Source organism: Brachycentrus maculatus, unplaced genomic scaffold, assembly GCF_059751285.1.
Source record: "Brachycentrus maculatus isolate JH-2025_06_01 unplaced genomic scaffold, ASM5975128v1 h1tg000878l, whole genome shotgun sequence".
In the NCBI taxonomy this organism is placed as follows: Eukaryota; Metazoa; Arthropoda; class Insecta; order Trichoptera; family Brachycentridae; genus Brachycentrus; species Brachycentrus maculatus.
In genome coordinates, this window is record NW_028281603.1 from 1 (window position 1) to 116211 (window position 116211).

Below are 116211 nucleotides of genomic sequence, written 5' to 3' on the forward strand. Positions count from 1 at the left end.
AGACGCTTTCATTCAGCATTTTTAAAGTTTCTATTGCATAGTCGTTTCATCGATTTTTAAGGCCTTACTCGCAATAATAGAATTCAGTCAGCGTCCAGCAACGCTGAGAACCAGACTTCAGGTCATGCCCAATCTTTTAAAGAATGTATTTTGGATTTTTCGTTGTTTTTTAGAATGTATTTTGAAAAAATATTTCTCCTTGCCTTTTAACAGCTCTTTTCTTTTCAAAATCATATATTTATTTCGAAGAAAAACTTATTTTTTCAATACGAAAACGGTATTTTAAGAAAATTAATCAGTTACTTATGTCAAATGTTTCCTGAGTTTAGAGAAAATTATGTTGCGATTTATCGAATACTGGGCCTTAAAATTTCATTGCTTCACAAGCATTTCGAAATTATGCGTATTAGAAATGTGTGCTTATTTTTTCCATTTAATCAGTCTGAGCCACAGAAACGCGTGACCGGGTACAGTTATACAAAATGAAATTGAAGCAGAAGATATTCATATCAATCTAATCAAGTATATACTTTTAAAATCGATCTGGGCCCCCCTCCTTGCGTTAGTCAGACATCTTAAAATACGCTGTGTAATCAATTATGCACTATTATTTTCGTCTCGACTCAGAAATCAAGCTGTGAAAAGAAATTGATTCATTCCTTGAATTTTTTACGTTGATGTAAATGTCCAAAACTAGATATTTTTAGCACAAACTATATTTATTTTATTTTTATTTTACATTGAACCGTTAATATTCATTTAACAAAAATATTTCTTAACTTAGCTTATATTACAATTAATATAAACTATTATTTACACTTAATTTACATACCAAGATAACACTGCGTTTATATGATGCAGTGCCCTATGCATCATTGGGATGCGGATAAGGGTTTGAATGAATATGAATATATAATATATATATATAAATATATATATATATATATATATATATATATATATATATATATATATATATATATATATATATATATATATATATATATATATATATATATATATATATATATATCCGCCTCCGTAGTGTAATGGTCAGCACGCTCGGCTACCGTTCTGGAGGCCCCGGGTTCGATTCCCAGGGGGGGTCAAATAAATATACGTGATTTTTTCTCTCTAATATTTATTAAATATTACCTTGAACTGGTACCTGAAGCGGAGGGCTGATCACCTTTCCTTCGTGTGTTAACGATCAAGATAACGCTGTGTTTGTATAATGCAGTGCCCTTTGCACCATTGGGGTGCGGATAAGGGTTTGAAAAATTATATATATATATATATATATATATATATATATATATATATATATATATGTATATATATATATATATATATATATATATATATATATATATATATATATATATATATATATATATATATATATATACATATACATATATATATATATAAATATATATATATATATATATATATATATATATATATATATGTTTATATATATATATATGTATATGTATATATATATATATATATATATATATATATATATATATATATATATATATATATATATACATATATATATATATATACAATATATATATATATATATATATATATATATATATATTAATTTTTCAAACCCTTATCCGCACCCCAATGGTGCAAAGGGCACTGCATTATACAAACACAGCGTTATCTTGATCGTTAACACACGAAGGAAAGGTGATCAGCCCTCCGCTTCAGGTACCAGTTCAAGGTAATATTTAATAAATATTAGAGAGAAAAAATCACGTATATTTATTTGACCCCCCCTGGGAATCGAACCCGGGGCCTCCAGAACGGTAGCCGAGCGTGCTGACCATTACACTACGGAGGCGGATATATATATATATATATATATATATATATATATATATATATATATATATATATATATATATATATATATATATATATATATATATATATATATATATATATATATATATTATATATATATATTATATATTCATATTCATTCAAACCCTTATCCGCATCCCAATGATGCATAGGGCACTGCATCATATAAACGCAGTGTTATCTTGGTATGTAAATTAAGTGTAAATAATAGTTTATATTAATTGTAATATAAGCTAAGTTAAGAAATATTTTTGTTAAATGAATATTAACGGTTCAATGTAAAATAAAAATAAAATAAATATAGTTTGTGCTAAAAATATCTAGTTTTGGACATTTACATCAACGTAAAAAATTCAAGGAATGAATCAATTTCTTTTCACAGCTTGATTTCTGAGTCGAGACGAAAATAATAGTGCATAATTGATTACACAGCGTATTTTAAGATGTCTGACTAACGCAAGGAGGGGGGCCCAGATCGATTTTAAAAGTATATACTTGATTAGATTGATATGAATATCTTCTGCTTCAATTTCATTTTGTATAACTGTACCCGGTCACGCGTTTCTGTGGCTCAGACTGATTAAATGGAAAAAATAAGCACACATTTCTAATACGCATAATTTCGAAATGCTTGTGAAGCAATGAAATTTTAAGGCCCAGTATTCGATAAATCGCAACATAATTTTCTCTAAACTCAGGAAACATTTGACATAAGTAACTGATTAATTTTCTTAAAATACCGTTTTCGTATTGAAAAAATAAGTTTTTCTTCGAAATAAATATATGATTTTGAAAAGAAAAGAGCTGTTAAAAGGCAAGGAGAAATATTTTTTCAAAATACATTCTAAAAAACAACGAAAAATCCAAAATACATTCTTTAAAAGATTGGGCATGACCTGAAGTCTGGTTCTCAGCGTTGCTGGACGCTGACTGAATTCTATTATTGCGAGTAAGGCCTTAAAAATCGATGAAACGACTATGCAATAGAAACTTTAAAAATGCTGAATGAAAGCGTCTGTCAAGAAGCACGCTGTCCGCCATGATTAATGTTGTATTGCGGTAAGGAAAAAAAACGAAAGGAAAAAATGAAAAAAAGAGGCGAAACCAGGTTCGTCCGCGTACTTCGAATAAAGGCGGGAGTTCAATTTTCAAAGTGCAAGATCGGAATGCGATGTTCCAAGTTCTAAATTTAAATATTCGAACTGCGCGCAGGAAATAGAATGCGCCCCATCTTTCCAAATCTAAAATCGTGCAGAGACTACGGAAGTCGGGCGTATCTTGGGCATTTCCTTTTATTCTATGGATTACATAGATCATAGATAAAGCTCATTCGAGTATCAAATATCTTGTCTATGGATATGCAGACGCGTGACAAAAATAGCTAAGTAGGTACTAAGTGACACTAAGTAGGTTCCAGTCGAGGATAATATCTTTTTTTTTGTTATTCGGGAATTGTACAGCGTTACATTAAAAAAAATTATTTAATAAACAATAGTTACGTTAACAATAATAAAGATATATTTATTTATTGGAAATCAACAGCCATCAACAAAAATAATATAAATGTACAATATAAGGAGCCGATAATGAGGCCAATTACTGATTTCACATTTTATAACATTACATTATATTACCAAAAATAGTTACATTAATAAAAATAAAGCCAATCAAACAATTCCACATTTATGTTATAATAACTATTAAAAACATTAATAATAATAATAATAAAACCCTTATCCGCACCACAATGGTGCATAGGGCACTGCGTCACATAAACGCAGTGTTATCTTTGATCGTTTACACATGAAGGAAAGGTGATCAGCCCTCCGCTTCAAGTACCAGTCCAGGGTAATATTGAATAAATATTACAGTGAAAAAATCACTCATATTTATTCTTACCCCCCCTGGGAATCGAACCCGGGTCCTCCAGAACGGTAGCCGAGCGTGCTGACCATTACACTACGGAGGCGGACAATTCATTAAGAGATAAAAAAAAGGTATAGTATAAAAAGTAGATTTGGCAGAAAGGAGAAAGAAAGGAGAGGAATTAATGAGAGTGGAAAAGGATTTTTTTCTAGGTAAGAAGATTAAAAGTAAGAAGTGAAGTATTAAGTAAATATTTCATCGGAAAACCATATACAACGCAAAAATAATTATAAAATTTTATTACCAAAAAACAAAAACCAGAAACTATAAGTGTAAGTCCCTCTCCAAACACAAGAGCTAAGTCTTTTTACTGGAGAGAACTGCGTTATTAATTTTATGATTGTAATAGTGAATTGTCTAGAAAATGAATTAAAATTATTTAAAAAAAACCTTTGTAACCATTTTAAATAATAAAAAAACGTTTTTTTACGTAGGTACATCTACCTACTTAGCTATTTGCATCACGCATCTGCATATCCATAGACATTTCCCTAAAGAAATAAAAAAAATAGATGATATAAAAATCCTTAAGAAAAAAAATAAAGCTCTATACATTTAAATCTTAAAAAAAAATATAAAAAACTTTTATATCTTATATTTTATAACATTAAACCACGAGTGTAAGTCCCTTTCCAAGCACAAGAGCACAGACTCTTTTATGGAGAGGCACAGCGAATCGAAATATAAAAGTTCTCCATGTGTATATATAAAATAAAATAAAACCCTTATCCGCACCCCAATGATGCATAGGGCACTGCGTCATATAAACGCAGTGTTATCTTGATCGTTTACACATGAAGGAAAGGTGATCAACCTTCCGCTTCAGGTACCAGTCCAGGGTAATAATGTTGAATAAATATTACAGTGAAAAAATCACTTATATTTATTTGACCCCCCTTGGGAATCGAACCCGGGACCTCCAGAACGGTAGCCGAGCGTGCTGACCATTACACTACGGAGGCGGACTAAAAACTCCATATGTATAAATGATTCAAATGTATTATGTTATAAATAAAAATGTAAATATATTAAATGAATAAAAAAATTAAAAAATTAAAAATTGATATCCGAACGGGCTTTATCTGTGACGTGAGATTATATTGTATGTGTCACTTCAAGCCTTTTACATTTCTGCTGTCGAATCCGTATTTAATTTCGTTTTTGAACTTGAAAAACAACAGATTACTTCACTAATTATGTATACAGATATGTCGAAATACCGGTATTTCTGGTTACACGTTGATAAAAATGTAATAAAATTTTATTTATTTAATTCAATTATGTAGACGTGCAACTGACTAACACCGCTTCTCCGCAGGGGTAGGCAGAGAGAACATAATGCCACACCGATCTGTCTTTGGAGAAGATATTCGCGTCTTCCACTTTATAAATATATATATATATATATATATATATATATATATATATATATATATATATATATATATATATATATATATATATATATATATAAATATATATATATATATATATATATATATATATAAATATATATATATATATATATATTTATATATACATATATTTATAAATATATATACATATATATATATATATATATATATATATATATATATATATATATATATATATATATATATATATATATATATATATATATATATATATATATATATATATATTAGAAAAGAAAAAGGAACATAGATCTGTTGTTTTTTGTTTTCTGTTTTATCTCTTATTCTTTATTTTTTAAAGAAGCTTCACTATGATAAATTGTGCTCAATTTTTTCAGGCTTACTCGTGTTCCAAAAGCGTGAATTACTCGTGAAAGTTAAACGCGTCAATTAGCCGAACAATGGCCGCATGACAAAGGCTATGTACGTTCACATATTATGTGAGCTTTTACACGCATAACGGGATATAAGTGTCACATATATTATAAACTTGTGTATTTGATGTGTTAAATGCAGCAGAGAGAAACATCTGTGTATGGGAGGCTTTACTGCCATCACAGATCTGAAGGGGACCGACCACCGGAGAGGTCACACGTCTCTTCACGCCCGATTTTATAAAATAATAATATTGGATATTTTTTTGGTTTTTAAAATATAAGTATATGGAAAAAAAAAATTATATTTATTTTTTAAATTCTTCACGTTTCAACGACTCTTCTCTTTTCAAAATCCTATAATTATTTCAAAGATTTATTTTTTATTTAATTTTTGCAATGCAAAAATGGTGTTTTTATAAAAAAATTAACCACGTAAAATGTTACCTGGATTTAGAGAAAATTAAATGCAACTTAACGAATACTGGGTCTCAACCCTAAATAACTTATTTATACATTTTTGACATCTCAACATAGATGAAGAAGAAAATGAAATCTAGGGGTTATATATACAATATCTATGACTTCCAAAAATTTGAGTAGTGTGGTTGTCAATTAACGGTAGAATGGCAGGTGGGTGTATAAAGTGATCACGTATCTAGCCTGCGAAAGTTCGTATGCCCTGTAAATGCCCAGACTTCCAAATTCTTCACTATCTATGTTGAGATGTCAAAAAAACTCTACAATGTATGTATAGGAAATTTCGCTAACGAAGCAGGTTGCGTTTATATCGATTTTAAGCACATTAGACATGGTACTGCAATTTATTAGTAAAATAATCGTAGTTGAAAATCAATCGATAAACCTGATTTGAGAATACAGGAAATAAATTGTTATAATTTATTATAATGAATTTGAAGTCATAAATAAATGCATGTATAAAAAAGCATGTCCGCCTCCGTAGTGTAATGGTCAGCACGCTCGGCTACCGTCCTGGAGGTCCCGTGTTCGATTCCCAGAGGGGGGTCAAATAAATATAAGTGATTTTTTCACTCTAATATTTATTCAATATTATCCTGGACTGGTGAGTGAAGCGGTTGGCTGATCACCTTTCCTTAGTGAGTAACGATCAAGATAACACTGCATTTATATGACACAGTGCCCTATGCATCATTGGGGTGCGGATAAGGGTTTTATTATTTTGAAAAAGCGTAAAAAAATGCATTTATAAAAATGCATCCATTAAATTTTAAAAAAAATGCAGCTACTCATCATAACGTTTATAGAAGAATAATAACATGTTATTATAAATGCAGTTAGTAGGAAGTAAAAATGTAATTGAATAATTGTCTATTGGATGAATAAAAGAAACGTCATTGAAATTTTCATGTTAACACGGTTTTTATAAGTTGTTTATGGTCATCGCTTCATTTACATAATTACATATATATATGGTCCGAAACAAGACAGCTAATAAATACAAATATTTAATATAACTTATATTTGAAGCACTAACTTTGTGATTTTCCATTTTATAATTAAAATGTAACTTGGTTTTAAAATCACTATAAATATTTTATTATAATTTAATTATAATGTTTACCGGTTTCGAAGCTAACCGCTACTTTATCAAGTATTAATCAGTATTATTATTCAAATTATAAGCTAAAATAATAAAAATGAAAATGGTATTTTCTGGCGTTTCTCATGTGTGTGATTATAATCCAGGATTCGGACCTCATATACTAATAAAAGAGTTTCTGCTTAGTAAAAAGCATCTCCGCATCTCATTGTCCGCCTCCGTAGTGTAATGGTCAGCACGCTCGGCTACCGTTCTGGAGGTCCCGGGTTCGATTCCCAAGGGGGGTAAAAATAAATATAAATGATTTTTTCACTGTAACATTTATTCAATATTACCATGGACTGGTACCTGAAGCGGAGGGCTGATCACCTTTCCTTTATGTGTAAAACGATCATGATAACACTGCGTTTATAAGACACAGTGCCCTATGCACCATTGGGGCGCGGATAAGGGTTTTATTATTATTATTAAAAAGCATCTCACCAATAGATGTTTCTAGTGAAGTTCTATATAGAACTTCCAAGAATTTGAAGTCAATAATGGGTATAATTGCTGAACGTTACACATGTGTAAAGTGATTACTCAAATCAGCCTATGACGGTCGTCAGCCCCGTAAATGCCCAGACTTCCACATTCTTCTTCATCTTTGATGAGATGTCAAAAAATATACGTGATTTTTTCTCTCTAATATTTATTAAATATTACCTTGAACTGGTACCTGAAGCGGAGGGCTGATCACCTTTCCTTCGTGTGTTAACGATCAAGATAACGCTGTGTTTGTATAATGCAGTGCCCTTTGCACCATTGGGGTGCGGATAAGGGTTTGAAAAATTAATATATATATATATATATATATATATATATATATATATATGTATATATATATATATATGTATATATATATATATATATATATATATATATATATATATATATATATATATACATATACATATATATATATATATAAATATATATATATATATATATATATATATATATATATATATATATATATATATATATATATATATATATATATATAAATATACAAACCACTTAATGAGTTCTATTTCATTAAACACGACTAGTTTCGAAAACTAACAGATTATTATTTATCGACCTCTGTATATGAACCTAAATATTTTTTGCTCGTTAGTTTTAATTTTCACCTGTAGATGTCAACTTTAGCTAAGAAAAATCATCGTTATGAGAGTGTTTTAGCCATGCCAAAATGCAATACTAAGCAATTTCAACAAAACTTCAAATATTTGGGAATTAAATATTTCAATAAACTCCCTAAAGAAATTAAAAAAAAAATTATATAAAAATTCTTAAGAAAAAAATTAAAGCCCATTACATATAAATCTTGAAAAAATATATATAAAAAAGACTATTATATCATTGATTATAAAAAAACATTAAACTATGAGTGTAAGTCCGTCTCCAAGCACAAGAGCTCAGTCTCTTTTTTGGATAGGCACAGCGAATCTAAAATTAAAAGTTTGCCATATGTATAAATGTTTAGAAAATGTATTATATTGTACTTAAAAATGTAACTATATTAAATAAATATTTTTTTTAGTAATAGCGACTATTTCAGACTGCTACCGTTACCAGAATGATATTATATACGGCTACTATACGCCCATAGTTTTGTAATCTTGACCGTGACCCTATCGCAGACATGCCCATACAGATAGCTTCATTCATGCATTCTCCTTTATATGGGCTTTGTTCTCATCGAGAAATGGAGTGTCGGCAAAACCGGTTTCGAAGATGCTCGCTCAGTGCACTTTCATTGCAAGACGATACCATACAAGATGTACTGAACGAAGACATGCTGCATATAACATGGGTCGGCAAAGTAAGGCTCCGAAGCCACATGCGGACCTTTTCAGCGCTTGTGCACTACACGGAATAACGTCCGGCAGTCCGGCTTAAAAAAAAATAAAACAACCATGACAGTTTAGTTATAAAGGCCAAATTATGAATTATTTGGAAAATTTAGAAATCCAAAAAAACCTAAATTCTAAGGTAGTAAGGGAGATATGAAGGTTTAAACTTTGGATATTTTAATAAAACGAATAACGGACACCGCTATACGTCATCAAATTTTACGTCATCGGGTGTGTTATGGGGCGTATCCCTTTATGTATCTACTTTATAGAGCTGTAATAGTAGTAGTGTGGATTCGTTTCTGTGACGTCATTCGTTACCAACATACGAAAACGACGTTTTTACGAAGGCGAATTTTGCAAAAGAAAATGATGAATGAAAATATTTATTATATCGGCTGTTATAAACACTTCTCGAGTCTTACACAATCCTTTATAGGTTGAGTATGTTAAATTAGATATTCCTCCCGAGTGATAATACCGTATTGTAATATAGATGTATCAATGTTGTTTTTTTCTCTCATTTCAGTCGATGCCAGATCGCATCACTTGGTAAGAAGAGAAGCCAGCGCAGCCGCAAGTCAGGACAAAGACAGCAACAAGGATGCAGACTATCAAGCCTTCAATGATGAAGGGTATGAAGGAGATGACTTCCTTAACGATGGAGATAACGAAGGTGAGAAATATTTATTTACATATTTAAAAAAAAATAGATAAATATTTGTGATTTTATTATATACACAAATATTTCAATTTCATACTATTTCTGTGAGCCTAAGCGGCTCATTATTAGAAATAGGTATCAAATTGTGGTAGAGTGGGTTCGAACCGAGAAACTCTGAATTGAGAGTCCGCGACACTAACCACGGGACCGCAACCTGACACATGGGCCTTTTACAATTGAATATGAAAACAATAAGAAAAGTGCGTTTATATTAAGTAACACACAAAAATACTGTCAATATGAATCCGGTTAAGAGTCAATTTGAAACCGGTTAAGAGGTTGACGAATCCGGTCAAGAGGTTGATGAATCCGGTCAAGAGGTTGATGAATCCGGTTGATAGGCAATATGAATCCGATTAAGAGTCAATATGAGTCCGGTAAATGGTCAAGTTAAATCCGGTTTAAGTCAGATGTATCCGGTAAATACAGATGTATCCAGTTAGGAGTCGAATGAATCCGGTTAAGGGTCGGGACGAATTCGGTCAGGAATTTGAAAAGTCTCTGATTTTGCATTTGTTTTTCAGATGGAGAGGCAGACGACGAGGACGATGACTTAGAAGAAGACGAATACGAGTCTAGTCCGTCGGTGGTCAACTCCAAGTCTACCAACTTTACAGTACCTGAAGGAGGAAGTGTATGGCTGCCCTGTGACGTCACCAATAGCAGTAAGTGTCCATTTTATTTTAAATTATTATAGTAAGCTTCATCCATAGTGTCACATATCGTTCACTCCTTTCAACAACGTCAAATATCAAAAATCGTCAATTTTCAGTTGTGCATGTTTTCGGAATGCCCAGAAAATGTACTATATCCCAGCAAAAGCGGCATATTTTAAACTTAATATTTACTCGCTACAGGGAATAAAGTGTGGTTTTTGCATTTTGAAGAAAAGGTATTGTTGAATTATTTTTTTAAATATAGGTACTAAATATTTTTCACATGGAGAAAAAACATTCAGGTTTTATCTAAAAAGATCTGTTGCATAGTAAAAAATTCAAAAAGTGTCTTGATATTTATTTTTGATACATTTTATTATTTTTTTAAACTTTAAAAACGATCTCCTGAAAAATCTTTTTTTTTACATACCGTTGTTGAAAAGAGTGAGCGACATGATAAAAGTACTGAAGGATATTGCAACCATAAATCAAGCTAGGACGCAAAATGCCGAACCCTCTTCTAGTGGAACGGAAGGTCTGCTGATGACAGTCAGCAGTCCGGCTTCTCCTGAGGAGTGCAACGTGGTTTCCTCCCAGCAATGAGCAAATGCTGACATGTTCCTGATTGGCTCACGCTAGATTATCCCTTCTGTTCCCAATGCATATTGAAATATAACGTTTTTTTTAGCTAGAAGAAACGAAAATCCATTAATTGATCAGTTAGCCTTGTACATAATAAGCAAGACAAATAATAAATGCGACTACCATAAAAAAATGCTGTAGCCATCTGTTTTTGTTTGTTTGTTTATATTTTAAATATATATGTATAAATAAATGCTTAAATCACGAAATATGTAAACAAAACAAAGGCTTATGTATAAATATTGTTGTTTTACACAATAATTTACATTGTAACTAACATGTTTCATTTGACCAGACTGATTTAATGTATAAATCGTGTCAGTCTGTAAACAACATTAATTAAATTATATTGGGCTGTCCGTCGCGTTCAAAGTCTGAAATATCAAAAGCCAGCTCTCTGTCTCTTGCCAATCGGCGTAAATTCGATTTAAAATATTTATTGGCTATGCTCGTTAATTCTCACGCCCGAAATGCTGCGATAGATCACGGATTCCGCTCAAAACAGTTGGGTCATTGTTAATTTTAACACGCGCGTCTGCTGCCAAGTTTCCCGCCGTTTTAGCTGTCACTTCGGCGGTCAGGGTTGCCAGATGAAAGGGCGGAGAAAAATGGCGGAGTGAATAAATAAACGGGGTAGATAGTATGTTTTTTCGTTGCTAGATTTTGATTCATTCGCATAACAAACAAACGCGCCTTTGGTGTTTCGACGTTGCGAAAACATTTTTTTTCACTCTCGAGAGAGGCGGTTGATGTGTGGATAAACGATCAAAGAAACGCCGGGGAAAAGATTTGATTCTTGTATTTGTGAAATGTAAACAGTACGCTTTTTAGACGTATCTAATTTTTAGTCAGTTTATTCTGTGCAGGTCCCTGCTATCTTTTGGCTTGTATTCAAGAATTCGATACGGGGTTTCCGATTTTACGTTGCAATGAATGTATGTTATAGTGCATCTCTTTGAGTTATGATGTAACACGTTTCTTACCTCACTGAGACTTATAGAATTATATTCGGGTAGTTTGGAGGTCAATTAATGTAATGTTTACTCGGAAACAGACTTATGGCATCCGACACAATGAAAAGTGTATTATCTTTCAGGGGCTTTGTGTAAACTGTACCACTATAGGATCTTTTCAGTGTATACTACTGCTACCATCACGCCGTTTCCCGGCAGGGGTAAGCAGAGAGGATGGAACGCTACACTCTTCTGTTCTGACAAACACTCCTCGCCTCTTTCACATCCATACATCTAGTCATACATACCCTCTGATTACGCAGACTTTAGACACCGCCAGATTTTAGGTTCTGATTGATCTGATCGTGTCAAGTCTTTTTCGGTCGTCCTCGTTCTGTTTTCCCTCTTACTTTTGCCACATATATTTTCTTAGTCATTCTCTCGTTATCCATTCGCTCCACATGTCCATACCACCGTAAAGAACTATTCCTAATCTTTTCAATTATTCCTTATTCAGCCTTACATTGCTTTCTTATATCTTCGTTTTTAATTCTGTCATACATTTATACATTTACTAAATATAGGTAGTTCATTCTTATGTTATTTTTGTCAACAGTTAATGCTGTCATCATCTGGAAAAAAGGAGATCAAACTCTGTTCCAAAGCGAGCTGAGAATCACACAAGACAACCGAATCTTCAGGTAAGCATTTTATTTATTTATTTAGGTTATATACGCCCATATTAACAGTTTTACATACAATTCAATGATTCTAAGTTAGAAATGAAGTCACTTAGGTATATGATTTTAGTTCTATGATGTGACTTGTAAATTGGATATGAGTTTAAGAGAGAGCGTGTGGGTGGCATGGCTCCATTTTGGGCGTTAGTGTTGCCATACGCCTTCCTGTGTGTTAGTGCTACCATCCGGCATAGTTCGGGGTTGCTATCGTTAGCGCTAATATTGTTTCCCGCCTTGCAGATACTCCAACTACACGATCAGCATAACCGGCCTGCGCGCCGAGGACTTTGGCACGTACACCTGCAGCGTGATTGGCAACCAGGGCGCCCCCGTGGTGCTCAGCCACGTGGTGGGGCGCTCCGCCGCGCCCCGGCTGCTCCGCATGCTGCCCGAAGACCGGGCGAGGCTGGTGCCCGAGGGCAAGCCGCTCAGGGTGGAGTGCAGGGTCTCCGGGGACCCGCAGCCCAGCATCGCCTGGAGCAGGAAGGTGAGAATATCTCTTTTTCTTTTCTGTTTTCCACTACTGGAGAACTTAGATGTTCCTTGTCCTTTCTCTTTGGTTTCTGACACTCCACATATCGTTCACTCCTTTCAAGAACGTCATAAATAAAAAATCGTCAATTTTAAGTTGTGCGTGTTTTCGGAATGCTCAAAAAATGTACTATATCCCAGCAGAGGAGGTATATTTTTAACTTAATATTACCCGGTACAGGACAGAAAGTATTGTTTTTGCATTTTGAAGAAAAGGTATTGTTTTATTATTTTTTTGAATATCCTAAATATTTTATAAATGGAGAAAAAACCTTCAGGTTTTACTTGAAAAGATCTGTTGCACAGTAAAAAGTTCAATAAGTGGCATGATATTATACTATAGCCACAACGGAATTACCAATTGTAAAAGAATAGTTTTTCCATAACTCTAACTCTTTTTAAAAAAATAGTTTTTTACGACTAGAGTTATATTTATTTCATTATAACGACTAGTTTCGGAAGCTATGTTTCCATTTTCAGGTCTAAATATAAACCTATAAAAATAAATTTAACTCGGAATATACTTAGTAAAACTTAAATTAAAAATGAATAAATAACTTTTACAACATTTTGAGTGTGTCATAAATCTGGATTATCTCCATTTATAGGAGTTATTTTCCATATTATTTTTTGACATCTCAACATGTGTACTACACCTACCAAGTCAAATTTAAATTAAAAATGGATAGATTTTGCCACAAAGTGACTGCCAAATCAATTTTTTTTTATTCGTTTCTTTTTTAATCACCTGTTGTTGAAAACATTAGTTTTAGAAATAAGAAGTGTGCAATGAAATGAAACTCAGTAAGAGGTAAAAAACAAGTGTTTTTCTTTTACATTTTCTTCATGTCCTACCACAAAGCGAATGCCGAAACAATTAATAGAATTACCAATAATGTAATGTATGTTTTTTCAGGGCCAACGCCTCACTAAGGACGATGTTGAATTCGGCAATCAGTACATCTTCATCAAGAACGTGAGAAGACAGGATTCCGGCATGTACCAGTGCTTGGCTTCCAATGGAATCGGCATGCCAGCTCACGGGGCTGTCGACATCAAAGTCCTTCGTAAGTTATGCCAAATTATCCTTTTAACTTTCAGATAATTACCAATTATTACGAAGAGAAAGTGTCGGAAACGTATTCGCTATTTAGGGAATATTTTTTTTACAGACCATGAATCTTGACTGAGATTCTATGAGAATAGTGCTTAAAAAACAGATACAAGAATGTAGAAAAAATGAGAAGAAACTCAACCTTTAAAAAAGAGAGAAATATGTATTATGCTTATTGTTATAAAAAAATAATTAACGATAAAATGCCTAAATATTTAAAGAATAAAGTAATTTTAAATAAATAAAAAATCATAAAATTGTTCCTAGAAATAACGATTAAAAGATTGCCATTTAAAAAAACAGAGTCGCAAAAGTTGTATTATGTATAAGAAAATGTTTTTTTTTTTAAATTACCTAACGTCCAAGTGACTCTGAAATCTAGCTATGGCTTGTGCCATACCGCTTAACATAACCCTACTCAGGCTTCAACTTTTTAAGTTTTATAGCCTATGAGTGGATTTACTCTTTATGCTTAAGCATTAAGTTACCATAATTTCATGTAATTCATGAGTTAAAGTTCTAGGTAATCTATGGCAAAAACACTCGCTTTAAAATGTTTGATAAAATGCCTGAATATATGAAGAATGAAGAGAGAATTTATAGAGAAATATTTGTGCACTGTAAGATGTAAATTAAGTATAAATAAAAGTTTGTATTAAAATAAAAAACTGAAGAAATATAATAAAAATTTAGCTGTTGTCAGTGAACCTAGAGTGGAGCCAGAGATCAGTGGTTTATTGTGTCCTGTGAATTATTACAGACGCACCCGAAGTCCATGTCAGAAAGTCGGTAGTCAACACTGACGAAGGATACGAAGCCCAGATGCTTTGCACCATTAAGAGCGAACCAAGGTAAGAAAAATATTAATAATTTCATTAATTGATTCGGCAGTCACTTTATGGTACAATCTATCCATTTTTAATCATAGTTTTACTAAATAAATACCCCCTATTGTCTATGTTCCCACTGAAATGAAATAATTTTTTTTTATAAACTTGGCACAATCAGGTATGTCAAATACTTGAAAGCGGCCGGGTCAGGAGTCGTAATAATCGTCGGGTATGTATGAGGAGATGCATGAATGTAGGAGGGGCGAAGAATGTTTGCAAAGACAGAGTGGTGTGGCGTTCGTTTCTCTCTGCCTACCCCTGCGGCCAAGCGGCGTGATGGCTAGTTAGTTAGATAAGAAATAAAAATAAAAGATGATAATAAAAATTAAATAAATAAATAAAAAAAGAAACAGCTTCTACCCCCTCTTCAACCTTCAACATCCCAAGGACCCAACTCTAAAATTGAGAATTAGCTTCACATACGGTGTTTGAAAATGATGCAGAATGCATGGAAACAAGTGTCACAGTAGATTTTAAGAAATAGTGGAATTTACTAAGTAAAACTATAATAAATTTAAAAAAAAATATTAATGGTTTTACACTTCAAATTGAACATTTTACAAACCAAATTGGACGTTTAACAAATCAAATTGGATGTTATATTGTATTTTATAGTAAAGTTGGAATTTAAAAAAATATATTCAAGGCAGTAAGTACTCTTGATTCAAAGTACCGTTGAAAATCTTGTCTGAAAATTAGAGTAAAGGTGTCTCAAGTTGATATGAAATACGTTTCTATGAAAGAAGATGAAAGTCTGAGCATCCTAGGAATAAGCTTAGTAAAATACTTCACCAATTCCTCAAATGATGGCGCAACAATCAGTTGCACTTCACAAATGTATCGAAAGCCTTCTCGGTATGCGGAAGGATCTAAGACCATTGCATAAATACCGATTTTAAGAATAAATGCAATATGGATGTTCAATAAGTGTATAAAGTGATCGCTTAGGCCAGCCAAATGCCAGGTTATAAGCACCGGGATCCCCAGATTTTCATCTTCTTTTATAGAAAAGGGATGAATGATACATGTTTCATATTGAGTTTTTTTTTCCGAGGCAGTTACATTTATTATTTACCTTGCTTATTACGGATGAGGTTTATAGATCAATTAGTGGATTTTCGTTTCTTCCAACTAAAAAGATGTTTTATTTTAATCTGTGCTGGGAACAGAAGCGATAATCTAATCTGGGCCAATCAATAGACAAAAACTGGCTTTTGATATTTTAGACTATGAACGCGACGGACAGCCCAATATAATTTAATTGATGTTGTTTATAGACTCACATGACCTATACATTAAATCAGTCTGGTCAAATGAAGCATGTTAGTTACAATGTAAATTATTATGTAAAACAACAATATTTATTCATAATCCTTTGTTTTGTTTACATATTTCGTGGTATAAGCATTCATTTATTAAATTTAAAACATAAACAATCAAAAAAACAGATAGCTACAGCATTTTTTTTAGATGGGAGTTGCATTTATTATTTATCTTGCTTATTATGTACAAGGTTTATAGATCAATTTGTGGATTTTTGTTTCTTCTAGCTTAAAAAAGGTGTTTTATTTTTATATGTGTTGGGAACAGGAGGGATAATCTAGTGTAGGCCAATCAGGAACTAGTAAGCATTTGCTCATTGCTGGGAGGAAACCACGTTGCACTCTTCGGGAGAAGCCGGACTGCTGACTGTCGTCAACAGGCCTTCCGTTCCACTAGAAGAGGGTTATGCATTTTGTGTCCTAGCTTGGTTTATGGTACCAATGTCCTTCGCTATTTTTATCATGTATGATATCAAGTCGCGACACTTTTAAATCTGGTGAGCAGTTTGTGGGAAGAGTCATAATGTGATTTCAGACTAACTATACTTATCGGATGTATAATTGGTTTAGATATAGATTTTTTAAGCCAGAATACATATCTTCATTTTAACCAACAGGGCCACTGTAGTTTGGGAAAGGAACGGAGAAGTCCTGAAGGACTCTCATCACCATCACATCGTGTTAGACAAGAACGGAGACCACTCTACTTTGAGAATCTTAAAAGTAACACCAAACGACTTTGGCAGATATGAATGCAAGGTAAGAAATGGTTTATCATATTTATTAGCAACTAATACATACTACAAATTTGCTCTCCTTCTGTCTTTGGAGCCTGGAAGTACGTGAGCTCATTCACGTTGCTGACCATATTGGTCCATAGAATGCATAGCATTCTACGATGCAATTACATTTCCAATTACTCTATCTGGTTCAAAGTGCTGATATTAAGGGTCCACGATTCAACTCCATTGAAAAGTACTGACCAAACATAGCGCCTAACCACTCTTTGCAGAAGTTTTAGATTGAGGTTATAATTAATTTTTTTTAAAAAAGAGAAAATTTTGTGTTTCTATTATTTACACAAATATTTCAATTTCATACTATTTCTGTGAGCCTAAGTGGCTCATTATTAGAAATAGGTATCAAATTGTGGTAGAGTAGGTTCAAACCAAGAAACTCTGACCTAAGAGTCCGCGATACTAACCACGGGACCACAATCCGACACAGGCATTATATTCACATTTTATTAACACTCTCCAGAAAAAGTCGGACTTCAATTATTGACTCCTGGACTCCTAGAAAGGTTAAGTTTCTAGCTTGACGGTTTCAGCTATTATTCATCTGGCTTGTGTGATTTCAGGCCAACAATGAGTACGGGCAGGGAGAAGGTCACGTCAACTTGGTGCGTCACCCGGGCAGGGCCCTGTGGATTCCCGGAACCCAGGAGGCGGACTCCACCCCTGTGCTGCAGTGGGCCGTGGAATCTGTGCAGCCTATCACCGATGCGGAGCTGCGTTACTACAAGGTGGACGAGGTGAGCCAAAATAACACTTTTTTCTAATCCGACACTGGATTAATCACCCTACGGATGATTTATTAATATTATAGGTTTCTCAACTTGTGAAGTGATTGATAATGTCTTAAAAAGACGAAACGTGCCACATATAATCATATATGTGTAAATAAAAGTAGAATTGAATCCAATAACTGTCTTTAATTTTGGATATATTACCCAACAATTCAAAATGGAATTCTACCAAATGTCTGCAGTTACAATAAATAGGTTTTAGTGACCCCAGGATTTATAATTTTCAAAACGATGTAAAAAATAATTTCATTTCTTTATTAAACATTATTTTTTGATGGGGGATGATACTGTTAAGCCAAATAGTGGGTTGATCAACGTTTTGGGGACTCTATATCAGAAAAATACACTTTTTTGACTGGAGAATTCAAACACGGTCATACTTACATCAAAAAATTTTCTATCTTAAGCAATGTCAGCCAACAGTTGTCTAAATAGTCACATTGTGCTTTTGGATTTTCTAGGCTAAACCGGAGAGAGTTGCCAGCGAAGAGGAATGGATCGTTGTCAAGCCTGACATCACGCAGCCCAGTGGCAACATCTACACCCTGAAGCACGCTCTGCACGGTTTGAGGCCCGGGAAGTATGCGGCTAGACTGCGTGCCAAGAACACTCACGGCTGGAGCGAACTGTCAGACCAGCACACATTCGATGGCGGTAATAACCAAATTTAAATTATTATTTTAGTTAAAGTAGCTAAAGGTAGAGTGAGAGTGAGTAGAAGATCCCACACACAATGGACCGATCAAGTTAAGGCAGCAGCAGGCACCTCGGTGGTTGGAGCGCTACGTGCAGCGCAGTCAAGGGATAACTGGAGAAGAGTCATTGCTTCCACAAGGGTCACAACCCTCAGTAATGAGGAATAAGACGGAGAAGAAGCTAAATTGAGATGGTATGGGCACATAGGACGCAGAGAACCTGCTCATATTGTGAACCAGGCAATCGCTATGGATCTTCCTCGAATAACATCTAGAGGAAGACCAAAGAACTCTTGAATGCTACAGAAAAATAACATGATTCGAAGGCCTGACCTAGGTGACGTTGCCCAAAATAGAAGGACTTGTTATTTCAGTGTACCATTCACTCTGTTCCCAGCATTCACTCTCCTTTCTTTATCAGTAATTGAAACATTGAGTTTCCATCCGTAGAAAACACACTTCCCTAATATAATAAATAATTTACCTGTTGCAAAATTTTCCCATTTACTAATATTTCACACCCAGATCTATATTAATCTCGTTCAAAAACTAATGCATATGAATAATGAATTTGCATCAGCTCCACATTCATCAGCAAATCACATTCCTTGCACACTTACTATACACCATTAACACCAGCTCCTGCAAGTCTTCTCTACTATCGGCAAGAACCGCAACATTGTCAGCATACAAAAGGCAGCTGACAGTCAAATTGATCATTTTAACTCCATTATTTAAACCATTCAGTTCTTTCATTTAATTTTATTATGACATTATTTTTTATTTTTTTATTATTTGTTTACTTATTTTTTGTTTTGTTTACTTTTGTTTTCTCAGACTACGAGACGAACGAAGTCCTCAATGAAAGATTGCAAGAAGGTAACGTTTTTATTTTATTTTTGTTTCATTTTATTTTATTCAACCTTTTAACTGTAGGTAGGTATTTATACAGTGGTTCCACCCATTCCGATTACTGAAAATCGTCATGTCCTAGTATGCCGAAATTATCCCATGAGATGTCTCTTAATGCTTCAACATTTTCAAAGTAAAGAACGCTTGAGGCCCTGTAAAAATTTAATAATAATAATAAAACCCTTATCCGCACCCCAATGGTGCATAGGGCACTGCTTCATATGAACACAGTGTTATCTTGATCGTTTACACACGAAGGAAAGGTGATCAGCCCTCCGCTTCAGGTACCAGTCCAGGGTAATATTGAATAAATATTACAGTGAAAAAATCACTTATATTTATTTGACCCCCCCTGGGAATCGAACCCGGGACCTCCAGAACGGTCAATAATGGGTAGAATTGGTGAATGTTACACGTGTGTAAAGTGATCACTTAAACCAGCCTATGACGGTCGTAAGCCCCGTAAATGCCCAGACTTCCATATTCTTCTTCATCTTTGATGAGATGTCAAAAAATAATATGAAAATAACTCCTGTAATTGGAGATAATCCAGATTTTGTGAACAAGTATTTGAACACACTCAAAATGTTGGAAACAACTATCAATGTCGGTAGTTCTTTTAAATTAATGTTTTTTTAAATTCTTTTTTATAGGTCCAGCTTCGGAATCCGTACGGTCAGGCGCCATAAACAACAAATTGTCTTCTATGTCGACTGCTGCAACTCTTCTGTTGTCCATGATCACCTACACGCTAGTCAGGATTATGTAAATTGCAAATATCCATACATTTCTTGGAACTTTACTAAGCAAGCAACAAATCTTAATAGTATATATATGTATTTTTCATATTAATATTAATCATCTCAGTGTTCATATAATAATGCAATTTTCGTTTATATACATACCTCATTGAACACACTCAATCTGGGTAACTTTGAACAGTTTTTCACATTTATTATGAGTCACAATCAGATACTAATGTATATTGGGGATAATAGAAACATACACATTTTATTTTCAGTTGTTTTTAAAAAAAAAGAGAAATATTTGTGTTTTTCATTATTTACAGAAATATTTCAATTTCATACTATTTCTGTGAGCCTAAGCGGCTCATTATTAGAAATAGGTATCAAATTGTGGTAGAGTGGGTTCGAGCCAAGAAACTCTGACTCAAGAGTCTGCGACACTAACCACCGGACCATAACCCGACATATTTTTTAAATATTTTTCAAAAATTATACATTTGTGTATAAATCGTCATATCGAAAATATTTATATTTTGTGATGACATTTTCTGTGCAGTACTCACAATACCTAGTAACATATATAGACGTATTGTTAGAAACATATCGTGGGTATACTGGCAAAAAATGTATACTCTAAAATTCCTGTTTTCATAATCCCTGTTATTTAAAACTTTTAGCCTGAATAAAATACCCGCTATTAAGCTCAAAGTTTAATTTACTTGTAAAACCACATATATATGACATTTCAAACTATTTAGTGTATTTTGCCAGTTTATAGAACATTGAAAACTTAATAATATGCATAATTAAGTCAAAATTGCATACCCACGATATATTGTTTGAAAATTTCTTCATGAAATACATATTTTATACATAATATTTTTCCCTTATTCCTTTCGTATAAAAATATACTTTGTATCTGTTGAGACATCTCATATATCCTGCAATATACGAGCATAGTGTAATGTCGCCCGAAGTTCAAAGTTATCGAGATTGAATGCAGTTTAAATAATAGTTTTATAAAATAACCCACGCCTTAAATTAATAGACAAAAGTGACCTTATATATAAAAAAAAAACAAATTACGGAAATGATAATATTGTTCTAATACTCTGAAAAATTTAAGAATCTATCGCATCTGTAGCTTAGCGGTTAGTGCATTTTGCTACCGTGTTTAATCAGGGAATCAAAATAAATAGAAAGTAATTTTCAACTGTCAAATGAATATGTATAACAAAACAACAAATATACAGCATTTTCCTCTTTTGTTTTATTTGATCAGTGACCAAGTTATCAACCAATCTGATTATGTCGGTAATGATAAAACCCGGTCACTGTTCAAATAAAATAAAAGTAGAAAAAAAACTGTATAGTTGTTGTTTTATTTTATAAAATACAGTTCCACCAAGAAATGTCAGTACAGAACTTTAATTGATTAATATCTATCCATTTTCAATTAAAGTTTTACTTGGAAATATCACCATTTCTTAAAATCTATTGTGACACGTGTTTCAATGCATTCCGCATCATTTTAAAACACGATTTTCAAACAGTATATACATACCAAGAAAAACTTAAATAAAAAAGTTTAATGAATACGTAATTAGATGTATACTTAAACTTCTGGACTGCGAAAAGGTGATCACCTTGTTTTTGTACAATTAATGATCAATTGAAATGCATATTTTCGCTGTCATTCACCTGTCAATACTATAAAATTGGGATATTATGCCATGTATCTTTTCATTTTGTCAAATTGATGTTGGACTCTGTATTACATCAAAAAATGTCTTCAACAAAGGGATAATTCATCGTTTAAACACATTATGCATTGGCAAAATCATAAGAATCATGTTCTCCTGGGTCTTATCCACACTTAAGTGATGCACTGGGCACTGTATTGCAGTATTAAATCGATCGTTGATTATTTAAAGACCCTATGCCCTTGATTTTTGGATCAAAGATTGGATGGGACATAATATAAATGAAGGAGTTCTTTATCGATATATGAGAAAGCAATTCCTTTAATTAGAGGACAGATATTTGATACCAAATGTAAGGGAAAAGAGAGTAACAAGTAGATGCTACGGCACTCTAGGCTGCACACCTGTACTCTTAAAAGCGAGAGATAAAAATATGCTGTTTTTATAACATAAAAACATGCCTTAATTTTTTTTCTATATTCATAGTCACCGAATTTATTACATCTTCTAAAATTTTGTAGAGTATTAGATTTTTTCATATTTTGACACTAATCTTTGGATCCTGGTTTTCAAACAGTTGTCAGTTTTGGTCTTTCAATCCTCAAATTGATGAACAATGTTTGTAAATTGCTTTATAAGTTTCTATTTTAACCTATAAGATCTGATTATACGTTTAAGATGCAAAATATAATAGTTGTAATTAAAAATGATTAATGTTTTGTATTCATTTTAAGTGCGGGTCAATCGAACAAAGTTTTATTTTGCACGATAAAAAAAAAATTAAAAAGTGGTCACTAAAATAATCACATAAAAATAACTGTTCTAAAGAAGAACTGATACAAAATAACGTAACTGTTAAAAAATAACTGCTTAAAATAACGTTAGCCATGATTTGATCCTGAAGTGCCTGCATAGCTCAGTGGTCAAAATGTCTGACCAGACCACAGAGCATCCGGGTTTGACTCCTAAAATAATGATTTTTAGCAGTGCTTTTTCTTTCTCTTCGTTACATAAATATTTTACTTTTATCTACATTAAAATATACATCCAATTAAACTAAATATGAAAAAAAATCATATGAATTTGGTTGTTTTCAAAAATCGTTGTAATTAATATATTATATATTAAAAATACTGACATTGTTTTTGTATAATTTGAAAAAATAACATAACTGAAATGGCAAATTTGATACCACTCTCCGATTTACATAATGAAATAGAAAAAAAATTCCTTTAATTTTTAGGCTTATTTTTAGAAATATCAGCTATTTTGATTTAGATTCTCCACCAGTCTGTATCGTTTATTTATTTTTTAATTTTAATTGTATCATACTAATTTTAAAATAGTTTTTATTTGAAACTTGTAAAAACACTTCTACGCAGTGATTTTATTTCATGCAGGCAGAGAGGATGGAATGCCGTACCATCATAGTATATGATAACCATCATTCATCATAATCTTCCTCAGTTTCTAAGTACATTATTTCATCATTCATTCACTGATTTTCGTACCATACTTCGAATATTTTAAATGTACTTATACTCCAAGTACAATTTATCAGATCTTGGTACTCTGAACTTAGGATAACTTCAGACCTTGGTACATTTTGTGACGGCTTCTTGTACTTATGTACTTATTGACTGATTTCAATGTACGGAAATTATTTTAATTATAAATTGGCTAACTCTAATTTTATTCAATATTACCCTGGACTGGTACCTGAAGCGGAGGGCTGATTACCTTTCTTTCGTGTGTTAATGATCAAGATAACACTGCGTTTATATGATGCAGTGCCCTATGCACCATTGGGGTGCGGATAAGGGTTCGAATGAATGAATGAAAGAATAAATTGGCACTTACGTGATATATATATAGCCGGAGTCCAAAATAAACTCATATTCTTAGAGTATACAAGAATAAATATTGTCTTTTCTTACGTGTTTGTGACAATTTCTTGTACTTCAGTGATTTTCTGACGATTTCTTGTACTTATAGACTGGATTCAATCAATGCATGGCATTTATTTTACGAAAGTGGCACTCATTTGATACATGATCAGAGTGACAAAATAAACAGGGTGGATAATCGAACTAGCATCTTGTCATAGGCACTTTCCCGAGTTATTTTAAAGACTCAGAATCACACTTTTCACTGCATGACCTATTACGGCCAACCATTCACAGAGAATCGAAGCAGCAACTGAACTCACCCAACGTATTATCGAGATAAACTGCAACCGTAGAAGTGTTTTAAAAAAATATTATCATTAAACTACCAATTGAATTTAAGGATTAGTTTTTACTGCGAAAATTTTGTGTTGTTCTATTTTTATATTTAATTTTTAATTCCATGAGTTATTTTATTAACCTAAAATTAGTTGTACACCAAAGTGAGTATATAGGCTATCTTTACATTACTTATTCATTTGAACGAAAACTGAGAGTTGAAACACAGTTTCAAAATACTAATAAATAATTTTATAACCTGATTGCAGAAATATCCTAACTGCATACAAGGAAATTTGGCAATTAAACTTTATTGTCCGCCTCCGTAGTGTAATGGTCAGCATGCTCGGCTACCGTTCTGGAGGTCCCGGGTTCGATTCCCAGGGGGGTTTAATAAATATAAGTGATTTTTTCACTCTAATATTTATTCAATATTACACTGGACTGGTACCTGGAGTGAAGGGCTGATTACCTTTCCTTCATGTGTAATCGATCAAAATAACACTGCGTTTATATGAAGCAGTGCCCTATGCACCATTGGGGTGCGATAAGGGTTTATAAACTTTAAAAATTGAGTTCTCTGAATCATTTAGCAATATTTTCTTTTGAATATTAGATTAATTTTTGAATAGCTATTTATTTTAGCTAAAACTTTCAGCACAGCAAAATCAGTGGTATAAAGCAGTGTTTCGCAAACAAATTAATATTCATAATACAAAAACCTCTTTCTTTAGAACCTGCTTTTATTAATCTTTTGCTTTTATTGTTGTTAACAGTCGTCATATTGCTCACTCCTTTCAACAACGTCATATATCAAAAGTCAATTTCCAGTTGTGCATGTTTTCAGAATGCCCAGAAAATGTACTATATCCCAGCAAAAGCGGCATATTTTTAACTTAATATTTACCCGCTACAGGGCAGTAAGTGTTGTTTTTGAATTTTGAAGAAAAGGTATTGTTTAATTATTTTTTTAAATATACTAAATATTTTTCAAATGGAGAAAAAAAACCTTAAAAAGATCTGTTGCACAGTAAAAAGTTCAAAAAGTGACTTGATATTTATTTTTGATATTTTTAATTACGATCTCCTGAAAAATCAAGTTTTTTGATATATTACGTTGGTGGAAGGAGTGAGCCATATATGAAATATATGCAAAGTGTTCCGTAACTCAATATTTTTTAATATATAATAAATATTTATATATCTAAATCATTATCCACAGGTATATAAAAAGAATTATGAATAATTGTTCAATAAATTAGAGTAGCTAAATGCTGAACTCAATGGTGACTATAATTGCAGTACTGTCCTGAAGTACATAGTCTAGAGTTGAGAATTCTGTAATTTAAGGTTAGATTGTTTAATTTCGAAAAATTTCAAATCAAAGCAACCTTACCTGACCACACTATAACATGTTACCGTAAATTATTATAAATATACAAACCCTGTCGTCTTATCCGCCATTTGCGTACTACAAATAATTAATTAGAACATTTCCAATGCTTAATTTCTTAATTTTCTGACTGGTTAACAGATTTAACCGAGTTGTAGGGTACTTAACCAAACGGTTAAATGAGCCAATTAAGAAATAATTAGTTGCTGCTTGGATTGAGAAATTGAAATAATCGTTACTTATAAATTGTGTAATTTAATATTTATTTTTAAGTATTACATTACGATTTGAGACATGTTGATTTAAGGTTATTTTTCTTCGTATTTTGACTAGATATTAGCCGATACAATTATGAAATAAATAAATTTACGCTATTCTTAACGTCTGTACGTAGCAAATATGTTGATTTTTAGTATATTAAAATATGATACACATACTACCTTTTAAAAATGCAGGAGAATGCTTTGATTTTCTTTTAAAAGTGCTGTAGAAATGTATAAAATGAAGCGTTTGCTGGGCGTATTTCTGTATTTTTGATCTTGTAGTCATGTGAATGCTTTCATGTAGTGATCGGTGCATTGCTCAGCTCTTATAACTTACTTTATTGATAATAAAGTAAGTCTAACCGCCCCGAAAGATTATATCTTTTGGCATATCTTGATTGCCTTTCTGAGCATCAGCACATGCAATAATTTACGTAACAAAAGGAATGGCTTAACACGTTCCGTGCATCTAACACGGCTCCTGTGTCCATAGAAATCTTGTAGCAACGCGTGGATGGGAATCATGTTGAATAAAGACAAGGATTCGTAGCCGGTTTTATTTGTTTTCAAAACACATAAAACTAGCTACGAATACTTGTTTCAAAACACAATCCTTGTTTGAAAACATATAAAATAAATACACTTATTTACGATGTTTAAATACAAAGAAAAAATTGATTTCGAAGAAAGTTATGGGCTTTCAAAACTTTGCATTGTATGACATTATTTTATACGCATTGAAAGTGTTAACTGATTAAATTAATAAAAACATAAGTAACTAAATACTAGGCACTTCCAAATTGGACTGAAAGCTACATACAAGTATTTCACATTATATCATTTATAAAAAATTCAGAAATTTAAATATTTGATTAAATACATAACCTAAATTGTGGATGCGTTGCTTCAAATCTTATCTTCCCGGGTCCATCCCAACTTATCGTCTTTGTAGACTGCTGGTGTCAACTCTCCTCGTCCTCAGGTGTAGGTCCTTCTATCATGGGCAACATCACCTAGGCCATGCCTTCGAACCATGTTATCTTTCTGTAGCATCCATGAATTCTTTGGTCTTCCTCTAGATGTCTTTCGAGGAAGATCCATGGCGATTGCCTGGTTCACAATATGGTTCTCTGCGTCCTATGTGCCTATACCATCCCAATTGCCTTTCCTCTACCTTACTATTGATGCCTGTTACAGCCAGGCTTCCACGAATGCGTGAACTCCTTATTTTGTCTGTAAGAGACACTCCAGCTGACCATCTAAGCATTCGTATTTCAGCAGTTACTAGTTGCCTATAGTAGGTGCTTTACATCGTCCAGCATTCGAAGCCATACAGGAGTGCGGGTCTGACAATTGTCTGTTTCAGTCAAAACGTAGTGATAATATACAATTTTTTGTAATATTTCTCAGCTTTTTCTGGGTAAATCAAATGCTTTTTTCTCTTTCTGCAATAGTATTAAATTTACAAACTAAAACAAATTGTATGGTGCCTTTGATGATTGTAACAATGAACTATCCACAGAGCAGTTGTTCATACAAAAATAACTGTTTTTTGAAAGATGTAGTGTGTATTTTGTATAAAAAATATAATATTTTATGATATATATTGTAAATAGTAAACACTTTTGTCTTGGAGGAAAAAAAATCTATTTTGGAGCACTTTAAAAATTGACATAGATTTTTTTATCAATCCAGCACTACGGGGTAGACTTTGAAATTTTTGCAACATTTGGCTTTTAACAGGATGGATGTAAAAAAAAATATGCTTGTATATTAATCATTAAAAAAATATTGCAAGATTACTGTAATTTTGATCAACGAAGTTTATCCCAGTTGTTTGATACATAGAAATGCTTTGGTATCTAGAAAATGGTGTTAAAATTTAATTAAAAATTGTAAAATATAACGCTTCTAAATACATATAAAAATATACAAAAGATATTCGCATTTTATTTACAAATATTTCCTCTTCTTCCTCTGGCTCCTATCCACATCCGACACATACACATATACACACACATATATATATATATATATATATATATATATATATATATATATATATATATATATATATATATATATATAGGTCATATAGCGGTTTTTTGCCACTAGATGATGTTGATGCCTATATATGATGATCAGGACCCGACTTTTTAAATGAATATACCTAAAAGGGGACATTGATAAAGAGGCGGTTAGCTACGAAACCGGTAGACATTATAAATTAAGTTATAATAAAATAATTATAGTGCTTTTAAAACCAAGTTACATTTTAATTATAAAATGGAAAATCACAAAGTTAGTGCTTTTAGAGGACATTTTAGGAAAAGTTGTTTTCCAATAAATTGCTTTTGTAAAAAGTTCTGTTGATTTGAAAATGAATTAAATATTTGAAAAAATACGCTATGTGGTGCTTTTTTACTATAGAAAAGGTAAAAACGTTGCAAAAATTCCCGAATTTATTTTGAAGTGTACGATTAGAATGTTATGAGTAAACGAAGGACTCAGGAGTTGTTTGCGTGATCCAATTCTTCGATGTCAAAGATGTGTCTCCCTCTGGTCTGAAATTTTTTATCTGGTGGAGTAAGACTGACATGCAAGCTGTCAAAGAATAGCGGAGACTCTAAACATCAACCACATATCGGTTTTAAATCATTTAAAAGGAGCAAGCTACAAAAAGAAAGGCAAGGCAAAGAAATTTTATTGACCGATTTACTATTAGTGAAATACTGCTGAAACGCAACGAAATCGAACCATTTTTGAAGCGAATCATTAAATACTATAAAAAATGGGTGAAATACGAGAATATCAAATGCATGTGATCATGGTCAAAGGCCAGTGACCCTCCACAAACGACTTCAAAGCCTGGATTATCGGCAAAGAATGTTATGTTGAGTGTTTGGTGGGATTGAAAGGCTGTTGTCCATTACGAGTTGTTGTAACATGGCGAAACCATCAATTCAGTCCTGTACTGTGCACAACTTGACTGTTTGAACGAAGCAACCCAGAAATAACGACCAGAATTGGCCAACAGAATGGGATTTGTGTTCCATCATGACAATGCCCGGCCACAACATGTTTGATGACTCTGAACTAACTGATGGTACTTGGTTGGAAAGTTTTGATGCATCCACCGTATAGTCTGGATCTTGCACTGTCTGATTGTTACTTGTTTCAGTCTCTGCAAAAAATTCTTGATGGTAATAAATTGGTCGACCGAAGAGCCGCTGAAAACTCTTTGCTAAGTTTTTCGACGATAAACCACAGAAGTTCTATTCCGATGGAATTATGAAGCTACCCGAAAAATGGCAAAAGGTCACAAATAATAATGGTCGAAACACATATAATTAAATTTGATTTAAAACAAAGAAAATTTTTGTTAAAAATGTACCGAAAAACCGCAGCGACTATATATGACCCAATATATATATATCATTCATTCATTCAAACCCTTATCCGCACCCCAATGGTGCATATGGCACTGCGTCATATAACGCAGTGTTATCTTGATCGTTAATACATGAAGGAAAGGTGATCAGCCCTCCGCTTATTGAACTTTTTACTGTGCAACAGATCTTTTTAGGTAAAACCTGAAGGTTTTTTTCTCCATTTGAAAAATATTTAGTCTATTTTAAAAAAATAATTAAACCATACCTTTTCTTCAAAATGTAAAAACAACACGTTCTGCCCTGTAGCGGGTAAATATTATGTAAAAAATATGCTGCTTTTGCTGGGATATAGTACATTTTCTACATTATTTCATACATTTAGATACATTTAAGGTAAGGTAACATAAATAAAGGCACCACATCGGATTGACACAGTGTTATCTTGATCGTCAATCACACAAAGGCAAGGGGACCAGTCCTGTGCTTCAGATAAGAAGATATTATATAAATATAACAAACAAATAACACTTTATACATATTAAAAATGCCTCCCTTGAGATGAGGCATCTAACATTTTTATACAAAAGAAGATGGAATTCCGAGCATCCCTAGGTTTGCGACCGGGCATCTGGCTGGCTTTAGTGATAACTTTATACACTTGTGTAACATTCACCTAAAATTAACTAACATACAAATGGAATCCAGCAACAGATCTTTAGAAAAAAATTCAATATAAATGTTTTTTTATTATTTACAAAAATACTTCAATTTCATACTATTACTGTGAGCTTTAGTAGCTCATTATTAGAAATAGGCAGGGCTTAGCAAATAAAAACCTATCAGCGGAAGCTAAACTGGCAGTGCACAACGGAGTCCTGGTTCCAACTCTAATGTATGGAAGTGAAACATGGAGTTGGCAAAAGAAGGATGAAAGTAGACTGAATGCAGCCGAAATGCGATCTCTCAGAAGAATGTGCGACAAAACGATGTATGATAGATGTGCGAATAGTGATATAAGGAAGGAATGCAAAGCTGAGATAAGCATTATCGATAAAATTAAGAAAGGTGTGTTGAGATGGTTCGGACATGTAGAACGAATGAGTGAGGGAAGAACGGTAAAACAAATTTATGAGGCGAATGTTAGTGGGAAAAGAAGCAGAGGAAGACCGAGAAAAACATGGCACGATCAGGTATGCCAAATACTTGAAAGTGGTCAGGTTAGGAGTCGTAACAATCGGCGGGTATGTATGAGGAGATGCATGAACGTGGAAGAGGCGAAGAATGTTTGCAAGGACAGAGTGGTGTGGCGCTCTATTCTCTCTGCCTACCCCTGCGGCGAAGCGGCGTGATGGTTAGTTAGTTAGCTAGGCAGGGCTTATTTTTAAACAAAAAAGTTCCTGGGACTCACTTCAAAAAATATATTCAAATATTGTTTAAATATTCATTACAATACCATATTTTATGCTTTTGACAAATTATATAAATATGGATTGTAATTATGTAAGCGCAAACATTGTTTTGTCTAATTGATTTTGAAAATGTAAAAAAATATATATATGTATATGTGAAAAAAGGTCCGGAACACCGTTCCAACACATTACATGAAAAAAGGCCCTGGAAATAGGTATCAAATTGTAGTAGAGTGGGTTCGAACCGAGAAACTCTGACTCAAGAGTCCGCGACACTAACCGCGGGGCCATAACCCGACAAAAGGTTTCTCACCAAAATGTTTGAACATGTGCTTTTTTAAATTAGACTTTTGTTTACAAGTATAGTCGCACATTGAGCAAAAGAAAGGTTTTCTATCCGAATGAGTTAAAATGTGCACTTTCAAATTGGATTTTTGTATACAGGTATAATCGCACATAGAGCATGAGTAAGGTTTCCGATCTGAATGAGTTAAAATGTGCGCTTTTAAGTTAGATTTTTGTATACAGGTATAATCGCACACTGAGCAAGAGTAAGGTTTCCGATCCGAATGAGTTAAAATGTGCGCTTTTAAATTAGATTGCTGTTTACAAGTAAAATCACACACTGAGCAAAAGAAAGGTTTTCGATTTGAATGAGTTAAAATGTGCGCCTTTAAATTAGATTGCTGTTTACAAGTAAAATCACACACTGAGCAAAAGAAAGGTTTTCGATCCGAATGAGTTAAAATGTGCGCTTTTAAATTAGATTGCTGTTTACAAGTAAAATCACACACTGAGCAAAAGAAAGGTTTTCGATTTGAATGAGTTAAAATGTGCGCTTTTAAATTAGATTTTTGTATACAAGTATAATTGCAAAATGAGCAAGAGAAAGGTTTTCGATCTGAATGAGTTAAAATGTGGGCTTTTAAGTTAGATTTTTGTATACAGGTATAATCGCACGCAGAGCAAGAGTAAGGTCTATGACCGGAATGGGTCAACAAGTGCGCTTTCAGATTATAATTTTGCGTACATATATAATCGCACAGAGGGCACGAGTATGGCTTCTCACCGGAATGAACTCGCATGTGTCTATTCAAAGACGTTTTTGCTGAGCATATGAATTCACATTCGGAGCAAGATAACAGTTTCTCCCCAGTATGAGTGAACATGTGAACTTTCAAATGCGATTTTTGAATGAAAGTGTAATCGCACATCATGCATGGGTAAGCCTCCTTGCCCGAATGTGTCAGTGTGTGGAGTTTTAAACTGTAATTTTGCCTGCTGGTGAAATCACACAGCGAACAAGAAAACGATTTTGTGACAGAGTGAGCTAGCATATGTGTATTTAAAGAAGTTTTTGCTGAGCATACAAATTCACACTCGGAGGATGAGAAAGATTTTTTGTCGGAATGGACTAGTTTGTGGGCGATCAAATCACATACCCGGGAACATGTGAATTTACACTTTACACATGATAATGGTTTCTTATCAGATTGATTCAAAAGATGTTTTCTTAAAATTCCCATGTCTGAATACATAACTTTGCCGTTCTTGTCACCATGAACTGAGCTTTGGCTGTTGTTATCCAAATCTGAAAAAAAAAACTTTTAATAATAAAACTTTTATTACCTTAATACCATATAATTTTTTTGACATCATCAGCTGGTTTAAGTGATCACTTTACGCACGTGTAACATTCACTAATTTTACCCATGATTGACAACCACACTACTCAAATTCTCGGAAGTTCTATATATTTTATCAAATTTGAAAACATTATAAATATTATAGGTGCCTCAACTTGAGATGACGCATCTATCATTTTTATATGAAAGAAGATGAAAGTCCAGGGCTTAAGACCTGGTATTTGCTGGCTTAAGTGATCACTTTGTACTTTGTGCAGTGACCATACAAAAAGTAAAGTATGTTTTCTTTAAACCGCACCCGATGGTGCATAGGGCACTGCATTTTATATAAACGCTGTGTTTTCTGGATTGTTAACACACGAAGGAAAGGTTATCAGACCTCCGCTTCAGGTACCAGTCCAGGGTAATATTGGATAAATATTAGAATGAAAAATCACTTATATTTATTTGACCCCACCCTGGGAATCGAACCCAGGACCAGTAAGGTAGCCGGCGTGCTGACCATGAAACTATGGAGGCGGACATGAAATTATTAGCCATACAAAAATTAAGGTAAGTAGGCATGTATTAAAAAATATTTTTTATTTAAGTTTTACTTATTAATTACCATTATTTCTTAAAATCTACTGTGACACGTGTTTCGATGCATTCCGCATCATTTTCAAACACCGTAAGATGCGCAATGCACTGAAATCTGTGACACAGTAGATTTTAAGGAATAGTGGTATTTATTAAGTAAAACCTACATTAAAAATGGATAGATTTTACCACAAAGTGACTGCCGAATCAATTTATGAATATAATAAAATAACAACTACGTAATTTTTTCTACGTTAATTTTATTTGACCGGCAACCGGGTTTCGTCGTAACCGGCATCATCAAACTGGTGATCAGACCAGTCTGATGATCTCGGTTACGACGAAACCCGGTTGCTAGTCAAATAAAATTTTTGTGGAAAAAGTTACATGGTTGTTATTTTATTATATAAAAATGCAGTTCCACCAAGAAATGTCAGTAAAAAAACTTATATCAATTTATTATTATTATTATATACCATATCCACTCCCTAGGTGGAGCATATGGAGTCCACAAACTGTCTCCAATGAATGAATATCAATTAATGAAATTGTAGTTTAACTTACTAGAATCGGTAGAATCACTGTGTTGGAATTCAAGGCATTCTAGTTTACTGCCAGTAAAAGTATGGATGCCGTTAGCCAGTTCTTTGGATCGCAGTTTGGAGCTACTCTCTTCACTCCTGTCTTCCCGGACATCATCACCTTCTCCAGCGCCCCTTTTAGGCTCAAACTTGACGCAAGTTACATATGATAAGCCGCGATGAGAAATATCACTGATATTTGTATCAGATCCCGGTTCTGTCTTGATTATATTACAATACGATGTCTCCTTATGTGTCATGAAGATACCCTCTTCTGCGTTTATCGGTCCAGCCTTCACTGCAGTCAGATCCATGTTTTGCAGAGTGCCACCTGCAAAATACAACATATTTATAACCAGGGCTTATTTTCTTCATGTAACGCGGCAGAACAGCGTTCCGGCACCTTTTAAAAAAAAAACCTAAAAAAAAATACTATATGAACAACATTTTGAGTGTGTTCAAATACTTATTCACAAATCTGGATTATCACTCAAAATGTCATAAATAAATTAACTATTTATAAAATTAATTAACTATGTTTTCACCATTTTCTTTTTTAAAAAGTGGTTAAAACCAAGTTAATTAATTTTAAAAAGTTTATAAAATGTGCCACAAAGTATCTGCAAAAAACATTCAAAAAATTAATTATTTACTGATTTGGCGTTTAATTTGTAGAACTCCATTTTGATTTATGTATTAATTTTAAATCAAACACAGATTTTTTGAGTCTACTAAGTTGTATTTTATTAACAAAAACACATAAAAAAATTATATTGTGACAATTGTTTCGCCTAGTAATGGCATTTTCAAACGAAAATGTTCGTTTGAAAATGTCATAACTTATATGGCATTTTCGAACATTCGTTAAAAATCTGTGTTTGATTTAAAATTAATACATAAAATAAATTAACTGGTCAAATTATAAGCTAAAATAATAAAAATGAAAATGATATTTTCTGGCGTTTCTCATGTATGTGATTATAGTCCAGGATTCGGACCTCACATACTAATAAAAGAGTTTCTGCTCAATTAAAAGCTTCTTTTCATCTAACTTATAGATGTCTCTAGCGAAGTTCTAGTGATTCAAGAACAATGTTTTGAAATTAGTTCATATATATAGAGCTTCCAAGAATTTGAGTAGTGTAGTGTGGTTGTCAAAAATGGGTAGAATTGGTGAATGTTACGCGTGTGTAAAGTGATGACTTAAACCAGCCTATGACGGTCGGCAGCCCCGTAAATACTCAGACTTACTATTCTTCTTCATCTTTGATGAAATTTTAAAAAATATCAGAGGAAACAATATTTGCGCTTACATAATTACAATCTATATTTATATTATTCATCAAAATGATGAAATATGGTATCGTAATAAATATTTTAAATGATATCTAATATATTTTTTTAGTGAAAAGCTTGACATGAAGTGAGCTCAGGAAACATTTTTGTTCTAAAAAAAAGCCCTTTATTTAATAATGCAAGGAAAACATAAATTAGACTATGCATTGACTCTAATTTTTACAGATCATGGAGCATTGCGAGAATACCCCTTCCATTTTAAAATTAGACAAAACTCCATTTGTGAATGTGATGAGACGTCATCACAAGATGTCCCTCATTTAGTGTGGGCATGTCCAATTTTTAAAAACAAAGATTTTAATTGGAAACAAAACGTGCAAAAGAAGGTTGATAAAAAGTTGATAAAAATTGATGAGGCAATAGGACATAATGATTTATCGAATTTAGTGGTGTCTTATTTAGAAAACATCGCTCACTCCTTTCAAGAACGTCATAAATCAAAAAACTTGATTTTTCAAGAGAACATTTTTAAAGTTTAAAAATATAATACAATGTATTAAAAATAAATACCAAGCCACTTACTGAACTTTTTACTGTGGAACAGATCTTTTTGAGTAAAACCTGAAGGTTTTTTCTCCATTTGAAAAATATTTAGTATATTTAAAAAAATAATTAAACAAAACCTTTTCTTCAAAATGCAAAAACAACACTTTCTACCCTGTAGCGGGTAAATATTACGTTAAAAGTATGCTGCTTTTGCTGGGATATAGTACATTTTTTGGGCATTCCGAAAACATGCACAACTTAAAATTGACGATTTTTTATTTATGACGTTGTTGAAAGGAGTGAGCGATATCACAAGACGAATAAGAATAAGAATAAGTCTGTTATCCTGCATTTCAATTGGAGATACAGGATAGCAGACTTAAACTATATATCTTCCTGTAAAAAACACCAATTACTCAGTCTAGAAGATCGTCGTTTGTTATTGGATATGGGTATCCTCCAGGATATAATCAGTGGACGTCTAGATAGTCCGGTTATGACTTCCAAAATAACATATGATGTACCCGGCTACCGTACCCGTCACACATCACAATCTTTGTTCAGAGTACCTGTCCTTCGAACTAATTATGCGCGGAGTTCACCTATGTTTCGAATGGCTAGTGAGTACAACTCATGTTTTAGCCAAGTGTACATTTTCAATTGCGGAAAATCTGTGTTGAAAAGTCCAATGGTGAGCATATCGTAGTCGTACAGGAGAAAGTGACCAACTAACAAAACGTAAAATGTTCAGGAGGGCCATTTAAGTCACTTTTGCTTAGCAAGAAAATAAACATCATTGCAGTTAGTCATTTTTAACAAGTCAATAAATGTTACAGACAGATCGCACACCCCGTGCGGCGGCCCGGAAAAGGACTTCTAGGCGTCCGGCGGGCGAGACGGTTGCCCGTCGGGCCGCGGCCCGAAGAAGGGCTTTTGGAAATTCATGCAGACTTCGTATGGCTTCGGCACTGTATTTGTATGTTTAGGATAAGGAAAATGTGTTAGATATAAGTAAGAATTATGGAATATGGGAAAATATTAAATTAAAGAATATGTCTAGTAATCCATTGTTGTAAAGGCACCGGTACGGTATGGAAATATAGCCCGTCCGGTGTCCCTTAGAGAGAGACAGAGATATGGCTGTCTCTTTCCCCCGGCCGCTGATTGGCTGTACTTTCCCACTGTCGGGCGGTACGCGATCACTGCTGGGTATTTAGAGGGCGCATTTTTCGATAATAAATCAGTTCTGGTGCGACTGCTGAAACCTGTGTTTCATTTCTCCGCTCCCGCTCCTTGGACACCTCGCCGCGCCGCCAGCCTGGACCGTTTCGCCTCTTTGTACCGATTCACGGACCAGTTTCGGAAAGCCCTTATCAGGGCTATTGAGGTTGACTTGTCGGTCCAGTGCTTGCTCTTCCTGGCTCATACATCCAGTCACCTCCGTCTGTATCCAGCTTACAACTCGGTACGGCGGGGCCGTCTGGAACCTCACCCCTTACAACGGTGGCAAGTTGGCAGATTCCGAGTGAAGGCCAGGCGTGTATATTTCTTCAGAGTCATCGCCCGTAACCCGCGTCGGTTACAATATATTATACTTCCAAGTTTAAAATCCTTTGGGATTTTTTTCAGGGCATTATTAAGCTAGTAAGATATCAAATAGTCAATGATCACGTTTTTGTAAAAAATGCACTTGGTCACTTTCTCCTGTATGACTACGATATTGTCCTCTCAGGATCTTTAAAAAACTATGCTTCTCTGCATTGTATGTATGTCCCTACTAGAATCAACATCACACACACACACACACATTCATTCGTTTAAGCTTTCATTTATGCTTAATGAAATAGACATCAATAATGTTTCTTTTAATACATTTAACATATTACTATTTGTACAATGCTGGATGAGAAAGTTGTCAACATTTTGACAAACACCTCAAGTTCGCAAGCGTGCAATGTATGTAAAGCTACTCTTAATGATTAAAACAAAATTTAAAAAAAAAAACCAAAAAACAGAGTCTGTATGAAGATACATTTAAATATGGTATTTCTGTGTGTATGAAGGCATCGGAATCAATTGTCTGATGATGACGATGATGATGATGTTGTAGATGGTGAGGACATTAATGTACAGAAGAATTTTTATCAAAATTGTTTAGTATATACATTACGAGTAGAATTTATACAATTGTTTTTTTTTCTTTAGAATTTATGAAAATCCACCGCCCAAATAACCAAATTGGGCATTTTTTAAATAAGATAATTATTAAAAAAGCATCAAATATCATTTTCCGATCAGAATATTAAATAAACCCAATATTATATTTTTGGCGCCCTAAATTGGTCATCCGACCTTATGCGCATTGGCATGAAATACGGTCACATTTTTTCTGTGCTCTTGATATTGGTAGTTTTCGTTGTACGAATTGACATTAATAAAGAGAAGATGGGCCAAATTACTGTTTTAATCCGTTATTCAAGCATTTAATTTGTATAACAGTAGATTATTTTAAGTTAACGATTTGAAAGTTTTCAAATCTATCAAACTGACGTTTATGTTTCGAATACAATACAAACTGAACGAAAATAAATTTGATTATAACACGAGTTGAATGGAAAAGGATACCTTACCTTTTATTGTGCAGAAGTTTGAAGGCTATTTATTCGGTAAATGGTATAATAAGTCACTGACTATTGGTTTAAAAAAGTATAACCCAAAGATTATATACTAGTGTATAACCACACACGATTCCGACAGGTGATATCACAGACAAACTAATTTAAAAGAAGCTCGAATGCGCCGCATGCAAAGACCAAAGACAAATTTGTGTAGACTAACTAATTGTATTGCCATATGCCTCCTTAGGTAGGTCCCAAACACGCGCGTTTTCCGCTTTCGGAATTTAGAATTCTGAACTCAGAAAAGAGTTTTATTCGATTATATACATTCTAAATATGAAAGGTTTGTATTTATAAAAGCTAAATCAATAATTGAACTCACCAATTTTTATTGATTAACCAAAAAATATAATTATATTTAAAAGCATTTCATTCGGAAAAAAAATATTCGTCAATAAGCGAATTCTGAATTATTTCAATTATTTTTATTTATTTATAATTTTCTACATATTATTTATTCTATAATATATAAAAAAACGTGTTACATTAGATTTATTTATACATGTATAAAGTGGCATTTACAAAGTATAAGTTAAATACAAAAAACGGATAAATATGAATAAATATAATTCAATACGAACCAAATTATAAAAACGGCGATAAAGTGGGAGTAACTACCATGGAATTATGAGGAAAACTTATTTTTATTATTTGACGCAAATATGTCCGCCTCCGTGATGAGGTGGCATATTTGGCTATCGTCCCGATCTTGAACTCTATATCCGGAGGGTAAAAATACGTATAAAATATATTTCCACTTTCATGTTCATTACAAATGGCACCCTGCAGTCATCTAATTAACGACTATGTTAATACTGCATCAACTAATGCTTTAGGTAAAGGTTGAAGACTTAAAAGATAGTACATACAGCAGCAGTTGTGAAAATATAAGTAGGTTCATATCTTACAAAAACTAAGTTTCTTCGAATTGTAATATATTACACATTTTCCGCTTCGGACACTGTTTTATCCCCAGAATGCATCTTGAGAAGATGGGTTTTTAAATTATATTTATATAAACACGTATACGAGCACTGTGAGCAAGAGAACGGTTTCTCGGTAGCATGTACGAGCATATGTCTTTTCAGAGTCCCTCTCCGCGAGAATGAAGCATGACACTCGGGACAAGGGAATGGTGTCTCACCAGTGTGAATGAGCATGTGTTGTTTTATATCGCCTTTTCGTGAACACGAGAATCCACATTCCGGGCACGAGAAAGGTTTTTCGCCAGAATGAGATAGCAAATGTGTTTTTAAATGAAATTTACGTGCAGTTGTGAATGGGCACAATGAGCAAGAGAATGGCCTCTCACCAGTATGAGTCAAAATGTGCGTTTTTAAATTAACTTTCAGCGAACAAGTGAAACTACACTCCGGGCAAAAGAACAGCTTTTCGCCAGTGTGAGTCAACATGTGTCTTTTTAAATGCTCTTTTTGTGAAAACGCGTATGCGCACTCCGAACACGCGAATGGTTTCTCGCCGGTATGAACCAGCATGTGTTTTTTCAAGATATGTCCCAACGAGCATGTGAATGAACACTCCGTACAAGCGTAAGGTTTCTCACCAGTGTGCGTGAGCATATGTTTTTTTAAATACCATTTATGCTTGCATGTATATAAACATTCCGTGCATGCGAAAGGCTTCTCGTCAGAATGGGTCAACATGTGTGTTTTCAAATGGCCTTTGTGTGAAAATGTAAATTTACATTCTGAGCAACGAAACGGTCTCTCGTTAGTATGTGTCATCAAATGTGACTTTAAATGTCCTTTCTGTATAAATTTTGATTTACATTCTGGACACGCGAATGGTCTGTCGTCAGAATGGGTAAACATGTGTTTTTTCAAAGATTCTTGGAGTGAACATGTATATTCACACTTCGGACAAGACCTCTGTTTTACTGCTAGAACACGGGGTAATTTATCTTCTGAATATTTAAACTTTTTTCTGGTTTCCCTCGACTCTGAAATGAAATGAAAAGAGGTGAAATGATAGATGGAAAGAACAAATTAAATTACAAGTAAAAATAAGTACACAGTATTTTGTATTTTAAAAGCATTTTTAACTTTGTGGTACGGTAGTATAACACTCTCTTAATCATTCATCGTTCACTTTGCGTAATACCACTTTTGATGTACAAAGTAATTGAATAATTATAAGATTTAAGTAATTGACTCCCTGAAAATCAAACCAGGGATCTATTACATTTTAGCTAAAAACGCTAACAACTTCACTATGGAGGTATAAAATAAATAAAAAAAGAAGTAAGTACTCACTGGAGCAATTTCCTGTTTCGTTCGAGGTTCTCACTTTATTCTGTTTGATGTTAGTAGAGGAGGTATCAACTACTACATCCTCGTTGAGTTTAGTGATGATGCTGATACCCGGGTCAGCTGGCTCTACGCTTACGTCTTCTGAAGTATTCAGATCATCATCTTCGTCAGGTTGTGGTTCAGATTTGATAAAAACGACGTTTAAGTGTTCTTCGAGGGGTGGAATGTCAATAATGTTCAACTCCGGTTCACTTTTGAGGATAACAGGAGACGGTGATTGTTCTTTGGCAGGGATAATATCCTCTCCTACATTTCCCGGTTCGGTTTTGATATTTACTGGGGCAATCTCTGTCTGTTCTGTGCAAGCGACAGGTTTCTTACGAGTGTGCGCTAGCATATGTTTTTTTAAATACCATTTCTTCTTGCATGTATATGAACATTCCGTGCATGCGAAAGGTTTAAGGTTAGAATGGGTCAGCATGTGCGTTTTCAAATGGCCTTTATACAAAAATGTAAATTTACACTCCGAGCAACGAAACGGTCTTTCGATAGAATGTATTATCATGTGAGCCTCTAATTGTCCTTTTTCTAAAAAAAATAATTTACACTCTGAACACGCGAATGTTCCGGTGTCAGAATGAGTTAACATGTGTTTTTCTAAAGATTCTTGGAGTGAGCATGTATATTCACAATGAAAACAAGATCTCTGTTTTACTGCTATAAGATTAGGTGATTTATCTTCTGAATACTCAAACCCTTTTCTGGTTTCTCTCGACCCTGAAATGAAATAGAGAATGGTGAGATTAAAGATGAAAAAACTAAGTATTTAATGTACAAAAAGTCTTCACACGACATAAATCAAGTGAAAAAGTAAGTGGATAAGCATACAAACATTAAGATTGTTTTTTAATGGAAGTATCGCATTTCATGGTTTACAGTGATACCCTAATATGGTAGAGAATAAAGCACAACGGATATAGTCGTATGAATGATAGGGCACCCCATTGTCAGCGTAAACCTGCTTATTAATGAAATGAAAACAAGTTGATCATTCCTACGCCTTGGGTACAAGTCCAGGGTAATATTGAATAATTGTAAGATTAAAAAAATCGACCCCCCTGGAAATCGAACCTGGGATTTAATGCACTGCAGCTAAAAATGCTAACCACCTAATTACGAAGGCATACAAAATAAACAATACAAGTAGCAAGTACTCACGTGAACAATTTCCTATTTTCTTTGAAGTTCTTACTTTATTTTGTTTCATGTTAGTACAGGAAGTATCAACTACTCCATCATCGTTATTCAGTTTAGGGATGGTTCTCGCTCTAGCTGGCTCCACGCTTATGTCTTCCGAAGTATGGAGACCATCATCTTCTATAGCATCTGATTGTGGTTCAGACTTAATAAAAACAACGTTTAAGTGTTCCTCGAGAGGTGGAATGTCAATAACAAGATTCTCTGGTTCAGTTTTAAAGATAACAGGACATGGTGCCCTTTCCTCGGTATAGAGAGTATCCTCTTCTACATCTTTCGGTTCCGACTTGAAATTTAATGGAACGAGCTCCATCTGTTCTTCAGAGTGTACCACCTATAAATACAGGTTACTGAGTAACTCATAAAATCATCTGTAACGAACATTATTTTGTTGAATATTACACATTTATTCTGTTTATAAATCGAACTTTTAAACGCAAGCCGTTTTGAATCTTTGAGTGGCTTCTGCCAAAATGATTTGAATTGATGTATTTTTTATACCATAAATGAGTCCGGCTTGTGTAGAGAAATAATTATTTTTAAAGTTTTAATTTTTAAATCTTCATATATATATTAACTAACCATCACGCCGCTTTCAAGGCAGCAAAGGCAAAGAGGATAGAATGCCACACCAATCTGTATGCAAACATTTTTCACCACTCATCCATATCCTGAATGTACAATGAGTGAGGAAAGAACGGTAAAACAAATATATATGAGGCGAACGTAGTTGGAAATAAAGACAGATTTGACCAAATATTTAAAATACTTGAAAGCAAGTCGGAATAATCGGGGGATATATCACTAGTTAAATGCCAAAGGGCTGTAACGCAAAAAATAATTAAACTCTAAAGAGTTTAATTATTTAATTTTAATTTAATTTCAATTTTAATTTTTGGAATAAATTCCAAAAATGGTCTAAATTGTCAACATTTTTATATTCGAAAAAGACACACATGATTCTAAATGAAATGGGCATTTCTAACACTAGATAATGGGTGTCTTTTTCGAATATGAAAATGTTGACGATTTAGATACCATTTTTGGAATAAGGAGTTAATTTGTTTTGCGTTGTGCCCCCAGCGATAAATGGGGTAATGCATATTCATTCGTGAAATGGGCAAAAAATGTTTGCAAAGACAGAGTGATGTGGTGTTACATTCTCTCTGTCTACTTCTTCAAAGCCGGCGTGATGGTAAGAGTACAGGATCTCTCAGTCACTGTTCATGCACTGAGCAATAAAATTCAAACACTCCAAACCACTTACCGTGTCTTCACTTAAGCACGCTATCGACGCATCCGATATATTTGGGGTCGTTGGGAGGTTCCGTTGTCCACCGTATTCCTTCAGCGCCTTCTGCCGGGCTCGAAACTGTCTATTTCTTTCTAAAGTAGTTTTTGGCGCTTTCTTTTGTAGTTTTTTTTGCAGTCTAATTTCTTTTTTACGTTCTCTAAAGGCTCGCACTCTTTCTGTACTTGTCTTTTTCTCCATTTCACTTGTCACACACAATTGTTAACTTCAAAATATAAAAACATGTATATACAATATCTAAGCGCCTACTAGTTCCCTGTGCTACATATTAACACAGTATACTCGGCGCATTCGACAGAGAGAGTAGAAACGATTTTCACAATCTTCCTTTTTAAATGTCGTTTGAATTCGGAAAAGGGGAAGCGTTTCACTTTTTCGTCCGGTTCAGGCCAGTGTACCCTACCGCGCCTAAAGAAGTTTCATTTCAAAATCCGATACGTGGTAGTATTGTCCATAATTTTGATAGGAATTCACCCACGACATACTTTTTTGTGTACTTGCACGAAATGGCTGACAGATGACAGATAGATAACGGCTACAAGTAACGAATATCTATGGTTAAATTATAATGCTGTTAAGTATCTGCATCCATATATTAAAAATATAATCCTTAAGTACTTACTTGTCGAGAGTTGGTTCATGATATTGAAAATCTAAAGTTTTATCGATAATACATAGTAAAAAGGTTTTATAAATTACAATCAATGGATACTGCCAAGTCCATCCAAATCTACAATTCTTATACTCGAAATCATCTCAATATCGCGTAATTTATCTTGAAACCCTGTTTTAAAAAAACCGTTATAAGCTGATAGTTGGTATGTTTTTGTCAACCCTTTTTTTGAAGAGATATAAAAATCGAGTGGGCTAATTTTTTTAAACAGAGATCTTGTCTTCCATATTTTTACATCAACTTCTACATACGATATGTTGATGTTATACATAATAAAAACAGTGATAAAGAAACATCATAATATGCAATTGAAAATATGAATGAGCTTATCTTATATTATCAAATCTTATTATTTATTAAAATATAAAGAAACAACAATATTCCTATTTAACAAATATTATTTTTATCCTTTTTGTGTAATGTAGAACAATCTGTTATATTTTGTCGTATGATTTTTTTCGTACATTTTTTCTGTATACCCTCAAATATTTTTGTACTAGATAAAATTGGATTTCTATAAGTGCCAGTCCACGCTTACAACGTTACCTTTCCGTTTAACAAAATGTGATTAGGACCAATAAAAACGGGTACCTAAAATTTTCTGTTATCAAAGAATAAAAATATATATCAGATCAATATGCTTAAAAACAAGCTTTGAATAAGCAAAGTAAGTTATTACAAATACCTAAACGAATATGGAAAAAAATAACAAATTTCTTTCACATACATAGTTGCTAAAATGAGTAGAATTATAAATATTGGATAGTATGTAAAGTGATCCGATCGGAGGCACCATTGGATCAATCGGTATGAAACAAAAAGAAGAAGAAGAATGGCTAATCGTTAGTATGAGTTAATATATTATGTTCTTCTATACTTGATAAATCATTACAGCTGTATTCGCAATTTGTACAAGTGAAAGTTTTCTGATATTTGTGAAAAAATGCGTGTCTCTCCAAGTCCGAGACATATTTTGATTTATAGTTACACACTGAGCATCGAAGTGGTTTATCTTCGACAATATTAGTTGAAGCATTATTTTGCAATACTTTATCTGAACACGTACATGTGTATTTCTTATCTCTGTAATTTTGTTTGAGAGATCGTAATTTAGATTTCTTAGCATATGTGCATTTGCATGGTAATGGAATTTTGCACGGATGAACTCTTTGAAGATGTTTCTTTAAAAATGATTTCTTTATGCATGCATATTTGCATTCAGAACATGAATATGGCTTCTTTTTCTTGCCCGCTGTTTCAATAGTTCCCCTTGTATAACCTACAACAAACAATACATTTTAATAATATTATAATCAGAAAACAAAAACATATATGACAAGTACCGTGGCGCAGTTAGATGGGTGGACGATAGATAGACTACGTAATCGATGCCACGGGTTCGATTGTCGCCAATTGCTGACATACATTTAAAAAAGTATTTCTTTGTAATTTATCAACAGAATTTATCTATTTGCCTGGGCCGACATTTAAGCAGTGCCTCATTGGCAACATACTTGTCTTTTGTCAAAAGAAAGTCTAATATAATACATATATCTTAATACTTTGGTATGGGTACCTAGATGTGAATGAGTCGTATACCGTTGTTTGTAAACTGGTGAGTAAGTAGTCCTGACAAAAATACATCAAATATAGGTAAGTCATTTTGAGAGAAAACAAATAAATGTATAATAAATAAAACTTCAAATGCCGTAACATAACGTACTTGAATTATCATAAGTGGTATGAGAAGATTCGATACATTCCTGTTTAATATCGGGATAGGAAATGTCTATCTCTGAATCGTTTGTGATATCGGCGCATTCTACGGTGTTACATAGCTCAGTACTGGTCCCTACACCATCTGAGGAAGTATTCGTATTTCTTGTGTTCGGACATGCCGTTACACGGAGAATATATCGTACGTCGGCAGACTGTACAATTTCCGCTCCTGACGCAAGAATATCCATTATTGCGGGTGCAAAAAGGGCTGAAATACAAAACATTAAATAATTATAGACATGTCATAATACATTTTGAAAGCTACATCTCCCTACGAGTTGAGAGAGTTCCTTTAATGAAGTCTAAAGGTTTTATGACGAGCTGAAGAGGGTTTCAGAAGATAGACTGAAATGGGGAAGGAAATGTCACCTGTTGCTGCAGATCAATACGCAGGATTGAGACCAGAGAGAGAGAGGTTTTATTTAAATTTTATATAACCATTATAAACTTACCGAACGTCCCTTTTCTACTGAATGGTAAACAATCCAACATTAGTTTAGCAAATAATTAATCGGGTCCATAAGTGGGAACATTGCGATGTCAATAGTCTGCGAAATCAGGTTTGCACTAACACATGGTTAACGCCAGTATGCATTAACGAACGGCCAACTTTGCTATACGAGAGATACCGCAATACCACATCGAATAATCAATGACCGCCAAAAATTTAAATAATCGCTATCATGTCGAAACTTACACGTATATTTAAATTTTATAAATATCTTTAAAATAATTTGTCTCTTGTCTCTGGCCAATATCTGTACCCGACGGATTCTCCAGTTCTTTGGACACGTTGCGCGTGGCAACGAGGATAGCCTGGAACGACTAGTTGTGATCGGTAGCCTGGAGGGAAAGAGAGGGAGAGGAAGATCCCCACACGATGGACCGATCAAGCAGCAGGCACCTCAGTGGTTGGAGCGCTACGTGCAGCGCAGTCAAGGGATAACTGGAGAAGAGTCATTGCCTCTGCAAGGGTCACAACCCTCAGCAATGAGGATTAAGACGGAGAAGAAGATGTTTTAAAACCAATAAGATGAGTATATTTATAGCTTTATTAAAACTTTTGACGTTTAAATCGAAGCAGAAGTGATTGATCAAACGACCGAACGGCTACACCACGTTAAGAAGATCATGTAAGTATTGGGGTATGTTGTTAAATAATTGCTTGAATTTTTTATTGCTACTGAGAAAACTATTATTCTCATGTAAAACACCTTTTCCAGAAAAAATTACGATTCTATCAAGAATAACTATCTTTATTTTTAAAATATCCAACCACAAAATTTGTAAAAAATGAGAAAAAAAGTACATCAATTAATAAATTTTAAAATTAAGCATGAAGAAAAGATGTCATTATTAAAAATCCACTCAAGCAAAAGATTGAATAATCTTTTTAATCAAAATGGCTTTAATCCTTTCTTTATAAAAGGTGTACATTTTTGAAATTCGAATATTTTTATATTTCAATTTAAAATGATACATTGATAGTTGTAGCCGTTCGTTTTCTTGCAAAGAGTGGTGCTGGGTTTTATTTTGACCGAATATGTTTGACATATTGAAAGCTTTGATAAATTTCATTGTTTTGTTCTAATTTTTATACACAATAAAAAATGCTTCTCAATTATTTTAGAGGTCTAAAAATAAATGCAGTTAGGTGTGAAACAGGAAAGTGCAAAATCACATCATTGTCAGAGGTACAAAATACATATATATATATATGAGGGATTCTGTAGAATTTTAAATGATTTAAATAATATTATCTAGTTACATGTAAACGATCATTAGTGAATCGTAAATTAGTCAGGCTCTAATTCTGTCATTTTTTGTTTATATTTCAGTCAAAATATCGATCTTGCTGCATCAGGGTCACATATTGTACAGCCTGGTGATGCAGATGTGAATATTCTCTATGATGGAAAAGCATATCCCTACATAGGTAAAGAGTCTACTCCTATTTGAGGGGACGAGTACTGAACTTTACCACACGGGAGGATATAGCGACAAAATGATCCGCTCGAAGATACATATTACTAATCCTTTCGTTAAACAAGAATGTGTCGAATCTTCTAGTAAGTATTTATGATCGCAGCAGTAAATCTGACATATTCTGTTCTATGTATTCGACTCATTGTTTCATTCCTCATTAGTATTTCTTGTCGTTACCACATTTAATAATATGTACTGACGAGTTTCTGTTTAGTATTTAATTTATAATTATATTTTAGGTAAATTGAAGAAAAATAAAGGTGCTGTTAAAAGAGTAAAAAACAATAAATTACCAAAAGTGAAAAGGGAAAAACGCGAGACCTCATTTAAACCAAGAGTGTTTGTTTGTGAACATTGCGGTCGTGTTTTTACTCAGAAAAGTTCTATTCAATTTCACATGCCTATTCACATAGGTAAATTGTTACATTGTCCCTTGTGTGATAAGTACAAGACGCATATTAAAGCATATTTGCAAAGACACAAGGAAAATTTTCATCGAAATACAAAAACATTTGCGTGTCCCACGTGTTCCAAAGTATTCAAAACAAGTAGCAATTTGAATCGGCACGTGCTAATTCACAATAAATTGAAAACATTCTCTTGTTCAGAATGTAGTTATTCAGGTGTTTCTGAAGAACGTTTAGATTTACATTCTAGAACACACTCTAAAGTGAGACCGTTTTCCTGTAGTAAGTGTGATTATACGTGCAAGCTTAAAAATATGATGAATGTGCATACGAAGAATAAACACGCACATAAAGCTATGTTTCAGTGTTCGGAATGTTTATACGCCACTAACAATAAAGTGTTAATGCGTAACCATGTTCGCAAACACATGGATAATGTTTATTTTAACTGTTTCAAATGCTCTTTTGTTTGTAAAACTAATTCTGCCCTAAAAGAACACATGTACATGCACGGAGACAAACGTATGTCTTGCACTAGTTGCAATTATACGTGTTACTATAAATACGATTTGGTCAAACATATGCGTACCCATAAGAGAGTAATGTCATTCAAGTGTACTGATTGCAACTTCAGAACGTCTGAGAAAGCATATTTAAAATGCCACTTTAGGAACGTACACGGCCCAGTTACACGTATATGTGACGCATGTGGTTATGAAACGGTGTTTAGATGTGCTTTGATAAAACACATAAAACTCTTTCATGACCCTACTAATCCCTTCGCGTGTAAGACCTGTGAGTTTATTGGCCGCAACGAAAAAGCTCTATTGCTGCACTCAAATCTTCATAAATATTAGATTTTGTTGTAATTATTTGTAAAGCTTTTTTTTTGTTTCCGTCACTACACAATTTTGTAACTAAAGCTCATCATCTCGATAGAAGGTTTTTCACTTGTCTGAATTTAAACTCTGTATAGGATGCTGTAAACGTACTGCAGTATGTGAGATGCAGCTACACTCAATGCACAATGCACAGTAGTCTCACCGCTGTCGCACTGGTCAGAGTCAGAGTATAGAAAACCCTTATACAAAAGACACGAGATAGTAGTATCAAAAACATCCCTTTGAGATTACAGTTTGTTTTATATACCTGTCTCATTATATTTTTATAACGAAAATCCACCGAAAACTACCACGTAAAGAATGTTTCGCGGTATCAATAATATTATACATTTTGAGAAATGTCACACAAAAATACGTTCTATGTAAATCTGTATTGGTATTTTTGTCGCAATTGTTCTGTTTAAATTTACTAAAAGAAAAATATTGACAAACCTTGTTTATTTTTTACAAGACAGTATCCTCATTTTATCGATAAAAACGTCTAATGAAAATAATATTTTTTTTACCTACCGACTTACATAGGATTTCAATGGCACTGAGGATTACGCATAACAGGATATCTGGGATAAATATCTGGGAGAACATAATATTTTTCATAACATTATTATAAAATTACAACAATTCTTATTGTTACTTAATTATGATATCGACTGTTTTCAAAGCAAGCAGTCTCTTCCTCAAGATTAATTAGCACAAAATTTTTGTGTTAGTTAGTCTTGAGTTAGGTAGTTGCCTCGAAACCGGTCGACATTAGGTCATAAAATAATGATTTTAAAACCAAGTTATTTTTTCAGTTTCAAAATTAAATTCACAGGTAAGTGTTTCAAACATTTAGTAAATAATATTTTTTGAATATCTGTATTGCATGAGTTCGCCATCGTGGTGCAATGGTTAACGTGTTTACTTTTTGTGCTGGAGGTCCCGGGTTCGATATTCCCAGCGGGAGGGGGGGTTAAAATAAATATTAGTGATTTAGCTCTCTAATACTTATTAAATATTATTCTGGATTGTTCCCTGACGCGCAGGAGTGATCACTTTTCCTTCATCTAAGTAACGATCAAGATAACACTGCGTTAATAAGATGCAGTGCTCTATGCACCATTGGGTTAGGATAAGGGTGCGGATAAGAAGTATTGCTAGAGTAATAATTAAGTAGGTACTAATTTATTCTGGAACATGAACCTGCGTGGAATAAAAAAATGTAGCCGCTCGTTTTCTTATCATCTCGGGCAGTGAACGCGTAGTTTCAGCGTAAATTTCATTTTGACGGATAAAAATTACATTTGTCACTTGTACATGTAAATAATGTATTTTGGAGACCTAATGTAGTAATCGTTGTTTGAAGATATAAAGATATGCAAAGATATTACGTCTAGTTTATATGTAGGTCACAATTGGTTGCATAGCATAATATTGATTTTAGCACCTTTTTAATGTTTTGGCAATGAATTCGCGGTCGTACAGTCGAAATGCAAGAAATTGCATTTCGACTGGATTTGTAGATTAATTATACCGTACTATCAACGTTTTCTTTTTTACTTCAGTCAAGAAATTGCATTTACTACTGCATTTTTAAATTGATTACAATGTACATTTATGTTTTTTTTTTACTTCAGTCCTATTTTCACCTGGAAACATGGATCTTCCTGCATCGTGTTCAGATATTGTAAAGCCTGACATTGAAGAAATTAATATTATCCAAAGTGGAATGGAATGCCCCAACATTCAAAAGAAGTTTATTCCAACGTTTGATGTCGGGACAAGTATTGAACCACGCTATGCTGGAGAATGCAGTGACATGATGATCCACTCAAAGATAGACGTTTCGTATCCTGACATAAAACAAGAATGTATTAAAGCTTCTAGTACGTATTTGTGAAAGCATGAATCATTAACAGTACGGGAGTGCAATCCCAAATGCCTAGTCTTTACCGCTATTCTCTTTTTGTACCTATTCCTGGCTCCTTCAATTCCTACCTATGGGTCTTATATATGTATCAGTTATGTTTACAACTAGCTTCTCACTTACGTCATCTGTAAATCGTTATATATATTCAAATCCTAGATCCATGAATCTGGAACACCATTTTGATTATTTTGCAATCATATAATCGATAATTAAGTTGACCCAAGTCGAAGCGGACTATGCACTATTTGAATCAGATGTGTCTGCAATGATTATTGATTCGATTAAAATAATACATTCTGCTTGTTAAACATGGGTAAAAAAATATTTATATCCAAATTGTGTAGCTGACAATGCACAGGCTAGATGGACAATGATAAAGCCAATTAAATAATTTCACATATACGCTATGAATACTATAGTATATTAAGAGAGAAAAGAGAAATATAAGGGAATATAAAATTAAACATGAATTAAATTCATTTTTCTGCGCGTCATCATAACTTGTAATCACATTTAAAAATACTTAATGATGATTATTAATGGATTGAGATGTTGACCTTATGTAAATCATGCTTTGATTTTTTTTGTGTTTATTTTCCATTATGTTTTTAGGTGGAACAATGAAGTGGGAAGGTGGTACTGAACCTGTAGAAATCGAGAAACTACCAAAAGTAAAAACCAAAAAACCACAGCGGTCTTCATCAAAACCAGGAATATGTGTTTGTGACCATTGCGGTCGCGTATTTACTAATAAAAACGCAATTAAAAGTCACATGCCCCTTCACGTAGGTAAACTGTTACATTGTTCTTTGTGTGACAAGTATAAAACGTATTTTAAACCGTATTTGCGAAAGCACAAACAACATGCCCATCAAGATACAAAAAAATTCGTATGTTCTACGTGCTCTAAAGCATTCAAAACCGGTAGCGATTTGAATCGACATGTTGCCATTCATAATAATTTTAAAGCATTCTCTTGTCCAGAGTGTAGTTATTCAACTGTGTCGAGACAACGTCTCAATTTACATTCTGGAAAGCATTCTAAAGCAAAACAGTTTTCTTGTAATGAGTGCAATTACACATGCCATATTAAACGTGCGATGAATGTCCATACGAAGAATGTGCACACACAGAAAAACGAATTCCAATGTTCAGAATGTTCCTACGCTACTAACAATAAAGTATTAATACGAAACCATGTTCGTAAACACATGGATAAGGTTAATTTTAACTGTTTCAAATGCTCTTTTCTTGGTGAAACTGTTTCTGCGCTTAAGGAACATATGCACACTCACGGAGAGAAGCGAATGTGTTGCACAAGTTGCACTTTCACGTGTTACTATAAATCGGACTTGTCAAAACATATTCGAACTCATTCGAGATTAATGTCAATTAGTTGTACGCACTGTAGTTTCAAAACCTCTGAAAAAGCGTATTTAAGAAAACACTTACGGGCCGTACATTCTTCTGTAGCACATATGTGTGACGCATGTGGTTACAAATCAGTGTTCAAACACGCCTTGATAAGGCACATAAAGCGCTTTCATGACTCTACTAATCCTTTAGCGTGTAAGTCCTGCGAGTTTATTGGCCGCAACGAAAAAGCTCTAAAGCTGCATGGAAATATTCATAAATATTAGTTTTTTTTCTTCGATTTGGCACTGCGAATTTTCAGTTAAAGATTACCACATGCGCGTTCGCACCAGTTGGGACGTAGGAGACTCCCATCTCTTTGGGTTATCCCATCTTTCCTTAGATGTCCCTAAGCCTACTCGGAGACTATTCCGCAATCTTTACACATTTATTAGTCGTATCCTGGCTGTATCGGGAATATTTTACTAAAGGAAATATATGTGATTTATGTTTAGTAATAGTTTTTTTCTACTTAGGTCAAATATTTGTATTATGCTTAGACTCTTAATAAATAACTTTACATCTCTAAAACGTGTTTTAAGTTTTTTTATTCAATGTATTTCTATAAATTTACCTTGAGCCGGGCCGCCATAGTAAATTGTAAACAAAATAATGAAAACGTAATGGCATGACACAAATATCGCAGGACAGACTGAAAAATCAACGGCGGCCGGATCGCCCCAAAATGTACTGCTCACAGGGAAACTATAGACAATAAAACTAAAATGAATCCTTCGCAAATGCAAGACTGTGGTGAAGACATTCCATTAGTTTAGTTATCTGTGGTACCGGTGGCATGGTATTCATAATTTTGTTTTGTTTGGTGTTCGATCGTGGGAAAACTGGGTAAATATAATCTAAAAATTAACTTCGTAGATATTTAATGAATTTATATTTTAAATGCGGATGTTTGTTTGCATGTATTTTAAAATGGACAGTTATTGGATTGAAAAGTGAGGTTAGGTAATCTGACCGGCCGTAAAGTATACTCGTCGATGTTTACTTCGTAATATTTTGACAGTGCCAGCACACAAAGAAATAGAAAAAATGTTTATATTTTGTATTGATATTTGTGTACATTGTTCAGCTTGACTTTTTATCAGTGAAGTCAAACCATAGTATATTCGAAATACTTCTTGGCTTATGTATTTCACGATTTCGGTATTTTTCATATCGCTCATTTGGTGCAACAATGACATAATTACACATTTAAAAAAAAAAACAAATTTAACATGTCAAAATATGCGAAAAGACTATTGACATCGGGGAAAACATCGACTGAATTGATTTTGTGGTGAAATGCTGCGAGAGTCATTGTAGAATTGAGTAAAATGGCGCTATTTCTGTTGCTACAACGTCTGAATGGCATCTCCTGTAATATTTCTAAAAGTGTAATTACGCCATCGTTACACCAAATGAGCGATATAACGTTTTACAACACAAATATCTGGCAGATCGCATTTAGACTACATTTTTAGAGTAATACTATACGATGTTATTATTAAATTCAGGTATTTCAGGTACACTTGGCTCCTCATATATATAATACTACCAACTTCCAAAAAAATAATACCAACTTTTAAAAATATGTATTTTTTTATTTGTAATATAGTATATAAACAACAGACATAAATTATGAAGTCCTGATAATCTGCGGTTAAAACATTTTGTTAACGAGTTTATAAATTAAGTTCGATTAAAGCTTTTTAACAAAAAATTAATGATTTACATTTTTACACATTAAAATTTCATCATTTTTTTAAAACTAAACAATATACAGATTAAAAACTTTGAATATCACAACATAAATTCAAATTAAATCAGTTAAAAGTCAAACAATTTAAGACAAGTAACTGTAAGAAAAGTATATTTCACATACTAAAATAACAGTAAAAAGACAAGACTAAATCCATGAATAGTATGTATCATAAATTATAATGATGACAACTTGGAAATACCATAAAAATTTAAAGACTAGAAACTGTAAACAGTATATTTTGTTTACTTAAATAAGAACAATTGCAAAATCAAATAATATTAAGACCAGAAACCATAAATATAATAGTAAATATCGAAATATGAAATAAAAATAAAAACAGTTGAAAAATCAGACGACATAAAGACTAGAAAGGATAAATTGATTATATCCCTTACTTAAATAATGAAAACAGTAAAAAATTCAAACCGTATGAAGATCAAATGTATAAAAAGTATACATCGCTTATTTTAATGAGATCAGTTAAATATCAAACAATATAAATAGGTACTTAATCTGTAAAAAGTATATATCACTTATAATGAGATCTTTAAAAAATTAAACAATTTTAAGACTAGAAACTGTAAATAATATATATCACAATATAAAATAAAAATGTCAGTTGAAAAATCTTACAATATAACGGACTAGAATCTATAAATAGTTTAACTTATAATCGAGATAAATTGAATCAACCAATATAAAGACTTTTGATAGTAGATATCACCTATTAATATGAGAACAGTTGAAAAATCAATCGTAAAGACTAGTAAATTTACATAATATGCCACTTGTATATAAACAAAGATTTTTTCTTAAATAAAGGAAAACGAACAATATACCCATCCAGTGGTTATCATTATTTGATTTGTACTCTGATATAGTATAAACTTTATTTTTATTAATATATTTAATTTCCCTAGTGATTATTATTCTAATTAAGTCTTTATAAATACGAGCAGTCCGCTCGTATTAAGAGAGAGATGCTGCTTGTTACTCAAATATTATATTATTTAGTAAATACAATTAATAAATTTATACAAATAAAAAAAAGGTTTTGTATTTCAGTCGTATTTTCACCCGGAAAGATGGAGCTCATTGCATCAGGCCCAGCTGCTGTACAGTCTAGCGACGTAGAAGAGAATATTGTCAAAAATAAAATAGTATATCCCGAGAAAGGGATCAAGTCTGCTCCTGATCATGGTGCTGGAACGAGTACTGATGTACACTACACCGAAGAATCAAGCACGATGATCTACTCGGAGATAGAAATTGACTATCCTGATATTAAACAAGAATGTTTAAAATATTCTAGTAAGTTTAAGCGTATTCATTAGTAAAAATTGGCACAAATGCTCATATTAATTCCACCCGAAGAGGCCTATTCGATCCAGTCAATTCTAAATAACTATTTATTCAAACACAATCATACTCATTGCTTACCGTGTCATACGTATTACGAGTTTGAAACGATTTAGAAATAATTACATATTAAAATGATAATATTCTTCAAAACGAACGTTTAAATTACTTACTGAGTGACAGAATCAGAACGCATATCATGTTTTGCATATAGTTGCCATTATTGCCCGAAAACATAACTATTTATTATTTTTCTGGTAAGAGAAAACCTTCAACTTATTTGCTGACGCAAATCTCGATAATATCTTGATTTGTGTTCATGGCACATGTTTAATTCATAGTGATATTTTAGGTGATTCAAACAAAAGGAAAGGCTCTTGCGAAAAAGTAAAAAGCAAGAAACCACCTAAAGCAAAAAAGATGAAACGACGAAACACGGTATCGAACCAAGGAGTGTTTGTTTGTGAACCTTGCGGTCATGTTTTTACGCAGAAAAGCGCAATTGTGCGTCACATGTCCGTTCACGTGGATAAATTGATACGTTGCCCAATATGTAACAGTTTTGAAACATATTTGAAAGCGCAGTTGAAGAACCACACGGAATGTTTCCATCATACAAACAAATACGTATGTTCCACGTGCTCCAAAGTTTTTAAATCTAATTCTCATTTGAAGCGACATGTGGTAACTCATAGTATACTTAAACCGTTCCATAGTCCAGAATGTAGTTTTTTAGCTAAATCTGAAGAACTTCTGAATATACATTCCGAAATACATTCTGAAGTAAGACCGTTATCTTGTAAAGAGTGCAATTACACGTGCAAGAGTAGATATAAATTGAATGTGCATATCAGGAATACGCACGAAGAGAAACATTTGTTTCAATGCTCAGAATGTTCATACGTTTCCAACAATAAATTTTGTTTACAAAACCATGTTCGTCGACACGTAAAGAAAGGTTATTTTGACTGTTTTGAATGCTCTTTTATTTGTGAGACTGATGGAGCATTAAATTATCACATGTCCATTCACGCAAAGAACAAAATATCTTGTTCTGTGTGCAATTATACATGTTACTACAAAAGTGCTTTGTCAAGACATATGCGCAACCATTAGAGAACGATACGATAAGGTGTTGTCATTGTAACGTCATAACCTCTGGAGAAAGCGTAATATTTATTTTTAAAAAACACGTCAGAAGCTTACGTGCCCTTACCATATGTGTATAATATGCATGTGCTGTATTTAAATATATGCCTTTTATGTTATTTACTAATAAATATATACCTTCATTGAATATTTGTTTTTAATGACATTGAATACTTTTATAATAATAAAAACTATTTTTTTTTAAAACAGACAAATGTTACGTAAACGATGGTTAGGTAAACGATGTGATAGATCGCGTTGCCAGACTGAAATGGCAATGGACGAGACAGATGGGCATCCAGAGTTCTGCGGTGGAGACCATCGGACATGAAGAGAGGAATAGACCGGCCCCAGAAGAGACAGATGACATTGTCCGCGTCGCGGGTAGTAAGTGGATCGAAAGAGCCTGAACGAGAGAAGTCTGGAAAGAATTAAAAGAGGCCTACATCCAGCAGTGGAGAAATATTTATGGATGTAAAGATACATGTAAGTAACAAAATAAAAATAAAGCAGAGTGAACATTGTTGAACTTCGATTCCTTAGACGAGGTTTGGAATATTGATGTATGATATGAGTGAAAATGAAGATAGAAAGGAATGCAAGGCTGAGGTAGGGATAATTGAAAATTGTAGATAGGTTATTTTAGGTGGTATGGACACGTGGGGCGAAAAACACATTAATAATCGTTCAGAAAGAAAAGAAGGATGGTGGACCACTTGATAAGACACAATGGCTTAGTAATAATAATAACTGCGTTAAGGAAACTAAGGTAGCAAAAAGAAAAGTAGTTATTTTATGTAGATTAAGGGGAAAATTATTGTACTCACATAAAGAGGTTCGATGTGACACGAAAAAGAGGACCGATACTTGAAAGATGAGTATGGTAAAAAAAGAAGATCGTTTTTCAAAGCGCACTTAACCGTTTTCACTGGCGTGGGAACGATGATGCTCTTTTAAATTATTTTTACGCCGAGATGTATAAGTACACTTTGTGCACGCGAAAGGTTTCTCATCAGAGTGTATTGCAAGATGTTTATTAAAATCGCTTTTCTGAACGCACGTGTACGGGCACATCGAACACGAGAAAGGGTGCTTAGTATGAGAATAACTATGTATCTTCAAGCTAGATTTATTTTTGCACGTATACTCACATTCTGGACATTTAAATGGTTTCACGTCAGAGTGAGTTTTCAGGTGCCTTGTCAAATTACTTTTCAAAACAAACGTGTACGGACATTCCGAACAACAGAACAGCTTTTTGCTAGTATGAGTTAAAACGTGATTATTTAAATTGCTTTTTGTAGAGCACGAAAATGCGCAATCTAAACACTTAAAAGGTTTCTTTCCAGTGTGCGTCAGTAAATGGTTGTTTAAGCTGGATTTATTTCTGCATGTATACGTGCACTCTGGGCAAGAAAACGGTTTCTCTTTGGTATGAGTTAAAACATGTCTTTTCAGATGAGCCTCCTGTAGACACGTGTATGTACATTCTTCACATGAGAATGGTTTTTCACCAGTATGTGTAAGTAAATGTCTCTTCAAATCGCATTCTTGGGCACATGAATATGCACACTTCGCACATAAATATTTTTTTCGTCTTTTTGTGTCAGTATGAGTTAGAGAATGCCTTTTTAAGCTGGCTTTATAAGCGCATTTGAATTCACACTCTGAACAGGCGAAAGGTTTCTTACCAGTGTGAATCAAAATATGACTAATCAAACTGGATTTCTGCCTGCATGTATATGAACATTCTGAACAAGATAAAGGTTTCTGAACTGTATGAACTAGAAGATGTCTTTTTAATTTGCTAATACGATCGCTTGTATACGTACATTCAGAACATGCATGCTTTCCAGGTTCTTTATACTTGTATGTCTTACGAATATCAGTTTTTTTCTTTAGTATATGACTTAACGATTTAAACTTACTCTCAAATGTTGCAGGAGAAAATATATTACTAATCGAATCAGAATTATTCTCAAATGTTACCGGAAGCTCAGTTAAAAGACGACTTATCGATTTTGAATCATCGTCAAATGTTGTAGGAGGTTCAATAAATACAGAACTTATCGATTTACGTTGATTCTTTAAGGTTGCGGGAGACTCGGTATATATACGACTAATCGATTTAGATTGGGACTCAGTAGATATAAATGATTTAAATTTATTCTCAAATGTTGCAGATTTAGATTCATTATTTAATTTTGCAGTAGGCTCGGTAGATATACGAGTAATCAATTTGCATTGATTCTCTAATGTTATAGGAGGCTCGGTAGATATATGACTAATCAATTGAGATTGATTCTCTAATGTTGCAGGAGACTCGGTAGATTTACGACTTATCGGTTTAAAATCATCCTCAAGTGTTGTCGATTTCGATTCATTATTTAATGTTGCAAGAGATTTGATAGATTTACGACTAATCGATTTACGTTGATTTATTAAGGTTGCATGAGACTCGGTAGATATACGTCTAATCGGTTTAGATTGATTCTCTAATGTTGCAGTAGACTCGGTAGATATACGACTAATCGATTTACATTGATTATCTAATGTTATAGGAGGCTCGGTAGATATACGACTAATCGGTTTTAATTCATTATCTAATGTTGCAGGAGACTCGGTAGATATACGACTAATCGATTTATATTGATTCTCTAATGTTGCAGGCGAAAATATATCACTTATCGATTCAGAATTCTTCTCAAATGTAACCGGAGTCTCAGTTAATAAACGACTAATCGATTTGGATTGATTCTCTAATGTTGCGGGAGACTCGGTAGATAAACGACTAAATGATTTAAAATTATGCTTCAATATTGCAGGTTTAGATTCATTATTTAATGTTGCAAGAGACTTAGTAGATATACGACTAATCGATTTACGTTTAATCTTTAAGGTTGCAGAGGACTCAGTAGATATACGACTTAAAGATTTAAATTTATTCTCAAATGTTGTCGATTTAGATTCATTATTAAATGTTACAAGAGACTTGGTAGATATACGACTAATTGATTTACGTTGATTCTTTAAGGTTGCAGGAGACTCGGTAGATATACGTCTAATTGGTTTAAATTGATTTTCTAATGTTGCAGAAGACTCGGTAGATATACGACTAATCGATTTAGATTGATTCTCTAATATTGCAGTAGACTCGGTAGATGTATGACTAATCGATTTACATTGATTCTCTAATGTTATAGGAGGCTCGGTAGATATACGACTCATCGATTTAGATTGATTCTCTAATGTTGCAGGAGACTCGGAAGATTTACGACTTATCGATTTAATTTTATTTTCAAATGTTGCAGGAGAAAATATATCACTTATCGAATCAGAATTCTTCTCAAATGTAACCGGAGACTCAGCTAACAAATGACTAATCGATATAGATTGATTCTCTAATGTTGCAGAAGACTCGGTAGATATATGACTTAACGATTTAAAATTATGATCAAATGTTGCAGGTTTAGATTCATTATTTAATGTTGCAAGAGACTTAGTAGATCGACGACTAATCGATTTACGTTGATTCTTTAAGGTTGCAGGAGACTCAGTAGATATACGACTTATCGATTTAAATTTATTCTCAAATGTTGCGGGAGACTCGGTAGATATACGATTTAACAATTTAAAATTATTCTCAAATGTTGCAGGAGAAAATATATCACTTATCGATTCAGAATTATTCTCAGATGTCAACGGATTCTCAGCTAAAAAACGACTAATCGATTTAGAATCAAAGTCAAATGTCGCAGGAGGTTCAGTAAATACAGAACTTATCGATTTAGAATTATCTTCAAGTGCTGCATGAGGCTCGGTAAACACAGAACGTATCGATTTAGAATCATTCTCACATGTTGCATCAGGCTCAGTAATTATACAACTTATCAGTTTAGAATCATTTTCAAATGCTTCACGAGGCTCAGTACATAAAGAATTTTCAGATTTAAAATCATTCTCAAATGTTGCAGGAGTCTTAACAAATATATGGCTTATTGATTTAGAATCATTCTCAAATGATGCAGATTGGTCAGTTAATTTGCGATTAATTGATTTTGAATCATTATCAAATGTTGCAGGAGGCTCAGTTAAAACACAACTTATCGATTTAAAATTATTCTCAAATGTTGCATCGGGCTCAGTAGATTCACAATTTATCGATTGAGGAACATTTTCAAATGCTGCAGAAGGCTCAGTAAATATACTACTTATCGATTTAGAATCATTTTCAAATGTTACACGAGGCTCAGTTAACAAAGAATTTTTCGATTTAAAATCATTCTCAAATGTTGTAGGGGTTTCAATAAATATACGACTTGTCGTTTGGGAATCATGATTAAATGATGCAAGAGGCTCAGTAATTATACCACTAATCGATTTAGAATCATTTTCAAATGCTACACGACGCTCAGTAAATAAAGAATTTTCGGATTTAAAATCATTCTCAGTAACACAACATATAGATTTAGAACCATTCTCAAATATTGCAAGAGGCTCAACAGATATACGACTAGTTGATTTAGAATCGTTCTCAAGTGATGCAGAAGGGTCAATAAATGTATGATTTATCGATTTTGAATCATTCTCAAGCTTTGCAGGAGACTCAGTAAAAACACAACTAGTCGATTTAGAATTATTCTCAAATGTTGCATCTGACTCAATAGATAAACAATTTATCGACTGGATATTTTCAAATGCTGCAGGAGGGTCAGTTATTATACTACTGATCGATTTCGAATCATTCTCAAATGTTGTAGGAGGCTCAATACAACTTATTGATTTAGAATTATTTTCAAATGTTGCAGGAGTCTCAACAAATATACGACTTTTCGTTTGAGAATCATTTTCAAATGATGCAGGGGGCTCACCAAATAAAACATCTTTCGATTTAGAAATATTCTTAGATGTTGCAGTAGGCTCAGTTAAAATACAACTAATCGATTGAGAAATATTTTCAAACGCTACAGGAGGCTCAGTAATTATACTACTTATCGATTTAGAATCATTTTCAAATGCTACACGAGACTCAGTAAATAAAGAATCTTCGGATTTAAAATCATTCTCAAATGTTGCAGGGGGCTCAGTTAAAACAGAACTTATCGATTTACACTTATTTTCAAATGACGCAGGAGGGTCATATAAACGACTTATCGATTTAGAATCATTCTCAAATATTGCAAGAGGCTCAACAGATATACGACTTATTGATTTAGAATCATTATCAAGTGATGCAGAAGTGTCAATAAATGTACAATTTATCGATTTTGAATCTTTCTCAAATGTTGCAGGAGGATCAGTAAATATACGATCTATCGGTTTAGGATCATTTACAAATACTACAGGAGTCTGAATAATTTCACAAGTTATCGAATTAGTATTATTTTCAAATGGTGCAGGAAGTTCAACAAATAAAGGCTTTATCGATTTTGAATCACTCTCAAATGTTGAAGGAGGCTCAGTTAAAACACAACTTGTCGAATTAGAATTATTCTCAAACGTTGCAGGGGGGTCAGTAAGCATACGACTTATTGATTTAGAATTACTTTCAAATGATGCAATAAGCTTAGTAAATATACGATCAACCGATTTATAATCATTCTCAAATACTGCAGGAGGCTCCACAAATTTACAAGCTATCGAATTGGAATAATTTTCCAATGATGAAGTTGGGACAACAAATATACGATTTATCGATTTAAAATCATTTTCAAGTGTTTCAGAAGGCTCAGTAAATACAAAACTTGTCGATTTAGAATTATTCTCAAATGTTGGAAGAGGCTCAGTTAATACAAAACTTAATGATTGAGAATTATTTTCAGATGACTTAGGAGGTTCAGTAAATGCATAATTTATCGATTTAGAAATATTCTCAAATATTGGAGGATGATCGGTAAATACACAATTTACTGATTTAGAATCATTCTCAAAGGTTGCAGGAGGCTCAGTAAATATACGGCTAATCGATTTAAAGACAAACTCTAATGTTGTAGGAGGTTCAGTAAATATAGGACTTTGAGAATCATTCTCGAATATTGCAGGTGGCTCAGCAAATATACGACTTATCGATGTTGCAGGTGAATCACTTTTCGATTTAGAATCATTCTCAAACGTTGTAGGTGGCTCAGTATACGTCCGACTTACCGATTCCGAGTTATTCTCAAATGTTGTAGGAGATTCAGTTAATATTCGACTTATCGATTTAGGGTTATTCTCAAATGTTGCAGGAGAATCATCAAATAACTCAAACGTTTCAGGAGAAAATATATCACTTATCGATTTAGAATCATCCTCAAACGTTGTAGGAGGCTCAATACGACTTATCGATTTAGAATTACTCTTGAATGTTGCAGGAGATTCAGTGAATATACGACTTATCGATTTAGGGTTATTCTCAAGTGTTTCAGGAGACTTATCAAATATCTCAAGTGTTTCCGGAGAAAAAATATCACTTATCGTTTCTGAATCATCCTCACACGTTGCCGGAGGCTCAATCGATACATGACTTATCGATTTAGAATCATCTTCAAATGTCACAGGAGATTCAGTAAATATACGACTTATCGATTCAGGGTTATTCTCAAGTGTTGCAGGAGACTCGTCAAATAACTCAAATGTTTCAGGAGAAAATATATCACTTATTACCGATTTAGCATTATTCTCACATGTATCTGGAGGCTCAATTGATAAATTATTTAACGATTTAGAATCATCGTTAAATATTGCAGGAGATTCAGTAAATATACAACTTATCGATTTAGGATTTTCCTCAAATACTGCAGGAGACTGAGTAAATATAGAGCTTATCGATTTCGAATTATTTTCAAATGTGGAAGGAGGCTCAACAAGCATATGACTTATCAATTGAGAATCATTCTCAAGTGTTGCAGAAGGCTCAGTAAATATACAAGTTATCGATTTAAAAATATCCTCAAATATTGCAGGAGACTCAGTAAGTATACAACTTATCGATTCAGAAATGTTCTCAAAAGTTGCAGGAGACTCAGTAAATCGATCAAGAATACAACTTATCGATTCAGAATAATTGTCAAAAGTTTCAGGAGACTCAGTTAATCGATCAAGAATGCAACTTATCGATTCAGAATTATTTTCAATAGTTGCAGGAGACTCAGTTAACCGATCAAGAATACGACTTATCGTTTTAGATTTACTCTCAAAAGTTGCAGGCGACTCAGTTAATCGATCAAAAATACGACTTGTTGTTTTAGATTTACTCTCAAAAGTTGCAGGAGACTCAATTAATCGATCAAGAATGCAACTTATCGATTCAGAATCAGTTTCAATAGTTGCAGGAGACTCAGTTAACCGATCAAGAATACGACTTATCGTTTTAGATTTACTCTCAAAAGTTGCAGGAGACTCAGTTAGTCGATCAAGAATACGACTTATCGTTTTAGATTTATTCTCAAAAGTTGCAGGAGACTCAGTTAATCGATCAAGAATACATCTTATCGATTTAGGATTAATTTCAAAAGTTGCAGGAGACTCGGTAAATAAATCAAGAATACAACTTATCGATTGAGAATTATTCTTCAAATTTGCAGGTGACTCAGTAAATCGATCAAGAATACTTATCGATTGAGAATTGTCCTCAATTGTTGCAGGAGAGTCGGTATCCATATTTTCAAAATAATGTAAAGATAAATTTCCATCACAGGGTGCTAAATATTCTTGAATTCCGTCGTCGTCGTTAATATCTGAAAAGAAATAATTGAATATTATGTTTCTAAAATCTTTTATACTTCCACGCAAATTTGGTTAGTAAAATAAATTAAGAGTTAAACTCAAGATGAGGTTAATACCCAGTGAGACTAGTACCCAAGAGAAATAACATCTCCCTTTTTACTTACTTTCGTTGTCATCCTAAATTACGATCCGGGTTCTCGTCAGCGCAGTATCTTCCATTTTGTACCGAAGGCCAGGTTTTAATTGTAATACCAAACGAAAATATGGTAATGAGGGGCGCGTTTGATTTAGGCTTTTTAAATTGAATAATATTATCAAATATAAACTAAATAGATTGACCCAAATGGCGGAGGAGGTGTCATTTGTTGATGCAAATCAATCCACAAGATTGGAATCACAGAAGAAGATAAACTAAATAACTCTAATACAAAAATATGAATCCGTTGACTGTAATAATTCAAAAGTAAAATGTGTTTAATTATTTATAAACACTCTGTACCATTGTTGAAATAAATCTATTTTCAGATTTGTCGTTCGGCGAAAAAAAATGTATGCAACCTTATACAAAATCGACTACTAACAACTTATAAGAAAATGTTGTATGCTAACAAATAAATGATACTGACAATACTACTAACAAATAAATGATACTGACAATACTACTAACAAGTAAATGTTGCTCGTTTAATTAACTATTTTTACTAGTTTTTGGATAAATTAAACGAAACCAATTAGCTGTTAAACTATATCGTTATAAAAACTACGTAAATCCCTGGGAACTGGAAAATAAACAAACAAAAAAACAATTAAATAAAAAATATAAGAAAAAAAATTATAAAATATTTAAAACAGTAAAAATATTATAAACATAAAAATATAATTTACATATGGGGAATTTCAATCGCTCTGCTATACTCGGGTAGGTTAACTAAATAATATTGTTTTTCCGGTTAGTAGTGTTTTTTCTCCAATAGAATGTGCGATCGATATTCCCGAAGTGACAATATTGATTTTACTATCTCCTAAAAATCAAAGCCAAAAGTAATTTCGGGGATCATTTGTCTCATCGAGAGATCTGCCAAAATTTTCTGCATACTACAGTTACCTGTTTTTCCAAATAATTCGGCTTCAAATATAATATTCGGCAACAAAGATAAGCTCGGGTCATCAATATTATCATGGCGATCTGAAATAAACATTTATAATATTAACTACATATTGTAATATTGTTTTTCTCGGTACTATACTCAGTGATGTTTATCTCGTATGTGGCAGAGTGTGCGATCGATAAAATGTACATTTTAAATACACTCTTGAAGTGCAATAATTATTTGATTATCTCTGTTGCAATAATTATTGTTATTTAAAAATTCATCTGTCTAATAGTCAAATCCGCAATTTTGTTCTTTATACTTCAGTTACCTGTTTCATCTAATAATTCGTCTTCAAACATGTAATTTGGCATCAAAGATATGTTCTGGTCGTCAATAATATCATTATCTGAAATAAAAACAATAAACGTGTTATATTAACGGTAAGTGAATTCACATAAAACTCTTCTTCTTCATCTTACTCCTCATTACTGAGGGTTGTGACCCTTGCTGTAGCCTTGTCAACGTAAAACTATACGCTTAAAATAGGTTAACATTTTTCGCAATGCAAAACGTAAAATATGTACAGCAAATTCGGATGTAAATATTTTCTAACAGAGTAGCAATATGATAATACATGAAAATATGTATTATCACATTGAAAATACTAGAAAAATGTTTTATAAAATCCGAATAAGAGTAAGGGTAAAAAATGTGTGCACGTACGCTAATCCTACCCTGGGTACTAGAGTAGGTGTAACCAATGGATATGGGGCTATCGCAAATACGTCACACGTTAATTGTGTTCGTGGTATAGCGATGAAATGAAACTAGACCGAAAAACATATGGCTTGATAGAAAAACTTAAACAAACTTAGACTCTAGTACCCACAGTAGAACTTAATGGTCTATTATACATATACCATATGAAAGAAATATTGATTTAGGGAAACAATAAATAAAAATCGCATGTAGCACGCGTGTCTGCAACTCATATCTCACATATATGAGTTAATAACACTCAACAATTTCAAATTAACAGACATCAACATCAAAATTGCCAATTCAAAATTTGACACTAACAAAAAGATGATGCTAAAAAACGATTAAACCTATCACCAAGATCATCGAATTCTCTAATAAATTATCGTCGATCAAGACCCCATTGCCGTCGTTAAATTTGACGAGATTCCATTAATTGATTCGGCACTCACTTTGTGGTAAAATCTATCCATTTTTAATTTAAGTTTTACTTGGTACATACTACTATTTCTTGAAATCTACTGTGACACATGTTTCGATGCATTCCGCATTATTTTCGAACACCGTACGAGTCATAATAGATTTTAAGAAATAGTGGTATTTACCAAGTAAAACATAAATTAAAAAATGACGAGATTTCACTGAACTATCTTTGGTGTACATATTAGCTTTTCTATTTCTCGATTCTAGATTAAAGTTACTTAACGCATGACAAGACCTTTATTTTATTTGGTTCTGTTGACTGGTAAAATGTAAGGTTGTGATTTGCTTAATTGAAAAAGTTTTGACTCCAATCATCGTTGTGATAAAAGTGACAATATATGTTTTTGTCTTTTTTATTCATGAGCAGTATTTGACAAAAAATACATTATTTTATTCAGTACATACATCTTATATTGACAAGCGCCACAATACAGTTGTCAACAGCTGACTATAAAGTGACTACGCGGATGATTCGAGGTTAAAAATTAGCCATCAAACATTATTCTATCATCAGAAGGTATTCTACTGTGAGAGACAATATTATATAAATACTTACCAGTGAATTTTAAGCATTCTTGTTCAATATCTGGATAAGAATCATACATTTCAGTGCTGTCGGACATATTCATTAATTCTTCTTCAATATCGGTCCCTGGTACAATCTCGCTCAGGTCGGGGAACGGAGTCACCGAATGAGGAGAATCCATGTTTATAAAATTGTATTATACAGGCTATAAAGTTATATACAGGTACAAAAGTGGAGGATCGCCTACATACATCATGTTTACTACATAATAGCTACACTAATTAACTGACAACTGACATATCTACTCCATAGAAGTCCTTTGCAAGCAAGCGCCATTTTTGGAAGCTAATGTAAATGTTACCACAATAAAAAAAAATCCTTTGTTTTATGATACTTACCCACTAAGTCTCGTGCGAGTCAGAGTACCTACCGGCAGCGGACCGAATGAATTTGTAAAGGGGGGAAGCTGCTGCAATAATAAAAAATAATCAATGGAGATTAAAAAGAAACAAATTTCAACAATGCTCGGACATCGGTATTAGGAGACTGTCAGCATATAGCATAATATACAGCGTGATACGCAAAATTTAGGTGCTGACTTTAACTGTTGCAACTTTTATTTTAATCGCAATGAAAGACCCTTGATGTAGTATTTTGCGAAAATAGCACCATACAAATTATTTTTATTCATTATCATTATGGTGCAAGGGAACCTGTATCTGAATGAGACAGAGAACTACAATGAATACTTAACGACAGTCTAAGCAAAAAAATGGTTTTGAATTGTTATGAACTAATATAACAGTATTTAAATCACATTTATGTACTCAAATGTTTATAATGTTACTCTGAACAAAAGAATGAATTATTTTTGGCGCGGGTTAAAAATTTGAGCTGTTTTAAATTTCCTAAACAGTAAATATTTATGGTAGTATTCTGAATAAGTTAATGGTTTCTCACTAGAATGAGTAAAACTATCTATTTAACCATCACGCCACTTCCCACAGAGGTAGTCTGAGAAAATATAACGTCACACCAATCTGCCTTTACAAACAATCTTCGCCTCTTCATCACTCATGTATCTCCTCATACATACCCGCCCATAATTCCGATTCCTGGTGTGACCACTTTCAATTATCTGAAATACTTGATCACGTAATTCAGTTTTCCTCGATCATTCTCTGCCCCTATATCCGACTGCATTTGTTTCATAAATTTATTTAACAGTTCTTTCCTCACTCATAAGCCCTACGTATTCATCTCTATCTATTCAACTATCTCAACACACCTTTCTCATCAGATCGAGTAAACATGTGTTATATATTTATTAACTTTCTGAAATAGACACTTCTAACAAGAGAATGGTTTCTACAAATATGTACTACCATTGCGGTAATGTTTTATTGTCTATGACTATTTCTATTATTAAGACTATTGTCTATGTGCAATTAGTTCTCTTTGTCTATGGGTATCTCGTATTTGGCAAGCTGTGTGTCGATTTATAATTATGTATAATTATTTAAAACAAAGTAGATGAACAACACGGTTAATATTTTTTGTATTGAGTGCCTTTCAATAATTTAAAACTATTGTTGTGAACATCTTACAAAGATTTTTGTCAAAATTAAAGGATTCACGCCCATGAAGAAGAATCACACGTTACTTTCTGTCAAGTGTTTACCATACCAACTGTGCAGTTATTAAGTGAAGTAGCAGTCATATTGGCGAAGTTACAGCTGAAAAATTCGACAAGAATACTTATTTAGTCTTGACATCAAACTATGGAACGCTACACGTTCAAATCTCAAGGCGTGGAAAATGATACATGATGATCATGGATAAAAAAATGTCGTCAATCGGCCTTAAAGCATCGAGTATGCGAAGTTTGGGACGGGAAAAAGAGGAGGCGATGTATTATCACGCCTTCTCGGGCTGGTGCATGGCCAAAATGTCGGGCAGAATGCCTCCTTGAGCGATGGTCACGCCGGAGAGCCGTATGTTGAGGTGTTCGTCATGTGGATGGCTAACTACAGATGGCGGAGGACGATTTTGGTCATCTTGTTGTCTCTGGCGGCGTTGCCGGACAATTAAAATACTTCTGTAGCCAGGTAGGCACTCGATGACGGTGGAAAGGTGTACGGCTGCACAGGCCCTAACCTTCTCGGCGTAGTTACCCCTCCTGAGCAGCCTGTAGATACGGCCGACGAGGAATTGCAGACAAGTGCGGTTCAAATCGGACTGCTTTTGTTTTCCGCTTTCGCTGTCGGTAGGACTTACGAATGGGAGCTTATATACACATTTCAAATAAAAACATTTGTAAAAAATAATTTAGTTTCTTTATTTCTCAATGCATGCGAACAATACACATTTATTTTACAAAAGACAGATACAATGGAGGTCGAATTAACAGACACAGTCATTGAACCGATTTTCATAGGTTGACTTAAGACAATATCATATAAATTATGCTTATAAATAACATTATTCATTAGTGGCAGTGGATTTAGAAATTAAAAAATAATACCCTTAATTTACATGCAAAAATGACAAATTAATTTAAATTGTTTTGCTGAATGCTGGGTATTTAAACAAATGTTTACACAAAATTGATGGATGGATGATTTCCATCTATGTAGCTTCTGAATTCGTCTCAAGCAAAGCTATATAGCTGTAGAAAGATATCGTTTTCAAAATCTTGTAGAGTAGCTACTACATAATATTTGGCTGTGTAATGATTCTGCAACGCGTCTGCGTTGTATGATTTATATTTAACTTTAATTGTGCATTAAAAAATTACATTTGAAAAAAAATACCACGAAAAACTCTGTTAAAGAAAGAGGTAATATTACTATAAAAATGGCAATTTTATATTTATTTTTTTAAAACCTTTTCTGACATGTAGAAGCTTGTCAGACTAGTATTAAGATGAAATAATATGTTAAGGAAAACGAAGATATTGTATTTCATAGTTTTATATAATTATTTATTATTTGAAATAAGTTATATATTTTTTAAGATAATGGGATTAAATCACATCATAAATGACAATGTAAATTTAAGATATTAGACATGACATGGTAAAAATTAAAGTAAATTAAAGTTTATGTACAATTTCAAAACGTTCCCTTAATATTTTTTTTAAATTCTCGGCTTTGCGTGTTTGCCGATGACATTTGACAAAAGTGTTGTATTGTAAACGGATGTTGAGAGATCACTGTCAGTAATACAGACATATCCCGGGATAACGATATGAGGGAGATTAATGTAGATAAAGGTGACATGTCCAGGGGTATTGGGATGACGGAACACTACTGTCGATAACGATGATATGTCCCGGGATATTGGGATTATAGAACACCACCGTCTTTAACGGCGACTTACTCGGGATATCGGGATAATGGCACATCACTGTCGACAACAGTAACATGTTCTGGGATATTGGGATTGTAGAACACCACCGTCGATAACAGTGACATGTTCCGGAATAACGGGATGATAGAACATCACTGCAGATAACAATGATATGTCCCGGGATATTGGGATTATAATACACCACCACTGTTAATAACAGTCATATGTCCCGGGATATCGAACGAATGGCAACCCAAAATAATGTAGATAATTAATATATAGGGGAATGTCTCAAATTATAATGTTAAGTATAGGCAAAGCATTCTTGGAGGGATTTTTTTATGTAAATTTCATGAGTATTTGATATCATATGGTGGGATATAAATGAGTATTAAAGATCTAATACTTGTATCCACCACTCGGCGCCGCGTAGTTTGTGTTGGGCTTCTGGTCGGGGTACTTAGCTTCGCCTTCATAGGAAACCTAAAAAAAAATAAAAAATAAAAATTAGTCAAAGTTGACAAGTTGTATCACCAAATCACACAATGATGAAACGTAAATATTCAAATTTCAAACCTAATATGAAATGACACTTTATATGAGTTTTTATTAATTTTTTTATTTCACAATATATTATAATTCCAAGTACAAGAAAATATATGATATTAATAAAAACAAAAAAATCCCACAAAGGCATGACCTGTGTGTGATAAACGTTATATTTTAACAATTAAAACCCTTATCTGCACCCCAATGGTCAGAGGGCACTGCGTCATATAAACGCAGTATTATCTTAATCGTTTTTACCTTAAAAGGTCTGTTGCACAGTAAAAAGTTCAATGAGTGGCTTCATTATTTTTAATACATTTTCTTATATTCTTAAACTAAAACCGATCTACAACGTTTTGAGTGTGTCCAAATACTTGTTCACAAAATCTGGATTATCTCCAATTACAGGAGTTATTTTCATATAATTTTTTGACATCTCATCAAAGATGAAAAAGAATAAACGCACAAGAGCACAGTCTCTTTTATGGAGAGGCACAGCGAATCGAAATATAAAAGTTCTCCATATGTATAAATGATTCAAATGTATTATGTTATAAATGTAAATATATTAAATAATAAATAAATAAAAAATACGGAAGTCTAGGCATTTACGGGGCTTACGACCGTCATTGGCTGGTTTTAGTTATCACTTTACAAAGTGTAACATTCTGTAATTGGAGATAATCCAGATTTGTGAACAAGTATTTGGACACATTCTCATTTATGGGGCTGACGACCAGTCTATGACGGTCGTAATCCCCGTAAATGCACAGACTTTCATATTCTTCTCTTCAACTTTGATGAGATGTCAAAAAATAATATAAAAACGATCTCCTGAAAAAGTATTTGATACATGACGTTGTTGAAAGTAGTGAGCGATATGTGTGTTTATTCACCTCAGCGTTGAATCCGTTCTTCCAGTCGGCAGTGTATCTGACGATCTGGAGTCTCCCGTCAGGAAGCTGGACCCTGTACTCTCCCCTTGTGATGTCACCATCGGACACCGCGTTGTGGCTGTAGTCATTTCCGTACTCTTGTTCCTTCACCGCGTAGTTGAAGTCGAAGGGCATTCCTGGCTCTGGTGATGATCGTCGTGATGGTCCTGAGGAGACATGAGATTAATTTATATATATATATATATATATATATATATATATATATATATATATATATATATATATATATATATATATATATATATATATATATATATATATATATATATATATATATATATATATATATATATATATATATATATATATTTATAAATATATATATATATATATATATATATATATATATATATATATATATATATATATATATATATATATATATATATATATATATATATATATATATATATATATATATAATAACATTCGGCGGGTATGTATGAGGAGATGCATGAACGTGGAAGAGACGAAGAAAGTTTGCAAGGACAGAGTGGTGTGGCGCTCTATTCTCTCTGCCTACCCCCGCGGGGAAGCGGCGTGATGGTTAGTTAGTTTTAAAAAAAAAATATTTTTTTTTATTGTGATTTGTTTTTAAAAGGAATAACCCGCAAAGCATCTGTTTTTGGAGGCTTGTCTGCAGGTAGGATAGTAAGGATAGGGAAGGTAAATGTGACACATCACAAACACCCAGACCAATTGAAAATAAATCTTTCTTCAATTTATTTTGCAATTGGCGGGAATCGAACCCGCGACCCCAGTTTCGCAGTCGAGCGTATACCCAACTACGCCACGGCGCCTGTCTACCATATAAAATGTATATATATATATATATAAATATATATATATATATATATATATATATATATATATATATATATATATATATATATATATATATATATATATATATATATATATATATATATATATATATATATATACATATACATGTATATATATATATATATATATATATATATATATATATATATATATATATATATATATATATATATATATATATATATATATATATATATATATATATATATATATATATATATATATATATATATATATATATATATATATATATATATATATATATATATATATATATATATATATATATATATATATATATATATATATATATATATATATATATATATATATATATATATATATATATATATATATATATATATATATATATATATATATATATATATATATATATATATTTTTATAAATTTCAAGTAGTATCCATTAAGGGGATACAACACAACATAGAATTCACTCACCGTCAGACCATTGATTTTTTTAAAGAATGTACATCAGATCTTTTTTTTAGAATTTAAAAAGAAAAAATATTGGTCTTGCCATACTATGCATATTTGAATTAAAACTTTATGGTTTTTCTATATAGTTTATTTATTCGACTAACGAGATACCATTGGGACACCGCATTCCCGGACGACCATAAAAGAGATGGAAAGATAGCAGTCAATTTCTTTAGAAAAAAACAGATGAACGGATCTGATTTAAGAAAAAGAAAAAGAAGAAGAGTTGTTCCTATAAAAAAACTTACATGGTGAGGAGCTGGTGTGCCATATGTAGGTCCAGGGGTAGGTTGAGCTGGACGAGACGGGAATGGAACCTGGAAAATAAAAATAACCACATTTTAAATATATTTTGTATATTTTTATTGTAACTGCAGACACTCGGTAGAATTCCATATTGAATTGTTTGGTAATATATCCAAAATTAAATAAGGTTTGTTGGATTGAATTCTACATTTATTTATGTATATGTTAGTACGTGACGCGTTTCGTCTTCTTAGGACATTATCAAACACGTGTGTGATAATGTCATAGAAGACGAAATGCGTCACGTATTAACATATACAAAAATAAATGTAGAATTCAATCCAACAAACCTTAATTTATTTTGGATATATTACCCAACAATATTTTGTACATTTAAAGCATTGGTAACTTTGTGGTATGGTAATATAACACTCTTCTTATCATTCATGCCTTCATGAATTTTTTTCGCCTCCGTAGTGTTATGATCAGCACGCTCGGCTACCGTACTGGAGGTCTCGGGTTCGATTCCCAGGGAGGGGGTCTAATAAATATTAGTGATTTTTTCACTCTAATATTTATTTAATACTACTGGACTGGTGCCTGAATCGGAGGGCTGATCACCTATACTTCATGTGTGTTTATATGATGCAGTGCCCTATGCACCATCGGGTGCGGGTGAGGGTTTAAATGAATATCATTCATCGTTCACTTTGTGTAATACCGAGTGTAGTTTAAAGTGGTATTACACGAAGTGAACGATGAATGATAAGGAGAGTGTTTCATTTTCAATACACTTTATTTCACAATGTAATAATTTTTTGGACACACTCAAAATGTTGTGAATAAAATAACTAATCAAATTATAAGTTGCTCAAAAAATAAGTTAAAATCACGTTTTCAGGCGTTTCCCAGAATGTAAAATAATCCAGTTAGGATCTAGCATAAAACCAAATAAAAGGATCTCTACGAAATAAAAGCTTACCAAATCTATACATGGTTCTAGTAAAATCTAAATTTTGGTTTTATAATTTAAGTTTTACTTAGTAAATACCACTATTTCTTGTGACAAAATCTATTGTGACACGTGTTTCGATGCATTGCGCATAATTTTTTACACCGTCAAGTAAAACTTAAATTAAAAGTGGATAGATTTTACCACAAAGTGACTGCCGAATCAAATTTAAAACACCAACTTTAAAAGAAAAATATGAAACCAACTTTTAACATTATGAGTATAATCGCCTGAGTAAATGTGATTTAAATACTTTATTTTTATATTGTTTAGATAAAGTATGTATATTTGAATCCACGAAAGGTTTTATTAAGTGTTTATATCTAAATTGTAACTTTTTATTTATATAAAAATGTTAATACACCCAAACATCGCGATATTCCCACGAAATCTTGCAAAAAAACAACTTATGTATATTATTCAAAATGTATGTATCATATAATTTGCATAATTCTACAATATTCGTAATTGGTAGAAAAAGTTTAGCAGATACAATTTTATATACATTTTCGAAAAAAAACTCGTTTTATAATTTAAATATGTAGAGCTGGATTAGAAGATAAATAAATGTTGCGGAATGCATCGAAACACGTGTCTTAACAGATTTTAACAAATAGTGGTATTTACCAAGTGAAACTTCAATTAAAAATGGGTAGATATTACCACAAAGTGATTGCCGATTTAATTAATGAAAATGGTTAGGTTAGGTTAGGTTAGATATTGCTTTTTAATGAACTTTTTTGTTGCTTCCAGGCTTTCACGAATGAGTGAACTCTTTATTTTGTCTCTAAGGGACACTCCATATGACCATCTGCAACTTTTATAAATAAGTGATTTCATTCTAATATTTATTCAATATTACCCTGGACTGGTACCTAAAGCATAGGGCTGAAACCTTTATTTAATGTGTAAACGATCAAGATAACACTGCGTTTATATGATACACTATGAACCATAGGGTGAAGATAAGGGTTTAGAGAATATATCGTAGTCGTACAGGAGAATGTGACCAATTAACAGAAGGTAAAATGTTCAGGAGGGCCATTCAAGTCACTTTTGCTTGGCAACAAAATAAACATCAATGAAGTTTGTCATTTTTAACAAGTTAATATATTATACTTTCAAGTTTAAAATCGCTTTGGAATTTTTTCAGGACAATATTAAGCTAGTAAGATATCAAATAGTCAATAAACACGTTTTTGTAAAAAAATGCACTTGGTCACTTTCTCCTATATGACTACGATATGTACATGCATTTCAAAATTCTTTGTTTATTTATTTTTATTTGTTTTCTATTTAAAATTGTTATTGAAGAGTGGAATTTCCAGTACCGGCCCTGTGTTATATAATAAGTACAAAGTCACATAGATGACTTTATCACGATTGTGATATTTTGTATTTTTCTCATCGTGCATTTGTTTTTAATCGCTAAACGATAATCCCACATAATAGTCGGATCTGCGTGAACTGTGGCCAATTTCAAATTACACAATTTTCAACATTGTTTCTGCGTTGAATCGTGTAGAGTTTATAAACTAGTACTATCATGTACTTCTACTACTGCCATCACGCTGTTTTTATGCAGGGTTAGGCAGAGAGGATGGAACGCCTCTTCTGTCCTAAAATACGCTCTAGCTTCCTTCACGTCCATACATCTAGTCATGCATGCCCTACGATTACGCAGACTTTTGACCCTACCAGATGTGTCGGGTTGTGGTCCCGTGGTTAGTGTTGCGGAATCTTGAGTCAGAGTTTCTCGGTTCGAACCCACTCACAGAAATAGTTTAAATTTGAAGTATTTTTGTAAATAATAAAAACACAAATAGTTATGTTTTTTTAATAAAAAAAATCGTTTTAGGGTTCATGTTTTCCAAATATACTCTCTCTACCATTCTCTGGTTATCCATTCGCTCCACATGTCCATACCGCCATAGCGAACTTTTCAATTATCTCTAGTTTCTAGCCTGCTTTCTAGAATATTTATTTTTGGTTCTGTTATACAACGATTTTCCACACATTCGTCTGAAGGAACGCATTTAAACGGCGTTCGCTCTGCTTCCATCCTTTTTTGCCAATTATATGTTTCGCTTCCATGAACGAAATAATAGAATTGTGTCGGGTTGTGGTTCCGTGGTTAGTGCCACGGGCTCTTGAGTCAGAGTTTCTCAGTGCGAACCCACACTACCACAATTTGATACCTATTTATAATAATGAGTCGCTTAGGCTCACAGAAATAGTGTAAAATTGAAATATTTGTATAAAACATAAAATCCTCTTTAAAAAAAAAGAACGAGGACGACCAAAAATACCTGTCACGACCAAATCAATCAAAACGTAAATCTGGTCGTGTCCAAAAGTCTACGTAATCGGAGTGCATGTATGACTATGTAGACATGACTATGTATGGCTGTGAAGGAAGCTAGGTTATACGAGTGTGGCATACTATCCTCTCTGCCTACTCCTGTAGCGAAATGGGCCGTTGGTAATAGAAGTATTATACATTAAAAAAATATTCGTTAATATAGCCATTTTAGTATACGTTATTCATAGAATATGACCTATTGAAAAAAATCTCTTCTGATGTTCAATACGGAAATTTTAGAGCGTTGAATTGCTATAGTTGATTCATTACATTCTGATAGTTCAAGGCCTTCATTGATCCGATGTGATTGACGTAGAAAAATTAAAAAAATAAAATGTATGAAAAGATAATGACCTAGAAATTGCCGAACCAAAAAATATCGCTGTTTTTAAAGTCACTTCGAGGAAGACAGGTTTGAACTTTGACAAACTGACCTCTGGTAGAAATTACAAAATTGGCTTCGTCTGACGTCATTGCGACCTGGCATTGGCTGGCTGCAGTGAAATTGTCTTAACGCAAGGTGCTGCATTGAGTTGTTGTCTTTCTGCATTTTTTAAACGTGTGCTACATTTATAATTTACCTTGATTATTATGTACATGGTTTATAGATCATAGGTGGATTTTTTACATTTTGAGTTTTTTTCCAAATACAAATGAAAGAGTCTCTGCTTTATGAAAAGCTTTTCTCATCCCGCCATAGATGTCTCTCGTGAACTCTCGCATACTGTGTTTCGAGTTACATCAATATATCTAGAACTTTAACATAATATTAAATGTATTTTAACATAATATATGTATTATTTTTTGATATCTCATAATATATGTATTATTCATAGATGAAGAAGAATATGTGAGTCAGGGTATTTACGGGGCTTACGACCGTCATAGGCTGGTTTAAGTGATGAGTTTCAATAAAAAAGCTTCTTCATGTCACCAATAGATTTTTCTCGTGAAAATTCTAGTAATTCTTGCACAAAGTTTCTAAATTGGATCTTTATACAGAACTTACATGAATTTGAATAGTGTGGGTTGTCAATCGTGGGTAGGATTGGCGCATGTCATACGTGTGTAAAGTGTTATTTTATTATTTTTATTTTTGATATCTGTTGTATTTTTTCCAATACCCTTTATTATACCATAAACTAAAATATATATTCAGAATATGCCTTTGTGGGGTGTTATTTGTATGAAAAAATATAATATTTTTGTACTTGTAATTATATTATATTGTGAAATTCTGAAAGAAAGAAAGGGTAGGAGAAGTCTAAAAAAAAGAATGAAGAATTGAAAGAAGGTTTCTTTCATAGAAGAAGAAGAAGATGATGATGAAGTAGAAAAGTTTGAAGATGAAGAAAAAGAAGAAGAAGAAGATGATAAAGAAGAAAAAAAGAGAAGAATTTGACTTACTTTGGTGTTGGTGTTTGTGCCTGGGAAGGGTACTAGGGGTGCGTCATAGTTGTACCCTTTGTTGGGTGGCAGGTATCCTTGGGGCGCGGAGAGAGCTGAACCCAAGACCCCGCACACGACAGCAAGCGCTAATCCCACCTGACGAATAACACACAAACATATATTAATCACTACAGTACAATCTACCACAGTTCTACCTATCTGTAATAATGAGCTGCTTAGGCTCGCTGAAATAGTATGAAATTAAAGTGATTTTGAAAATTATAAAACCACAAATATTTCCCTTTAAAAAAAAGATAAATTATATACATATCGAAGGGCTTTTTTACATCTAACGCAGTGAAACGGCGTTCTGGCACTATTTTTCACGGATGTACTCGTATTTATTTATATTTTTAAATTTAAATTTTTAAAAATCAATTAGAACAATCAATACTTGTGCAATCTTAATTTTATTTAATTAATTAATTTTTTCATTATTTATTTCATAGATACATAAATTTTTTTTACTATATGTATTACGGCTCTTTAGGCATGGCCTGTGTTGAGCCGAAATACTTACATGTTAATACAACTTTTTGTTTTTATTATTATTTGTTATATTTTTTTATTACTAGATTTTATACATTACATACAATAGATACAATTACAATTAACAGTATAAAGGTTATATAATGAAATAATTACATCTGGAATTAAAATAATTACAATATATTTTTATGATTCGTCAAAATGATGAGAAAAGTTGCTTGATATTTTATTGAAATGGGGACCTCCCGGGACCTCCAGAACGGTAGCCGAGCGTGCTGACCATTACACTACGGAGGCGGACGGATATATGTATATGGGTCCGCCATCTAAAGTTTTTTTTTTCAACTAGTGCTTATTTCGTGAATGGTAACACTTAGCTCATGTCTGATTTGACAGATAATTAGTTTTATCCTTCCGCTGAGCGAATATGGTTGTATACGCTTGAACAACGCTGGGAAATATTGCGACATTACTTTGAAAATCATGGTAATGTTGCAGAATGTGTGCGAAAATTGCGTACGGTTTTTGGAAGAAGAGAAGCACCGTCAGCTCCGTATGTTCGTTATCTTGTGAAAAAAGTGAAAGAAACTGGCATCCTCATCGATAAACCAAAGCGTGAAAAGCCAAAAACAGTGCGTACACCCGAGAATATCGATGTTGTGGCAGAAAGTGTGCGTGAAGCGCCATCAACATCAATTCACCGTCGTTCTCAACAATTGAACATTTCGGAGACATCATTGAGACGAATTTTGCATAAAGACCTTGGTATGACGCCATACAAAGTCCAATTGGTTCAGGAGTTGAAGCCAACTGACCATCCAATGCGTTTTCGCTTCGCTGAGTGGGCCTGCGATCGACTTACAGAAGATGCCGATTTTGCCAAAAAAATCATCTTTTCGGATGAAGCTCATTTTGATCTTGGCGGGTATGTAAACAAGCAAAATTGTCGTATTTGGGGCACAGAAAACCCGCACGCATACATTGAAAAGCCGGTACACCCAAAACGAGTCACTGTTTGGTGCGGATTTTGGTCCAGAGGCATAATTGGGCCATTTTTCTTTGAAAATGAGCAAGGAGTGGCCGTTACAGTCAATGGCGATCGTTATCGGGCCATGTTGAACGGATTTTTGTTCACAAAAATTGAAGAGGAGGATATTGGCAACATTTGGTTTCAACAGGACGGCGCTACGTGCCACACAGCCGAAGCTACACTCGATGTTTTGCGCCCTGTGTTTAAAAAAAAAAAGTTATTTGGCGGACCCTTTATATATATATATATATATATATATATATATATATATATATATATATATATATATATATATATATATATATATATATATATGTAAATATATATATATTTATTTATATATATATATTTATATATATATATATATATATATATATATATATATATATATATATATATATATATATATATATGTATTTCATATATTTCAAGAACGTCATAAATCAAAAATCGACAATTTTCAGTTGCACATGTTTTCGGAATGCCCAGAACATGTTTTATATCCCAGCAAAAGCGGCATATTTTTAACTTAATATTTACCCGCTACAGGGCAGAAAGTGTTGTTTTTGCATTTTGAAGAAAAGGTATTGTTCAATTGTTTTTCAAATATACTAAATATTAGTCAAATGGAGAAAAAACCTTCAGCTTTTACCTTAAAAGATCTGTTGCACAGTAAAAAGTTCAAAAAGTGGCTTCATATTTATTTTTAATACATTGTATTATAATATTTAACATTAAAAACGCTCTCCTGAAAAATCAAGTATTTTGATTTATGACGTTCTTGAAAGGAGTGAGCGATGTGTGTGTTCCGAAAATTTAAGAACATCTTTTATCTCCAATTAGGGGTTATTTTTTTTACAATATTTTTCAACAACATGATGAAGAAGAATATGGTCCAAGTCCAAGAATTTGAATAGTGTGGTTGTCAATCATGGGTATAATGGTGAATGTTGCAAGTGTGTAAAGTGATCACTTAACCAGCCTATGACAGACGTCCAAATTCTTCTTCATTTATGTTGAGTCGTCAAAATGTCTACAATATTTGCTAAATATTTTAATTACATTTTACTTTAATGTATTAGATACTTTTTTTCTATCTTGCAAACAGATCGTATTGTATTACATATCAAGTTATAATAAAAGCCTATTTTTGACTCTGAAATGAACTAAATAATAGCAAGTGCCAATCACTGCGTGGTTTACCCTTTATATAAAATCAATGCCTGAAATTTCTCACATGATTCAAACATTGTGTTACAATAATCGAATAAAAATATATTATTATACACAATTATTTTTGATATTTAGAATGTATAAGCATGGGAATCTTTTAAAATTGAATTATTACAATATTCAGTATACTACAATGTAGGGTAAACGCAGCTAATATGGACTGTTCTGGTAATTTGGAATACTCGGCATGAAAAAAAAAATGTCTTGGTTAAGAGAGTAATATCTAAGAACATATCGCTCACTTCTTTCAAGAACGTCATAAGTCAAAAATCGACAATTTTCAGTTGTGCATGTTTTCGGAATGCCCAGAAAATGTACTATATCCCAGCATAAGAGGCATATTTTTAACTTGATATTTACCCGCTACAGGGCAGAAAATGCTGTTCTTGGATTTTGAATAAAAGGTATTGTTTAACTATTTTTTTAAACAAACTAAATATTTTTCAAATGGAAAAAAACCTTTAGGTTTTACCTAAAAAGATCTGTTGCACAGAAAAAAGTTCAATAAGTGGCTTGATATTTATTTTTAATACATTTTGTTATATTTTTAATCTTTAAAAACGTTCTCCTGAAAAATCAAGTTTTTTGATTTATGACGTTCTTGAAAGGAGTGAGCGATATAGTATCGAACAGATTTATTAAAACAAAACTTTTTTTTTGTTTTTTCAACACCCTCCAAAAAATGTTTTGGGGGTGTTCCTCGTATTATGGATCAGGGCTGCTTCTTTCAGTGACTGAGATGATGTATTGCGAGAAGTATCAACCAATTCTACTGGAAAAGATACTACCAGAGATTCTAAAACGAAGGTCAAATGGTAATGGAGTTAATATTAATTAATTACATATTTTTTTTTGACATCTCATCAAAGATGAAGAAGAATATGGAAGTCTGGACATTTACGGGGCTGACGACCGTCATTAATTCTTCATCTTTGATGAGATGTCGAAAATTACTCCTGTTATTGGAGATAATCCAGATTTTGTGAACAAGTATTTGGACACACTCAAAATGTTGTAAATAAATTATCTGGTCAAATTATAAGCTTAATAATAAAAATGAATATGGTATTTTCTGGCGTTTCTCATGTGTGTGATTATAATCCAAGATTCGGACTTTACATACTAATATAAGAGTTTCTGCTTGGTAAAAAGCTTCTTTACATCTCACCAATAGATGTCTCTAGTAAAGTTCTAGTGATTCAAGAACAAAGATTCTATATTGGTTCATATATATATAGAACTTCCAAGAATTTGAGTAGTGTGGTTGTCAAATTGGTGAATGTTACACTTGTGTAAAGTGATCACTTAAACCAGCCTATGACGGTCGTCTACCCCATAAATGCCCAGACTTCCATATTCTTCTTCATCTTTGATGAGATGTCAAAAAAATAATATGAAAATAACTCCTGTTATTGGAGATAATCCAGATTTTGTGAACAAGTATTTGGACACACTCAAAATGTTGTAATCCGTAATTCTTATTTCAACCTTGCATTATTTCCTTAGATCACCAATGTAACATCTATCATACATCGTTTTCCAAGTACATTCAGTCTACTTTCATCTTTCTTCTCGAACTCTATGCTTCACTTAAATAAATTTGGGTAATATACATATGGAAAAATGATATTGGTAATCCATTTTTGATGCACTTTCTGAACATAATATTATGATGACTCTTTGGGCATTTTTCTCATCACTGTTATTATTAATGAGTACAGCAATGTCTCAACTTGTTTTTAAAACAATTTATAAATCACTTTTAAATTGTGTTAAAAATTACTTAACCTTGTTATTATGATTCAATTTACTTCTCACATGTCGCTCACTCCTTTCAAGAACGTCATAAATAAAAAAAAACTTGATTTTTCAGGAGAACGTTTTTAACGTTTAAAAATATAATACAATGTATTAAAAATATATATCAAGCCACTTATTGAAGTTTTTGATGTGCAACAGATCTTTTTAGGTAAAACCTGAAGGTTTTTTCTCAAACTTGAAAAATATTTAGTATATTTATAAAATAATTGAACAATACATTTCTTCAAAATACAAAAACAACATTTTTTGCCCTGTAGCGGGTAAATATTAAGTTAAAAATATGCCTCTTTTGCTGGGATATAGTACATTTTCTGAGCATTCCGAAAACATGCACAACTGAAAATTGACGATTTTTGATATATGACGTTGTTGAAAGGATTGAGCGATATCTCATTCTGACTATATTTAGTCTACTTTCATCTTTCATCTACAACTCTATGCTTCACTCACATAAATTTGAGTAATATACAAATATAAAAATGATATAGATAATCCATTTTTGATGCACTTTCTGAACATAATATTATAATGACTCTTTGGGCATTTTTCTCATCACTGTTGTTATTAATGAGTACAGCAATGTCTCAACTTGTTTTTAAAACAATTCATAAATCACTCGTAAATTATGTTAAAATTACTTAACCTTGTTATTATGATTCAATTTACTTCTCACATGTGTTAAATCATAGTGTAGTAACAATCAGGGGTACAATTTAAATAAAATGGGCGGAATATACGGATTTCATCGTAATTTGAGCGAGTACAAGGCTGAGAAAAATTATGTACAATGTTTTATTTAATTATATTGAAAGGTAATGGGTAAATTAGTATGAGAAGTATTGCTTTTATGGTAATAACCTAACCTTACAAAATATATTCCAACCTGACCTAACCTAATCAAAATTTGATAGGAATAAAAAAAATCTTTAAAAAATTGTGTTCTGAATCTGTTAAAAAAATACCGTTCTGGAGGTCCCAGTTTCGATTCCCAGAGGGGGGTCTAATAAATAAAAGTGATTTTTTCACTGTAATATTTATTCAATATTACCCTGGACTGGTATCTGAAGTGGAGGGCTGATCACCTTTCCTTCGTGTGTTAACGATCAAGATAACACATTATTGACAACCACACTACTCAAATTCTTGGAAGTTCTACATATATGAACCAATTTAGAAACCTTGGTTTTGAAACACTAGAACTTCACTTGATACATCTATTGGTGAGATGTAAAAAAGCTTTTTATTAAGCAGAAACTCTTATATTAGTCTGTGAGGTCCGAATCCTGGATTATAATCACACACATGAGAAACGCCAGAAAATACCATTTTCATTTTTATTATTTGGGAATTTGAGTAAAAGAAGCAATTGTCCGCCTCCACGGTGAGTCGTTAGCGCGCTAGGCTACCATGCTAGAGTTCCCGGGCACGATTCTCAAGAGGGTCAAAATAAATATGAGTGTTTTTTCTGTCTAATATTTATTTACATATTATTTTTTTTAGACATCTCATATAAGATGAAAAAGAATATGAATGTCTGGGCATTTACGGGGCTGATGACCGTCATAGGCTGGTTTAAGTGATCAATTTACACAAGTGTAACATTCACCAATTCTACCCATTACTGACAACCACACTACTCAAATTCTTGGAAGTTCTTTACATATATGAACCAATTTGGAAACATTATTCTTGAATAACTAGAACTTCACTAGAGATATCTATTGGTGAGCTGAAAATAAGCTTTTATGACCCTAGACTGGTACCTGAAGCGAAAGGCTGATCACTTTTCCTACGTGTATTAAATGATCAAAATAACACTGCTTCTATACGATGCAGTTCCCTATGCACCATTGGGTGTAGATAAGGGTTAGAAGAATAGAAGCAGAGTAAGAGTATTTCAAATATTTGAAAGTGGTCAGGTCAGGAGTCGGAATAATCGATGTATATGAAAAGATCCACGATATGGAAGAGGCAAAGGTTGTTTGCAGGTTAAGATTGGTGTGGCGTTCTATTCTCTCAGTTATTTATTTTCTGATATATTTTTTGGTCCTTGAACTGCATTCTCCTAATCCTTACTCAACCCAACGTGAGCCTGTTGATGTCATAGTTCATCTCAGATTACCAGAATCTTGTGCAATACTGTTCAAATTTTCCCATAATTATTCTCACATTTTTGCAATCCGTTTGTAGCTTAATTTTAAAATCATTGTGCTCAGTCAATTAGGAAATGGTACCGACACTTCAGTCATTAATACTTGGTGTCGTCAATGAACACATAGCATGCTATTATTTATAAAAAAAACGATGAATTATTTTCTATTATTTTCTTTTTTGAATAGATTTTTTGTAACGGTTCATTGGCTAATAAATTAAAATGAAAAATCACAAGACTATCGGTAACATTGTTATTGAAATCTGTAGAGAACTAAGGGAGATATTAAGGTTGAAAATTTTAGATATTTGAATAAAACGAAAAACGTGCGTTCGCATACGTCATCGAATTTCCGTCATCGAACGTTTTATGACGTCATATGGTTTATTGTTTATGGTTTATTAAGCTGTAATAGTAGTAGTGTGGATTGTTTGCTTACCAGTACATTACCATTTGTGTTATACAAATATTGTGTTAGACAAATAGACATCAACAAATATACATATAAGCATGACAATATTATTTTTTGACATCTCATCAAAGATGAAGAAGAATATGGAAGTCTGGGCATTTACATCTCACCAACAGATGTCTCTAGTGAAGTTCTAGTGATTCAAAAACAAGGTTTCTAAATTGGTTCATAAATAAAGAACTTCCAAGAATTTGAGTAGTGTGGTTGTCAATAATGGGTAGAATTGGTGAATGTTACACGTGTGTAAAGTGATCACTTAAACCAGCCGATAACGGTCGTCAGCCCCGTAAATGCTCAGACTCCCATATTCTTCTTCATCTTTGATGAGATGTCAAAAAATAATATAAAAATAACTCCTGTAATTGGAGATAATCCAGATTTTGTGAACAAGTATTTGGACGCACTCAAAATGTTGTAAGCATGAAAAGGCTAGGTGTTGGAGTGGTATATGTAACTCACGGTGTCATGATTCCAAGTCACGCCACGAACCACACAACTTTTTACTGACAGTATAACGGTGGGTCCGCGCTTGAAAACGCCTGTATGGTACAAGATAATTATAGCGTATATCGTTCATAATGCGATCTGGGAACTGAACTCGCGGCCTTTGACACTAATTGCGACACGCTACCACAGGACGTTGTTTGGCTGTTCTCGTACTCATGCAATTTACAGAAATTGATGTAAACACAGTTTCTGAAATCAGATATTGCGAGCAGTATGGACATTTTTAACATTTTTAATAGTATTTGTTTTTTTACCACATGAGTTTATTTTAGGACGACTAGTTTCGGAAGCTAAGCTTCCATCCTCAGGGCTAAATGTAAACTTCTTCTTCAAACCCTTATCCGCACACCAATGGTGCATAGGGCACTGCACCATATAAACACAGTGTCATTTTGATCGTTAACACATGAAGGAAAGGTGATCAGCCCTCTGAATATGGCGGAATTTGTGTTACAACGCTGTTTATAAGTATTTTTAGCAGGGTTTTAAGTATATACTTAAATATTTTAAACAATAAGACCCGTAATTGGCATTCCGATAGAGTATTTATTTTAAAATCTTATAAAATTGGATCTGGCGGATTTTGAAAGTAGGCGACACAAATCGGCAGTGTAATGGCAAAGGGGTATATCTGAAAATTTTTTCATTTTCTAAGTTTGTTCCACAAAATGTCTAAAATAGTGTATTCCATAATCAGGAAAAAGGATATAGCTGTAGTTGCATTACTTAGTTATATTAAGATATGTATTTATTTTGTCCACCTCCGTAGTGTAATGGTCAGCACGCTCGGCTACCGTTCTGGAGGTCCCGGGTTCGATTCCCAAGGGGGGTAAAATAAATATAATTGATTTTTTCACTGTAATATTTACTCAATGTTACCATGGACTGGTACCTGAAGCGGAGGGCTGATCACCCTTCCTTCACGTGTAAACGATCAAGATAACACTGCGTTTATATGACACAGTGCCCTATGCACCATTAGGGTACGGATAAGGATTTTATTATTATATTTATAAAAATACATATGAGTTATTAAATTTCACAAGTTTGTTTTCGCTCTCCTGTAAAATTTGGTCGGAGACGGATATACCCCTATGCCTTTACACTACCGAAATATGATATAAATCTTTGTACATGATTTTCCATATTTCCTATTTTCCATGGTAAGAATAATTTTCCAAGGCAACTAATAAATATAAAAAAAATAAACTAAATGCCGTCGGAAGAGCTTTCAATGATGGGTTATGTTTTGAGAACCTTGTTTCATGAATGGTAACTAGTAGGTTTAAGCGAGTAGACGGAAGTCGTGATGACTCTAGACATTATGAGATGGTTTTGTAACGCTTATAAACTGACGTTCATTGCTTCTGTTGTTAGATATATTATTTCTACTTGATAATATAATGGCAATAACTGATGGCACAAGAGATGTGCGCGGCTAGAATCACGGTGAAAAGATAATGATTTATCGATGTAAGGTAGATAAGTCTATTATTTTACATTATTAAACAGCATTTTTAGCATGACCAATTTAAAAAAAAAAATATTTGATATGGTTACAAAAATTATTATATTAAATGAAATGTCAAGAAAATGATTTTAATTGAAATAATTTATATAATTTTTTTCGACATTACTGCTTTGACAATTTAAAAATTAATAACGCAGTTCTCTCCAATAAAGAGATTATATTTGGAGAGGGACTTACAATTGTTATTTATTGTTTATGTTTGTTGGTAATTATATATTTTTTTGGTTCGCCTCAGTAGTGTAATGGTCATCACGCTCGACTACCATTCTGGAGGTCCCGGGTTCGATTTACAAGGGGGGGAAAATAAGTATAATTGATTTTTTCACTGTATTATTTATTCAATACTACCCTGGACAGATACCTGAAGCGGCGGGCTGATCACCTTTCCTCCATTTGTAATCGATCAAGAGAACACTGCGTTTGTATTACGCAGTGCCCTATGCACCATTGGGGTGCCGATAAGGGTTTTATTATTGTTTTAACCAGCCTATGACGGTTGTCAGCCCCGTAAATGCCCAGACTTCCATATTCTTCTTCATCTTTGATGAGATGTCAAAAAATAATATAATGTGAGATTATTTTATAGTTATACTTTTATGTACATGACAGTTTATTTTTATTTTTATTTTTAGATTACTTAAGTGACAACCTCTAATTGAAATGTTATTTTTTAAAATTCTATTATTTTATGTTATTTTTGTTAAATATTCTTTAGTTTTCAAAAAAAATAATTTCTTAATATTTGAGTAGTGTAGTTGTCAATCATGGGTAGAGCAGTGGTGAATGTTACACAGCTCATAAAGTGATCACTCAACCAGCATATCATAGGTCATTAATAATAATAATAATAAAACCCTTATCCGCACCCCGATGGTGCATAGGGCACTGCTTCATATGAACACAGTGTTATCTTGATCGTTTACACACGAAGGAAAGGTGATCAGCCCTCCACTTCAGGTACCAGTCCAGGGTAATATTGAATAAATATTACAGTGAATATCATAGGTCATTAGCCCTGTAAATACCCAGACTTTTAAATTCTTCTTCATCTTTGTTGAGATGTCGTTGATTATATATGTTTAAATCATCTTTCACTGTTTTTTTGTGTCTAGAATTGTCAACGATTTTCATTGTCTCGTGTCAACTAAAGAAAATGCCATTGCGAAAGGCATTGTGACACAAAAACGTGTGTCTTATCACGCAAATCTGCACAATGGATAAATTATAAATGACTTTGTTTTAGCGGGTACAGTGACCCAGAAATTAACAAAGTTTTCAGCCTTGAATGAAAAGGAACAATTAATTTCCCACAGGATTTTTTTCATGACGCTTTTTGCTACAAATGTCGTATTACACCTTGAAAGGGAAAAAAGGAAAAAGGTCTTATTAATTATTAGGTAAAGTATTTTGAATGAGTATATTTTTATATTAGATGAATTTTATAGAAAATATTTGTTTATACTTTTTGTTGCAAAGATTTTTATTTTAATAAGGGAAATTGGCACTGCTGTTTTTCGCGTATCAGCATTAAATGACATTAAACACGTCAGAATTATAAAATGAGAACAAAGACTGATAAATGTATTTCTTTATATATTTATATATATAAATATATATATATATATATATATATATATATATATATATATATATATATATATATATATATATATATATATATATATATATATATATATATATATATATATATATATATATATTTATTATTATTTTTTTAATGCAAAATACATGTCTATTTTTCTTTGAAGAGAATCTTCTTTTTAATAGGATAATAAGGAGTGTTTTCGGCACTCTCCCAGTTATTGACATTGCTGATTTTATATGTGAATATTAAATGACATTAAACTTATCAGAATTATAAAATGTGAGAGTAAAATACGGACATATTCTATGGTTGATATAAATATATCTGTTTTTCTTTGGAGATTTTTTTATAGTGTTTTCATCACCCTCCTAGTCTTTGATACTACTTATTTATAGACTAAGGGGATATAATGGTGTGTTACACAAGTGTGTAAAGCGATCGCTTAAGTCAGGTAAATGCCAGGTTGTAAGCCCTAGAATGACTCGGACTTATATCTTCTTTCGTATAAAAAAGAAAGATGTTTCATCTCAAACTGAGACACCTATAATATTTATATATATCAATCATTGGGTGAATAATCCACAGCCTAATTATTTATCACAATTTTTTTTGTAGAACTCCATATTAATACATTAAATATTAAAAAAAAATGTAAATTAAAAGCATTGTTAAGATTGTGGTTTGTAATAAAAAACTTATTTGTTTTTAAGTGGTATTATATAAAGTGAACGATGAATGCTAAGGAGAGTATTAATTAAAAAAAAATCAAACACTGATTTTAGTAGACTTAAATCACGGCTGTCCAAACTCAAAACACAGTATGGAATTTTTTTTGTAGTACTTTTTTATTTGCATTTTTGGATTAAATAGATTTTACTTAGTCCAAAAATGTAGAAAAAAAGTACTGCAAAAAAATGTCCCTTACCGTGTTTTAAGTGTGGACAGCCGGTCAGTGTTTGATTATAATATTTTTATTTTAATTATAAATGCAGTATCTAATATAATAAATTTGTTTATGACATTCTATCCTTAATTCTAAACTTTAAATTTATAAACCAGTGTTATACATATAAAAAATACAACCCTTATCTGAACCCCAATGGTGCATAGGGCACTGCTTCATATGAACGCAGTGTTATCTTGATCGTTTACATATGAAGGAAAGGTGATCAGCCCTCCGCTTCAGGTACCAGTCCAGGGTATTATTAAATAAATATTAGAGTGAAAAATCACTTATATTTATTTGACCCCCCCTGGGAATCGAACCCGGGACCTCCAGAACGGTAGCCGAGCATGCTGACCATTACATTACGGAGGCGGACGGATAAACCAGTGTTACACTACCCAAATTATACAAGGGTTGAAATTTTAGAACAATTAAGGAATTTTAAAATAAAAAAATAATTTAACTAACCTTAAATGAAGACATCGTAGAAATATATTCCTTTTTTCTTTTTATATCACTGGAAACACTTCTGAAAAATAAAATTGACTATAAAACGTTTATTCGTTTAAAAAACACTAAAATACGATTAAACTCACAAAACATTAAAATATGTAATCAAGATTTATACTCGTATATTACATTAGAAATGAAATCTGCAAAGATATTTCATTAATTTTTAAACGTACAATATAGAAATATATTTTGAATTTTAAAATTTAAAAAAATAACACTGATCATTTAACGAAATCGATCTTTTTGATAATTTTGTTCCTCTCAAATTTACACTAATTTTCCAAAGAAAAATTGATATTTCTCTCGTTATTTTTAGCATAAACTTTTGGCAAATTCTATTTACTGACTTTAATGGTTTTTCGATACAAAAAATATATTTTTTTAAACGTTATTGGACCGAAAAAGATTGAATGCATCACATGTCAACCGACCTTCTTAGCGAGAATGTTGAGACTGATTCGTTTTGAGATCCCTCGTTCTTTTATACCGGCGAGATGTGCATTCACCCGAGGTTGTTTTCGGCCAATCAGAATCCATCCCGATTTTGGCGCATGCGTGTTGCGGAAAATTCATTTTCTTTGCAAGAAAACTGCTTGGGAAATGAAAAACCATGTATTTTTGTGAATAAGTATTTATTTAAAGTATTTTGATTGTGTCCAAATACTTGTAAATTGTTCACATATCGCTCACTCCTTTCAAGAACGTCATAAATCAAAAAACTTGATTTTTCAGTAGAACGTTTTTAAAGTTTAAAAATATAATACAATGTATTAAAAATAAATATCAAGCCACTTATTGAACTTTTTACTGTGCAACATATCTTTTTAGGTAAAACCTGAAGGTTTTTTTCTCCATTTGAAAAATATTTAGTATATTTAAAAAAATAATAAAACAATACATTTTCTTCAAAATCCAAAAACAACATTTTCTGCACTGTAGCGGATAAATATTAAGTTAAAAATATGCCTCTTTTGCTGGGATATAGTACATTTTCTGGACATTCCGAAAACATGCACAACTAAAAATTGACGATTTTTGATTTATGACGTTCTTGAAAGGAGTGAGCGATATCTGAATTATCAAAAATTTTAGGTGTTTTTTATTTATTGATTTGGCGTTTAATTTGTAGAACTCCATTTTAATTCATGTATTAACTTTTAAATCAAACACACATTTTTTGAGTCTACTAAGTTGTATTTTATTAACAAAAACACAAAAAAATAATATTGTTACAATTGTTTCGCCTAGTTATGGCATTTTCATACGAATGTGAAGATCCTATAAGAGTTATCTTTCATATTATGAAAAGTTATCTTTCTGCTTAATAGTGAAGTTCTAGTGATTAAAGAACAAAGTTTCGAAATTGGTTCATATATGTTAATAGAACTTTCAAGAATTTGAGTAGTGTGGTTGTCATTCATGGGTAGAATTGGTGAATGTTACACATGTGTAAAGTGATCATTTAAACCAGTCCCGATTTTAATATTCTTCTTCATCTTTGATGAGATTTAAAAAAATAATTTGTACTCATATTTCAAATCAAAATTGGATTTTTAAGGTCTACTAAGTAATATATTTTATTTTTAAACAAGTGAAAAATAAATGAATTCGTGACAATTGTTTCGCTTCGTAAGGGCATTATCAAACGACTGCCAGTATTATGATAACAAGGCGAAAAAATTGTCACAAAGTATATATATATTTTTTTTTGTTTTTCATTTTTTTTTAAATAAAAAAGAAATATTCGTGGATTCACTATTTACAAAAAATACTTCAATATAAGTATATACTATTTCTATAAGCCAAAGCGGCTCATTATTTGAAATTGTTATCAAATTGTGGTAGAGTGGGTTCGAACCCAGAAACTCCGACTCAAAAGTCCGCGACACCATGAATTGTATTGTGATAATTAGCTTCCCTAATTTGTACCAAATTTGTTATTTCTTTTTCCACCAAGTATTGTATTTTTTTATTAGTTGTACTTATTTTTTTCAAAATTATTTTTATTTTTATTATACATAAATCATTAATTAGTATTTTCTTTGTTATATTTTTATGTTTTTACATGTATTATTTGTATTAATTACAACATATGCTAAACACATTCTTTATAATTTTTTGTAAAAATAAATAAATAAATCATTTTTCAATATACCTGTAGTTCTCAAAACTAGTCGTGTTAACATTAATAAACTCAAAAAGTGGTGTTATATAATTGTTTTATTTTTACATATAAAACATCACATTTTTCTACAAATCCAAATCAATTTATATTTTAATATTAAAAAAATGTATTTCTGCTATGAATTTGTAATAGACTTGACTCGACTTTCCCACTTAATAATATTACATCGAAATTTCTCAGCCATGGATATGACTGTAATAAAATTGTACCTAACTAGCTAATTGCATTAAGTACGTAATTGAAAACATTATATTAATTAGCAGAAAGTAAAAAAAAATAATTACCCGTTATGCGTTTTTACGATATATTATATCACACAATTAATATTATTTTAAATGCCTATTTTCTAACTTCATATATCACTTTCATTACGATCACACATACTCGTATATATGTATGTATATTTGACTGTTTAAAAATACAGTAAAATTATACAACTCAAAATCCACGACTGTTATTCCCTTTTTTATTATATAATAGTTGTACCCGGACACGCTTTGCCATGGCCCAGTCTTGTTAAAAGGAAAAGAAAAATAAAGAGCATACATTAATAATATCTTTAATTTCACTTTGCCAGTGTAGTTATGGAAATACAAAAAAACCATGAATCTACAATTGTAAGAAAGCTTATAAATTTGTTTGTTTTTCATTATACAAATACTTGCAAATTAATAATAATAATAATAAAACCCTTATCCGCTCCCAATGGTGCATAAAGCACTGCGTCATATAAACGCAGTGTTATCTTGATCGTTTACACATGAAGGAAAGGTGATCAGCCCTCCGCTTCAGGTACCAGTCCAGGGTAATATTGAATAAATATGACAGTGAAAAAATCACTTATATTTATTTTACCCCCCTTGGGAATCGAACCCGGGACCTCCAGAACGGTAGCCGAGCATGCTGACCATTACACTACGGAGGCGGTAAACTACGGTTACGAAATAATGTGCCCTCACTGAGTTTTCCCTGCACATTTTACTAAACTTTGTTTGTGTGAAACAAAATTGTTTGTGTCATGTAATCAAATACGGCATGGCTGAAAGATGCGATCTCTTTCAAATCTACCCACCTGCTTTGACTTTATGGGTAATGGAAGCATGTTGTTTTGTATTGCATATTAATAAAAGTTCTTTTGACCAAAAGAGGTATCTGTTAGGATTTGTTTGATGTGTTTTTCTGTCTTGTGGTTCTATGTACGTTACCATAAAGTGTGTTAATTTGTGTGCTTAGCTGTTGAGATACCAATTAAAATTTTCTTATAAAAATTCATTTGCGTCATAGATTCGACTCAAGAAAACACATAAAATACTCAGAGCTTGGTGAAATATCGCTCACTCCTTTCAAGAACGTCATAAATCAAAATTCATTAATTTTCAGTTGTGCATGTTTTTAGAATGCCCAGAAAATGTACTATATCCCATTGAAATCGGCATTCTCTAAACTTATTATTTACCCGCTACAGTGCAGAAAGTGTTGTTTTTGCATTTTGAAGAAAAGAAAATATTTTTCAAATGGAGAAAAAACCTTCAGGTTTTACCTTAAAATATCTGTTGCACAGTAAAAAGTTCAATAAGTGGCTTGATATTTATTTTTAATACACTGTGTTATATTTTTAAACTTTAAAAACGTTCTCCTGAAAAATCAAGTTTTTTGAGTTATGACGTTCTTGAAAGGAGTGAGCGATATGTATTAATAATAATTAGTGAACACAGCGGAATTTTCTATGGGAAAAATGGTACTTGTGTAATTGTGTCGTCTGCGTTAAGTTTCGGCAGTCTTCCGTGTCTTATCGCGGAATGAGAAATGTCTGGTATATTGCAAATATCTTACATATCTTCAGAAATGGGAAATTATATTTATTTATTTACTATCTGTCCGCCACCGTAGTGTAATGGTCAGCATGCTCGCCTACCGTTCTGGAGGTCCCGGGTTCGATTCCCAGGGGGGTTTAATAAATATAAGTGATTTTTTCACTCTAATATTTATTCAATATTACACTGGACCGGTACCTGAAGTGGAGGGCTGATCACTTTTCCTTCATGTGTAATCGATCGAGATAACACTGCGTTTATATGAAGCAGTGCCCTATGCACCATTGGGGTGCGGTAAGGGATTTATTATTATTATTATTTTTAGAAACACAGACATACATAGGAAGGTAGAGGAAAGACAGAAGAAGGAAAATTGAGATGGTATGGGCATATAGGATGCAGAGAACCCGAACATGTAGTTCTCCAGGCAATCGAAATGGATCTTCCTCCAAAGAAGGCTAAGATAAAGAAAATACTTTGCACATGTGAGGAGAATGGAACCATACAGACTTCCCCACATTGCACTGCACGGCCAACCCCAAGGCAGACCACCAAAGAGATGAATTGACAGCTGGGAATCGACATCTCAGGAGGCTAATCCCTCTTTCAAATAGCCCACAAGGCATACTCCAAGAAGGATATGAAGTTTTTTTTTAATATGTGAAGAAAGAACAGTATAATAAATTTATGAAGCGAATGTGGTTGGTAATAGAAGAAGAGAATGACCGAGGAAAACTTGGCAGTATAAAGTTTTTAAAATACTTGGTCGTGATCAGGTCGGAGGTTGGAATAATCGGCGGTATGCATGGGGAAATGTATTTATTTCATCTTATACATATCGCTCACTCCTTTCAACAACATCATATATGAAAAAACTTGATTTTTCAGGAGATCGTTTTTAAAGCTTAAACATGTAATCAAATGTATTAAAAATAAATATCAAGCCACTTATTGAACTTTTTACTGTGCATAAAGATCTTTTTAGGTAAACCTGAATGTTTTTTCTCCATTTGAAAAATATTAAGTATATTTAAAAAAATAATTAAACAATACCTTTTCTGCAAAATGCAAAAAAATTGTTTCTGCCCTGTAGCGGGTAAATATTAAGTTAAAAATATGCCTTTTTTGCTGGGATATAGTACATTTTCTGGGCATTCCGAAAACATGCCCAACTGAAATTTGAGAATTTTTGATTTATGACATTGTTGAAAGGAGTGAGCGATATATCAACCAATCGTTAGGAATGAAACATGAGAAGACCCATCTCTATTGATCATTCACCTAACACTGTCGTGATGTTTTATTTAAAAAATAATTTCTAAAAGTCCTTCACTTTTATTTTTCACTTCTGACTTTCAACTTTGACCCTATGGCAATTTAAACATATCTTATCTATCTGCGTACCCTTTAAATGTGACGTCATATATATCTTTGTATCATGTATTATAAACATTTATTAAATATTTATTTTTAGAAGAGAAATATGCGAGATGGAAGATGTCGTTAGGTGGGGAATGCAACGAAGAAGACAATGGTATGCTCATGTGAGGAGAATGGATCCATCCAGACTCCTCCCAACAATGCACAGCACGGTCAACTCCATAGAAGACTACTCCCAGGCAGAACATAAAAGAGATGGATTTATATTTGGGAATCGACATTGCATCCCACGTAAAAACAGGTCACATGTCCTACACCAAAAATAAGAAGATATTTTTTTCAATGTGAGGAAAGAACGGTGAAACAAATTTATGAGGCGAATGCAGTTGGTAATAAAAGCACGGTAAACCCCATAGTAGACTACTCCCAGGCAGAACATAAAAGAGATGGATTTACATTTGGGAATCGACATTGCACCCCACGTAAAAAAAGGCCACATGTGTTACACCAAAAATAAGAAGATTTTTTTTTTCAATGTGAGGAAAGAACGGTGAAACAAATTTATGAGGCTAATGCACGTGGTAATAAAAGCAGAGGAATACCAAGGAAAACTTGGCATTATCAAGTATTTCAAATACTTGGTCGTGGTCAGGTCAGAATTCATAAAAATCGGCGGGTATGTATGAGAAGATGTATTTATTTCATCATATACATGACTACAATTAATGTGAACTAAACTAAACTAAAAATAATGTGGTTTCGAGACCTCAACACAGATGAAGAAAAATATAGACGTGTGGGTATTTACAGGGCTTACATCCTGCCATAGCCTGGTTATGTTACCGCTTTTCACACGTGTAATATTCACCATTGTACCTACCCACGATTGACAACCACACTACTTAAATTTTGTTACTTTAAAAAATTGCTTCATCCTTTTTTTGCAAACTTAATGCTTTGCTTCCACACTTTAGAGATGGTACCAGGACTTCCTTGTGTACTGCCGGTTTAGATTTGAAACAAATTTGCTTTTATTTTTTATATATTAAATAATAAATCATGGGTATACTGGAAAAAAACACTAAAATTGTTTTAAAAATTCCTGTTATTGAAAACTTTTAGCCTGAATAAAATACCCGCTATTAAACTCAAAGTTTAATTTACGTTTAAAACCACATAAATATGATATTTCAAACTACTTAGTGAATTTTGCCAGAACGAATTTTTATAAAACGTTGGAAACTTTATAATATGCATCATTTCAAGTCGAAATTGCATATTTTCGAGTTAACGTTTTTTGCCAGTACACCCACGATATATTATATAACATTTGGACCCCAGAGGAATATAGAGCAAACGAAACAAAACTTCTTTGCCTCTTCAACATTCATTCCTTAACTTTCCTCTGCTCCTTTTTCTAACTACATTCACATATTAAATTGTTTGAATTTTCATAAAAAAAACATAAATTGAATTCTGCATTGACTCTTTTTTTACGGGTCATGGAGCGTTTCGACAAAACATCTTCCGTTAAAGAATTGGACAAGATTCTGCTTGTGAATGTGATGACACGTTATCACAAATGTCTCTCATTTGGTGTGGGTATGTCCAATATCTGAAAGAGGGAAATTAAAATTGGAAAGAAAATATGATAAAAAGGGTATTCAGTTGACAAAAATTGATGAGGCAATGGGTCATAAGGGTCTATCGGATTTAGTGGTGTCTTATTTGAAAAATGTGACAAAACGAATTAGACAAATAAATGAGCTTTGCGATGAATCTTAAAACTAACGTCAGATGGATTATAAACTAAATATGCTTAATATCCTTGTACATAATACGCTAGGAATATTTTGTAAGGCAACTAACAAATATAAATAAAACTACATTCACCTCATAAATTTGTTTTAATGGAATCCATAACAAATTAAATTAATTAAATTACACATTTACAGAGGCGGATCTCGATTTCCACATTGCATTTTAAAATGCATAAATTATTTTATTTGCATTTGCCCATAAATTTGCGAGTGCATTTATCAATTTTTCGAGCCATTTTGCGATATTCTGACGTCGATAATTCACAACAAATCGTCTCTCATTTGCCCAAATTGAAAGATTTATTCTCGCGGTACATGATTTATTGAACAATATGCAAGATATTGATAAATGCTGCGGCGCAGTTCCCAAGATCACTGTGAATCCTTCACGCCTTGATTCTCCAAGATACACAATGTTTTGTAACGCTGAGTTACATTGTAACATGTTTTTAAGGTTAAATGTAACAGTTTTGTTAAATGCCACAATTGAATGCAGAATATTAGATGTTCTACTGGGTTGAGAAAAAGATAATAGCAAGGTATGCTTCCTAATTATTATTCCTTTTTCTTTCTATCACACACATACAATGGTGCATAGGGCACTGCATGAAATTGGTGCAGTTTTAATTACATTTTTTAGTAATGCATATTTTGATTGTATTATAAAATAACAACTATGTATTTTTTTGAAACATGAATGTGGAAAAAATTCGTGTGGAAAAAATAACACAGAATTTTATTATATATAATGCAGTTCCACCAAGAAATGTCATTACAAATCTAATAAATATAAATATATATATATATATATATATATATATATATATATATATATATATATATATATATATATATATATATATATATATATATATGTATATATATATATATATGTACATAGGAATTACAAACATCCTGTCTAGTATGCTTATAAATTAGGGTTACCATCCCGCCTTAAAGTTAATTAAATATCAAAGACAATAATTATGCCTCGTTAATACTGACCTTTAAAGCTTTCATACAACTACTGGTGTTCACATTTTTCACATACAGGGTTACCAAAAGACAACTGAAACCGTTCTTATTTAATTTTTCATACATGTAATAAGTAAGGGGGTTTACCCGGCTACGCCCGTGATTTCAATTGCACTATTCAGTTGCTTAAAAGTTTGATGGCAATTTTTCAGTTTCTTTGTTGTTGTCATAGTCTTCATATCTTCTTCTTTTTCTTCTTTTTATATATCCTCAAGTCTGTCTGTGAATCTAAATATAAAAGGGCTTTTTTTGTGTTGTTATAGTCTTAATATAATCTGTCGTATAATCTTAAGTCTTAGTATAATCGGAAGGTCTGCTGATGACAGTCAACGGTCCGCCTTCTCCTGAGGAGTTTTACGTGGTTTCCTGCAATGAGCAAATGCAGAGAAGTTCCTATTTGACCCACACTAGATGATCTCTCCTGTTCCCAACACAGATTCAAATAAAAACATATTTAATTAGCTAGAAGAAACAAAAATCCACTAAATGATCTATAAACCTTGTACATAATAAGCAAGGTAAATAATAAATGCAATTCCCATCTAAAAAAAAGTCTTAATATAATGCTGCCATTTTTTACGTAGAAATACTTTCGAAAATGCCAAATTATAAACAATGTCTATGTAAGGATTTTTCAATATCATAATCATTCTTTCTTAGTTTTTTGTATTTTGTATTAATTTTTTAATTTCAATTTTTTTTTCATTAGGCTTAACAATAGTAACATATGTAAAATAAAACATCAAAAGATATACATGATATACAATGGATCAAGTTTGATGTGGAAATACGTTCTAGAAAACCGAATTTCGTGAAATGTAAATCGTACAAATTGTCCATGTAAGGATTTTTCTACATCCTTATCAATCATTTCTTTTCTTTGGTAATTTATGTTGTAATTAGTCTTAATAAAATAGTGGATTTTTTTAAATGTGAAAATATGCTTAAAACACCAAATCATACTTTTTTCAGCCATACACTAAGATATATAATGAATTTGAAAAAAATCAATAAAACGTTATTACTTAATATAATATTAATGTTTAATATTTTCCACATTTGGCATTTGAGATTTTAGTGAAATCTTACATTGAGGATGTTACCGATTGTTGATCCAAATAGTTGGGTTAAAATATTCGGGTGTGGCAACCCTGATCTTTAAATGCCACCATGACAAAGTTATATGTAATGTGAACCTTGTTGCATTGCATCAACCCTCTCATAACCGCGAATGTTTTATTTTTATTTTGACTATCTTTATTTTAACATTTAGGTTAATTATTTTTTAGCAGGATGCGAAAAAAAATGGAACCCACATATCGTAGTCATACAGGAGAAAGTAACCAAGTGCATGTTTTTACAAAAACGTGATCGTTGACTATTTGATATCTTACTGGCTTAATATTGCCCTGAAAAATCCCAAAGGATTTTAAACTTGGTGGTATAATATATTGACTTGGTGAAAATGACTAACTGCATTGATGCTTATTTTCTTGCTTGACAAAAGTGATTTGAAGCCTCCTGAACATTTTACGTTTTGTTAGTTGGTCACTTTCTCGTGTACAACTACGATATATATACAGTGGTGGCCAAATGTATTAGGCATTCCCTAGAGAATCGGTTTAAATATGTCTTTAAATATGAATTCTTGCAATGCTATCCCGACCCTAGACAGTTAGGGATTGATGTTTATTTTCTTGCCAAGCAAAAGTGACTTAAATGGCCCTCCTGAACATTTTACGTTTTGTTAGTTGATCTCTTTCTCCTGTACGACTACGATATTTCTAATATTAAAAAATAACAATATGCCTACGTACAATATAATGACCTATATTATTTAGGTTATATAATTTATATGTACTCTTCATCTTCTTCTTCTTCTTCTTCTTGGTGTGAGCCTTGTGGCCAGTATTTACCCACGAATTTTTTACGAAATACGAATGTTTTTTTTTGTGTTTTGTGAAAAAACTTTTTTTCTTCATACAAATAATAAAAAATGCAATAATGCGCTTTTCCTGAGTTTTTCAGTTGGTGGAAAAGGGGAACATTTTACGATATTTATTTATGATATTAAATTATTTACCTCATAGTCTAGTGATGCAATCTATTTCAGATCTACCCACCTCCATTATCCTTTTATAAATCTTCTTCTTCAACCTTTATCCGCACCCCCATGGTTTTTGCATCATATAAACGCAATGTTGTCTTGATCGTCAATACATAAGGGAAAGGTGATCAGCCCTGCACTTCACGTACCAGTGTAGGGTAAAATTGAATAAATATTAGAGTGAAAAAGTCACTTACATTTATTTTACCCCCACCCCTGGGAATCGAAACTCGAGACCTCCAAAACGGTAGCCGAGCGTGCTGACCATTACACTACGGAACGGACACATTATATATATATATATATATATATATATATATATATATATATATATATATATATATATATATATATATATATATATATATATATATATATATATATATATATATATATATATATATATATATATATATATATATATATATATATATATATATATATATATATATATATATATATATATATAAATAGCTATATATATAAATGTATATATATTTATATATAAATAGCTCTTGTACACTAAATTGCATAATTTCATGAGTTTGCGGATAATGGAAGCATAATATTATGGATTTTAATATGTTAATATACCAAACGCCAGAAAATACCATTTTCATTCTATTATTAAGCTTATAATTTGACCAGATAATTTATTTACAACATTTTGAGTGTGTCCAAATAGTTGTTCACAAAATCTGGATTATCTCCAATTACAGGAGTTATTTTCATATTAATTTTTACATCTCACCAACAGATGTCTCTAGTGAAGTTCTAGTAATTCTAGAACAAGGTTTCTAAATTGGTTCATATATATAGAACTTCCAAGAATTTGAGTAGTGTGGTTGTCAATAATGGGTTGAATTGGTGAATGTTACACGTGTGTAAAGTGATCACTTAAACCAGCCTATGACGGTCGTCAGCCCCGTAAATGCCCAGACTTCCATATTCTTCTTCGTCTTTGACGAGATGTTAAAAAATAATATGAAAATAACTCCTGTAATTGGAGATAATCCAGATTTTGTGAACAAGTATTTGGACACACTCAAAATGTTGTAAATAAATTATCTGGTCAAATTATAAGCTTAATATACCAAAGTTACATACGATACAAATTATCGAATTGCAATCCTTAGAATTTACTAAATTGGAGATCGAATGGCGAGATAAGGCAGCAAGTAGGCTGAAGTCATCCTTATTTGTGTTCGTCTTGAAGATGCAACCTGTTGTGCAAGGAAGCTGAGCATAATGTTACCTCTATTGACACTAATGCTCAATAATACTTAAATAACCATAATGTGGAAGACATTTCTGTCTCCTTAACACGTGTTATTATGACAGTGTAATGATATATTGCACTCGAGAGATGAAGCTGTTGATAGTGTGCGTATCTTGCATAATTTCAAGCATGTACATATGGGGGAATGCAGTCGAAATGCGATCTCTCAGAAGAATGTGCGACAAAACGATGTATGATAAATGCGCGAATAGTGAAATAAGGAAGGAATGCAAAGCTGAGATAAGCATTATCGATAAAATTAAGAAAGGTGTGTTGAGATGGTTTGGACATGTGGAACGAATGAGTGAGGAAAGAACGGCAATACAAATTTATGAGGCGAATGTTAGTGGGAAAAGAAGCAGAGGAAGACCGAGAAAAACATGGCACGATCAGGTATGCCAAATACTTGAAAGTGGTCAGGTTAGGAGTCGTAACAATCGGCGGGTATGTATGAGGAGATGCATGAACGTGGAAGAGGCGAAGAATGTTTGCAAGGACAGAGTGGTGTGGCGCTCTATTCTCTCTGCCTACCCCTGCGGGGAAGCGGCGTGATGGTTAGTTAGTTTAGTTTACATATGGGGTATTTATTATTTATTTATTTAATATGGTTATAATTTTTTTTTTGAATTTTAATTAATTTTGTAGACATTTCTACTTTTACAGTCTTAAAATTAATAACGCAGTTCTCTCCAATAAAGAGACTAAGCTCTTGTGCTTGGAGAGGGACTTTCACTTATTATTTATTGTTTATGTTTATTGGTAATATAATTTATTTTTATTACAATCATTTTGATGTGTTTTTTTTTTCTTTCTTTCTTAAATTAACATGTTCAAATGTAATTAATTAAATTAATTTTTTAAGCATTTTAATATCATATTTTTTTATATCTTTAGGAAGATAACTGAAGTTCTTGGTTTCCGAATATTCAAATGTTGGAATTGTTTGATATTGCATATTGGTATTGTAAAGTCGTTTTGACTCACATTCGTCCGAGAGATCGCCAATTAATCTAAATTCAATATACTTTTAAAGTTATTCTTTTATATTATTTTTTCCTCATCTTAACGTACATAAATGAAGAAGAATATAGATGTCTGGGCATTTACAGGGCTTACGACCATCATTGGTTTGGTTAAGTGATCACTTTACACACGTGTAACATTCACCGATTCTACCCATGATTGACAACTACAATATTTAACATTTTTTTCAACTCTTAGATATATTGATGAACTAGTGACACAGTACATGTGAGTTCGCAACAGCCATCCATGTTGGAATAGGAAAATCTTTTATTAAGCAGAGACTTTATATTTGTAGGCTAAGTCCGAATCGTGGTTTAATTCACAAACTTAAGACCCGAATGAAAAATTAATAATCATGTTTTCAGACCACATTTATATTCTTCTTCATCTATGTTGAGAAGTCATTTAAAAAAAACTCCTAAACGGTTATAATCCAGATTTATAAACAAATATTTGGACACACTCAAAATTTTGTCACAAAACACAAAAAAAGAAGGCAAGTCTGAGATAAGCATTATCGATAAAATTAAGAAAGGTGTGTTAAGATGGTTTGCACACGTGGAACGAATGAGTATGGAAAAAAATTGATAAGAAAAATGTAGTTGAAAATAGGAGCAGAGGGAGACCGAGGAAAATTTGGGTTGATCAAGCATTCTAAATACTTGAATTTGATCAATCGGGTCAGGATTCAAAATAATCAACGGGTATGTATGAGGCGATGCCTGAACGTGGAAGAGGCGAAGATTGTAACCAAAGACAGAGTGATATGGTGTGGTTTTCAACTCACTCTGCCTATTTCTGCAGAGAAGCATCGTGATGGTAAATTAGTTAATATATATCGCTCACTCCTTTCAACAACGTTATATATAAAAAAAAGATTTTGTAGGAGATCGTTTATAAACTTTAAAAATATAATACAATGTATTAAATATAAATATCAAGACACTTATTGAACTTTTTACTGTGCAACAGATCGTTTTAGGTAAAACCTGAATGTTTTTTCTCCATTTGAAATATATTTAGTACATTAAAAAAAATAATTAAATAATACCTTTTCTTCAAAATGCAACAAAAAAACACTTTCTGCCCTGTGGCGGGTAAATATTAAGTTGAAAATATGCCGCTTTTGCTGGGATATAGTACATTTTTCGTTCATTCCGAAAATATGCACAACTGAAAATTGATGATTTTTGATATATGACGTAGTTGAAAGGAGTGAGGGATATGTAAGGATCACTCTAAGTAAGACGATACAACTTGTTGCATACGGCTTTCAAGCTAAAACACATGTCGATACTTAAAACCTATTCAAATGAGATTGTAAGATGGCGAACGTCATGTGTAATTTCAAGAGATTTTCCATAAATGAGTGATACTTGAGCATTATTCATTCACAAAATATAATTCCTCTCGCATTCTATCAAAACCTTTAAGACCTGGACATTTAAATATTCATTAATTTTTCAATTTCCTAACACATTATTATTTATTTTATTTTATTTATTTCTTAAATTAGCTTATATTACACTAATATAAACTATTATTTACACTTAAATTTATCCGCCTCCGTAGTGTAATGGTCAGCACGCTCGGCTACCGTTCTGGAGGTCCCGGGCTCGATTCCCAAGGGGGGTAAAATAAATATAATTGATTTTTTCACTGTCATATTTATTCAATATTACACCTGAAGCGGAGGGCTGATCACCTTTCCTTCATGTGTAAACGATCAAGATAACACTGCGTTTATATGACACAGTGCCCTATGCACCATTGAGGTGCGGATAGGGGTTTTATTTATTTTTATTAATATATATATATATATATATATACATCTCCTTACAGTAAACAAAACATTAATTTTAAAATTCTTTCAGACTTTTTTCATTCTTCATACATTCAGGCATCTCATCATACATTTTCCAACCCTAATACATTAAACAATTTTGTGACTCGGTTTTTTTTCAACAATGGCAGTCTTATTTTATCCTTATTTCTAGTAATGTGTTTATGAAAATTTTTGTTTAACACTATTTTACCCTTAAAATATTTGGGTAATTTATTGTTAAAAAAATTATATATAAAGATCAGCATATTTAATTTTAGTCTCTTTTTTATGGATAACCACTTGAGTTCTTCATTTTTTCTATATAATTATATCTATTTTTCCTGAGCGCCATTCTCATCGCTTTACTTTGTATAATTTCCAATTTTTTTCAATATTCTTTGCGGGAAACACTTAAAAGCATATTTTACTTGCTGTTGGCAGAGAGCGGGAGATGCCAAAAAACATTGTACAGATGGGAATTAGGTTTGCGGTAACTTGTGATCAGTATACGACTCTAATAAGTACACCAGTTTCTAAAGTATCTCTATTTTTTTAACATCTCATCAAAGATGAAGAAGAAATTGGAAGTCTGGGCATTTACGAGGCTGACGATCGTCATAGACTGGCTACACACGTGTAATATTCACCAATTTTGTCCATTATTGACAACCACACTACTCAAATTCTTGGAAGTTTTATATATATGAACCAATTTTGAAACATCGTTCTTGAATCACTAGAACTTTATTAGAGACAGCTATTGGTGAGATGAAAAGAAGCTTTTTATTGAGCAGAAACTCTTTTATTAGTGTGTGAGGTATCTATCTATATGAGAGAATACGGCTATTATCCTTGGCTCTACCCGACCGAGTTTCTCCAGGGTATGCTTGGCTACAATAGTTTAGAGACTAGAAGGAATGTGTATTTGATTACGCATTTTTATCCATTGTTGCACGGTATGATCGATAATCCTGAATTTATCCGGAACATTGGTCTGTATGTTCCCGATAGTTACCCAAGACAGCGTCGGCATAGATTGTTTCACATTCCTATACACAGGACCAACCTGCCGATGGTTATGCCTGTAGGAAGAGCTACCGCTATGTTGAACAATATCACATTGGATATTGATCTGTTCCATGTGTCCGAAGGAGTATTCCGAAGCGGGATTCTTCTACACTTTTAAGTCATCTTGCTTACTTTTAATATATGCACTCCTTGAATATTGTTTATGTATATATAATATTTTTTTGTTGTTATTGAATAAAATTGAATTGAAACTGAATTGAATTGAATTGGATGTGGAAGTGGCGAATATTGTTTGTAAAGACAGATTGGTGTGACGTTCTATTCTCCTTGCTTACCTTTAGGGGAATTTTATTTAAAAAAAAATATTTTACGTGTTTCTTGAGAGATCGTTTAGCTCTCGATAACTTTACAATATGATAATATTAACAATGTGTCGAATTGTGGTCCCGTGGTTAGTGTCGAGGACTCTTGAGTCTCAGTTTCTGGGTTCGAACCCACTCTACCACAATTTGATTACTTTTTTTTGATAATAAGCCGCGTAGGCTCACAGAAATAGTATGAAATTGAAGTATCCTTGTAAATAATAACAGCACAAATACTCCTTGAAAAATAATATTTGGATTCAAATCTAGCCATCTCCCAATTAAGAGCGTGTGCATCTGTTTCGAGGAGTGTCGCCTAGAATGTGACCGACCTGAAGTGTAATTGGCGGTTGCTCACACAGCCGCATCACGAGTTGTGACGTCACTGGCCGTCTTTCACCGTTCTAAATACATAATCAAATATTCGACATAATTTGTATAAGGGCGTATTGTTATAATTGTAAAGCTTTATAAATATATATATATATATATAATTATATGTATATATATATATACATATATATATATATATATATATAAATATATGTATATATATATATATATATATATATATATATATATATATATATATATATATATATATATATATATATATATATATATATATATACATATATATATATATATATGTATATATATATATATATATATATATATATATATATATATATATATATATATATATATATATATATATATATATATATATATATATATATATATATATATTCAATTTTCAATTCAATTCAATTTATTCAATAATTAATATATACATTACAAACTAACAGTTAAGGCGTATACATTAAAAAAACAAATTAAAAATTACGCAAGAAGACTCTTGTTAAATGTGTAGAAGAATCTCGCTTCGGAAAACTCTTCCTCTTCCTACAGGCATAACCATCGGCAGGTTGGTCCTGTGTATAGGAATGTGAAACAATCTATGCCGACGCTGTATATATATATATATGTATATATATATATGTATATATATATATGTATATATATATATATATATATATATATATATATATATATATATATATATATATATATATATATATATCTATATTTATATATATATTAATATATATATATATATATGTTTATATATATATATATATATATATATATATATATATATATATATATATATATATATATATATATATATATATATATATATATATATATATATATATATTGATATATAAATAAATATATATTTATATATATATATATATATGTATATATATATATATATATATATATATATACATATATATATATATATATATATATATATATATATATATATATATATATATATATATATATATATTTCAATATATATATATATGTATATATATACATATATATATATATATATATATATATATATATATATATATATATATATATATATATATATATATATATATATATATATATATATATATATATATATATATATATATATATATTTCAATATATATATATGTATATATATACATATATATATATATATATATATATATATATATATATATATATATATATATATATATATATATATATATATATATATATACATATATATATATATATATATATATATGGTGGCCAAATATATTAGTCACTACAGAATTGGTTTATGTTCATATTATATTGGTTTATAAAAATGCCAAAAAACGTGATTTGAGTGAAACTGAGCGGTCTCAATGATTTTTACTCAGTTTTACTCAAATCACGTTTTTTTGGCACTTTTATATATTATACTAAAAGCTTAAAAGAAAAGTAAAAAAAATGGCCCTTTTTCACTGATTTAAATAACTGGAGAGCAATGTTTCACATATAAAACTGAAATTGAAATAAGTAAAACGAGAGTTTTTGAATAAACCACGCCCCTAACCGTCTAGGGTCGGGATAGCATTGCAAGAATTCATATTTAAAGACATATTTAAACCAATTCTCTAGGGGAATAATACATTTGGCCACCACTGTTTAGATATCGTAGTCGTACACGAGAAAGTGACCAACTAACAAAACGTAAAATGCTCAGGAGGCCATTCAAGTCACTAAGTTCAGCAAGAAAATAGGCATCAATGCAGTTAGTCATTTTTAACAAGTCAATATATTATGCTTCCAAGTTTTCGCGTTGGGATTTTTTCAGGGCAATATTAAGCTAGTAAGATTGTTAGGTACCTACCCATGGGCTTGATGTCTAAACTAAAGTCCAGTAGTGGCGACTGAAGTTAAATAAGAAAATATACTATCTTATTGATGCAGGCAGGGAATGTTTACCTTGTATAGTGATAATTAACTTCGGCTACGCGACTGTTCAACAATTGTACCCGAAATGTTGCTGATCATGCAAATAAGGCGTGACGTGCGGGACTAGACTACGTCCACTTCTTATCAAGGGCTGAGGGATATAAATATGTCATTGATATCTATCTTCCAGGTCATTCATTTTATATACGTCTTTAGTGTCGTACCTCTCCACATCTGTTCTTGTAAGTTAAATAAAGTTACAACATTTTGAGTGTCTCCAAATACTTAAGTATTTGGACACACTCAAAATGTTGTAAATAAATTATCTGGTCAAATTATAAGCTTAATAATGAAAATGAAAATGGTATTTTCTGGCGTTTCTCATGATTCGGATCTCACATACTAATATAAGAGTTTCTGCTTAATAAAAAGCTTCTTTACATCTCACCAATACATGCCTCTAGTGAAGTTCTAGTGATTCAAGAACAAGGTTTCTAAATTGGTTCATATATATAGAACTTCCAAGAATTTGAGTAGTGTGGTTGTCAATAATGGGTAGAATTGGTGAATGTTACACGTGTGTAAAGTGATCACTTAAACCGGCCTATGACGGTCGTCAGCCCCGTAAATGCCCAGACTTCCATATTCTTCTTCATCTTTGATGAGATGTCAAAAAATAATATTAAATAAAGTTATTATCTGCACCACTGGAGTATTCTTCTTCAATAATACAGGACATAACAAGATATCAAATAGTCAATGATCACGTTTTAAAAAAACATGCACTTGGTCACTTTCTCCTGTATGGCTACGATATTAGCCCTTCAAAAACCCAGACTCCCATGTTCTTCTTCATCTATGTATCTTTAGATGTTTAAAATGTAAAAATAACAAAAATACTTTGTGTTCTGATCCACTCACATTTTTATTAACCAACTAGTTTCGGCAACAACCTGTTGCCCTCTTCAGGGTTACATTTATTAATACAATAAATAAATGTAACCCTGAAGAGGGCAACAGGTTGTTGCCGAAACTAGTTGGTTAATAAAAATGTGAGTGGATCAGAACACAAAGTATTTTTATTTCTCGAAATAGTATATCAAGATGATCCACAAAGTTAATGCTTTCAATATTCAAAACATGTAAAAATAACTCCTAAAACCCAGATTTGTGAGTATTTTAGACACCGAAAATGTTACGATTTTATTATTTATCTTTCTAATTTTAATGAATACAATAATAATTTTAATAAAAATTCGTTACAAAACGACATAATCAGACTTAGAATAAAAGATAATCTTCAGATGTTTTGTTCAAATTTATTTTCTTTTAAATAATGGAGGCTTTTGTTTTCAAACGATTTGTCACATATCATAATGCATGAACGATTTCTTAATACGTAAATGCACTTTTTATGATATAATGTATGGAGAATAAAGGAGTTTAAGTCACTTTTTGTGTAAAATTTACAAAGGAATCTGTGTCCAAACGATCATACCGGAAGAATGTAAGAGATTATACGAGAAGAGACATTCCTTCTTGAGAAATAATAAATTATACCTTACCTATGCGATCAATAGGTTCTTTGCTGTTGTAGAATGTTGCTTCTCAGGATGCGAAGAAAAGCAGTTCAATTTATTTCATGCGATATAAAGATATTTAACTTTCTGCCCGTAACCATTAAGAATTCCAAATATTATGTTTTTAAGAACAGAGTCCGTCGATGGTTGCTTCTCGTTAGTAGGGACAAGGTGGAAAGAGAATTAATTAAAGTCCAGGCGTAATTATTTTATTGTTAAACTTTTCTACTGTGAGTTGTTATTGTATCTATTGTATGTAATGTATAAAATCTAGTAATAAAAAATAATTATATTTTAAAATAACAAAGACTGCCTTTACTTTTTCTTAATAATTGATATTGTAAGTTAAAAAATAAACTTTATCTTCTAATAATAAATGAATATTATATTGTTTATTATTGAAATGCTTTATTTTAAGTTTGATATTTACTTGTAAAAATATGTTTAATTAAAAAAACGTATCTATGTACCAAAAATAAAAATAACTTAGTCCTTATTTTGGAGAGATACATCGAAACTATTATAAGATGTTATAATTTATATTTGAAGCGCAAACATTGCGATTTTCCATTTTATAATTAAAATGTAACTTTGTGAAAAATCACTGATTTTAAAACAAAGTTACATTTTAATGATATAGTATAAGATGTTTTTATCAAAACTAGTCGTATTTACATTAATATACTCAAAAGCAATCTTAAAAAATTGTTAAATTTTTATACGTAAATCAATTTCAAGAAGTTATGACGCTTTTCATTGAGGTATTGCATTTTGTAAGATGCGCTCCAATATGTATGTATGTAACTATTCATGTTTGAATGCAATGATTACAAATCAATCAATATATAGTAAATCGCAAAACAGAGTATACTACTTTGATGCTGTTGTCATCGCTAGACACTTGACAAATATCTGAACTATCAAACCAGTAAAAAAAACATACATGATAAAAAAAACCTAACTTACTATCAAGCCGCTTGCCATCAAAGGTAGGTGGAGACAATAGAACGCCACACCACTCTGTATTTATAATATATTATTTAATTTAACTTTTGTACAAAACCTCCGCCTCCGTAGTGTAATTGTCAGCATTCTCGGCTACCGTTCTGGAGGTCCCGGGTTCGATTCCCAAGGGGGGTTTAATAAATATTAGTGATTTTTTCACTCATATTTATTCAATATTACACTGGACTGGTACCTGAAGTGGAGGACTGATCACCTTTCCTTCATGTGTAAACGATCGAGATAACACTGCGTTTAAATGAAGCAGTGCCCTATGCACCATTGGGGTGTGGTAAGGGTTTTATTATTATTTGTACAAAACATGTTTTATAAAATAAAAAAAAACAGAAATTACCCTTAAAAATTAGTATTTGAAGAACTTAATGTACTAACAATTGAAGGAATTTTTTATAAAGCCTCTATCTTACAAACTTTTTAAGAAAAAAAACAACTGAAGTGCAAAATTCACGTAACTCTAGATTTTCTGATAATTTAATATTGCACAGATGTAAAAAAAACAGCAGCGTTAAATCATTATACGTACGTATGTAAAAAAAACATTAATAAATTTCCGGAAAACTTAAAATCCATAAAAAAAATATCAAACCTTTAAAATTAAATTTGAAAAACTTATAAGACTCACCCCTAACTAGATTCCATACCAAGGAATATTTTTTTATTTAAAATTTACTTTGTTTATTTGCATTCATTCAAATGATGCGGAATGCCCCGAAACACGAGTCAAAATAAATTTTAAAAAAAAGTGGTAATAAACAAGTAAAACATAAATTTGAAAAAAAAAACTTTATAGACGAGAAAAGGTTATTTTTAAATTGTTTTTAAAATAAGGATAAGTGTCTACCAATAAATACACTATTGACATTTAAACGAATTTAATCCTAATAAAATATACCTTAATAAAGCAATCTAGTATATATGGCATAATAATTAACATTTGAATAACGATTTAGTAAAATCGTTCCTGCAATAATCTGCGGTCATTAAATCGGTATAAAACTTTAGAGTAACTAATAAAAACAGCGTAGCTACATATTTATTTACAACATTTTGAGTGTGTCCAAATACTTGTTCACAAAATCTGGATTATCTCCAATTACAGGAGTTGTAAATAAATTATCTGGTCAAATTATAAGCTTAATAATAAAAATGAAAATGGTATTTTCTGGCGTTTCTCATGTGTGTGATTGTAATCCAGGATTCGGATCTCACATACTAATATAAGAGTTTCTGCTTAATAATAAGCTTCTTTACATCTCACCAATAGATGTCTCTAGTGAAGTTCTGGTGATTCAAGAACAAGGTTTCTAAATTGGTTCATATATATATAGAACTTCCAAGTATTTGAGTAGTGTGGTTGTCAATAATGGGTAGAATTGGTGAATGTTACACGTGTGTGAAGTGATCACTTAAACCAGCCTATGACGGTCGTCAGCCCCGTAAATGCCCAGACTTCCATATTCTTCTTCATCTTTGATGAGATGTCAAAACACTTCATATTTATTTATATGCTACATGCGGTGAAAGAAGAAACATTTTTAAATATCCATAATAAGTCCCTATATATATTAACTATTTTCAAAATAACAGCGATTATTCAACTTTTACAGGGTGATACATATTTGAATGTAAAAGACATTTATCTTTGAGATTACAAATTGATTTTACAGTAACAAAATGCGACACCAAATGATTCCATAAGAATTTTCAATACGAAACAAATATTTCAATAACCTTCCTACAGATATAAAAAAATTGAGGATATTAAAATTCTTGAAAAAATAAAATGCCTTTAGTAAATGTTAAAAAATACAAAACTTAAAACATTCATAAGAATAAACAATAAACATTGAGTGCAAGTCCCTCTCCAAGCACAAGAGCTTAGTCTCTTTTTTGAAGAGGCACATCGTAACTATAAGTTATAAGCAGATATGTACATATCGCTCACTCCTTTCAAGAACGTCATAAATCAAAAATCGTCGATTTTCAGTTGTGCATGTTTTCGGAATGCCCAGAAAATGTACTATATCCCAGCAAAAGTGGAATATTTTAAACTTAATATTTACCCGCTACAGGGCAGAAAGTGTTGTTTTTGTATTTTGAAGAAAAGGTATTGTTTAATTATTTTTTTAAATATACTAAATATTTTTCAAATGGAGAAAAAAACCTTCAGGTTTTACCTAAAAAGATCTGTTGCACAGTAAAAAGTTCAATAAGTGGCTTGATATTTATTTTTAATACATTGTATTATATTTTTAAACTTTAAAAACGTTCTCCTGAAAAATCAAGTATTTTGATTTATGACGTTCTTGAAAGGAGTGAGCGATATGTTAAACCTAAATTATATATATATATATATATATATATATATATATATATATATATATATATATATATATATATATATATATATATATATATATATATATATATATATATATATATATATATATATATATATATATATATATATATATATATATATATATATATATATATATATATATATATATATATATATATATATATATATATATATATATATAAATTTGTAAATATTTAAATAAACTGATAAAACACAGCGTTGCATTTGAATACGCAAGTGTTTTTATTTGTGACAGGTAAAAATGTACATATCCATCAATAAAATAGTTCAATAGACTATTATTCTCTGTAATTCAATTCAGAAATAAAAAAAAATAAATGAGTGTTATTATAAATTCGGTTACTGTTTTTTTTAAGTTATTTTGAATGAACCATTTCCTCATTGCTCGCAGGAGTATGGAAGGATCCATACAATCTTCATTTCCTTGATATCAATCACTCACTAACAAAAACACGCCACAAACAAAATGCCAAATGTCAGTTACATGTTATAAAATTGCGTATATATATATATATATATATATATTTATATATATATATATATATATATATATATATATTTATTTATATATATATATATATATATATATATATATATATATATATATATATATTTATATATATATATATATATGTACATATATATACATATATATATATATATATATATATATATATATATATATATATATATATATATATATATATATATATATATATATATATATATATACATATATATATATATATATATATATATATATATATATATATATATATATATATATATATATATAAATATATATAAATATATATATATATATATATATATATATATATATATATATATATATATATATATATATATATATATATATATATATATATATATATATATATATATATATATATATATATATATATATATATATATATATATATATATATATATATATATATATATATATATATATATATATATATATATATATATATATATATATATATATATATATATATATATATATATATATATATATATATATATATATATATATATATGTATACAAGTGAGTAAAAATCTGCTTTTCAATACGTGCTAGTACTCACCTTTATGTACTGAAGCATGTATATGAAGCGTGGAGTTAGTTGGCGAAATATTGATGAAAGTAGATTGAAAGCAGTCGAAATGCGATCATGAGATGGTTTGGACATGTGGAACGAATGAGTGAGAAGAACGGTTTAACATATTTATGATAAGAATGTTGATAAAGACAGAGTAGTGTAGCGTATGTATGTATGTATATATTATATATTCCTCTATATCTTCTTTCTCCCCATTATCAACTATTTTATTTATATTTTGTATTTTTTATTTATTTATTTTTCAAAACATATTACATACATAAATCATATATATAATATTCCCGATGAGTAATTTTTATTTCTCATTTTGGGACATGGGATTAAGGTTAACAAGACTGGAACACAAATAATAAAGTTTAACAAAAACTATTAAAAAAAAAATGTAAACATTAAGGCCCATACCATAAATTTTGTATTAATTTTTTAATATTTTTTTTATTTTGCATTAATTTTTAGTACTTGTACATATATATGCAATGGGCTTGGATCCCTTTCTCGTGTTTGCAGTAATTTATTTTATTTTTATTTAAAATTAAGAAGTATGACTGATTGTGGCGCCATCACACGAGAAATTTTTGAACTATATATAAACTAACTCCATTCATTCGCCTCAAATTGAGAATCCTAAAACATGCTTTCAATTTCGTTAAAATAAACGTGAAGCATTATTAACGAATCGTTTTAAAAAAAAGCAGTTCATAAGTTAAAGATAGAGAGATAAAATTATAGAGTGTTGACTGAATAAGACAAGTTTGATTAACACATCAGATATGATTTATAAGTCAGAACTAGATAATGTGAGTATATAGTTCAAGGGTACTCGATTATAAGGCTCCCATTAACATATAAGGAGTGTACGTGATATGAACATGCATTGAGTTTGCGTTATATTTGGCGTATCAAACAATGGAGGGTGATTAAAAATATGTTGGCAGGATATGTGCAACGGATCATGTTTTATAAGTATAAGTTTATAACAAAATATTAAAAAAAAACGTTTTTTTTTACCAATTAAGTATTATATTTTTACACTCTCCTTACCATCCATTGTTTACTTTGTGTAATACCACTTTAAAAAAGTGGGATTACACAAAGTAAACATATTTCAAAACTCATAAATTTTCAGTTGTGCATGTTTTCGGAATGCCCAGAAAATGTACTGTATCCCAGCAAAAGAGGCATATTTTAATCTTAATATTTACCCGCTACGGGGTAAAAAGTGTTGTTTTTGCATTTAGAAGAAAAGGTATTGTTTAATTTTTAAAAAAATATACTTAATATTTTTCA

At 32.0% G+C, this 116211-nt stretch overlaps 4 protein-coding genes and 4 long non-coding RNA genes across 10 annotated transcripts; 4 read left to right on the forward strand and 4 right to left on the reverse strand.

Annotated features, from left to right (window-relative positions):
* The first annotated feature begins 9604 nt into the window (after window positions 1-9604).
* Window positions 9605-21695, forward strand: LOC148299937 (protein amalgam-like). Its single transcript, XM_088275468.1, has 11 exons — window positions 9605-9776; window positions 10349-10489; window positions 12692-12776; window positions 13056-13302; window positions 14263-14413; window positions 15221-15311; window positions 17290-17431; window positions 18033-18206; window positions 18722-18914; window positions 19793-19834; window positions 20521-21695. Exons 1-11 carry the CDS (start codon window positions 9605-9607, stop codon window positions 20634-20636), a joined length of 1554 nt encoding a protein of 517 aa, XP_088131594.1. The 3' UTR covers window positions 20637-21695.
* A 17104-nt stretch (window positions 21696-38799) lies between these two features.
* Window positions 38800-44441, reverse strand: LOC148299938 (uncharacterized). Of its 2 annotated transcripts, none has more exons than XM_088275464.1 (4): window positions 43119-43252; window positions 41813-42222; window positions 40598-41371; window positions 38800-40284 (listed from the first exon to the last, which is right to left on the reverse strand). In XM_088275464.1, exons 2-4 carry the CDS (start codon window positions 42162-42164, stop codon window positions 39263-39265), a joined length of 2148 nt encoding a protein of 715 aa, XP_088131590.1. In that variant the 5' UTR covers window positions 42165-42222; window positions 43119-43252; the 3' UTR covers window positions 38800-39262. The 2 variants fall into 2 exon arrangements, with proteins under 2 accessions (XP_088131590.1, XP_088131591.1); XM_088275465.1 differs by having other exon boundaries at window positions 40118-40282; window positions 41813-42185; window positions 43119-44441.
* Window positions 44442-44673: 232 nt separating this feature from the next.
* Window positions 44674-46233, reverse strand: LOC148299939 (uncharacterized). The gene is made up of 3 exons (XR_015839016.1): window positions 46068-46233; window positions 45560-45823; window positions 44674-45115 (listed from the first exon to the last, which is right to left on the reverse strand). It is a non-coding gene; the product is annotated as an uncharacterized LOC148299939 (long non-coding RNA).
* A 131-nt stretch (window positions 46234-46364) lies between these two features.
* LOC148299940 (uncharacterized) lies at window positions 46365-49331 on the forward strand. The gene is made up of 4 exons (XR_015839017.1): window positions 46365-46748; window positions 47246-47309; window positions 47454-47684; window positions 47841-49331. It is a non-coding gene; the product is annotated as an uncharacterized LOC148299940 (long non-coding RNA).
* A 786-nt stretch (window positions 49332-50117) lies between these two features.
* Window positions 50118-52763, forward strand: LOC148299941 (uncharacterized). Its single transcript, XR_015839015.1, has 3 exons — window positions 50118-50293; window positions 50527-50775; window positions 51432-52763. It is a non-coding gene; the product is annotated as an uncharacterized LOC148299941 (long non-coding RNA).
* A 226-nt stretch (window positions 52764-52989) lies between these two features.
* LOC148299942 (uncharacterized) lies at window positions 52990-56647 on the forward strand. The gene is made up of 3 exons (XR_015839014.1): window positions 52990-53078; window positions 55057-55302; window positions 55703-56647. It is a non-coding gene; the product is annotated as an uncharacterized LOC148299942 (long non-coding RNA).
* A 637-nt stretch (window positions 56648-57284) lies between these two features.
* LOC148299943 (uncharacterized) lies at window positions 57285-67414 on the reverse strand. 2 transcript variants are annotated; one of them, XM_088275463.1, is made up of 5 exons: window positions 67099-67414; window positions 65629-65706; window positions 65312-65392; window positions 64371-64985; window positions 63906-64217 (listed from the first exon to the last, which is right to left on the reverse strand). In XM_088275463.1, exons 1-4 carry the CDS (start codon window positions 67247-67249, stop codon window positions 64945-64947), a joined length of 351 nt encoding a protein of 116 aa, XP_088131589.1. In that variant the 5' UTR covers window positions 67250-67414; the 3' UTR covers window positions 63906-64217; window positions 64371-64944. The 2 variants fall into 2 exon arrangements, with proteins under 2 accessions (XP_088131587.1, XP_088131589.1); XM_088275461.1 differs by lacking the exons at window positions 65312-65392; window positions 65629-65706; window positions 67099-67414 and having other exon boundaries at window positions 57285-64217; window positions 64371-64505.
* A 1973-nt stretch (window positions 67415-69387) lies between these two features.
* On the reverse strand, window positions 69388-90655 carry LOC148299944 (adult-specific cuticular protein ACP-20-like). Its single transcript, XM_088275466.1, has 5 exons — window positions 90595-90655; window positions 78298-78435; window positions 73519-73587; window positions 71865-72070; window positions 69388-70902 (listed from the first exon to the last, which is right to left on the reverse strand). The coding sequence occupies exons 4-5, from the start codon at window positions 72036-72038 to the stop codon at window positions 70819-70821; spliced, it is 258 nt and encodes an 85-aa protein (XP_088131592.1). The 5' UTR covers window positions 72039-72070; window positions 73519-73587; window positions 78298-78435; window positions 90595-90655; the 3' UTR covers window positions 69388-70818.
* Window positions 90656-116211: the final 25556 nt, after the last annotated feature.

Coding starts and splice junctions, on each gene's coding strand:
- LOC148299937 (XM_088275468.1), top strand. CDS start 9,605: ATGTTGTTTTTTTCTCTCATTTCAGTCGATGCCAGATCGCATCACTTG. Junction 12,777..13,055: donor CAAGACAACCGAATCTTCAG/GTAAGCATTTTA, acceptor CCCGCCTTGCAG/ATACTCCAACTACACGATCA. Junction 14,414..15,220: donor TGTCGACATCAAAGTCCTTC/GTAAGTTATGCC, acceptor GAATTATTACAG/ACGCACCCGAAGTCCATGTC.
- LOC148299938 (XM_088275464.1), bottom strand. CDS start 42,164: ATGGAGCTCGTTCCATTAAATTTCAAGTCGGAACCGAAAGATGTAGAA. Junction 41,372..41,812: donor GAAAATAGGAAATTGTTCAC/GTGAGTACTTGC, acceptor ATTTCATTTCAG/GGTCGAGAGAAACCAGAAAA. Junction 40,285..40,597: donor CGAAACAGGAAATTGCTCCA/GTGAGTACTTAC, acceptor ATTTCATTTCAG/AGTCGAGGGAAACCAGAAAA.
- LOC148299943 (XM_088275461.1), bottom strand. CDS start 64,140: ATGGATACCGACTCTCCTGCAACAATTGAGGACAATTCTCAATCGATA.
- LOC148299944 (XM_088275466.1), bottom strand. CDS start 72,038: ATGCCCTTCGACTTCAACTACGCGGTGAAGGAACAAGAGTACGGAAAT. Junction 70,903..71,864: donor AGAACGGATTCAACGCTGAG/GTGAATAAACAC, acceptor ATTTTTTTTTAG/GTTTCCTATGAAGGCGAAGC.